General features: G+C 44.6%; 5 protein-coding genes and 1 pseudogene across 6 annotated transcripts in view; all 6 read right to left on the bottom strand.

Moving 5' to 3' along the window:
- LOC106591258 (guanylate cyclase soluble subunit alpha-2) overlaps window positions 1-6,134 on the bottom strand; it is a 140,918-nt gene extending 134,784 nt beyond the window's left edge. The window contains exon 1 of the mRNA XM_045703993.2: window positions 5,289-6,134. Within this exon, the coding sequence (XP_045559949.1) occupies window positions 5,289-5,525 (237 nt within the window). The 5' untranslated portion in view covers window positions 5,526-6,134. The remainder of the gene's footprint in view (window positions 1-5,288) is intronic.
- Window positions 6,135-9,451: 3,317 nt separating this feature from the next.
- cwf19l2 (CWF19 like cell cycle control factor 2) lies at window positions 9,452-52,428 on the bottom strand. 2 transcript variants are annotated; one of them, XM_045703991.2, is made up of 19 exons: window positions 52,294-52,428; window positions 50,054-50,164; window positions 49,658-49,765; window positions 45,464-45,589; window positions 43,933-44,052; window positions 43,697-43,790; window positions 42,383-42,498; window positions 41,046-41,583; window positions 40,744-40,969; window positions 39,179-39,287; window positions 37,023-37,112; window positions 30,660-30,788; window positions 30,283-30,420; window positions 10,977-11,189; window positions 10,770-10,886; window positions 10,489-10,644; window positions 10,315-10,395; window positions 10,004-10,105; window positions 9,452-9,870 (listed from the first exon to the last, which is right to left on the bottom strand). In XM_045703991.2, the coding sequence occupies exons 1-19, from the start codon at window positions 52,384-52,386 to the stop codon at window positions 9,730-9,732; spliced, it is 2,808 nt and encodes a 935-aa protein (XP_045559947.1). In that variant the 5' UTR covers window positions 52,387-52,428; the 3' UTR covers window positions 9,452-9,729. The 2 variants fall into 2 exon arrangements, with proteins under 2 accessions (XP_045559947.1, XP_045559948.1); XM_045703992.2 differs by having other exon boundaries at window positions 39,179-39,284; window positions 52,294-52,427.
- Window positions 52,429-55,606: 3,178 nt separating this feature from the next.
- LOC123729191 (tRNA (carboxymethyluridine(34)-5-O)-methyltransferase alkbh8-like) lies at window positions 55,607-71,847 on the bottom strand (annotated as a pseudogene).
- A 20,934-nt stretch (window positions 71,848-92,781) lies between these two features.
- Window positions 92,782-93,726, bottom strand: LOC106592055 (olfactory receptor 2AT4). Its single transcript, XM_014183356.3, has one exon. It carries the CDS (start codon window positions 93,724-93,726, stop codon window positions 92,782-92,784), a length of 945 nt encoding a protein of 314 aa, XP_014038831.1.
- Window positions 93,727-109,949: 16,223 nt separating this feature from the next.
- LOC106593726 (olfactory receptor 10D3) lies at window positions 109,950-111,271 on the bottom strand. Its single transcript, XM_082966116.1, has 2 exons — window positions 110,663-111,271; window positions 109,950-109,958 (listed from the first exon to the last, which is right to left on the bottom strand). Exons 1-2 carry the CDS (start codon window positions 111,269-111,271, stop codon window positions 109,950-109,952), a joined length of 618 nt encoding a protein of 205 aa, XP_082822242.1.
- Window positions 111,272-118,471: 7,200 nt separating this feature from the next.
- On the bottom strand, window positions 118,472-119,425 carry LOC106581391 (olfactory receptor 52K1). The gene is made up of 2 exons (XM_082966115.1): window positions 119,247-119,425; window positions 118,472-118,892 (listed from the first exon to the last, which is right to left on the bottom strand). Exons 1-2 carry the CDS (start codon window positions 119,423-119,425, stop codon window positions 118,472-118,474), a joined length of 600 nt encoding a protein of 199 aa, XP_082822241.1.
- Window positions 119,426-130,345: the final 10,920 nt, after the last annotated feature.

Raw genomic sequence — 130,345 nt, 5'->3', positions numbered from 1 at the left:
AAATATAAGCACACTGCTGTCCTGGTCGGGTCAAGTGGTCGCTAAAAACTCAGGGCCCTAAATATAAAAACAGATCATTTCAGCAGACTGCATTTAATACTTTATTGACATTCCAGTAACGTATTTCTGGCACACAAAAACACTATCCTTTCCTGTCGACAATGACAAAAACACTATCCTCTCCTATCAACAACGACAAAAACACTATCCTTTCCTGTCGACAATGACAAAAACACTATCCTCTCCTATCAACAACGACAAAAACACTATCCTTTCCTATAAACAACGACAAAAACACCTTCCTTTCCTATCAACAACGACAAAAACACTATCCTTTCCTATCAACAACGACAAAAACACCATCCTCTCCTATCAACGACAAAAACACCTTCCTTTACTATCAACAACGACAAAAACACTATCCTCTCCTATCAACAACGACAAAAACACTATCCTTTCCTATCAACATCGACAAAAACACTATCCTTTCCTATCAACAATGACAAAAATACTATCCTCTCCTATCAACAACAAAAACACTAGCCTTTCCTATCAACAATGACAAAAACACCTTCCTTTCCTATCAACATCGACAAAAACACTATCCTTTCCTATCAACATCGACAAAAACACTATCCTTTCCTATCAACAATGACAAAAACACTATCCTTTCCTATCAACAATGACAAAAACACCATCCTCGCCTATCAACGACAAAAACACCTTCCTTTACTATCAACAACGACAAAAACACTATCCTCTCCTATCAACAACGACAAAAACACTATCCTCTCCTATCAACAATGACAAAAATACTATCCTCTCCTATCAACAATGACAAAAACACTATCCTTTCCTATAAACAATGACAAAAACACCATCCTTTCCTATCAACAATGACAAAAACAACTCCCTTTCCTATCAACATCGACAAAAACACTATCCTTTCCTATCAACATCGACAAAAACACTATCCTTTCCTATCAACATCGACAAAAACACTATCCTTTCCTGTCGACAATGACAAAAACACTATCCTCTCCTATCAACAACGACAAAAACACTATCCTTTCCTATCAACAACGACAAAAACACTATCCTCTCCTATCAACAATGACAAAAACACTATCCTTTCCTATCAACAACGACAAAAACACCATCCTCTCCTATCAACGACAAAAACACCTTCCTTTACTATCAACAACGACAAAAACACTATCCTCTCCTATCAACATCGACAAAAACACTATCCTTTCCTATCAACATCGACAAAAACACTATCCTTTCCTGTCGACAATGACAAAAACACTATCCTCTCCTATCAACAACGACAAAAACACTATCCTTTCCTATCAACAACGACAAAAACACTATCCTCTCCTATCAACGACAAAAACACCTTCCTTTACTATCAACAATGACAAAAACACTATCCTCTCCTATCAACAACGACAAAAACACTATCCTCTCCTATCATCAATGACCAAAACACTATCCTCTCCTATCAACAACGACAAAAACACTATCCTCTCCTATCAACGACAACAAAAACACCTTCCTTTCCTATCAACATCGACAAAAACACCTTCCTTTCCTATCAACATCGACAAAAACACTATCCTTTCCTATCAACATCGACAAAAACACCTTCCTTTCCTATCAACATCGACAAAAACACCTTCCTTTCCTATCAACATCGACAAAAACACTATCCTTTCCTATCAACATCGACAAAAACACCTTCCTTTCCTATCAACATCGACAAAAACACCTTCCTTTCCTATCAACAACGACAAAAACTCTATCCTCTCCTATCATCAATGGCAAAAACACTATCCTCTGACTGAGAAGCTCTGACTGAGACGGAGTGTGCGTGTGTGCATGCATGTGAGAGAGAGCGAGAGAGAGAGAGGGACCGAGAGAGAGGAGAGAGAGACAGAGAGAAAGCGACAGAGAGAGAGAGATCGTGAGAGAGAGACAGAGAGACAGAGAGAGAGAGAGCGAGAGACAGAGAGAGAGAGAGAGAGAGAAAGAGACAGAGAGAGAGAGAAAGAGACAGAGAGAGACAGAGAGAAAGAGACAGAGAGAGAGAGCGAGAGACAGAGAGAGAGAGAGAGAGAGAGAGAGAAAGAGACTGAGCCAGAGGGAGAGGGTTTAATATGATGAACATTAATACAATCCTGTAGCAATGGTAAAAGAACACTGTGTCAGCCTGGGGTCACCCAACGGCCTCTGCTGAAACCTGGTGTACAGGAGACCAGAGTAACAGTGTAGGTTCCGTCCCTCTCTTCGCCCCAACCTGGGCTCGAACCAGGGACCCTTGCACACATCAACAACAGTCACCCACGAAGCATCGCTACCCATCGCGCCACAAAAGCCGCGGCCTTCGCCCCGCAAGGGGAACAACCACTTCAGGTCTCAGAGCGAGTGACGTCACTGATTGAAACGCTATTAGCGCGCACCACCGCTAACTAGCTAGCCATTTCACATCGGTTACACCAGCATCTGGCTCATCCAATGGTCTCTGTTGACACCTGGTGTACAGGAGACCAGCATCTGGCTCATCCAACGTTATACATACAGGCAAGGTGTGTGTGTGTCCTGTGAGAATGTCCTTGTTTTAGCCATTCATTCACAGAACATACGTCATCGACACACACTCACTCTCTCATTACCATCAGAAAACCAGTACACACAATGACAAGCACACATCTTTTATCACATTTCACAGGCAAACATTCACATCCCAAAGTCTTGTACATTAATCCATACACACACACATACACTATGAAAAGGTAGGTTGGCTTGTTAACACACAGTGGATCAGCTGGCTGATCTACACACACACACACACACACCGACACACACACACAATGAAAAATGTGTTAAGTTGTGTCTTTAGTTTTACTCTCTCCTTTCCTCTCCCCTCCCTCCATCATCTGTATCCTTCCTCTGCCCTCCCTCCATCATCTGTATCCTTCCTCTGCCCTCCTTCCATCATCTGTATCCTTCCTCTGCCCTCCCTCCATCATCTGTATCCTCTCCCCTCCCTCCATCATCTGTATCCTCTCCCCTCCCTCCATCATCTGTATCCTTCCTCTGCCCTCCTTTCCTCTCCCCTCCCTCCATCATCTGTATCCTTCCTCTCCCCTCCCTCCATCATCTGAATCCTTCCTCTGTCCTCCTTTCCTCTCCCCTCCCTCCCTCCATCATCTGTATCCTTCCTCTCCCCTCCCTCCATCATCTGAATCCTTCCTCTCCCCTCCTTTCCTCTCTCCCCTCCCTCCATCATCTGTATCCTTCCTCTGCCCTCCCTCCATCATCTGTATTCTTCCTCTGCCCTCCCTCCATCATCTGTATCCTTCCTCTCCCCTCCTTTCCTCTCTCCCCTCCCTCCATCATCTGTATCCTTCCTCTGCCCTCCTTTCCTCTCTCCCCTCCCTCCATCATCTGTATCCTTCCTCTGCCCTCCTTTCCTCTCTCCCCTCCCTCCATCATCTGTATCCTTCCTCTGCCCTCCTTTCCTCTCTCCCCTCCCTCCATCATCTGTATCCTTCCTCTCCCCTCCTTTCCTCTCTCCCCTCCCTCCATCATCTGTATCCTTCCTCTGCCCTCCTTTCCTCTCCCCTCCCTCCCTCCATCATCTGTATCCTTCCTCTGCCCTCCTTTCCTCTCTCCCCTCCCTCCATCATCTGTATCCTTCCTCTCCCCTCCCTCCATCATCTGTATCCTTCCTCTGCCCTCCTTTCCTCTCCCCTCCCTCCCTCCATCATCTGTATCCTTCCTCTCCTCTCCCCTCCCTCCATCATCTGAATCCTTCCTCTGCCCTCCTTTCCTCTCCCCTCCCTCCCTCCATCATCTGTATCCTTCCTCTGCCCTCCTTTCCTCTCCCCTCCCTCCATCATCTGTATCCTTCCTCTGCCCTCCTTTCCTCTCCCCTCCCTCCATCATCTGTATCCTTCATATGCCTTTCTCCCTCTTCAAGCAGTACTTCTCTCTTCTCCTCAAGCAGTTCTCCTCTCTCCTCTTTCTCTCTCCTCAAGCAGTTCTCCTCTCTCCTCTTTCTCTCTCCTCAAGCAGTTCTCCTCTCTCCTCTTTCTCTCTCCTCAAGCAGTTCTCCTCTCTCCTCTTTCTCTCTCCTCAAGCAGTTCTCCTCTCTCCTCTTTCTCTCTCCTCAAGCAGTTCTCATCTCTCCTCTTTCTCTCTCCTCAAGCAGTTCTCCTCTCTCCTCTTTCTCTCTCCTCAAGCAGTTCTCCTCTCTCCTCTTTCTCTCTCCTCAAGCAGTTCTCCTCTCTCCTCTTTCTCTCTCCTCTTTCTTTCTCCTCAAGCAGTTCTCATCTCCCCTCTTTCTCTATCATCAAGCAGTTCTCATCTCCCCTCTTTCTCTCTCCTCTTCTTATCAAGCAGTATAATGTGTAGAGACAGGGAGAGGGTACGCCCATCTGTGTGTGAAGATGCTGTGTGTGTGTGTCCTCTGTTCTGGGTCACCGTGACTGGCCTGGTTGACAGTATCAGGACCGTGAAGTGAACACCAAGTACATGCTCTGTTCTTCCGGTCATGGCTGACTGGTCACTAAGAGTGGTCCACTCCTTGTCTTGCTCTTGTACGATTGGGTCACCATGATTGCAGTGTGTGTGTGGGGGGGTTAGAGAGAGGGTCGCTGTGACTGTAGGCCTCTTATTACAAGAACTGAGGCACAGACCCAGTACTAATTCTGACAGAAGCAGGTATAATAAATATTTTCATTTCAAAGCAGGCTGTGGTCTCTTCGCTTTTGGCCAGGGAGTAGCAAGTTAAGCACTTCCCTTGGACCAAGGAAATTAAAAAGATTCTTGTATTAGACCAGGATATCTTTATCACAATAATCATCATCAAATGCATCTTTAATATCTAGCTTATTTCCTAGTTTCTATTCCTTAACCTATACTGTTCTGAAAACACAGGTTAATGATGCTGTACGCTGGAGCCCTCCCAACCAGGTACTTTATTTCACCTGTCCACTTCTTTCATGTCAGTGCAGATGGGGGAGAGGAGGCTAGAGGGAACCAGCTAAACTACACAGTGTAAACAGTCTGCCTTCAGTACACTCACCAGAACTCACCCAGAACAACCTCATCACCCAGTAGGGTGTGATATTGAATAGGCCGTATCTACTACCCATTCTTCTCTCTCTCATTATTCTAACAAATCTCTAGGGTGCTGGCCCTTGTATAATCACGCAGCTGATGCATGCAGAGGGGAGAGAGAAATAGCAGAGAAAATATGCAGTTTTGTTAGTGTATCCTACCGTGGGCGACGTTAACCTCCTCAAGCTCTCCCCGAGCGAGTCCAGGTTCACGCGTTTCCGTCTTGTCGTCCGTTTGGGTCCTGGTGCGTCCTCGAACGGGCACGCGAGCTTCTCCACGGGGCTCTTGCCGTTCCAGATGCGTGAAAAGGGGCAGGAGTCGCCATCATCTCCAGGGCTCTCCAGGCACTCCGAGCCCATCGAGCTGAACGACTCTGACGAGATCTTGCGCGAGGACATGCTGCTGCTGCTAAGCGCGTGAAGTCCGGGCGCGTACGCGTGCGGCGACCAAACAACACACGGCTACGGGGACTCATCAGATTCACTTGCGTGGGAAAGATTGGGAGGCGCGCGCGCCGGTCAAGAGCGACACTAACGGCACGCGAGCATTTAGAGATAAAACAAATATGCTATCGCGACGTCCAGATAGGGACTCGATTCACCAGCTGAATCTCATGTCTAACGGTTTTAACGGTTGTCCTTTTTGTTTTCCCTTTGAAATCCCAGTTGGAAGTATTTTGCCTGCTGCGCACCTCTCTACTATTAAATCATGTGCGGCTTCACGGCTTTCTGACTCTGTGTAAACTACTCATCCTTTCATTCCTTCATCCTCTCATCCCTGCAGTTGGCTGGCTGTATTCCTCTCCCCTCCGGTGGGCGGGAAACGGTGTGTCCAGGTGCGGGCCTGAGGAGGATCGGAAGATACCGAGAGATGCTCGCGAAGTCAGCATGCAGTCAAACATCAGCTCGAGCCGCTGCCTGGTGGAGTTATATCTGTCCACTCTGCTCAAGCTCTACAGCATCACTATCCTACACTACCTCCATCCGCCACAGCCAATCAGATATAATATCAGATTTAACCCTGCCCCTCTTCCCATCCATATGAGAGGGAGACTTTAGTCTAGGGCTATGCTAATGTATGGCGCAGATACTGACGGAGGAGACACTAGACTACAACAAGCAACTGCAGGAGAAACCAAGACATAACCTACAAAACAAATAGGCCTAATGTTTGCATGTGATGATATCCTTTATTTTTTTAACGTACCACACACTAAGCCACCTGGCCCCAGTCTGCAACGCCAGCAGAACATATTCCGTGTATTTGTATCCTAGACCAATTTGCCATAATCAACTGAATACTGAGCTGTAAATAATGTACTTATTACTTTACTCGAGGTAATTAAGATAAATTGTTTTAAGGTAGACTTGGTTCTGGTCGGCTAGACTATGATATAGTACACCACTAGAGTCATACAGCCTCCCCTCCTATAAGAGCCAGCTCTCTGTCCCTATAGTAAACACATGATACATGTAACTGATGTTATTAGGGTAATTCAAATCGCCGAGCTGCAGCGGGCGACAGGGAGAATTCATGTCGAACACTTATCGCTTCAGTGACCTTGACCTCTTCTCTGCCCATGTGCCTGACTAGACCCCCAGCCGGAGGCCTGAGACACAAAAACAGAAGAAAACACACTACCAGGATTGTGCATATGTAACCGATGTGAAATGGCTAGTTAGTTAGCGGTGGTGCGCGTTAATAGCGTTTAAATCAGTGACGTCACTCGCTCTGAGACTTGAAGTAGGGTTTCCCCTTGCGTTGCAAGGGCCGCGGCTTTTGTGGCGCGATGGGTAACGATGCTTCGTGGGGTGTCAGTTGTTGATGTGTGCAAGGGTCCCTGGTTCGAGCCCAGGTTGGGGCGAAGAGAGGGACGGAACCTACACTGTTACACACACACATGCATGCACATGTCAGACAGACAGACAGGCACAGAGAGAGAGAGGCATAGACAACCATAGGATGCAAAACACAGCAGTCATTTTCCTGGATGTGCAATTCTTAATTGTTTTTTCTTTGCCAAAGCAGTGTGCCCCGACAAATATTTTACACGCCTTCAAATTAGTGGATTTGGCTATTTCAGTCACACCCGTTGCTGACAGGTGTATAAAATTGAGCACACAGCCATGTGATCTCCATAGACAAACATTGTCAATGTCATTCTAGACGATTCTGTGCTTCCAACTTTGTGGCAACAGTTTGGAGAAGGCCCTTTCCTGTTTCAGCATTACAATGCCCCTGTGCACAAAGCGAGGTCCATACAGAAACGGTTTGTCGAGATCAGTGGGGAAGAACTTGACTGGCCTGCAGAGAGCCCTGACCTCAACCCCATGCAAAACCTTTGGGATGAATTGGAACGCCGACTGCGAGCCAGGCCTAATCACCAAACATCAGTGCCCGACCTCACTACTGTTCTTGTTGCTGAATGGAAGCAAGTCCCCGCAGCAATGTTCAAACATCTAGTGGAAAACCTTCCCAGAAGACTAGAGGCTGTTAGAGCAGCAAAGGGGGGACCAACTCCATATTAATGCCCATGATTTTGTAATGAGATTTTTGACGAGCACATACACTACATGAAGAAAAGTATGTTCAGTCTCTCCCAACCCCCCCTCACTTATCTAGCTACACGACCTCAATCACCATAAAACGATAAACCAATAACACTGCCAGAAGGATATTTAATAAATCTGCAGCAACAATTTAACCATAACTCTCTGGAGATTAAAAGCAAAGGAAATCCTTGACTGTGTGTGCCCTACGATGAGGTCGATTGTGTAATACATTTAACAAATCATTAGATGATTAGGTTTATTGAAGATTATAATTAAATGTTACATGAAGACAACAATGCTGCTTACGCAATGCTTGTTATTATTGAAAGGGAACATAGCCTACAGTATGAAGACTCGTCCCTTCAGTTGACATTACCGAAAACCCAGCTTCAATTTGAAAGCCATTATTTAGATTGTGTTGTGTTATCCATAAAAGGCCTTTTCGCCAAACTGAATTCTCCATGTCTCCCCATCTCCCTCCAGATCAACAGGCTGTATTTACGGTTGTAAGTGCCTTAAGATATGCTTTTTCTTAGTGATGTTGAGCAAGAGACAGCTCAGCCATCACAATGCACCTAAATACCACAGACAGAATAAAGCACAAAAGATGTTAATGTCAGTCAGAGACACTCACACCCAAAGGTAACATTGTCAGTCACATGAAATTAGCAGCACTACCAGAGATTGTGCATGACGTGGCTCCGAGGTGCCTACCGTTGAGTCACACAGGTGCCTCAAGTCATTCAGAGATACACTCACCTCCCCCTTGTCTGATCTACTGCACACTGACTGTAGGCTTGTATTTCAGAACAAAACGTAGTCTGTGTTTAGACAGGCAGCCCATTAGATTTTTTCCCCCCCACTAATTGGTCTAATTGATCTTTTTCATGTCTGATTGGTTAAAAAAAAAAAAAAAAAGGCCAATTCATGAATAAAATCTCTGAATTGGGCTGCCTGTCTAAACGCAGCCATACAGGCCCTGTAGGACTAACACAGTCTGCTGTACCCTGCTGTACCCTGTGTTTGTGTGTAAAACCAAGTAGAGCACTTGTCTGAACCATACTGTGATAAACGGCACCAGTAATCAGAAGTGGTCGGGTTAGTCACGGGAAATGGGCTGACGGTGTGTGGATGGCTGGGTGTGAGGGAGAGAGACAGAATGCGTCAGCAGGAAGAGGACAGTAGAGTGGCGCTTGGCTGTGAATCTGTCCCAGGTCCATCTAAGTGGACATAATAACAGCTCACTCGTCACCACTATAATACCATTACTGATGACCGTTTACTGTCTAGAACACACACAGACATACAGCCACTGACACACACGGGAGTGGAGATGAGTGATAAGAGAAAGATGGAGAGAGGAGCGAGATGGACTTAAATAACAGGATAGGGAGGAGAGAGGTCTTCCAGGGGACAGTAATTAGAGCCATTGTAGTCGTTAACTCATGTCAGGAACAATCTAGTGTCTGAATGATGAAGGCAGCTCCTGGGTCAGGTTTGCTGTTCAGCCACGAGTAAAAGTGTGTGTGTGGCTGTTCTTGGTGTTTACAAGTTACCTAATGACAAAGCAGTAAATTAAAATACACCTACACTTCTCTTTTTTAACTAACACTGACTTGGCTGATAACTACTGTATTTTGAGGGGAAATTGTACTTGCTACGATTGTGATATATGGTTGTCTCACCTAGATATTTGAAAATGAATGCACTAATAGTAAGTGGCTCTGGATAAGAGGGTCTGCTAAACGACAAAAGTAAAAGAACAGAAAGCATCATAATTATTTCTTTTTAAGATAGTAAAACAACGAATCCCAACATACACAACAATTGTACATCAGCTTTTAAAATAGTTATTTCATGGCCTTCTGCCTGTATTTAATCAGAATAATCTAGGAGTAAAACAATGTGTTGACAGGATCAGAGGATTATAAAGCAGACAGAGTCTTCGTCTCAGAGGACAAGGCGGGGGCTAACGCCATATGGCTTGCAGTTACATCTACTGTATATTTACAGGGGCTAGGGGTTTATTGAGATGTGTTGGTTGGTTGGTTCAGCTGTCCGTCTTGGTGCAGTCGAAGGGTTTCCACCACTGGGAGAACTCAAGGACTTTCTTCCGCAGGTCGTCAAAGCTCTCTCTGATGGACTTCCTCCATATCCTGGGCTCCACGTCCAACATCCCCCCAACTATCTCCTGAAGAGAGAGGAGAGGAGGAGTGGGAGAGAAGGAGAGGAGGGAAGAGGAGAAGGATGGGGAAAGGAGGGAGAAGGTTTAGAGTGATACAGCGGACAGTAAAAGCACCCCATAGAGGTTGTAATTCACTGACCTTGCCAAAGTAGTGGGGGAACTTGTGTTCGTTTTCAATGACGTGAGCAAAGCCCCCCTGAAGACCAAAGTCTACTGAGAAATATGGCAGACCCCGCGGCACCTGGCACAGAGAGAACACACCGTCATACACACACTCACAGAATACACACCCCTAAAAAGCCTCTCTCAGGGGCAGAGACAGGCACCTGGTCCTGGAGCTTAGTAGAGGGAGGGAGGCATGCAGGGAGGGAGGGACAGACAGGGGGAAAGAGGGATGAAAACATTTCAGGAGTGGGGAAGGAGGAAAGAGAAGATGGAGGTATAACTTACAGCGTGGCGGATGTCTTTGGAGGAGAGATCCACAACCTTCTTATTCATCGCCCACTCCTCATCACATTCCATGATGGCTTTCTGTAGGACACACACAGTATTAACCCAGACAGCTCATCTATTCTATAGATGGTTTCTATAGGAAGACACACACACACACACACACACACACACCTTAAAGTAGATAGGAGCCATGTCTCCCAGTTCTCTGGGTAGAGGGATACACTCCAGGACCATGTGCTGGCGTCTCTTTGGGTTCATGTGGGTCTCCATAAACACACAGTCCTGATCCTGAGACTCAAACATCTGCACCAGCGCCCTGCGGAACACCTGCACACAGGACAAACACACAACGTCACACACAAACGCCAAACCCTGCCTTCTAGACAAATCAATGAAAATCGGAAAGGTGGGAGGGCATGTCTAGGCTGTAGAAGAGTTTTTGATTGGCTGACCTGGATCTCGGTCCACACGTCCTCATCCAATCCAGTGGCAGAGCAGTGGTGTTGCAGTGGAGTGATCAGACAGTGACCCTCTGTCAGAGACACACCTCCAGGCAGGCTCAGATACACCTGCGGAGACACACACACCAGTCAAAAAACACACTGACACACCCCAACCTGACACTACAAACCCCAATGGGCCAAACCCTCCTTCCTCACCTTGGTTCCTATGGCGATGAGCAGGTGTTTCTGGAGCTCGGGGTTGCTGAAGCAGTGATGGCATTTCTCCATGGTAACGGCCAGTCGCCTGTGCTCCGCTATGGCTCTGCTCCTCATCCTCTCCTCGTCTCGCCCCTCGCCCTCTCTCTGAGCCACGCTGGAAACAAACATGTCATCCAGGGTGTAGTTGTCATCGTCTGTCTTCCCCATCATCTGAGGGAGAGAGAGAGAAATGTTTGTTTGCTCACTGTTTGCCTAATGTGTGATTATTTACTTATCATAGCGATTTCCCCATGAGTCGGTGCACGGCCTTGAGTTACCTTTTTCAACACACACACACACACACACACACACACACACACACACACACACACACACACACACACACACACAGAGAGACCCAAAGGGCTAATCAATCAGTGTATCAATACAACTCCATACTGCTGTAGCCGGGTCAGTTAACAGACGTCATTGCTGTAGCTGAATAAACATCACACTAGGGAGCATCGAACAGCGGGCAAATATTCCCACTATTCACATCGCACATAGAAACAAGATAGGAGGGTGCTTTGAAAAGTTGTGTTGGTTCAGTTCTAGGATTTTATTTTTATGGCAGTGACAGAGAGGCGTCTCCATGGACACGGTGAGCTGTGGGGATGTCGTGTCGCCACACCCTGTCCTGACTGATTGACAGGTCTGGGTCTGTGTGAAAGCAGGCCTAGGTGTGTCTACATCATGTCCATCTAGTCTATTGTATGTGTGCGAGCATGGTGTGTGCACTCCATCACCTTATCACCCATGAAAACCCAACACCTCATTGGGTAGTCAGAACTGCATCACCCATACCACACCTCTACCAGTGCCTCCCTTCAGGAGGGAAGACTCTAGAACAGGAACAAAAGGCTGATCTAATATTAGCTCCTTTTGCTCTACTCTAATTCCAGAACTAATTTCCTCTTTCTCTCTCAGACAGAGCAAAGGGGAGACACTCGCTCTAGCTAAAGCTGTTTACAGATACTAAGGCAGAGATGTGATAAGTGCATGTTTGACTATGTGTGCTGGGCCAGTGTGGGGCTTTTATTGCCGTGGATAATGAATCAATTACACACACAGACCTGTGGTTAATGGCCACACCTCAATGCTGGAATTTTAGACAACTTCTACCTGGGCCACACATGTACCCTACACCCTGAATGGGACTTTGCCTTGTTTAGATTGGGCAACAAATGGTGGAACAGGGAACCAAGAAAGTGCAAACAGCAAATGCTTCTGGAATCCGACCGGTTACGACATAGAAGGTATGGGGAAGAAAATACAGTAGCGTATTAAAGTCTAGCTATCCTACCCTGGCCCCATTAAAGACTAGCTATCCTACCCTGGCCCCATTAAAGACTAGCCAATCTACCCTGGCCCCATTAAAGACTAGCCATCCTACCCTGGCCCCATTAAAGACTAGCCATCCTACCCTGGCCCCATTAAAGACTAGCTAACCTACCCTGGCCCCATTAAAGACTAGCCGTCCTACCCTGGACCCATTAAAGACTAGCCATGCTACCCTGGCCCCATTAAAAAGACTAGCTATCCTACCCTGGGACCATTAAAGACTAGCTATTCTACCCTGGCCCCATTAAAGACTAGCTATCCTACCCTGGCCCCATTAAAGACTAGCCATTCTACCCTGGCCCCATTAAAGACTAGCCATCCTACCCTGGGACCATTAAAAAGACTAGCCATTCTACCCTGGCCCCATTAAAGACTAGCCATCCTACCCTGGACCCATTAAAGACTAGCCATGCTACCCTGGCCCCATTAAAAAGACTAGCCATCCTAACCTGGCCCCAGTAAAGACTAGCTATCCTATCCTGGCCCCATTAAAGACTAGCCATCATACCCTGGCCCCATTAAAGACTAGCTATCCTACCCTGGAACCATTGAAACATCAACAGAAATACCAGGTCTAGGATTTAGGCATAGTGTAGATGCATCCAGCTGCTGAAAATATATATTTGCATGCGGTAAGGTAAAACTAAACCCAGACAAACATTGATACAGGAGACAGATGTACAACATTTTAAGACCATAGAGCTATTAACTGGTTATCAGACCATCTTGACTGAAGAAATCAAAATTGAGATTTTGGGGGTGGTTGAGGAGTAAAACAGGGCCAGTGTTAAAGCCATAAGGACCAGGGTTGGGAATGAGGAGGAAACAGGGCCAGTGTTAAAGCCATAAGGACCAGGGTTGGGGATGAGGAGGAAACAGGGCCAGTGTTAAAGCCATAAGGACCAGGGTTGGGGATGAGGAGTAAAACAGGGCCAGTGTTAAAGCCATAAGGAAGGACCAGGGTGGTGGATGAGGAGTAAAACAGGGCCAGTGTTAAAGCCATAAGGACGAGGGTGGTGGATGAGGAGGAAACAGGGCCAGTGTTAAAGCCATAAGGACCAGGGTGGGGATGAGGAGGAAACAGGGCCAGTGTTAAAGCCATAAGGACCAGGGTGGTGGATGAGGAGTAAAACAGGGCCAGTGTTAAAGCCATAAGGACCAGGGTTGGGGATGAGGAGGAAACAGGGCCAGTGTTAAAGCCATAAGGACCAGGGTTGGGGATGAGGAGTAAAACAGGGCCAGTGTTAAAGCCATAAGTACCAGGGTTGTGGATGAGGAGGAAACAGGGCCAGTGTTAAAGCCATAAGTACCAGGGTTGGGGATGAGGAGTAAAACAGGGCCAGTGTTAAAGCCATAAGGACCAGGGTTGGGGATGAGGAGGAAACAGGGCCAGTGTTAAAGCCATAAGGACCAGGGTGGTGGATGAGGAGGAAACAGGGCCAGTGTTAAAGCCATAAGGACCAGGGTGGTGGATGAGGAGGAAACAGGGCCAGTGTTAAAGCCATAAGGACCAGGGTTGGGGATGAGGAGTAAAACAGGGCCAGTGTTAAAGCCATAAGGACCAGGGTGGTGGATGAGGAGGAAACAGGGCCAGTGTTAAAGCCATAAGGACCAGGGTGGGGATGAGGAGGAAACAGGGCCAGTGTTAAAGCCATAAGGACCAGGGTGGTGGATGAGGAGGAAACAGGGCCAGTGTTAAAGCCATAAGGACCAGGGTGGGGATGAGGAGTAAAACAGGGCCAGTGTTAAAGCCATAAGGACCAGGGTGGTGGATGAGGAGGAAACAAGGCCAGTGTTAAAGCCATAAGGACCAGGGTTGGGGATGAGGAGTAAAACAGGGCCAGTGTTAAAGCCATAAGTACCAGGGTTGTGGATGAGGAGGAAACAGGGCCAGTGTTAAAGCCATAAGTACCAGGGTTGGGGATGAGGAGTAAAACAGGGCCAGTGTTAAAGCCATAAGGACCAGGGTTGGGGATGAGGGGGAAACAGGGCCAGTGTTAAAGCCATAAGGACCAGGGTGGTGGATGGGGAGGAAACAGGGCCAGTGTTAAAGCCATAAGGACCAGGGTGGTGGATGAGGAGGAAACAGGGCCAGTGTTAAAGCCATAAGGACCAGGGTGGGGATGAGGAGTAAAACAGGGCCAGTGTTAAAGCAATAAGGAACAGGGTTGGGGATGAGGAGGAAACAGGGCCAGTGTTAAAGCCATAAGGACCAGGGTTGGGCATGAGGAGGAAACAGGGCCAGTGTTAAAGCCATAAGGACCAGGGTTGGGGATGAGGAGTAAAACAGGGCCAGTGTTAAAGCCATAAGGACCAGGGTGGTGGATGAGGAGGAAACAGGGCCAGTGTTAAAGCCATAAGGACCAGGGTTGGGGATGAGGAGGAAACAGGTCCAGTGTTAAAGCCATAAGGACCAGGTTGGTGGATGAGGAGGAAACAGGGCCAAGGTTAAAGCCATAAGGACCAGGGTGGTGGATGAGGAGGAAACAGGGCCAGTGTTAAAGCCATAAGGACCAGGGTGGGGATGAGGAGGAAACAGGGCCAGTGTTAAAGCCATAAGGACCAGGGTTGGGGATGAGGAGTAAAACAGGGCCAGTGTTAAAGCCATAAGGACCAGGGTTGGGGATGAGGAGGAAACAGGGCCAGTGTTAAAGCCATAAGGACCAGGGTTGGGGATGAGGAGTAAAACAGGGCCAGTGTTAAAGCCATAAGTACCAGGGTTGTGGATGAGGAGGAAACAGGGCCAGTGTTAAAGCCATAAGTACCAGGGTTGGGGATGAGGAGTAAAACAGGGCCAGTGTTAAAGCCATAAGGACCAGGGTGGTGGATGAGGAGTAAAACAGGGCCAGTGTTAAAGCCATAAGGACCAGGGTGGTGGATGAGGAGGAAACAGGGCCAGTGTTAAAGCCATAAGGACCAGGGTGGTGGATGAGGAGGAAACAGGGCCAGTGTTAAAGCCATAAGTACCAGGGTTGTGGATGAGGAGGAAACAGGGCCAGTGTTAAAGCCATAAGTACCAGGGTTGGGGATGAGGAGTAAAACAGGGCCAGTGTTAAAGCCATAAGGACCAGGGTTGGGGATGAGGGGGAAACAGGGCCAGTGTTAAAGCCATAAGGACCAGGGTGGTGGATGAGGAGGAAACAGGGCCAGTGTTAAAGCCATAAGGACCAGGTTGGTGGATGAGGAGGAAACAGGGCCAAGGTTAAAGCCATAAGGACCAGGGTGGTGGATGAGGAGGAAACAGGGCCAGTGTTAAAGCCATAAGGACCAGGGTGGGGATGAGGAGGAAACAGGGCCAGTGTTAAAGCCATAAGGACCAGGGTTGGGGATGAGGAGGAAACAGGGCCAGTGTTAAAGCCATAAGGACCAGGGGGGTGGATGAGGAGGAAACAGGGCCAGTGTTAAAGCCATAAGGACCAGGGTTGGGGATGAGGAGTAAAACAGGGCCAGTGTTAAAGCCATAAGTACCAGGGTTGTGTATGAGGAGGAAACAGGGCCAGTGTTAAAGCCATAAGTACCAGGGTTGGGGATGAGGAGTAAAACAGGGCCAGTGTTAAAGCCATAAGGACCAGGGTTGGGGATGAGGAGGAAACAGGGCCAGTGTTAAAGCCATAAGGACCAGGGTGGTGGATGAGGAGGAAACAGGGCCAGTGTTAAAGCCATAAGGACCAGGGTGGTGGATGAGGAGGAAACAGGGCCAGTGTTAAAGCCATAAGGACCAGGGTGGGGATGAGGAGTAAAACAGGGCCAGTGTTAAAGCCATAAGGACCAGGGTGGTGGATGAGGAGGAAACAGGGCCAGTGTTAAAGCCATAAGGACCAGGGTGGGGATGAGGAGGAAACAGGGCCAGTGTTAAAGCCATAAGGACCAGGGTTGGGGATGAGGAGTAAAACAGGGCCAGTGTTAAAGCCATAAGTACCAGGGTTGTGGATGAGGAGGAAACAGGGCCAGTGTTAAAGCCATAAGTACCAGGGTTGGGGATGAGGAGTAAAACAGGGCCAGTGTTAAAGCCATAAGGACCAGGGTTGGGGATGAGGGGGAAACAGGGCCAGTGTTAAAGCCATAAGGACCAGGGTGGTGGATGAGGAGGAAACAGGGCCAGTGTTAAAGCCATAAGGACCAGGGTGGTGGATGAGGAGGAAACAGGGCCAGTGTTAAAGCCATAAGGACCAGGGTGGGGATGAGGAGTAAAACAGGGCCAGTGTTAAAGCAATAAGGAACAGGGTTGGGGATGAGGAGGAAACAGGGCCAGTGTTAAAGCCATAAGGACCAGGGTTGGGCATGAGGAGGAAACAGGGCCAGTGTTAAAGCCATAAGGACCAGGGTTGGGGATGAGGAGTAAAACAGGGCCAGTGTTAAAGCCATAAGGACCAGGGTTGGGGATGAGGAGTAAAACAGGGCCAGTGTTAAAGCCATAAGGACCAGGGTGGTGGATGAGGAGGAAACAGGGCCAGTGTTAAAGCCATAAGGACCAGGGTGGGGATGAGGAGGAAACAGGGCCAGTGTTAAAGCCATAAGGACCAGGGTGGTGGATGAGAAGGATACAGGGCCAGTGTTAAAGCCATAAGGACCAGGGTGGTGGATGAGGAGGAAAGAGGGCCAGTGTTAAAGCCATAAGGACCAGGGTGGGGATGAGGAGGAAACAGGGCCAGTGTTAAAGCCATAAGGACCAGGTTGGTGGATGAGGAGGAAACAGGGCCAAGGTTAAAGCCATAAGGACCAGGGTGGTGGATGAGGAGGAAACAGGGCCAGTGTTAAAGCCAATATGACCAGGGTGGGGATGAGGAGGAAACAGGGCCAGTGTTAAAGCCATAAGGACCAGGGTTGGGGATGAGGAGTAAAACAGGGCCAGTGTTAAAGCCATAAGGACCAGGGTTGGGGATGAGGAGGAAACAGGGCCAGTGTTAAAGCCATAAGGACCAGGGGGGTGGATGAGGAGGAAACAGGGCCAGTGTTAAAGCCATAAGGACCAGGGTTGGGGATGAGGAGTAAAACAGGGCCAGTGTTAAAGCCATAAGTACCAGGGTTGTGGATGAGGAGGAAACAGGGCCAGTGTTAAAGCCATAAGGACCAGGGTGGTGGATGAGGAGGAAACAGGGCCAGTGTTAAAGCCATAAGGACCAGGGTGGTGGATGAGGAGGAAACAGGGCCAGTGTTAAAGCCATAAGGACCAGGGTGGGGATGAGGAGTAAAACAGGGCCAGTGTTAAAGCCATAAGGACCAGGGTTGGGGATGAGGAGGAAACAGGGCCAGTGTTAAAGCCATAAGGACCAGGGTTGGGGATGAGGAGGAAACAGGGCCAGTGTTAAAGCCATAAGGACCAGGGTGGTGGATGAGGAGGAAACAGGGCCAGTGTTAAAGCCATAAGGACCAGGGTGGGGATGAGGAGGAAACAGGGCCAGTGTTAAAGCCATAAGGACCAGGGTTGGGGATGAGGAGGAAACAGGTCCAGTGTTAAAGCCATAAGGACCAGGGGGGTGGATGAGGAGGAAACAGGGCCAGTGTTAAAGCCATAAGGACCAGGGTTGGGGATGAGGAGGAAACAGGTCCAGTGTTAAAGCCATAAGGACCAGGTTGGTGGATGAGGAGGAAACAGGGCCAAGGTTAAAGCCATAAGGACCAGGGTGGTGGATGAGGAGGAAACAGGGCCAGTGTTAAAGCCATAAGGACCAGGGTGGGGATGAGGAGGAAACAGGGCCAGTGTTAAAGCCATAAGGACCAGGGTTGGGGATGAGGAGTAAAACAGGGCCAGTGTTAAAGCCATAAGGACCAGGGTTGGGGATGAGGAGGAAACAGGGCCAGTGTTAAAGCCATAAGGACCAGGGTTGGGGATGAGGAGGAAACAGGGCCAGTGTTAAAGCCATAAGGACCAGGGGGGTGGATGAGGAGGAAACAGGGCCAGTGTTAAAGCCATAAGGACCAGGGTTGGGGATGAGGAGTAAAACAGGGCCAGTGTTAAAGCCATAAGTACCAGGGTTGTGGATGAGGAGGAAACAGGGCCAGTGTTAAAGCCATAAGTACCAGGGTTGGGGATGAGGAGTAAAACAGGGCCAGTGTTAAAGCCATAAGGACCAGGGTTGGGGATGAGGAGGAAACAGGGCCAGTGTTAAAGCCATAAGGACCAGGGTGGTGGATGAGGAGGAAACAGGGCCAGTGTTAAAGCCATAAGGACCAGGGTGGTGGATGAGGAGGAAACAGGGCCAGTGTTAAAGCCATAAGGACCAGGGTGGGGATGAGGAGTAAAACAGGGCCAGTGTTAAAGCCATAAGGACCAGGGTTGGGGATGAGGAGGAAACAGGGCCAGTGTTAAAGCCATAAGGACCAGGGTTGGGGATGAGGAGGAAACAGGTCCAGTGTTAAAGCCATAAGGACCAGGGTGGTGGATGAGGAGGAAACAGGGCCAGTGTTAAAGCCATAAGGACCAGGGTGGTGGATGAGGAGGAAACAGGGCCAGTGTTAAAGCCATAAGGACCAGGGTTGGGGATGAGGAGGAAACAGGGCCAGTGTTAAAGCCATAAGGACCAGGGTGGTGGATGAGGAGGAAACAGGGCCAGTGTTAAAGCCATAAGGACCAGGGTGGGGATGAGGAGGAAACAGGGCCAGTGTTAAAGCCATAAGGACCAGGGTTGGGGATGAGGAGGAAACAGGTCCAGTGTTAAAGCCATAAGGACCAGGTTGGTGGATGAGGAGGAAACAGGGCCAAGGTTAAAGCCATAAGGACCAGGGTGGTGGATGAGGAGGAAACAGGGCCAGTGTTAAAGCCATAAGGACCAGGGTTGGGGATGAGGAGGAAACAGGGCCAGTGTTAAAGCCATAAGGACCAGGGTTGGGGATGAGGAGGAAACAGGGCCAGTGTTAAAGCCATAAGGACCAGGGTTGGGGATGAGGAGGAAACAGGTCCAGTGTTAAAGCCATAAGGACCAGGGTGGTGGATGAGGAGGAAACAGGGACAGTGTTAAAGCCATAAGGACCAAGGTTGGGCATGAGGAGGAAACAGGGCCAGTGTTAAAGCCATAAGGACCAGGGTGGTGGATGAGGAGGAAACAGGGCCAGTGTTAAAGCCATAAGGACCAGGGTGGGGATGAGGAGGAAACAGGGCCAGTGTTAAAGCCATAAGGACCAGGGTGGGGATGAGGAGGAAACAGGGCCAGTGTTAAAGCCATAAGGACCAGGGTTGGGGATGAGGAGGAAACAGGGCCAGTGTTAAAGCCATAAGGACCAGGGTTGGGGATGAGGAGGAAACAGGTCCAGTGTTAAAGACATAAGGACCAGGGTGGTGGATGAGGAGGAAACAGGGCCAGTGTTAAAGCCATAAGGAAGGACCAGGGTGGTGGATGAGGAGTAAAACAGGGCCAGTGTTAAAGCCATAAGGACCAGGGTGGTGGATGAGGAGTAAAACAGGGCCAGTGTTAAAGCCATAAGGACCAGGGTGGTGGATGAGGAGGAAACAGGGCCAGTGTTAAAGCCATAAGGACCAGGGTGGGGATGAGGAGGAAACAGGGCCAGTGTTAAAGCCATAAGGACCAGGGTTGGGGATGAGGAGTAAAACAGGGCCAGTGTTAAAGCCATAAGGACCAGGGTGGTGGATGAGGAGTAAAACAGGGCCAGTGTTAAAGCCATAAGGACCAGGGTTGGGGATGAGGAGGAAACAGGTCCAGTGTTAAAGCCATAAGGACCAGGGGGGTGGATGAGGAGGAAACAGGGCCAGTGTTAAAGCCATAAGGACCAGGGTGGTGGATGAGGAGGAAACAGGGCCAGTGTTAAAGCCATAAGGACCAGGGTGGGGATGAGGAGGAAACAGGGCCAGTGTTAAAGCCATAAGGACCAGGGTTGGGGATGAGGAGTAAAACAGGTCCAGTGTTAAAGCCATAAGGACCAGGGTTGGGGATGAGGAGTAAAACAGGTCCAGTGTTAAAGCCATAAGGACCAGGGTTGGGGATGAGGAGGAAACAGGGCCAGTGTTAAAGCCATAAGGACCAGGGTGGTGGATGAGGAGGAAACAGGGCCAGTGTTAAAGCCATAAGGACCAGGGTGGTGGATGAGGAGGAAACAGGGCCAGTGTTAAAGCCATAAGGACCAGGGTTGGGGATGTGAAGGATACAGGGCCAGTGTTAAAGCCATAAGGACCAGGGTGGTGGATGAGGAGGAAACAGGGCCAGTGTTAAAGCCATAAGGACCAGGGTGGTGGATGAGGAGGAAACAGGGCCAGTGTTAAAGCCATAAGGACCAGGGTGGCGGATGAGGAGGAAACAGGGCCAGTGTTAAAGCCATAAGGACCAGGGGGGTGGATGAGAAGGATACAGGGCCAGTGTTAAAGCCATAAGGACCAGGGTTGGGGATGAGGAGGAAACAGGGCCAGTGTTAAAGCCATAAGGACCAGGGTTGGGGATGAGGAGGAAACAGGGCCAGTGTTAAAGCCATAAGGACCAGGGGGGTGGATGAGGAGGAAACAGGGCCAGTGTTAAAGCCATAAGGACCAGGGTTGGGGATGAGGAGGAAACAGGGCCAGTGTTAAAGCCATAAGGACCAGGGTGGTGGATGAGGAGGAAACAGGGACAGTGTTAAAGCCATAAGGACCAGGGTAGTGGTGTTGAGACAATTACTTTCTCTCCATGCACATTATAAATATAAAAATGATTAGATGTAGTATTTATAGTCACCATGTCATGGTAACTGTAGTAGTATTTATAGAGTCTAGTCCCTGCTTAAGGAGAGTGTGTGTGGCGCTAATGATATAGCCCACACAGGAGAGAGAGCTAAAAGGGTGCAACTTTGTCGCTTTCATTTTGAATCACCATGGCAAGTCCGATGTCTCCAAGAGTTTATTAATAATGCTCTCTCCCTCCATCCCCCTCTCTCCACCCCCTCTCTCCCTCCATCCCCATCTCTCTCTCTCTCCATCCCATCTCCCTCATCTCCCTCTCTCCATTTCTATCCCATCTCCCTCTCCCATCTCCCTCTCCCTCTCCATCTCTCCTCATCCCCATGTCCCCCCATCCCCATCTCTCCTCATCCCCATCTTTCCCCATCCCCATGTCTCCCTCTCCCCATGTCTCCCCATGTCTCCCTCTCCCCATCTCTCCCCCATCCCCATGTCTCCCTCTCCATCTCTCCCCATGTCTCCCTCTCCATCTCGCCCCATCTCTCTCTCTCTCCATCTCTATCCCATCTCCCTCTCTCCATCCCCCCCCCCCCCATCTCCCTCTCTCCATCTATATCCCATCTCCCTCTCCCCCCCTCCCATCTCTCCCCCCATATCCCCAACTCTCCCCCATATCTCCAACTCTCCCTCTCCCCAGCCCCAACTCTCCCTCTCCCCAGCCCCAACTCTCCCTCTCCCCAGCCCCAACTCTCCCTCTCTCCAGCCCCAACTCTCCCTCTCTCCAGCCCCAACTCTCCCTCTCTCCAGCCCCAACTCTCCCTCTCTCCAGCCCCAACTCTCCCTCTCCATCTCTCCTCATCCCCATCTCTCCCCATCCCCATGTCTCCCCATCCCTATCTCCCCCTTTCTCCCTCCCTCTCCATCTCCCCCTTTCTCCCGCCCTCTCCCCCCCGCCCTCTCCAGCCCCCATCTCCCCCGCTCTCCAGCCCCCATCCCCCCCCCTCTCCAGCCCCCATCCCCCTCTCTCTCTCTCTCCATCTATATCCCATCTCCCTCTCTCATCCCCCCCCCCCATCTCCCTCTCTCTCTCCATCTATATCCCATCTCCCTCTCCCCCCCTCCCATCTCTCCCCCCATATCCCCAACTCTCCCCCATATCTCCAACTCTCCCTCTCCCCAGCCCCAACTCTCCCTCTCTCCAGCCCCAACTCTCCCTCTCCATCTCTCCTCATCCCCATCTCTCCCCATCCCCATGTCTCCCCATCCCCATCTCCCCCTTTCTCCCTCCCTCTCCATCTCCCCCTTTCTCCCGCCCTCTCCCCCTTTCTCCCGCCCTCTCCCCCCCGCCCTCTCCAGCCCCCATCTCCCCCGCTCTCCAGCCCCCATCCCCCTCTCTCTCTCTCTCCATCTATATCCCATCTCCCTCTCTCATCCCCCCCCATCTCCCTCTCTCTCTCTCCATCTATATCCCATCTCCCTCTCCCCCCCTCCCATCTCTCCCCCCATATCCCCAACTCTCCCCCATATCTCCAACTCTCCCTCTCCCCAGCCCCAACAGTCCCTCTCCCCAGCCCCAACTCTCCCTCTCCCCAGCCCCAACTCTCCCTCTCTCCAGCCCCAACTCTCCGTCTCATCTCTCCCCATCCCCATGTCTCCCCATCTCCCCCTTTCTCCCTCCCTCTCCATCTCCCGCCCTCTCCCGCCCTCTCCAGCCCCCATCTCTCCCGCCCTCATCTCCCCCGCCCTCTCCAGCCCCCATCTCTCCCGCCCTCATCTCCCCCGCCCTCTCCAGCCCCCATCTCTCCCGCCCTCATCTCTCCCGCCCTCCAGCCCCCCATCTCCCCCGCTCTCCAGCCCCCATCTCCCCCGCTCTCCAGCCCCCATCTCCCCCGCTCTCCAGCCCCCATCTCCCCCGCTCTCCAGCCACATCTCCCCCTCTCCATCCACATCTCCCCCTCTCCATCCACATCTCCCCCTCTCCATCCACATCTCCCCCTCTCCATCCACATCTCCCCCTCTCCATCCCCTTCCCTTCCTCTCCATCAACATCTGTCCCCCTAACGATCTCTCCCCATCCCCCTCCATCGACATCTGTCCCCCTAACGATCTCTCCCCATTCCCATCTCCCCATCCCTCCCTCCGTCTCCCTCTCTCTCACATCCTCTTCTCTCCCTCTCCCCCCATTCCCCTCTCCTTCCCCCTTCACCTCTCCCTCCCTCCCTCTCCATCCCCAATCATCCATCCCTCCATCCATCCATCCCTCTCCATCCATCCCTCTCCCAGTCTCCATCTCTCCATCCATCCCTCCACCCATCCCTCCCTCTCCATCCATCCATCCATCCCTCCCTCCCCATCCATCCCTCCCTCTCCATCCATCCATCCCTCCCTCCCCATCCATCCCTCCCTCTCCATCCATCCATCCATCCATCCATCCCTCCCTCCCCATCCATCCCTCCCTCCCTCCCTCCCTCTCCATCCATCCATCCATCCCTCCCTCTCCATCCCCCTCCCTCCCTCTCCATCCATCCCTCCCTCCCTCCCTCCGTTAATTGGAATATGAAATCTGGTATGAGTAAGATACAACTACTGGGACACGGTTTTACAATGGCCTTGACTGTCCTGATGGTCCAAAACTAACACAGACATGGTCACTTTATTAAGATAAAGGAGGGGACTTTAGTAAATCCAAATGGTACCCTGCTCCCTGAATGGGACTCCCTTGTTTAGATTCAGCAACAGTGATGGAACAGGGAACCACAGAAAGTGCAAAGAACCTATGTTCCTGGACCTGTTGTGCCATTGAGAGCAAATGTCTGAGCGTATAAAAGACTAGCTATCGCTGTACTCTGGCTTCAAAGAATTTCTCTTTATTGAGTCGGACAAGAGGGATTTACTCCAGACACCCGAACAGGCCCTCATCCCCGTCATTCGCAGGAGAAAGAGATCAGGGTGCCTTGTGAGGATCCGCCGACGAGTGGCTAATCTGCCCTTGCCATCCGTACTACTGGCCAGCAGACAATGGCAGAAAATAAATTTGACGAGCTAAATGCAAATATATCTTACCAACTGGACATTAAAAACTGTAATATCTTTTGTTTCACCGAGTCGTGGCTGAACAACGAAATGATTAACATACAGCTGGCGGGTTTTACACTGCATCGGCAGGATAGAACAGCAGTCTCCGGTAAGAAAATGCATATTTGTAAACAAATATGTGCACGATATCTTTCAAGGAGCTTATTAAAAATCCCGCTATGCCCTCCGACAAACAATCAAACAGGCAAAGCATCAATAGAGGACTAAGATCGAATCGTACTACACCGGCTCCGACGCTCGTCCGATGTGGCAGGAGTGTCATCTGATGAAGATCATCAAAGGTGTGGTGCTGCATTTAGCTGTGGTTTTAGTTTTTGTGACATATATGCTTGCTTTGAAAATGGCTGTGTGATTATTTTTGTCAGGGTACTCTCCTGACATATTCTAATGCTTTGCTTTCGCTGTAAAGCCTTTTTGAAATCGGACAATGTGGTTAGATTAAACGAGAGTCTTGTCTTTAAAATGGTGTAAAATAGTCATATGATTTAGGAATTGAAGTTATAGCATTTTTGAGGTATTTGTATTTTGTGCCACGCGATTCCACTGGCTGTTGACTAGGTGGGACGCAAACGTCCCACCTCGCCCAGACAGGTTAAAAGAGGTCAACATTCACAACGCCGCTGGGCCAGACGGATTACCAGGACGTGTACTGCGAGCATGCGCTGATCAACTGGCAAGTGTCTTCACTGACAGTTTCAACCTGTCCGAGTCTAATATCAACATGTTTCAAGCAGGCCACCACAGTCCCTGTGCCCAAGAACACCAAGGTAACCTGCCTAAATGACTACCGACACGTAGCACTCACGTCTGTAGCCATGAAATGCTTTGAAAGGCTGGTCATAGCTCACAACACCATTATCCCAGAAACCCTAGACTCACTCCAATTTGCATACCTCCTTAACCTTTCAAGGTATAGGGGGCAGTATTTTCGATTTCAGATGAAAAGTGTGCCCAGAGTAAACAGCCTAATACTCGGGCCCAGAGTCAAATATTTGCATATTATTAGTAGATTTGAACAGAAAACACTCTGAAGTTTCTAAAACTGTTTAAATGGTGTCTGTGAGTATAACAGAACTCATATGGCAGGCAAAAACCTGAGAAAAATACAACCAGGAAAGAAAACTACAAGCACCAGGTTTTTTCAAGACATTGCCAATCGAACACACAGTGAGTTAGGGTTCATTTTGCACTTCCTAAAGCTTCTACTAGATGTCAACAGTCTTTAGAAAGTTGTTTGAGGCGTCTATGATGAACAGAGACCGAACAAGAAGGCTGGGAATTTGGTGACCCAGGGAAGGACATCAGTTCATTGGCACGCTTTCATGTGAGGAGGTAGCTCTGTTCCAAAACGTTTTTCAAGACAATGGAATCATCCGGTTGGAATATTACTGAATTTTCACGTTCTAAAGGCCCTAAAGATTGATGCTTTACAACGGTTGAACAAACGTAAACAGAACTTTTTTGGACTTTTCGTCGTGATATTCTCCTCGCGCGTCCTACATTTTGAGTAGCTTACTGAACGCGCAAACAACATGGAGTTATTTGGACATAAATTATTCACTTTATCTAAGAAAACAACATTTATTGTGGACCTGGAAGTGCCTTCTGATGAAGATTATTAAAGGTAAGTGAATATTTCTAATGCAATTTATAGTTTTAGATGACTCCAAAATGGCGGGTATCTGTAATTGCCTGATGTATTTTTCTAAGCGCAGTACTCAGATTATTGCAAAGTGTGCTTTCCCAGTAAAGTTATTTTGAAATCTGTCAATGTGGTTGCATTCAGGAGATGTTAATCTATAATTCTTTGAATAACAGTTTAATATTTTATCAACGTTTATAATGAGTATTTTTGTAAATTGTTGTGCTGATTCACCGGCAGTTTTTTGGGAAATACATTTTCTGAACGTCACGCGCCAATGTAAAATGGGGTTTTTGGATATAAATATTAACTTGATAGAACAAAAAATGCATGTATTGTCTAACAATGTCCTAGGAGTGTCATCTGATTAAGATTGTCAAAGGTTAGTGCATAATTTTAGCTGGTTGTCTGCTTTTGGTGACGCTTGTCCTTGCATTGAAAATGGCTGTGTGTAATTTTTTGTCTATGTACTATCCTAACATAATCTAACTTCATGCTTTCGCCGTAAAGCCTTTTTGAAATCGGACAATGTGGTTAGATTAACCTCTTACATCTAGACGTTCCGCTAGCGGAACACCTGCTCCAATATCCAATGATAGGCGTGGCACGAATTACAAATTCCTCAAAAATCCCAAAACTTCAATTTTTCAAACATATGACTATTTCACAGCATTTTAAAGATAAGACTCTCCTTTATCTAACCACACTGTCCGATTTCAAAAAGGCTTTACAGCGAAAGCAAAACATTAGATTAATGTCAGCAGAGTACCCAGCCAGAAATAATCAGACACCCATTTTTCAAGCTAGCATATAATGTCACAAAAACCCAGAGGACAGCTAAATGCAGCACTAACCTTTGATGATCATCAGATAACACACCTAGGACATTATGTTATACAATACATGCATGTTTTGTTCAATCAAGTTCATATTTATATCAAAAAACAGCTTTTTACATTAGCATGTGACGTTCAGAACTAGCATACCCCCCGCAAACTTCCGGGGAATTTATTAACAATTTACTAAATTACTCACGATAAACGTTCACAAAAAGCATAACAATTATTTTAAGAATTATAGATACAGAACTCCTCTATGCACTCGATATGTCCGATTTTAAAATAGCTTTTTGGTGAAAGCACATTTTGCAATATTCTAAGTACATAGCCCAGCCATCACGGGCTAGCTATTTAGACACCCGGCAAGTTTAGCCTTCACCAAAATCAGATTTACTATTACAAAAGTTTGATTACCTTTTGTTGTCTTCGTCAGAATGCACTCCCAGGACTGCTACTTCAATAACAAATGTTGGTTTGGTCCAAAATAATCCATCGTTATATCCGAATAGCGGCGTTTTGTTCGTGCGTTCCAGAAACTATCCGAAATGGTAAATCAGGGTCATGCGCATGGCGCATTACGTGACAAAAAAATTCTAAATATTCCATTACCGTACTTCGAAGCATGTCAACCGCTGTTTAAAATCAATTTTTATGCAATTTATCTTGTAAAAAAGCGATAATATTCCGACCGAGAATCTCCTTTTCGGCAAACAGAGGAAAAAACACAAAGACGGGGGCGGCCAGTGCACGCGCCTAAGCCCACAGTCCCTTGATCGGCCACTTGAGAAAGGCGATAATGTGTTTCAGCCTGGGGCTGGAACGACGACATTCAGTTTTTTCCTTGGCTCCGAGAGCCTATTGGAGCCGTGGGAAGTGTCACGTCACCGCAGAGATCCTTTGTAATTGAATGAGATGTCAAAGAAAGACAATAAATGGTCAGACAGGCCACTTCCTGTAAAGGAATCTCTCAGGTTTTGACCTGCCATTTGAGTTCTGTTATACTCACAGACACCATTCAAACAGTTTTAGAAACTTTGGAGTGTTTTCTATCCAAAGCCAATAATTATATGCATATTCTAGTTACTGGGCAGGAGTAGTAACCAGATTAAATCGGGTATGTTTTTTATCCAGCCGTGAAAATACTGCCCCCTAGCCATAACAGGTTAAGGAGATGTTTATCTATAAAATGGTGTAAAATAGTTGTATGTTTGAGAAATTCGAATTATGACATTTTGTTGTTTTCGAATTTGGTGCTCTGATTTTTCACTGGCTGCACGGTGGGTGGGACGCTAGCCTCAAAAAGTTAACAGATCCACAGATGATGCAATCGCTATTGCACTCCACATTGCCCTTTCCCACCTGGACAAAAGGAACACCTATATGAGAATGCTATTCATTGACTACAGCTCAGCGTTCAACACCATAGTGCCCTCAAAGCTCATCACTAAGCTAAGGTCCATGGGACTAAACACCACCCTCTGCAACTGGATCCTGGACTTCCTGGCGAGCAGCCCCCAGGTGGTAAGGGTAGGTAACAATACATCCGCCATGCTGATCCTTAACACGGGGGCCCCTCAGGGGTGCGTGCTCAGTCCCCTCCTGTACTCCATGTTCACTCATGACTGCACGGCCAGGCATGACTCCAACACCATGATTTAGTTTGCCGATGACACAACAGTGGTAGGCCTGATCACCAACAATGACGAGACAGCCTATAGGGAGGTCAGAAACCTGGCAGTGTGGTGCCATGACAACAACCTCTCCCTCAACATGACCAAAGAGGTGATTGTGGACTACAGGAAATGGAGGACCGAGCACACCCCCATTCTCAACGACGGGGCTGCAGTGGAGCAGGTTAAGAGCTTCAAGTGCCTTGGTGACCATATAGCCAACAAACTAACATGGTCCAAGCACACCAAGAAGCTGTGAAGTGGGCACAACAAAACCTTTTCCCCCTCAGGAGACTAGGTCCTCAAAAGGTTCTATGAGAGCATCATGACTGGTTGCATCACTGCCTGGTATGGCAACTGCTCGGCCTCTGACCTCAAGGCACTACAGAGGGTAGTGTGTACGGCCCAGTACATCACTGAGGCCAAGCTTCCTGCAATCCAAGACCTCTATACCAGGCGGTGTCAGAGGAAGGCCCTAAACATTGTCAAAGACTCCAGCCACCCTAGTCAGACTGTTTTCTCTGCTACCGCACGGTAAGTGGTACCAGAGCACCAAGTCTAAGTCCAAGAGGTTTCTGAACAGCTTCTACCCCCAAGGCATAAGACTACTGAATATCTAATCAAATGGCACCCAGACTACTTGCACTGCCCCCCCCCCCCTCTCTTTTTTACACTGCTGCTACTCTTTTATTATCTATGCATAAGTCACTTTAGTAACTCCACCCACATGTATAAATTACCTCAATTACCTCGACTAGCCGGTGCCCCCGCACATTGACTCTGTACCGCAACCCCTTGTATATACCCTCGCTATTGTTTTTTATTATTTGTTACTTTATTTATTATTTTTTTAGGTATATTTTCTTAAAACTGCATTGTTGGTTAAGGGCTTGTAAGTAAGCATTTCACTGTAAGGCCTACACCTGTTGTATTCAGCGCATGTGACAAATAACATTTGATCAACAGGCAGAGTGAGACTACAGGAGGGACATATTGAGGAGTTATAGTGATGCTGGCAGTGTGTGTGTGTCACTGTTGTCCTGGGCCTTCTCTCAGTGGGGGGCTCCCAGGCAGTCCCTCTAACCTGTGAGGATCTCCTGAGACCACTGAAGCTGCACAACCTCAATGAGTATCTGGGGAAGTGGGTGTGTATTGCTTACAGTTCAAATAGCTCTACGTGGGTAGTCAGGAGGCCAACAACACAGTGCCTGAATCACAGGAGGCTGCTGACTGGAGGACGGCTCATAATAATGCCTGGAACGGAGATTATGGAATTAAACACCTGGAAACCATGCGTTTGATACCATTGCACTTTTTCAGCTCGAGCCATTACAACGAATACGTCCTCCCCAATTAAGCCGTCACCAATCTCCTGTGGCCTGGATAGAGGTCTCGGTGCCGGTCAGTACTCAGAAAAACACTTGACATCATCCAGTTCTATCACATAGGAGGACACTGCTTGTGAACGATGTTTAACTTGACAACAGCTGGACCTCAGTGATCCCTACACCCAGTCCTGACATCCCCCTGACAACGTGCCCAGACTGTCTCCTCACCCTGCAGACACACACTGAGGCTGCCCTACAACGCCCTCCACCTCTTGAGTAGAAAGGGAGCTCACTGCTGCTGAACTGGAAATCTACATTTTATTGTTTTAATTCCAGAGAGAGGGGGGAGGGCGGAGGTTGAAAAACAATATATACAAGAATTGTATAAAACCGTTTTAATTTTTTTTTTTTTTACAGATGCTAGGATAACGAGTAGTTCCCTCCTCGTCACTGATTGGGTAGCTACCTACTACGGTGTTCTGCTGTAACCGAGGGTTACTTAACCCAGAAACCCTGGAAATGGTCACTGACAGAGCAATGCCAGTCTTGATAGGGGAACAAACTCTACCCTGCTAGTGGTTCTGCAGTATGGACTCTAAATGACCTCAAATAAACACAGATTAAGACAAAACATTTTTTAAATGGTCCAAAACTCTATGGTGTTCTAGGTTGCCAGATTGGTGTATTGGATGAGCACATTTACATTTTACAGACAGGACAGGTTGTTTGTAGCGAATGCAGCGTACCTTGCCAGCCATGCGTGCGTAGAGGGAGTTCTGGTCCTCTGCAGAGCTCATCTTCTCCCTGCGGACCATCTCATGAAGACCCACACTGTCATCATCCTGGAAGTATCTCATACGCTCCCCATCCCTGTGGGTCTCAATCTGACCAGGGGAGAGACACCATTATAATTCTGAAAATATCACTCTTTCCCCATCCCCATGTGTAACCAATAGAGAATATACTTCAGAACTGTTTACATAAGCACAGTTCATCTGAGAGGGAGACTGTGTTTGTATTGTTGACGGGGCAAAATCAATTTGTGATACAGCTCTTTACTCCCAGGCAAGTCCAGACACCGTGACCTCATCTCACACAACCTATCATAACACACACTGCTCACCGCCTTCTTTTTCCTACGTCCTCCTCTGGGCTCCTGGGGTTCCGAAGAGGCATTAACCGGCCAGGCGCGACCCGATTGGTCTGTTCTGAAGAGAAGTACTTCCTGGTCCTCCTCTGTTTGACCTGGAGGCTGAACAAACAGAGAGGGAGAGGGTTATGGAGACTAACATAGAACAGAAAAACATATGCAAACACGATTCATCACATAGCAGACATTATGGAAGAAGTGCATTCATATTCTACAGTAAAATAAAGAATCCAGTGTTATTGTAAGGGGAACACGACAGTGGATAAGGCAGTTATTTCATAGCTGGGTGGGCTTAGAGGAACACTGACCTTACACACAGAATAACGGCACACTGATAATGCCCTAACTTACACAAACAAGAAAACAGTAAACATGTTCTCCCCCAAGAATGACGCAGCCCACCCGGGCCAACTATTGACAACAATTGGAGCTCAAACAGGACAGGGATATGCTTGTTCAAAGTTTGTAATTTCAGTTGATTACATTTACATTTTAGTCATTTAGCAGACGCTCCTAACCAGAGCGACTTACAGTAGTGAATGCATACATTTCATACATTTTTACTACCTTGGGCCTATCAGTGTCATTTTGTAAATGCCAGATCTCTATGGCAAGATGCATCATTCACCAAGTTTCGCATGGGTTAGCTAGACTCATATCCCTGAGCATGTGTGCCAAATTTCAGCACTGAGTCAAACAGATCAAGAGATAAACATGTGCCCGTTATAGGGCCACCACGTGGTTGATATGAATGTTCTTTCATATTTTGCATCTTGACAGTGTTTGCAACATCTGTACCAAATTGTGTTCCAATATGAATATCCTTGATGAATGTATATGAATTGGTGCCAGACCACACCCACGTGAATGTTTATTGGTCAATAGTGGCCATGTTGTTTTAGGTACTAGTCTGAAAATATTGCATTAAGACCTTTGTCCATCGATGCCACATATCAAGGTCATTAGGTGCCAGAAGATGTGTTTTCTACAAAAAACTGTTCTTAAAATGGGGGAAAATCCATTATGGCAGACTATGGGTCTCCTGAGGCATATTTTGTTCCTTGTGAGGAGATGGACTTATGTACTGAATTTCATGACTTTAGGTCAAACGGGGTGAGGGGAATAAGTATATAAGGGAAGTGTACAAATATACAAGGGAATAAGCTATAATGACATTGAAAATGCAAACTTTGAAAGGTTACACACCTTTCAAAGTCTGCATTTTCAATGTCATTATAGCGCCACCATCTAGCCAATCAGTGTAATTTTGTAAATGCCAGATCTCTATGGCAAGACGCATCATTCACCCAAGTTGTATCAAAATCGGGCCAGTGCTCTCTGAGACATCGCGTGTGACTAACGTACGGACGGAGACCGATCCACATTCCCCTCCCTGATTTCATCGTGGGGGACAATGAAGAGCGTGGAATAACACCAACTGCCCCACCCTCACTGAGGAGTCTTAAGAGATTATAGCAGATCTCACCAAGAGAGGAACAGTAATACATAAGCCTACATATCCATATACTTATTCTCCTCACTTGCGATAAGAGAAGCAACACAGAAAAACCTAAACTGAGGAGAGGTCAAGGGAAGGGTTCAAAATCAGACAGCTCACTAGAGCAGGGTTGCCTAACTGGCGGGTTCCCTAACTGGCGGACCTCTGACCATACATTCAAATGGAAAAAAGTGGGCCTGGCTGAATCCAGTTGGTGATCCCTGCACTAGAGGGTTTCATTCAAAGCTGATATGACAGAGAGGGGAGCGAGGAAAGAGAGAGGGGGGGAATAGGAGAGGACATTGAAGGCGAGCGAGAAAAGCTAAAGAGAGATAGACAGCTTTGATTGACACCGCTAACAACAGACATGGGCCATAACCTTTCCAAAAAAACCACATAGGCAAGTCAAGCGTTTCAATGAAGAAGAAAGTCGAATCATTGAAAACCACCCATATCCCCTCTGTCATTACAAACCAATAACAGCTCCTACAATAAATTCACAGAGTTGTAAACAAACCACAAATTAGGTGTTGTACTTGAATACTTCACCCAGCAGCTGAATAAACAAGTGGTTGTGTTTATAAATGGTTGTGGGACATTATGACCATGTAGTGAGCACTAGCCAGCCATGAAGGCGTGTGCAGTGCAGCGTTAGGCAGCCAAGACGGCGTGTGCAGTGCAGCGTTAGGCAGCCAAGACGGCGTGTGCAGTGCAGCGTTAGGCAGCCAAGACGGCGTGTGCAGTGCAGCGTTAGGCAGCCAAGACGGCGTGTGCAGTGCAGCGTTAGGCAGCCAAGACGGCGTGTGCAGTGCAGCGTTAGGCAGCCAAGACGGCGTGTGCAGTGCAGCGTTAGGCAGCCAAGACGGCGTGTGCAGTGCAGCGTTAGGCAGCCAAGACGGCGTGTGCAGTGCAGCGTTAGGCAGCCAAGACGGCGTGTGCAGTGCAGCGTTAGGCAGCCAAGACGGCGTGTGCAGTGCAGCGTTAGGCAGCCAAGACGGCGTGTGCAGTGCAGCGTTAGGCAGCCAAGATGGTTGTTTTGAAGGTTCCTCAGCTTTGAGTGTCTGAGATTCCTCACGCCTGGTGGAAGATGGATTACATTTTTGTCGCTGTATTATTAGTGGAGATATGAGCTCTCTGTTAGGATAAACCCATACCAGGCCAGAAGAGACCACTAGAGTACAGTGGGGCAAAAAAAGTATTTAGTCAGCCACCAATTGTGCAAGTTCTCCCACTTAAAAAGATGAGAGAGGCCTGTAATTGTCATCATATGTACACTTCAACTATGACAGACAAAATGAGAAAAGAAATTCCAGAAAATCACATTGTAGGATTTTTAATGAATTTATTTGCAAATTATGGTGGAAAATAAGTATTTGGTCTCAATACTTTGTTATATACCCTTTGTTGGCAATGACACAGGTCAAACGTTTTCTGTAAGTCTTCACAAGGTTTTCACACACTGTTGCTGGTATTTTGGCCCATTCCTCCATGCAGATCTCCTCTAGAGCAGTGATGTTTTGGGGCTGTCGCTGGGCAACACGGACTTTCAACTCCCTCCAAAGATTTTCTATGGGGTTGAGATCTGGAGACCGGCTAGGCCACTCCAGGACCTTGAAATGCTTCCTACGATGCCACTCCTTCGTTGCCCGGGCGGTGTGTTTGGGATCATTGTCATGCTGAAAGACTCAGCCACGTTTCATCTTCAATGCCCTTGCTGATGGAAGGAGGTTTTCACTCAAAATCTCACGATACATGGCCCCATTCATTCTTTCCTTTACACGGATCAGTCGTCCTGGTCCCTTTGCAGAAAAACAGCCCCAAAGCATGATGTTTCCACCCCCATGCTTCACAGTAGGTATGGTGTTCTTTGGATGCAACTCAGCATTCTTTGTCCTCCAAACACGACGAGTTTAGTTTTTACCAAATAGTTCTATTTTGGTTTCATCTGACCATATGACATTCTCCCAATCCTCTTCTGGATCATCCAAATGCTCTCTAGCAAATTTCAGACGGGCCTGGACATGTACTGGCTTAAGCAGGGGGACACGTCTGGCACTGCAGGATTTGAGTCCCTGGCGGCGTAGTGTGTTACTGATGGTAGGCTTTGTTACTTTGGTCCCAGCTCTCTGCAGGTCATTCACTAGGTCCCCCTGTGTGCTTCTGGGATTTTTGCTCACCGTTCTTGTGATCATTTTGACCCCACGGGGTGAGATCTTGCGTGGAGCCCCAGATCGAGGGAGATTATCAGTGGTCTTGTATGTCTTCCATTTCCTAATAATTGCTCCCACAGTTGATTTCTTCAAACCAAGCTGCTTACCTATTGCAGATTCAGTCTTCCCAGCCTGGTGCAGGTCTACAATTTTGTTTCTGGTGTCCTTTGACAGCTCTTTGGTCTTGGCCATAGTGGAGTTTGGAGTGTGACTGTTTGAGGTTGTGGACAGGTGTTTTTTATACTGATAACAAGTTCAAACAGGTGCCATTAATACAGGTAACGAGTGGAGGACAGAGGAGCCTCTTAAAGAAGAAGTTACAGGTCTGTTAGAGCCAGAAATCTTGCTTGTTTGTAGGTGACCAAATACTTATTTTCCACCATAATTTGCAAATAAATTCATAAAAAATCCTACAATGTCATTTTCTGGATTTTTTTTCTCATTTTGTCTGTCATAGTTGACGTGTACCTATGATGAAAATTACAGGCCTCTCATCTTTTTAAGTGGGAGAACTTGCACAATTGGTGGCTGACTAAATACTTTTTTGCCCCACTGTATATACATCTGATGGGGGTAGATGTGTTGGGAGTGGAGATACTCTAGAATACTAGAGTATATACAGTTGAAGTCAGAAGTTCACATACACTTAAGTTGGAGTCATTAAAACTTATTTTTCAACCACTCCACAAATTTCTTGTTAAACTATAGTTTTGGCAAGTTGGTTAGGACATCTACTTTGTGCATGACACAAGTAACTTTTCCAACAATTGTTTACAGATAGATTATTTCACTTATAATTCACTGTATCACAATTCCAGTGGGTCAGAAGTTGACTGTGCCTTTAAACAGCTTGGAAAAATCTAGAAAATGTCATGGATTTAAAAGCTTCTGATAGGTATGTGCAGGCTAATTGACATCATTTGAGTCAATTGGAGGTGTACCTGTGGATATATTTGAAGGCCTACCTCAAACTCAGTGCCTCTTTGCTTGACATCATGGGAAAAATCAAAAAGAAATCAGCCAAGACCTCAGAAAAATAATTGTAGATGTCCACAAGTCTGGTTCATCCTTGGGAGCAATTTCCAAACGCCTGAGGGTACCACGTTCATCTGTACAAACAATAGTACGCAAGTATAAACATCATGGGACCGCGCAACCGTCATACCGCTCAGGAAGGAGACGCGTTCTGTCTCCTAGAGATTAACGTACTTTGGAGTGAAAAGTGCAAATCAATCCCAGAACAACAGCAAAGTACTATGTGAAGATGCTTGAGGAAACAGGTACAAAAGTATCTATATCCACAGTAAAACGAGTCCTATATCGACATAACCTGAAAGGCCGCTCAGCAAGGAAGAAGCCACTGCTCCAAAACCGCCATAAAATAAACTGACTACGGATTGCAACTGCACATGGGGACAAAGATCGTACTTTTCGGAGAAATGTCCCCTGGTCTGATGAATCAAAATAGAACTGTTTGGCCATAATGACCATCGTTATGTTTGGAGGAAAAAGTGGGAGGCTTGCAAGTCGAAGAACACCATCCCAACCGTGAATCACGGGGGTGGCAGCATCATGTTGTGGGGAAGCTTTGCTGCAGGAGGGACTGGTGCACTTCACAAAATAGATGGCATCATGAGAGGAAGGTCAATTATTTGGATATATTGAAGCAACATCTCAAGACATCAGTCAGGAAGTTAAAGCTTGGTCGCAAATGCGTCTTCCACAACGGACAATGACTCCAAGCATACTTCCAAAGTTGCAGCAAAAAGGCTTAAGGACAACAAAGTCAAGGTATTGGAGTGGCCATCACAAAGCCCTGACCTCAAACCTATAGAAAATGTGTGGGCAGGACTGAAAATGCGTGTGCGAGCAAGGAGCCCTACAAACCTAACTCAGTTCCACCAGCTCTGTCAGGAGAAATGGGCCAAAATTCACCAAACTTATTGTGGGAAGCATGTGGAAGGCTACCCGAAACGTTTGACCCAAGTTAAACAATTTAAAGGCAATGCTACCAAATACAAATTGAGTGTATGTAAACTTCTGACCCACTGGGAAGGTGATGAAATAAATAAAAGCTGAAATAAATCACTCTCTCTACTATTATTCTGACATTTCACATTCTTAAAATAAAGTGGTGATCCTAACTGACCTAAGACAGGGAATTTTTACTAGGACTAAATGTCAGGAATTGTGAAAAACTGAGTTTAAATGTATTTGGCTAAGGTGTATGTAAACTTCAACTGTAAATCTGATGGGGGTAGATGTGTTGGGAGTGGAGATACTGTAGAATACTAGAGAACATAAATCTGAAGGAGTGAGAATATGGGTTATTGTCAAAGACAACACTTACTGCGAACCGGAGAGAAAATAAACTTCTATACAGGCATTCAGACAGTAGGTATTCAGAGAGAAAGGAAGGCAGGCAGACAGGGCTAAAGCAGTCAATCAGCCTGCAGGCTTGTACCTACTGAGCACTCAGTCAGTCAGCTGACAGTGATTTAGTCTGTTCTAATGTGCTAGTGGTCATCTCCACAAGAGTAGCACATATATACAGTAGGCTACTTACTACCTTATCCTCTTGGCTCCCCGAGGGGTAACGCCTGTCCCTCCCTTTACACCTCCACTCACCCTGTCTGATTTCCCAGGTTGCTGTGCGGCACGATTCTCCTTGGCTTTACGGGCTGATTCCAGCTGGGTCTTCAGTTTCTCCATCAGAGCCTAAAGGTGACACACATTTAAAAACTTCACATGTTTCTTGACTGCACCCCACCCACACTAATGATGTCAGATGTTGCATGTGTGGATTTCTCGTACACAGAGTGCTGTTTCTCCATCCATAACACACATAATGACATTTAACAACCTCTCCTGATTGTATTCCACCATTACAAGAGGCTGAACACAACATAGAAGTCTGGTGTCCTTCACCGCGGCTGCCCTTCCCATGAGTCTAAACATTACAGCCTACTGAATAAGAGATGTTCTCACCACCACCACATTCTAACCCTCTGTCTCATGACAGGGATGTGGACAACGTGGAAAAGTAGCAGAGGAAGCCACTGAGTGTGTGTGTACTAGTTTGTGCCTGGCCCATCTCTACCAGGCCCTTGACAGCTAAGAGAAGCTGGCTGTGACTGGACACTATCAGAGCAGACATTGTGATGGGGATACAGATAAGTAGTGGCCACATCCACACTCAGTCCTCTGAAGCCTGTCTCTAGCGACAGATGACCATGGTGTTATTCTGTAGCGTACACAAGGCAATTAACAAACACACATCATCCCAGTGTCTATCAAACCAGGGGAACCTAGTGGTCTGCTATAGAGTAATCAAGAGCCAGTCAAACGGTCGCACAGAGTACTGATGCCAGCCAAACGGTCGCACAGAGTACTGATGCCAGCCAAACGGTCGCACAGAGTACTGAGGCCAGCCAAACTGTCGTACAGAGTACTGATGCCAGCCAAACGGTCGCACAGAGTACTGAGGCCAGCCAAACTGTCGTACAGAGTACTGATGCCAGCCAAACGGTCGCACAGAGTACTGAGGCCAGCCAAACGGTCGCACAGAGTACTGAGGCCAGCCAAACGGTCGCACAGAGTACTGAGGCCAGCCAAACGGTCGCACAGAGTACTGAGGCCAGCCAAACTGTCGCACAGAGTACTGAGGCCAGCCAAACGGTCGCACAGAGTACTGAGGCCAGCCAAACGGTCGCACAGAGTACTGAGGCCAGCCAAACTGTCGCACAGAGTACTGAGGCCAGCCAAACTGTCGCACAGAGTACTGAGGCCAGCCAAACTGTCGCACAGAGTACTGAGGCCAGCCAAACTGTCGCACAGAGTACTGAGGCCAGCCAAACTGTCGCACAGAGTACTGAGGCCAGCCAAACTGTCGCACAGAGTACTGAGGCCAGCCAAACTGTCGCACAGAGTACTGAGGCCAGTCAAACTGTCGCACATAGTACTGAGGCCAGTCAAACTGTCGCACATAGTACTGAGGCCAGTCAAACTGTCGCACATAGTACTGAGGCCAGTCAAACTGTCGCACATAGTACTGAGGCCAGTCAAACTGTCGCACATAGTACTGAGGCCAGTCAAACTGTCGCACAGAGTACTGAGGCCAGTCAAACTGTCGCACAGAGTACTGAGGCCAGCCAAACTGTCGCACAGAGTACTGAGGCCAGCCAAACTGTCGTACAGAGTACTGAGGCCAGCCAAACTGTCGTACAGAGTACTGAGGCCAGCCAAACTGTCGTACAGAGTACTGAGGCCAGTCAAACTGTCGTACAGAGTACTGAGGCCAGTCAAACTGTCGTACAGAGTACTGAGGCCAGTCAAACTGTCGTATATAGTACTGAGGCCAGTCAAACTGTCGTATATAGTACTGATGCCAGTCAAACTGTCGTATATAGTACTGAGGCCAGTCAAACTGTCGTATATAGTACTGAGGCCAGTCAAACTGTCGTATATAGTACTGAGGCCAGTCAAACTGTCGTATATAGTACTGAGGCCAGTCAAACTGTCGTATATAGTACTGAGGCCAGTAAAACCTTATCGATTGACATAGAGATGGATGGGGGTTGAGTGGACAGAGTGACTGCTATAGAATTAATCGTTTGCTTTGATCAAGGAGAGCGAGAGAGCCGAGGGACCTGATATGCTAGGGGAAGGGCCTATGGGCAGGGGTGTCTGGAACGCGTTTAGAATGGGTAATTATCTGTGTATTTTTTGTGTGTGACAAGGTAGGATGAGGAGATGCAACACAGCGATCATGTGGATGACCTCACCGTGTTACCCATAATCTCTGCCTTCACCAGCCTGGCCCCCAGTTTGTTCATCTCTTCATCTGTGAGGATCGGTACCTCTTCCTCCTCTTCACTCAAACTGTCACTACTGCTGTCAGATGTGAAGACACAGGGGAGAAGTTAAATGAAGCAAAGACAACAAGGGGTACACATAGTAAACATCAGAGACCTGTGTGTGTTAGAGAGATGTCCAAGAGGTTCTACTAAATGTAGTCTTGGCAGCATGGGAAAAGACACACCGATCCATCAGGACATTATAGCTGTCCCAGCACTCAACCGCGTACAAATCAACAGCTTGTTCTGCTCTCTTCTCCCCTGATGGCTCGCTCACTCTCTCCCTCTCCACCCGTTGCTCTCTTTCCAGTCTATTTCCCTGCTCTCTTTCACCCTCCATCCATCCCTTTCTAACCACCTCTCCCTCCCCCCCTCGCTCTCTTTCTGCCATGTTCTTTCTGATGGCCATCTTGTCTCAGAAACAGTCTTCTTCTGTCTCGTTTCCTCCAGACTGTTTCTCTCTCACAGATTACCTTCCCTTCTAAAATGGCACCTTAATGTCACGCTGCAAAGGTTTAAAGGGCTTCTGGGTGCTGGTTTAACTTAATGACTTAGCTAATGATAGAGAGAGAAGGGGGAGCATTAGAGCAAAAAGCACGGAGAGAAAGAGTAAGGTGATGGAAAGAAAGAGTAAGAGGAATGGGGAGAGAGGGGGTGAGGGCGAGAAAAAGAACAAGAGAGTAAATATGAAGGAGAGAACATTGGTTAATTCAGTGAATTCTATGGTGAGTGAAGTGATAACTGCTGAATGGGTAAACAGTCACTGTGCAGACTGTCTGATGAATGGAGGGAATGATTGCGTGTAAACAAAACAAAAAAAAAGAAGGTCAAGTGGAGGAGAGAATCGTGCGAGGTCATTTTAAAGTTAGGATGAAGCGATGGGAAGGTTTTCTCCATCAGTAGACAGGAACACGGTCAAGGACAGTGTGTGTGTAGAAACATACTATCTTAGTCTTACAGAGAATAAATGACTTCAGGTTCAGACAATCTTTTGGGGATTGAAAGAATGCTTCTACATGTTCAGTCTAGCCGATAACTAAAGATCTCTAGTACTGCTCCAACATATTAACCTGCCCTTGTCACCCAGCATGCATATTAACCTGCCCTTGTCACCCAACATGCATATTAACCTGCCCTTGTCACCCAACATGCATATTAACCTGCCCTTGTCACCCAGCATGCATATTAACCTGCCCTTGTCACCCAGCATGCATATTAACCTGCCCTTGTCACCCAACATGCATATTAACCTGCCCTTGTCACCCAACATGCATATTAACCTGCCCTTGTCACCCAGCATGCATATTAACCTGCCCTTGTCACCCAACATGCATATTAACCTGCCCTTGTCACCAACATGCATGTCTGTGAATCCTGTTGGAACTCTTGCTTACATATCCAAGCATGTTAGATGAGTGATTAGTATAGGGGAGAGAGGAAGACAACATTAATTGCTGAACAGTGCTATGGCGACTGTGTATTTGACCTCTGACCTGGATGATGTCACTGCAGGCCTGTTGCTGCTATGACCCTGGTCAGGAGTGGACATGGTTTTCCCAGACTCCCTCTCTTTATCCTGCTCTGATTTTCCTGAAGCAGATCTCTGTCTGGAGCTGCTGTTGCTCCAGGCCGGACCGCTGCTCTTCCGATCTGACTCCTCATCAGACCTAGGTTTCAGGAAACCCATGGAAGCTCGGGCCGGAGCAGAGGATGACACTCCTAGAAAAGAAACGTATCAGTAGAGTGTGTGTGTATATATATATGAGTGTGGAACGAGGTACTACACTCAACTCACCATCATCATCAGCAGGCTTGAGGAAGCGACTTTTCAGAGCTAAGAGGGAGAGGGGAGGCCGAATCTGGCCAAGCCCAGAGCCAAGGCTCTCATCCCCACCCCTCTCTCTGGGTCTGTCCCGCTCTCTGCCTCCAGCCCTCTCTCTATCCCTGTCACTAGGTCTACCTCCATCCCTCTCTCTGCCTCCAGCCCTCTCTCTATCCCGGTCACTAGGTCTACCGCCATCCCTCTCTCTGTTTGCGTCTCCATCTCTGTTCCTATCCCGATCTCTGTCTCGGTGACGATCTCTTTCCCTCTCTCTTTCTCCACCCCTCTCTTTCTCTCCAGGTAAGTCCCTACCCTTCTCTGGTCTCCTCCACTTCTCTCTATCCATCCCCACTTCTCCTTTCCTCCACATATTATCTTCCTGTCCTCTCCTCCATCTTTCTCGGTCTCTCCCCTCTTCCTCTCCTCTCCCTCTTCCTTCCCCCTCTCCTCTCTTGTAGCCATACACAGCAATCTCAGCCTCATCCATCCTCTTCTGAAACTTCTCCATGGACTGCATGTGAGAAACACAAACATAAAACATACACACAGGTGAGCGGTGTGATATGATGTTCCCATGGTGCATTTCAATGTACCTAAGTTGCAGTTTATTATGAGTTTTCTAACTTTTGACAGACGGAGTGCCGACACTGAATAGAAGGAATTAATCAGGGAGCGAGTCTGACAGTAGGAAGGGCGTCGGTAGTAGGAAGGGCGTCGGTAGTAGGAAGGGCGTCGGTAGTAGGAAGGGCGTCGGTAGTAGGAAGGGCGTCGGTAGTAGGAAGGGCGTCGGTAGTAGGAAGGGCGTCGGTAGTAGGAAGGGCGTCGGGAGTAGGAAGGGCGTCGGTAGTAGGAAGGGCGTCGGTAGTAGGAAGGGCGTCGGTAGTAGGAAGGCCGTCGGTAGTAGGAAGGGCGTCGGTAGTAGGAAGGGCGTCGGTAGTAGGAAGGGCGTCGGTAGTAGGAAGGCCGTCGGTAGTAGGAAGGGCGTCGGTAGTAGGAAGGGCGTCGGTAGTAGGAAGGGCGTCGGTAGTAGGAAGGGCGTCGGTAGTAGGAAGGGCGTCGGTAGTAGGAAGGGCGTCGGTAGTAGGAAGGGCGTCGGTAGTAGGAAGGGCGTCGGTAGTAGGAAGGGCGTCGGTAGTAGGAAGGGCGTCGGTAGTAGGAAGGGCGTCGGTAGTAGGAAGGGCGTCGGTAGTAGGGTATGGAAGGATGCACGTTGTAGAATTGGTGTACATGTAAGAATGTTTACATAGTGATCTGTTTATACGGGTGTTTTTGTATGGATTACGTCTGCCTGCCTGCATGTGCACTCTCACCCCATATCGCTCTGCCACTATGACCTCCAGACTGCGTTGCTCTCGCTCCGCCTGCTCTCTCATCCTCTGGTAAGACTTCCTGAGCCAACCTAGTCCTCCATCATCTACAGTTGCAGCTACAGACAGAGGGGGACGAGGGAGAGATGGTGAGGAGAGACAGGGTAAGGCAGTAAGAAGGGAGGGAAGGAGGAGATGGCAAAGGAGAGAGTGAGCGAGAGGTGGACAAAGACCAGAGATAGGAGGGGAATAACTAGAGTTAACATTTTACCTGTGGGAAATCAGTGTTTTTTCAGTGAGAACAGAACATTATATTCAACTTCCCAAGAGAACAGCTAGGCTTCACCCTCTTCTCCAGAACACAGCACAGAGAATGGGAACATTTCACATCTGCCTTCCCCAGAGAAGTCATCCCCTTCTCTCCCTCAATATTTCTCAATCTCTTTTCTCTCACACCGTGTGTGTGCACGTGTGTCAAAAGCCCAAGTTAAAAGTGAGGTTTAACCCCCCCACACACACACACACACACACACCTCTTCATTACCCTCTTAGTCAAACCAGGGATGAGGAAAACAACATTCCTTTCTGACACACAGCTTAGAGAGAGAAAAGAGTGTGTGTACTGTCAATGTCTGTATTTAGGAGTTTGGTTTGCATACATAAGTAACAGTGTGCATCACTGTATGAGTGTTTTAAATCTGCTTATTCTGCCACTCTGTTAAAGTGTAGCTTACTCAGGAGATGGCAGAGTGCACCCTCCTGAGTGGAGATGACAGAGTGCACCCTCCTGAGTGGAGATGACACAGTCAGCTTAACAGAACCAAGCACCTCTCTCTGTACCTCTTCGTTTTTAAAATGTTCTTCTCTCATGTCTCTCAATACTCCCTGCCTCCAGCAAACCCTTTCTGCTTGCCTCCACCCTCAGCCTGCCTCCACCCTCAGTCTGCCTCCACTCCGCCCAGACAGGGGGGGGGGGGGGGGGGGGATTCCTAGCCCAGACAGGGGGGGGGGGGGGGATTCCTACCCCAGACAGGGGGAGGGGAGGGGGATTCCTACCCCAGACAGGGGGAGGGGGATTCCTACCCCAGACAGGGGAAGGGGAGGGGGATTCCTACCCCAGACAGGGGGAGGGGAGGGGGATTCCTACCCCAGACAGGGGGGGGGAGGGGGACCCCCCGCGGGGGGGGGGGGGGTTGACCAAAGACTGGGCTGATATAGAGAGTTGTGTACATGGGTTTGATGATTATACTTCAGGTACAAGTATGAGAGTAGAAAAGGTTGATAAGAGTATGAAGTTGTATAAGGGGTTTCATTTACCTTTTATAAGCACATTACTGGCCTTCTCTTCTGGGGGCAGGCCACTCCCCCCATCCTTCCAGAACGGGTTCAACTCCAGCTTGTGCAGACCAGCCTATGGCACCCCACACACACACAGTAATTGTCAAGCCCCTTGTTCCTGCTCAGTTTGGCACTTTTGGTTGCCCAGGTAACCAACAGATGAGGTGAGGCAATGGACTTCAATCAACCTTCATTTAAATATAGTGAGTACACACCTGCTCGATGACCCGAGCCTTTTGTTTCTCTTCCTCTTTCAGCCTTTCTTTCTCAGCCCTCTTCTCTGCTGTTGACGTTGTTCTCATTGTCAAGAAGTCGAAGGTCATCCACTCATCTCTCTAGCAGATGATGGCGACAGGGATAGAGAGAGAGGAACGGACAACACACATGAATCATGTTATGAAACCGGACAATAATTGCCTGACAATAACAGCAAACCAATCAATAAAGAAATCAATATAGAACATCAAATCATTATGTACATGTAGGTTAATGTAAACGGTACATGGGTTCATAACCCTCAACACAAAAACAACCATCAACGCTAAAACAACGGTCAAGCCATATTATAGGATCCTAAAAGTATCTCCCCCAAAAAAGCAACCTGGGAAATCTCTCACTGAGCAGGCCGTTATACACACACACACACAGGCAGACAAAAACACACACAGTGGGGGTAAATCTAATGAGGTTAGGTGTGCGACTGTGTGTGACAGCATTAGTAAAACGCTCCGGACCACCCCGCCTTACTCATCAACACCACCTTGTTAGAAAAGCCTGGTTATTAATTGTTGCTGACACAGACTGTGCATCGATCAGACCTCATTCAGAGTGGGGCTCTATTGATCCCTTCTCCAAGAAACACACACAATAAGCATTTCACTGCACCTTTTATACAAATACACAGATATATACACACAAACTTTCTAGACCATAGAGCTCAATAAAGCCACACCACTATAAAAACCAAGAGCAGCCTCCAGCTCAAACCCCCTCTTGACTACTTGCCAAGCTACTTGTTCTCTTCGGGCATCAATGAAAGATTAGGAGGCTTGATCGTGCCGTGGGGGAGGCGTGATCGTGCCGTGGGGGAGGCGTGATCGTGCCGTGGGGGAGGCGTGATCGTGCCGTGGGGGAGGCGTGATCGTGCCGTGGGGGAGGCGTGATCGTGCCGTGGGGGAGGTTTGATCGTGCCGTGGGGGAGGTTTGATCGTGCCGTGGGGGAGGCATCATGAAATCAGAAGATTATCAGGTGTTTTGTAGTCCAATATTCAACCCAGTGTCCAAAAACTGTGTCTCTGTTGAAGTTCATGGGTCTTCCAGCAGGACAACAACCCCAAAACACACATCAAAAAGCACCCAGGAATGGTTAAAGGGATAATGCGGGATTCTGACAATGATGCCCTTTATTTAGTTCCCCAGTCAGATGAACTCCTGGATACCATTTATATGTCTCTGTGTCCACTATGAAGGAAGTTAGGAGGTAGTTTTGCGAGCAAATGCTAGTGTTAGCACAATGACAAGTCTATGAGTAACTGTTTACAAATGTAAGCAAGGCTTGAAATTATTATGTTTTAATTAAATATTATATCAGTCAATTAGCAGTCCACTAATTATTTTTTATTTATGTTCTGACCCATTGATCATCTGCTCAATCATTTTTTTTTACCCACGGCTGAATCTATTCAGTTGATGATCTCTGTCTTAGGGTTTACCGGTGCTGTGGAGGGGGATGGACGGGGGTGTTACCTGGTTGTTCTCGGGTGGGGTAGGGCTGTTGTCTGTGGGCTTGGCCTCAGACTTGGCAGGAATCTTCCAGGCTTTACCCGAGGCCTCTGTCTGGGGCTGGGCCTCAACCCACTCATCTCCTGTCCCCTGGAGAGCCAGAAAAGAGGGCAAAAATAAATACAGTGCTTACAGCAAGTATTCATACACCGACTTATTCCACATTTCACTGTTAGAGCACGAATTCAAAATGGATTAAATCGTTCTCTCTCTCTTCCCCCACCCATCTACACACAATATAATGTATTTTTTTTATTGAACCTTTATTTAACTGGGAAAGTCAGTTAAGAATTTGTTCTTAATTACAATGACGGCCTACCAAAAGGCATAAGGCCTCCTGCGGGGACGGGGATTAAAAATAAATGCAATATGAATATAGGACAAAAACACTCATCACAACGAGACAACACTACATAAAGCGAGACCTAAGACAACATAGCAAGGCAGCAACATGACAACACAGCATGGTGACAACACAACATGGTAGCAACAACATGGTAGCAGCACAAAACATGGTACAAACATTATTGGGCACAGATAACAGCACAAGGGGCAAGAATCGACATCGAGAGCATCCTGATTGGTTGTATCACTGCCTGGTACGACAATTGCTCGGCCTCTAACCCCAAGGCACTACAGAGGGTAGTGCGTACGGCCCAGTACATCACTGGTGAAAAGCTGCCTGCCATCCAGGACCTCTACACCAGGCGGTGTCAGAAGGCCATAAAAATTGTCAAAGACCCCAGCCACCCTAGTCATAGACTGTTCTCTCTGCTACCGCACAGCAAGCGGTACCAAGTCTAGGACAAAACGGCTTCTCAACAGTTTTTATCCCCAAGCCATACGACTCCTGAACAGGTAATCAAATGGCTACCCGGAGTATTTGCATTGTGTGCCCCCCCCAACCCCTCTTTTACGCTGCTGCTACTCTGTTGATCATATATGCATAGTCACTTTAACTATACATTCATGTACATACTCCCTCAAATTGGGCTGACCAACCAGTGCCCCCGCACATTGGCTAACCGGGCTATCTGCATTGTGTCCCGCCACCCGCCAACCCCTCTTTTACGCTACTGCTACTCTCTGTTCACCATATATGCATAGTCACTTTAACCTTATCTACATGTACATACTACCTCAATCAGCCTGACTAACCGGTGTCTGTATGTAGCCTCGCTACTTTTATAGCCTCGATACTGTATATAACCCGTCTATCCATTTCACCTAATACCTTTTTTGCACTATTGGTTAGAGCCTGTAAGTAAGCATTTCACTGATAGGTTGTACTCAGCACACGTGACAAATAAACTTGGATTCGATTTTTTGAAGGTAGAGACAACAATACATCACACAAAGCAGCCACAACTGTCAATGAGTGTCCATGATTGAGTCTTTGAATGAAAAGATGGAGATAAAACTGTCCAGTTTGAGTGTTTGTTGCAGCTCGTTCCAGTCGCTAGCTGCAGTGAAATGAAAAGGGGAGCGACCCAGAGATGTGTGCGCTTTGGGGACCTTTAACAGAATGTGACTGGCAGAACAGGTGTTGTATATGTGGAGAATGTGGGCTGCAGTAGATATCTCAGATAGGGTTGGAGTGAGGCCTGAGGCCTAAGAGGGTTTTATAAACAAGCATCAACAGTGGGTCTTGCAACGGGTATACAGAGATGACCAGTTTACAGAGGAGTGCAGTGAGGTGTCCTTTTAAGGAGCAATTGTGGCAAAGCTGATGGCCGAATGGTAAAAAACATCTAGCCGCTCTAGAGCACCATTACCTGCCGATCTATAAATGATGTCTCTGTAATTTAGCATGGGTAGGATGGTCATCTGAATCAGGGTAGGTTTGGCAGCTGGGGTGAAAGAGGAGCGATTACGATAGAGGAAACCAAGTCTATATTTAACTTTAGCCTGCAGCTTTGATATGTGCTGAGAGAAAGACAGTGTACCGTCTAGCCATACTCCCAAGTACTTGTATGAGGTGACTACCTCAAGCTCTAAACCCTCAGAGGTAGTAATCACACCTCTGGGGAGAAGGGCATTCTTCTTACCAAACCACATGACCTTTGTTTTGGAGGTGTTCAGAACAAGGTTAGAGAAAGCTTGTTGGACACTAAGAAAGCTTTCTTGTAGAGCATTTAACACAAAATCTGGGGAGGGGCCAGCTGAGTATAAGACTGTATCATCTGTATATAAATGGATGAGAGAGCTTCCTACTGTCTGAGCTATGTTGTTGATGTAAATTGAGAAGAGCGTGGGGCCTAGATTCAAGCCTTACAAAAACATGTTTACCAATGTATTGAAAATTAAATAAAGAAAAAATATAATTTACATAAGTATTCACACCCTAGAATCAATACTTTGTAGAAGCACCTTAGGCAGCCTCCCGAGTGATTTGAGTCCAGGCTCCGTCTCAGCCGGGCTGCAAACTAGGAGACGCATGGGGTGGCGCACAATTGTCCGGGTTAGGAGAGGGTTTGGGCGGCAGGGATGTTCTTGTCCTGTCACACTCTAGCAACTCCTGTGGAGGCCGGGCGCAAAGCACGCTGACATAATCGCCAGGTGTACAGTGTTTCCTCCGATACATTGGTGCGGCTGGCTTCCGGGTTAAGTGGGCATTGTGTCAAGAAGCAGTGCGGCTTGGTTGGGTTGTGTTTCAGAGGAGGCACGACTCTAGACCTTCGCCTCTCCCGAGTCCGTAAGGGAGTTGCAGTGATGGGACAATTGGATACCACGAAATTAAATAATAATAATAATAATAATAATAAAAAGAAGCACCTTTGGCAGTGATTACAGCTGTGAGTCTTTCTGGGTAAGTGTAAGAGTTTAACACACCAGGATTGTACAATATTTGCCCATTATTCTTCTCAAAATTCTTCAAGCTCTGTCAAATTGTTTGTTAATCATTTTCAGATCTTGTCATTGAATTTCAAGTAGATTTGAGTCAAAACCAACTTGGCCAATCAGGAACATTAACTGTCTTCTTGGTAAGCCATCCAGTATAGGTTTGGCATTGTGTTTTAGGTTATTGTCCTGCTGAAAAGGGAATTCATCTCCCAGTATGTGGTGGTAAGCAGACAACCAGGTTTTCCTCTATAATTTTGCCTGTGCTTAGTGCCATTCAGTTTAAATTTATCCTGAAAACTTCCAGTCCTTAACAAGTACAAGCATACCCATAACATGATGCAGCCACCACTACGCTTTAAATTATGGAGAGTGGTACTCAGTAAAGTGCGGTATTGGATTTGCTTCAAATATAACTTTGCATTCAGGACAAAAAGTGAATTGTTTTGGAATAGTTGTATTCTGCACAGGCTTCCTTTGCACTCTGTCAATTAGGTTAGTATTGAGGAGTAACTACAATATTGTTGATCCATCCTCAGTTTTATCTTATTACAGCCATTAAACTCTAACTATTTTAAAGTTTCCTTCCTCTACGGCAACTGAGTTAGGAAAGACGCCTGTATCTTTGTAGTGACTGAGTGTATCGATACACCATCCAAAGTATAATTAATAACTTCACCATGTTCAAAGGGATTTTCAATGTCTGCTTTTGTTTTGTTTTACCCATTTACCACCAATAGGTGCCCTTCTTTGCAAGGCATTGGAAACCTCCCTGGTCTTTGTGTTTGAAATTCACTGCTTGAATGAGGGACCTTATAGATCATTTTATATGTGAGGTATAGAAACGAGGTAGTCATTAAACAAAAATCACATTAAACACTATTATTGCACACAAAGTGAATCCATGCAAATTATTAAGCAAATGTTTACTCCTGAACTTATTTCGACTTGCCATATGAAAAGGGCTGAATATTTATTGACTTGAGACATTCCAGCTTTCAAATTTTGTATTAATTTGTAAACATTTCTAAAACATTATTCCACTTTGACATTACGGGGTATTGTGTACAGGCCAGTGATACAAAGTATTATTTTTTTAATCGCTATTCAATGAATTTTAAATTCAGGCTGTAACAAAATGTGGAAAGTCAAAGGGTGTGAATACTTGCTAAAGGCACTGTGTATGTTCAGGACAGAGGACAGGAAGCCCAAGAGAGGGAATCAGAATGTAAGGGAATGTGAGATGTGAGAGGAAAAGAGAGGTGAAAGGAAAGGAGGGAAAGCAATACAAAGCTATACCAGTCCAATGATGCTTACCTCCGAGCTGGACCCATCTCCTCCTTCAGCTCTCTTCTTCTTCTTCCCCTTCTTACTCTTCTTACTCTTCTTGGCCTTTTTCTCTTTCTTCTTCTTGCCTGAAACCTCCTTAAGGTGACAGAAATGAGTGGGCCTGATTAAAATATGCAAAACGAAGTGATCATTATGAAGACGTGATAGATAGGATAAAGGGTTTGGAAACATCAATATGCTGAAGCTAGAGCTACAAAAAAGATGGTATAAAAAACAGCTCAGCTCTGGGTCTACTGTTACTGGATGACAACCAAATATTGACTTTGGGGACAACCATACTACTAGGCCATGCAGAGGATAGGAAGGTCACACAAGCTACCTCCTTAAACGGTCATGGGGTTACCAACGCAACGACCTGCTGACCTGTTCTAGCTGCTGCAGTCGGAGGTCAACTTCAGGGAGCATCCAGGTGTCCTCTCCTCTCTGTCTCTTCAGCTCCTTCCTCTTCTCCTCCTTCTCATACTGCTGCTTCGCCTGGGGGAGGGAGGGAGGGGGAGATTAAGTGAGAGAGAGGGAGGAAGAAGGGAGAGGAAGTGAGAAAGAGAGAAATAAATGGAGTGAGTTCAGGTGTGTCACCATTTCAAACACCTCACACTGTGTTTATATAGTCAACACAGCTGCTCAGGAGATAACATGGACCCCACTACTCTGTGTTGACGTTTTTGTGTGCATGACATGCATATGTATGGTGTTAAGTGATTGTATGTGTGTTCTGGAGGAGGAATTTAACCATGTTAAACTGAATCCGGAGTGGTTGCGTCACAGCCCTTATCTCCCAGCAGCAGTGTTTGCCCTGCCATTCCCTGCAGACGCCATTACCTGACTGATGACACCTCATATTTACACACACACACAATATAGTGCGCCTCGATCAATCACACCACTGTAAACACTAACAATCTGCTTCCATTGATGCAAGCGTCCATCCGCCTTGTCATTTCCTTCCTGTCCTCAGAGAGCACAGCGTCATTTGCTCTGTATTTCTCCCTAATAATCTTAACACCTTACACCATAAAAAAAACGAAGGAGCTGATCGTGGACTTCAGGAAAAAGCAGAGGGAGCACGCCCCTATCCACATTGCTGGGACCGCAGCAGAGAAGGTGGAAAGCTTGATGTTCCTCGGCGTACACATCACTGACGATCTGAAATGGTCCACCCACACAGACAAACCAAATTGTACTTGTCACATGCGCTGAACAGTGAAATGCTTGCTTTCAAGCCCTTATCCAACAATGCAGTTTTTAGAAAAATAAGAAATAAAAGTAACAAAGACAGTGTGGTGAAGAAGGTGCAACAGCACCTCTTCAACCTCAGGAGGCTGAAGAAATTTGGCTTGGCTCTAAGACCCTCACAAACCTTCACGCACAATTGAGAGCATCCTGTCGGGCTGTATCACAGCCTGGTACGGCAACTGCACCGCCCGCAACCACAGGGCTCTCCAGTGGCTGGTGCGGTCTGCCCAACGCATCACCGGGGGCACACTGCCTGCCCTCCAGGACACCTATAGCACCCGATGTCACAGGAAGGCCAAAAAGCTCATCAAGGACATCAACCACCCGAGCTACCATGCAGAAGATGAGGTCAGTACAGGTGCATCAAAGCAGGGACCGAGAGACCGAAAAACAGCTTCTATCTCAAGGCCATCAGACTGTTAAATAGCCATCCCTAGCCGACTACCACCCAGTTACCCAACCCTGCTGCCTTATATACATAGACTTGGAATCACTGGCCACTTTAATAATGTAACACTAGACACTTTAATAAAGTTTACATACTGCTTTACTCATCTCATATGTATATACTGTATTCTATTCTACTATATTTTAGTCAATGTCACTCCGACATTGCTCGTCCTAATATTTATATATTTCTTAATTCCATTATTTTACTTTTAGATGTCTGTAGTGTTGTGAATTGTTAGATTACTGCACTGTTGGAGCTAAGAACAAGCATTTCACTACACCAGCAATAACATTGGCTAAAAATGTGTATGTGTGACCAATAACATTTGATTTGATCATCTGAGGCAAGGTGGGTAGACAGAGGCAGAAAGAGGCAGGCACCAGCTTTGTTATGTACAACCTCGCCACCTAGTGTTTGCCATATTCACATAACACCTGACTGACTACCAGAGAGAGAATAACAGCATAGTACTGTAGCAAAGCCACCATGGGTGGATAAAGGGACATGTAAACAAGTTCATGTACTTGGGAAGGAATTGACAAGTAATGCAAGTAATGTTAGCTAGTTTCTACAAATACTAGCAAGGACCATGTGACTTCCTCTCACTGTTTTGATGTTTGCTAGCGAACTGGCTAGCTACACATATATGCTGTACTAGCTAGTATGTAATAGCAGTATTCAAACGACTTATTATCACTGTATGATATTAAACATACGTATATGTACCAATTGCAAATCTTGTAGAAAATGCATCATAAAACTAGCTAGCTAATTCGTATGGCAGACGTTCAGGCTAGCTATTTGTTAGCATTCAGCTAGTTGTTGCAGCCATACACTTGGCTTTTGTACTGACGTTATATCAACGTATCTTACATTGCGCATGTAGACTAGTATCTACTTATAAAGCACACATATTTACCTTCTGAATAACCTCCTCCCTGGCTTTACGTTTGTATTCTTTTCGGTCTTCGATGCTGTTAACACTTTCAAAACTGCCTCCGTACGTCGCCATGACACTGCCGTTGAATGTGCTTCCACATCAACTGTCGCAAAAATATTTACGACCCCTGAAAATACATTGTTTCTGGTTAATGTAGTCCACTGGAGTGGATCGTACATACAAATAAAACATTTTTTTTTAATACAGTTGTATTTTGTGAATGTGTGAACAAACAGATATAAAAACCCACCTGGATTACGTGGAACATTATTGTACAGGTAGTAGGGCAGTGCACTCATCCCATAACCGCAAGGTTCAATCCCCACTCTTTTAGGCCTTCATTTAATGTTTTCTCTGTTCTCAATCTCACTGTGTCTGCAGAACACTACTTGAGAGAAGGGATATAGTGTAGCTCTCATATAATTAAAATCAAATTCTCGTTCTGGGGTAGCTCCAGTGTGTTATGCTGGGTAGGCTAAAGGAAAAGGGATTGTACAGTATAGGCCAGCCTATGACAAGGCCAAGATGTTTACCATAATAAGGAATGCAAAATGGCCTATAATGAATAGGGATGTATTGCAATGATGTTGCCTTGATGTTACTATCCATTTGATCAATACACTGTGGGCAGGCAGACATCTAACCCCCTTTAATTTTCTGAAAATGTCAAGTGCCTATCTGCAGCCAGACAACAGCAGCAGCACAACAATCCATAGCCAGATAAAACACCAGGTACGGTAGACTCCAGCCCCCTCCTCCTTTTAACTACATAACTGTTTTTTCAGTCCCAGTGGACTCAGACAGTCGCAGAGGTAATTTACCGGGAGCCATTTCTCAATTATCACGGGGCTGCTTTGAGATACTGTCACTGCCACAAACAAGAGCCCATTACCCCGACATCCATTCAGCTATTTAACCCGTCTGTTGGACCTTATCTCATTATGATTGGTGTGTGTGAGTGTGTTCGGTGCGTGTGTCCATTTCAGGTGCGGTCTACAGAGAGCCAGACTCCCTGACAGCACAAATGTGGTCCTGAATACTGATACTCAGGCTGCTCAGGGACCATGCAGTAGCAGATATGGAGGGGAGTGATAGGGGAATGAGAGGGAGAGGGAAGTAAGGAGCAAGATAGAGGAGGATGGGAGAGGGAAGAAAACTGATAGAGAGGCAGTGTAGTGACCACGACAATCCCAGTTTACAGCAGAAAGGGGAGGGACGGAGAGGAGAGATGGAGACAGCGAGCAAGAGAGAGACGGAGACAGAGAGGAGAGAGAGGAGCATACAGTTTTCGATGATCTGGACATTTGGGGCCCCTCTCTCTGTGATTGTCTGGTACCGCCCTCATTGAGATGAATTAGTCTGGCATGGGAAGCAATGGCGGCAGCAGCAGACCAACACACTGCACTAAAAATACCAGACCTTACAGTGACTCAGCTTGGCAATGAAGGGTACTTAAGGAATAGTTTACCCCAAAACGAACATTTCCATAACACCAAAGTCTTCAGTCTAACGGAGGTATGAAAACTTTGTAAAGTGAACTATTCAGATGTTACAAAGACACAAATACACTATACCCCTTCAAATGATTGGATTCGGCTATTTCAGCAACAACCGTTGCTGTCAGGTGTGTAAAATCGAGCACACAGCCATGCAATCTCCAAAGACAAACATTGGTAATAAAATGGCCTTACTGAAGAGCTCAGTGACTTTCAACGTGGCACCGTCATAGGATACCACCTTTCCAACAAGTCAGTTCGTCAAATTTCTGCCCTGTTGGAGCTGTCAACTGTAACAGCTGATATTGTGAAGTGGGAACTCCTAGGAGCAGCAACAGCTCAGTCGCGAACTGCTAGGCCTCGCAAGCTCACAGAACAGGACCGCCGAGTGCTGAAGCATGTAGTGCGTAAAAATCGCCTGTCCTCTGTTGCAACACTCACTACCGAGTTCCAAACTGCCTCTGGAATCAACCTCAGGACAAGAACTGTTCGTCAAGGGCTTCATAAAATGGGTTTCCATGGCTGAGCAGCAGCACACAAGCCTAAGATCACAATGCAAGCGTCGGCTGGAGTGGTGTAAAGCTTGCTGACATTGGACTCTGGAGCAGTGGAAACACGTTCTCTGGAGTGATGAATCACGCTTCACCATCTGGCAGTCCGACGGACGAATCTGGATTTTGCAGATGCCAAGAAAACGCTACCTGCCCGAATGTATAGTGTCAACTGTAAAGTTTGGTGGAGGAGGAATAATGTTCTGGGGCTGTTTTTCATGGTTCTGGCTAAGGCCCTTAGTACCAGTGAATGGAAATCTTAATGCAACAGCATACAATGACATTCAAGACAATTCTGTACTTCCAACTTTGTGGCAACAGTTTGGGGAAGGACCTTTCCTGTTTCAGCATGACAATGCCCCCATGCACAAAGCGAGGTCCATACAGAAATGGTTTGTCGAGATTGGTGTGGAAGAACTTGACTGGCCTGCACAGAACCGTGACCTCAACCCCATCCAAAATCTTTGGGATGAATTGGAGAGCCAGGCCTAATCAAGCCAGGCCTAATCGCCCAACATCAGTGCCCGAAATAATGCTCTTGTGGCTGAATGGAAGCAAGTCTGTTCCAGCATCTAGTGGAAAGCGTTCCCGAGCAGCAAAGGGGGGACCAACTCCATATTAATGACAATGATTTTGGAATGAGATGTTTTCAACGAGCAGGTGTCCACATACTTTTGGCCATGTAGTGTATTTCAAGGTTACCATTCCCATTCAACACCCTGGGGCTTTTTCTAACACTTAAAATGAAATACATACATTTGGAGTGAAGGAAATCAAACAGACACTTTCCTCATTGATTTGAAGGGCATTATGTTTTTCATTCTTTATTTTTTACAATAATCAGAGACAATAAAATGTATCATTGTCTCGTATAATTGTCTTGTCTTTATCTGATGAGGTGAAAAGCGAATTTATTTCCGAATTCAATGTTTTTCAGTTTAGGGAACTAATTTATTAAAATCTTGATGCTGTTTGTTTATCTGTCTCCAGTCTTCCCCAATATGACACAGCTGGTCGTGGTAGCTGCTCTGTACAGTCACCCTTCTAACCCTGACACACAGCTCCTCTAATCAAATCACATTTTGATATGTCACATGTGCCGAATACAACAGCTCTAGCTCCCCCTTCTGGAACACATGGTAGTAGCGGTGAAACACAGGGCTGGGAGAGGGGCTGGGGGTAGGGCTGGAACTGGGAGCAGGGTTGGGGGTAGGGCTGGGGCTGGGAGCAGGGTTGGGGGTTGGGTTAAGGGTAAGGCTGGGAGCAGGGCTGGGGCTGGGAATAAGACTGGGGGAGGGCTGGGCTGGGAGCAGGGCTGGGGGTAGGACTGGGAGTAGGGCTGGGGGTTGGGTTAGGGGTAAGGCTGGGAGCGGGGCTGGGTTGGGGCTGGGGGTAGGGCTGGGGGTAGGGCTGGGAATAAGACTGGGGCTGGGGGTAGGGCTGGGAGTAATTACTCCTTTTCCACAGTTTTCAGATTAAATAGTGAAAGGAATGGACACAACTACTGATTATAAAGCTCCCCATTACTGGCCTGCCTGTACACAAGCCTCATCGAGAGAATCATGAAGACATTTACATCCTTATCAAAGACATCCAATTTACTCCACATAATGAAAACAAGCAGTGGACAAATTACAGTCAGATTAGCGAGCCACAATAACTCACAGCATAGTAGGAGAGGAGAGAGTGAGGGAAATTGAAATCTTTTCAATAAAACTCTTGTTCGGGGGAGAAATGTAATTAAGCTTTATGAGTCATTCGCTCTAGCCTATAAGGAGGGATCTGGGGCAGGGCTGGAGGAGAATTTCATATAGTCTCTTTCATCATGTGCAAGTGCAAACACACACACACACACACACACACACACACACACACACACACACACACACACACACACACACACACACACACACACACACACACACACACACACACACACACACACACACACACACACCAAAAAATGTACATTCACTCTTGCTCATACACAGAGACAGACACACAAAGGTCAACATTCGCATTCAATTCAAAATAGTGAAGTTATCACTATAAGAATGGCTGAGGGGGAGAAGAGTCTCTGCAGGTATCCTAAACCATTTTCACAAAAATAGTGTAGCGTTTATAACTGTAAATTGTCTTCATCAGGGTTCGCAAAGCTGAGAACATTGTGCAAAAAAGAGAGAGTCTGTGAAAAGCTTGTATGGTAGGCTAATTGAATTGAGAGAAGAGAGAGAGCCGCAGGGTCAATAAACATAACTCTCTCTCCTCCATTGATAGTGTTAAAAGATGCTAGTATTTATAAACTACCCTCACAGACCCCCTTACCGCAATCACTTCCGGGTTGATGCCCAGGTAGTTTCTGTTCCCAGAGCCCACATCAGCGAGAATGGTTTCTGGTTCAAGGGAAGACAGGAAGTGACACACGAGTGGCTAGGGGGAGTGTCGAGTGATGCTGAAGTGACCAGAGATCCCCTCGTACATGTTGTGACCCATTTCCGCCTCCACACGGCAGGCGTCAGTCAGTACACACAGAGACACACAAAAACATCAATCCCATCTCCTTTACAAATCAAGGAGCTCACCGCAGTCACATGGTGTGCGGCACAACTTACGGAAGGTGAGAGAGGTCATGGTGCCCCTCCCCTTAGGGTGAGATTACTATGGTTAATGAGGTCAGAGGTCACTGCAGCAGGAGATTCTGGGTCACAGGCTGGCACCACATCAAACTTCCTGGGGGTTATTAGTTGGTAGAGAATGGCACTTGCAACGCCAGGGTTGTGGGTTCAATTCCCACGGGGGAACAGTACTAACAAATGTGAAAATGTATGCACTTACTACTGGAAGTCGCTCTGCATAAGAGTGTCTGCTAAATGACTAAAATGTAAATGTTTCCTGTAAAAACCACAGAAAACACACATTTTAAGGGATAGTTCACCCAAATTACAAAATTACATTGGTTTCATTACCCTGTAAGCAGTCTATGGACAAGGAATTTCTATCAGCGTATTGATTGCACTATGCACAGGGGTAATACACTCGATCACTGCTACTCTAACTTTCGTAATGCATACAAAGCCCTCCCCCACCCTCCCTTCGGCAAATCCGACCACGACGCCATCTTGCTCCTACTGTCTTATAGGCAGAAACTCAAACAAGATGTACCAGTGACTAGAACCATTCAATGCTGGTCTGACCAATCGGAATCCACACTTCAAGAATGTTCTGATCACACGGACTGGAATATGTGCCGGTCAGCCTCAGAGAACAACATTGACCTATACGCTGACTCGGTGAGTGAGTTTATAAAGAAGCGTATTGGAGATGTTGTACCCACTGTGACAAGTAATACCTACCCTAACCAGAAACCGTGGATGGATGGCAGAATTCGCACGAAACTGAAAGCACGAAACACTGCATTTAACCATGGAAAGAGGTCTGGGAATATGGCTGAATATAAACAGTGTAGTTATTCCCTCCGCAAGGCAATCAAACAAGCGAAATGCCGGTACAGGGACAAAGTGGAGTCGCAATTCAACGGCTCAGACACAAGACGTATGTTGCAGGGTCTACAGGAAATCACTGAATCAACGTCATCACTCAATCAACGTCATGCTTCCAGACAAACTAAAAACCTTCTTTAACTGTTTTGAGGATAATACAGTGCCACCGTCGCGGCCCGCTAACAAGGACTATGTAAGAATGCTGTTAATTGGCTATAGCGCAGCATTCAACACCATAGTTCCCTCCAAGCTCATCATCAAGCTGGAGGCCCTGGGTCTCAACCCCGCCCTGTCAATTGGGTCCTGGACTTTCTGACGGGCCGCCCCCAGGTGGTGAAGGTAGGAAACAACATCTCCACTTCGCTGACCCTCAACACTGGGGCCCCACAGGGGTGCGTGCTCAGCCCCCTCCTGTATTCCTTGTTCACCCACAACTGCGTAGCCATGAACGCCTCCAACTCAATCATCAAGTTTGCAGACGACACAACAGTAGTGGGCTTGATTACCAACAACGACGAGACAGCCTACATGGAGGAGGTGAGGACACTCGGAGTGTGGTGTCAGGAAAACAACCTCAAACTCAAAGCCAACAAAACAAAGAAGATGATTGTGGATTTCAGGCAACAGCAAAGGGAGCACCCTATCCACATCGAAGGGACAACAGTGCAGAATGTGGAACGTTTTAAGGTCATCGGCATACACATCACAGACAAACTGAAATGGTCCACCCACACAGACAGTGTGGTGATGAAGGCGCAACAGTGCCTCTTCAACCTCAGGAGGCTGAAGAAATATGGCTTGTCACCCAAAACCCGACAAACTTTTACAGATGCACAATCGAGAGCATCCTGTCGGGCTGTATCACAGCCTCGTATGGCAACTGCAACGCCCTCAACCACAAGGCTCTCCAGAGGGTGGTGTGGTCTGCACAACGCATCACCGGGGGCAAACTACCTGCCCTCCATGACACCTACAGCACCCGATGTCACAGGAAGGCTAAAAAGATCATCAAGGACAACAACCACCTGAGCCACTGCCTGTTCACCCCGCTACCATCCAGAAGGCGAAGTCAGTACAGGTGCATCAAAGCTGGGACCGAGAGATTGAAAAACAGCTTCTATCTCAAGGCCATCAGACTGTTTTAAATAGCCATCACTAACTCAGAAGGTTGCTGCCTACATTGAGACCCAATCACTGGACACTTTAATAAATTGATCACCAGTCACTTTAAACAATGCCACTTTAAAAAATGTCACTTTAAAAATGTTTATATATGTATCATTACTCATATCATATGTATATAATGTATTTTATACCATCTATTGCACCTTGCCTATGCCGCTCGGCCATCGCTCATCCATATACTTATATGTACATATTCTCATTCACCCCTTTAGATTTGTTTGTGTTAGGTAGTTGTTGGGGAATTGTTAGGTAACTTGTTAGATATTACTGCACTGTTGGAACTAGAAGCACAAGCATTTCGCTACACCTGCATTAACATCTGCTAACCATGTGTATGTGATCAATAAAATTTGATCTGATTTGAAGGTATGACATCAATCCATGACTTGGTGTCCATGGCAATGTTTACACATACTAACATTTGTGGCAGAAATCCTGAAACCTTTACCCCCACTCTCTCTACATCTCTGTCTCTCCTTCTCTCCATCTCTATCTCCATCTCTCTCTTAACAGTGAGTCCAAAAGTATCAGCTCTCTCTCTATTTCTCCCTCCCCATCTCTCTCTGTTACTCCATTCTCATCTCCCCCCTCCATCTCTCTCGTACATGTGGGTCCATAGGTCTCTCCATCCCTCCCCATCTCGCTCTATCTCTCTCCCTCTTCATCCCTCATCTTGGTCTTTCTCTCCCTCCCCATCTCTCTCTCCCGCTCCATCTCTCCCTCCCCCAGCTCTCTTTCCCCATCACCCAAATTACAAAATGACATTGGTTTCCTTACCTTGTAAGCCGTCTATGGACAAGGTCTCTCCATCCCATCGCTCTCTCCATCCCCCATCTCTCCCTCTCTCCATCCCTCATCATTCTCCCTCCCTCCCCATCTCTCTTACCCCATCACTCTCCATTCCTCATCTCTCTCTCTATCCCTCCCCCACCTCTCTTTCTCTCCCCCTCCCCCATTGCTCTCTCTCCCTCTCCCCCCACCTCTCTCCCCCTCCCACATCTCTCTCGCTCCCTTCCCCATTGCCCTTTCCCTCGCCATCTCACTATCTCTCTCTCTCTCTCTCTCTCTCCCATCTCCCCATCTCTCTCCCTCCCTTCCCATCTCTCTTTCACCCATCCCTCTCTCCATCCCATCCCATCCCATTACTCTCTCTCCCCCAACTCTCCCTCTCTCCATCCCTCATCACTCTCACTACCTCCCCATCTCTCTCTCTCCCTCCCATCTCTCTCTCCCTCCCTTCCCATCTCTCTCTTTCACCCATCTCTCTCTCTCCATCCTATCCCTCTCTTTCCCTCCCCCAACTCTCGCTCTCGCTCTCTCCGTCTCCCATCTCTCCATCCCCCATCACTCTCACTCCTTCCCCCATCTCTCCCTCCCCATCTCTCTCTCTCCCTCCCCATCTCTCTCTCCCTCCCTTCCCATCTCTCTCTTTCCCTCCCCCAACTCTCGCTCTCTCCGTCTCCCATCTCTCCATCCCCCATCACTCTCACTCCTTCCCCCATCTCTCCCTCCCCCTCTCTCCTCCCTTCCTCCCCAACTCTCTATGTCTCTCCCTCCTCTCCCCATTTCTCCATCTCACTCTCCATCCCACCCCATCTCTCTCTCCCTCCCCCGTCTTTCTCGCTCACTCCCTTCACATCTCTCTCTTTCCCTCCCCATCTCCCTCTCCCTCCCATCTCTCTCTCATTCCCTCCCAATCTCTCTCCCTCCCTCCCCTCTCTCTCTCTCTCTCTCTCTCTCTCTCACTCCCTCTCTCTCTCCCCATCTCTCTCTCTCTCTCTCTCTCTCACCATCTCTCACCATCGCTCATCTCTCTCTCTCCCTTCTTCCACATCTCTCTTCCCTCATTTCTCTCTCCCCCTCACTCCACCTCACTCTCCCCCCACCTCTCAATTTATCCCTCCCCCCACCACTCTCTCTCCCCTCCCCATCTCTCTCTCCCTCTCCCCCACCTCTCTCCCTCTCCCACCTCTCTCTCTCCCTCCCTTCCCCATTGCTATTTCCCACCCCACCCCATCTCCCTCTCCCTCCCTCCCCCATCTTTCTCGCTCACTCCCTCCACATATCTCTCTTTCCCTCTCCATCTCCCTCTCCCTCCCTCCCCATCTCTCTCTCATTCCCTCCCAATCTCTCTCTCTCTCTCTCTCTCTCCCACTCTCCCCATCTCCCTCTCCCTTCCCATTCTCTATCCTTGTCCCTTCCCATCTTTCTATATCTTTTCTTCCCCATCTCTCTATCTCTCTCCCTCCCCATCTCACTCTCCCCCTCCCTCCCATCTCACTCCCTCTCTCTCTCCCAATCTCTCTCTCTCTCTCTCTCGCCATCCCTCATCTCTCTCTCTCCCTTCTTCCACATCTCTCTTTCCCCATCTCTCTCTCCCTCCCTCCACCTCACTCTCCCCCCACCTCTCAATTTACCCCTCACCCCACCTCTCTCTCTCCCCCTCCCCCATCTCTCTCTCTCCCTCTCCCCCCACCTATTTCCCCCTCCCACCGCTCTCTCTCCCTCCCTTCCCCGTTGCTCTTTCCCTCCCCATCTCTCTCCCTCCCTTCCCATCTCTCTCTCTTTCACCCATCTTTCTCTCTCCATCCCATCACTCTCTCTCCCTCCCCCAACTCTCCCCCTCTCCATTCATCATCACTCTCTCTCCATCCCATCCCAAGGGAGAGAGAGATGGGATGGGAGAGAGAGAGAAATGGGATGGGAGGGAGAGCGAGATGGAGAGATGGGGAGGGGAGGGAGAGAGATAGAGAGATCGGGAGGAAGGTAGCGAGAGATGGGGTGGGAGAGATGGGGAGGGAGGGAGATGGGGAGGGAGAGGAAGGGAAGGGAGAGAGCGAGATGGGGGAGGGAGTGAGAATGATGGGGATGGAGAGAGGGAGAGATGGGAGACAGAGAGAGAGTTGGGGGAGGGAAAGAGAGGGCTCTCCCTCCCATCCCATCTCTCTCTCCCTCCCTCCCCATCTCTCTGTCTCTCTTCCTCCCCATCTCCCTATCTCTCTTCCTCCCCATCTTCCTCTCTCCCTCACTCCCTCATGTCTCTCTGTTTCTCCCTTTGTACATCTTTCCCTCCTTTCCCATCTGATCTCTCTCTCTTCCCATCTCTCTCCCTCCCTCCCCATCTCGCTCTCTCCTCCCTCCCTCTCTATCTCCATCTCTCTCTCCCTCCCTCCCCGCCCATCTCTCTTCCCCTACCTCCCCATCTCTCTCTCCAGCTCTCTCGCTCTCTTTCTCACTCTCCCCCATCTCTCTCTCTTTCTCCATCTCTCTCTCTTCCCCATCTCTCCCACTCTCTCTCATTCTCACTCTCTCCCCCATCCCCCTCCCTCCCCATCTCTCTCTCTCCCCCTCCCCATCTCTCTTCCTCCCCCTCCCCCATCTCTCTCCCTCCCCTCCCCATCTCTCTCCTTCCCCCATCTCCCTCCCTCCCTCCCTCCCCCTCCCCCAACCGAGCGCCCTTCAGGATGATGGAAATCCATCACTGTCTGCAATGAGAGAGAGCGAGAGATGGAGTGAGAGGGAGAGATGGTGAGAGAGAGAAAGAGCGAGAGAAAGAAGAGAGAGAGAGTGACAGGATATAATGGAACTTCAGACACTCCTGAACCTGTGTGCTTCATAGCAGGAACAGATCACAACGTTCTACATCACTTTCTCTTCCATCAAATCACAGGTCCTATTGATATAGACATGCGAATGCACACACACACGCACACGATCTGGGCTCTCTTCCTCCTCTCAGATCCTCTGAGGAGTATTAACCTATCAATGGAGCCGCTCGGCTGTGACCAAATCAATCCAGAACCAGACAGCTTTGTTACGCTTCAATGCTCAACGATTAATCACACGCACACGTGCGCGCACACACACACACACACACACACACACACACACACACACACACACACACACACACACACACACACACACACACACACACACACACACACACACACACACACACACACACACACACACACACACACTCACCAATTGAATAGAAAGACAGCTCAATGTTTACTGATTCATTACGATTTCCTGACGACTTCCTGTTAAATTATTACTGCAGAGGAAACCTAATGCACTATGTCAGAAATAATAACACAGTATAATCCTACAACTATCAGTTACAACACTATTTTTTTCTACTGAAGAAACAAAGACCCTCAAGACCACCTACTACTTCATTACAAAACATAGACGTCCCTCAAGACACTTCATCACAAAGACATATTACAAACCATATCAGTGTTACAAATGATATCAGTATCACAAACGATCACTCAACACTGCCTACTTCACCACAGCTTCAGAGACAAGGTTAATCTACAGTTTCTATTATATATAAAACAAACCGTGACACAATGGGTAGACATTGTTAAAGAAATACACTATATGGAATGTGTGAGACACATGAGGAGTACAGGAATACAGGGAAAAATGGGTTTCGTTCTTGAAAATGGTCTAATTCAAAGATAATGTTACTGTAACTAATCTGATGTTCGTATGATGTGTGCTGTACCTGCCAGACCATTTTTTTCATTTTTTGTTTGTGTGTTCCTAAATAAAAAGAAAGTCTAAAAAAAGACAATCTAGGTATAAAACTTATTTCCCATATCGAGAAGTTCCTTGTCATTCTGTTAGGCATGCAGATGCAGCACGGTGCACTCTGTCTGTCTGTAATTGATCTTGTGTCGTAAGAGAGGCTGTTGCTAATGCCCCCCCCCCCCCCCCCCCCCGCAGGCACAGAGGAACAAACGAGGTGTCACATATAAAGCCACCCCCCTCTACCCCAGTCGCATCTGAAGCAGCAGCCCTATCAGCATGTCACAGTAAAATCTGCCCCTGTCTGTCAACCAGTCATGTACTGACAATGTCTCCCTAGTAGCTGTGACAGGGAACAATGTCACACAAACACATGAGACATTGGGACCTCTCTCGTTTTCCATTCCCCTCTTTCCTCATCTGTCTTTGTATTTCTTTCATTAATTCACCATGAATGAAAAGAAACAGTCTTCAAAGAGACGCACCATCAACTCGGTCTATGAGAAGGAACCCTCCACGGTAGAGTTTGTATCTGTGTGGATCTCTTGTGGGATACTAAACATAATTCTGAGGGCTTCTCCAGCAGAGAAAGGACTTAAATATAACTAACCCTCCCATTAGACGGAAAAACCTTAATACAAAGACGTGAGCACACAAAATCACACCTCCTTATCCTCAAACCTTTCAAATAGACTGCTACAGCAGCACTCTCACAGAAACTTTGAAAACCTTTTTCACTGCAGTGGTAGAGAGAGAGAGAGGAGAGAGAGAAAGAAAGAGGGGAGAGAGACCTAGCACGAGAGACCGAGACAGGGAGACCGAGCGCGAGAGACCGAGACAGGGAGACCGAGACAGGGAGACTGAGACAGGGAGACTGAGACAGGGAGACCGAGCGCGAGAGACCGAGACAGGGAGACCGAGACAGAGAGACCGAGACAGGGAGACCGAGCGCGAGAGACCGAGACAGGGAGACCGAGACAGGGAGACTGAGACAGGGAGACTGAGACAGGGAGACCGAGACAGAGAGACCGAGACAGGGAGACCGAGACAGAGAGACCGAGACAGGGAGACCGAGCGCGAGAGACCGAGACAGAGAGACCGAGACAGGGAGAGCGAGACAGGGAGACCGAGACAGAGAGACCGAGACAGGGAGACCGAGCGCGAGAGACCGAGACAGGGAGACCGAGACAGGGAGACTGAGACCGAGACAGGGAGACCGAGACCGAGACAGGGAGACCGAGACAGGGAGACCGAGACAGGGAGACTGAGACAGGGAGACCGAGACAGAGAGACCGAGACAGGGAGACCGAGACAGAGAGACCGAGACAGGGAGACCGAGACAGAGAGACCGAGACAGGGAGACCGAGACAGGGAGACCGAGACAGAGAGACCGAGACAGGGAGACCGAGCGCGAGAGACCGAGACAGGGAGACCGAGACAGGGAGACTGAGACAGGGAGACCGAGACAGAGAGACCGAGACAGGGAGACCGAGACAGAGAGACCGAGACAGGGAGACCAAGACAGGGAGACCGAGACAGGGAGACCGAGACAGGGAGACTGAGACAGAGTAACCGAGACAGGGAGACCGAGACAGGGAGACCGAGACAGGGAGACTGAGACAGAGAGACCGAGACAGGGAGATTGGGACAGTGAGACCGAGACAGGGAGACAGGGAGACGAGACAGAGAGACCAAGACAGGGAGACCGAAACAGGGAGACCGAGACAGAAACAGGGTGGGCAGAAGAGAGAGGATGGGGGACAGGGAACAGACAATGTTCTGTGAGAAAAGAAAGCAAATCGAAGCCATTTATGTCCACATCATCTACCCTACCCTCACTGTCCCCGTCCCCATCATCTACCCTACCCTCACAGTCCCCGTCCCCTCATCCCCATCATCTACCCTACGCTCACAGTCCCCGTCCCCCTTCCCCATCATCTACCCTACCCTCACTGTCCCCGTCCCCAACATCTACCCTACCCACACTGTCCCAGTCCCCATCATCTACCCTACCCTCACAGTCCCCGTCCCCATCATCTACCCTACCCTCACAGTCCCCGTCCCCATCATCAACCCTACCCTCACTGTCCCCATCCCCATCATCTACCCTACCCTCACTGTCCCCGTCCCCATCATCTACCCTACCCTCACTGTCCCCGTCCCCCATTCCCATCATCTACCCTACCCTCACAGTCCCCGTCCCCATCATCTACCCTACCCTCACAGTCCCCGTCCCCATTATCTACCCTACCCTCACTGTCCCCGTCCCTCCGTACCCCTCATCTACCCTACCCTCACAGTCCCCGTCCCCATCATCTACCCTACCCTCACAGTCCCCGTCCCCATCATCTACCCTACCCTCACAGTCCCCGTCCCCATCATCTACCCTACCCTCACAGTCTCCGTCCCCATCATCATCTACCCTACCCTCACAGTCCCCGTCCCCATCATCTACCCTACCCTCACAGTCCCCGTCCCCATTATCTACCCTACCCTCACTGTCCCCATCCCCACATCCCCATCATCTACCCTACCCTCACTTTCCCCATCCCCATTATTTACCCTACCTTCACTGTCCCCATCCCCACATCCCCATCATCTACCCTACCCTCACAGTCCCCGTCCCCCCGTCCGCATCATCTACCGTAACCTCATCATCTACCCTACCCACACTCTCCCAGTCCCCCATCCCCGTCATCCACCCTACCCTCATCTACCCTACCCTCACTGTCCGCGTCCCCCCGTCCCCATCATCTACCCTACCCTCATTATCTACCCTACCCTCACTGTCCCCATCCCCCATCCCCATCATCTACCCTACCCTCACTGTCCCCGTCCCCCCGTCCACATCATCTACCCTACCCTCACTGTCCCCATCCCCCCATCCCCATCATCTACCCTACCCTCACTGTCCCCATCCCCCGTCCCCATCATCTACCCTACCCTCACTGTCCCCGTCCCCCCGTCCCCATCATCTACCCTACCCTCATCATCTACCCTACCCTCACTGTCCCCATCCCCCCATCCCCATCATCTACTCTACCCTCACTGTCCCCGTCCCCCCGTCCACATCATATACCCTACCCTCATTATCCACCCTACCCTCACAGCCCCCGTCCCCCGTCCACATCATCTATCCTACCCTCACAGTCCCCGTCCCCCATCCCCATCATCTACCCTACCCTCACAGTCCTCGTCCCCCCGTCCCCATCATCTATCCTACCCTCACGGTCCCCGTCCCCCCGTCCCCATCATCAACCCTACCCTCACTCTCCCAGTCCCCCCGTCCCCATCATCTATCCTACCCTCACAGTCCTCGTCCCCCCGTCCCCATCATTTATCCTACTCTCACAGTCCTCGTCCCCCCGTCCCCATCATCTATCCTACCCTCACAGTCCTCGTCCCCCCATCCCCATAATCTACCCTACCCTCACAGTCCCCATCCCCCCTTCCCCATCATCTACCCTACCCTCACTGTCCCCATCCCCATCATCTACCCTACCCTCACTGTCCCCGTCCCCATCATCTACCCTACCCTCACTGTCCCCGTCCCCATCATCTACCCTACCCTCACAGTCCCCGTCCCCCATCCCCATCATCTACCCTACCCTCACAGTCCCCGTCCCCATCATCCACCCTACCCTCACAGTCCCCGTCCCCCCGTCCCCATCATCTACACTACCCTCACTGTCCCCATCCCCATCATCATACACCCTACCCTCACTGTCCCCGTCCCCATCATCTACCCTACCCTCACTGTCCCCGTCCCCCCGTCCCCATCATCTACACTACCCTCATCATCTATCCTACCCTCAATGTCCCCATCCCCATCATTTAACCGACCCTACCGTCAATGTCCCCGTCCACTATCCCCATTATCCACCCTACCCTCACAGTCCCTGTTCCCCTGTCCCAATCATCTACCCTACCCTCACAGTCCCCGTCCCCCCATCCCCATCATCTACCCTACCCTCATCATCCACCCTACCCTCACTGTCCCCGTCCCCCCTTCCCCATCATTTACCCTACCCTCACAGTCCCCGTCCCCCATCCCCATCATCTACACTACCCTCACTGTCCCCATCCCCATCATCTACCCTACCCTCACTCTCCCAGTCCCCCCGTCCCCATCATCTATCCTACCCTCACAGTCCTCGTCCCCCCGTCCCCATCATCTATCCTACCCTCACAGTCCTCGTCCCCCCGTCCCCATCATCTATCCTACCCTCACAGTCCTCGTCCCCCCCATCCCCATCATCTACCCTACCCTCACTGTCCCCTTCCCCATCATCTACCCTACCCTCACTGTCCCCATCCCCATAATCCACCCTACCCTCACTGTCCCCGTCCCCATCATCTACCCTACCCTCACTGTCCCCGTCCCCCCGTCCCCATCATCTACACTACCCTCATCATCTATCCTACCCTCAATGTCCCCATCCCCATCATTTACCCGACCCTACCCTCACATTCCCCGTCCCCCCGTCCCCATCATCTACACTACCCTCACTGTCCCCATCCCCATCATCTACCCTACCCTCACTGTCCCCATCCCCATCATCTACCCTACCCTCACTGTCCCCGTCCCCCCGTCCCCATCATCTACACTACCCTCATCATCTATCCTACCCTCAATGTCCCCATCCCCATCATTTACCCGACCCTACCGTCACTGTCCCCGTCCACTATCCCCATTATCCACCCTACCCTCACAGTCCCCGTCCCCCCATCCCCATCATCTACCCTACCCTCACAGTCCCTGTCCCCCGTCCCAATCATCTACCCTAACCTCATCATCTACCCTACCCTCATCATCTACCCTACCCTCACAGTCCCCGTCCCCCCGTCCCCATCATCTACCCAAGCCTCATCATCTACCCTACCCTCACTGTCCCCGCCCCCCGTCCCCTCAACACACACACACACACACACACACACACACACACACACACACACACACACACACACACACACACACACACACACACACACACACACACACACACACACACATGTAGATGTACCATAGCCCCCAGGCTGAGGGAGAGGTTGAGGTCTTCAAAGGCAGTGTGAATGTCCACATGATGAGGAATACCTGACAACAAGAACACAAATAAACCATTGCCTCAACGGCACTACTAACATTAGTTATCCAAACACCAACAAGTATAACGGTTTATAAATGACCTCTGAATAACTGACATGAGGGTTGTGTTAATTTCCAGTTCAACACACTAGTTCGATTCCACAACAGCATTGATACTGCCTTTATTGTCCTCTACTTTCTGACTGCAGAGCTCTGCTGCCCCTATGTGGTTAAGGAGAGTACTACAGCTGCTGGATGAGATGAGATTACATTCACCTTGTCAAGAATGGTACTGGTTCACAGTCAGCTGGTCTGGCATGACGTCTGTGTGTCTGTGCCTCACACACTTCTCCAGCACAGGGACACACACCTGGAGAAGACCTGGGAACAGGACCACAAACATCAATGTATAGCATGGGAATCACTGAGAGTATATTCCAACACTGCAATCATGGTCATAGGGACTGAGAGACACAAACACCTCCTGGTAACGCTTTGTTTTTGTCCACAATGTTGTTTTGTTGTAGCGAAACTAGTAACCATAATGCTTCACTCTCCTGTGCCTCAGGGCTTTCTGAAATGAAAGACAAACAAGTTAAACAACAGCCATCAGCCAGTGACTCAAACCTGCACAGCCACTGACAGTTGGTTGATTGGTTGCCTGGGGACCAGATGGTGAATTTCTAATACACCATCTGGAACACTTTTTGTCATTTAGCAGATGTTCTTATCGAAAGCGACTTACATTAACATTTAGTGTTAAATGCCATGCTCAAGGGCACGTCAGATTTTTTCACCTAGTCGGCTCGGGGACTCCAACCAGCGACCTGTCGGTTCCTGGTCTTAACTGCTAGGCTACCAGTACCTGCCATGTGACAGTGTTTGATTCTGGAAATGGTCCTCTACAAGCTGAAATGTTGAATAAAACTTGTCCGTGGTATTGGTGCCTCGGCTGCTCGAATGACTTTTAATAACACTTCCAGCTTTGTGTGGGTTAACTTTTTTTTAATCACAGATAGGACACATGGAAAATGAATTTCCTTAGGCATTAATCATGCAAAGATATGTTTTATTTTATTGTGACACGGCATCAGTGAGAGTAGAATTAGAATTGGTCCACTGTGCTACTAGGATGGAGCTAATATGCCGTATTTTTCATGCAAGTTCCTTAAATATGCTGAGAATATTCCAAAGCCAAGCAACTATCCTGCACCATTCCGGGAAGGTTGTGGGAAAGTCATATGCAAAATAACCATAGGAGAAGCACGCTCTCACCAAGCTTTAAGAAACATATGGTTCTCAGAACGGTATGTGCTAGCCAGGATGCTTCTGTTCTGTCCCATCACTATCTACAGAGTAATATGGGGTACAGGATATGGACAGTTCTCCCACTGTCCACACTCATCCATGCTGTGCATTCGGGAGCAGTGGTGTGTGTATATCTCTCTCTCTCTTTCTCTTTCTCTTTCTCTCTTTCTCTCTCTCTCTTTCCCTCTTTCTCTCTTTCTCTCGTGAATTTATTCAGATTCACTATTTGCATTCTCCTCCAGTTAGTGTGTGTGTGTCTGAGGTCCACTTGGCTCCGCGCTTCTGACAGATTTTCTAAGAGGAGTCCAAAATAGAGAAAACAGGATTACCCCCAAATTCATGAGACATGGGATGTCAACAGGCCTCGACCACCATTCCATGATGAGACATGGGATGTCAACAGGCCTCGACCACTATTCCATGATGAGACATGGGATGTCAACAGACACCAACCACCATTCCATGATGAGACATGAGATGTCAACAGACACCAACCACCATTCCATGATGAGACATGAGATGTCAACAGCCCCTGACCACCATTCCATGATGAGACATGGGATGTCAACAGACACCAACCACCATTCCATGATGAGACATGGGATGTCAACAGACACCAACCACCATTCCATGATGAGACATGGGATGTCAACAGACACCAACCACCATTCCATGATGAGACATGGGATGTCAACAGACACCAACCACCATTCCATGATGAGACATGAGATGTCAACAGCCCCTGACCACCATTCCATGCATTATAAAGGGGTCATTGGTGTGTAGTGTGAATAAGTGTAGCAATATGAGGTCAAATTTCCAGTTTAGTGTGTGTGGTTTGATATTGCTACTGTTACCCCTACAAGCTTGTTGAGGGATTAGGTCTGGGATGCTGTTGTTCCCCCTACAGGCTCGTTGGGGGATTAAGCCTGGGATGCTGTTGTTCCCCCTACAGGCTCGTTGGGGGATTAACCCTGGGATGCTGTTGTTCCCCCTACAGGCTCGTTGGGGGATTAAGCCTGGGATGCTGTTGTTCCCCCTACAGGCTCGTTGGGGGATTAACCCTGGGATGCTGTTGTTCCCCCTACAGGCTCGTTGGGGGATTAAGCCTGGGATGCTGTTGTTCCCCCTACAGGCTCGTTGGGGGATTAAGCCTGGGATGCTGTTGTTCCCCCTACAGGCTCGTTGGGGGATTAAGCCTGGGATGCTATTGTTCCCCCTACAGGCTCGTTGGGGGATTAAGCCTGGGATGCTGTTGTTCCCCCTACAGGCTCGTTGGGGGATTAAGCCTGGGATGCTATTGTTCCCCCTACAGGCTCGTTGGGGGATTAAGCCTGGGATGCTGTTGTTCCCCCTACAGGCTCTTTGGGGGATTAAGCCTGGGATGCTGTTGTTCCCCCTACAGGCTCGTTGGGGGATTAAGCCTGGGATGCTGTTGTTCCCCCTACAGGCTCGTTGGGGGATTAAGCCTGGGATGCTGTTGTTCCCCCTACAGGCTCGTTGGGGGACTAAGCCTGGGATGCTGTTGTTCCCCCTACAGGCTCGTTGGGGGATTAAGCCTGGGATGCTGTTGTTCCCCCTACAGGCTCATTGGGGGATTAAGCCTGGGATGCTATTGTTCCCCTTACAGGCTCGTTGGGGGATTAAGCCTGGGATGCTGTTGTTCCCCCTACAGGCTCTTTGGGGGATTAAGCCTGGGATGCTGTTGTTCCCCCTACACGCTCGTTGGGGGATTAAGCCTGGGATGCTGTTGTTCCCCCTACAGGCTCGTTGGGGGATTAAGCCTGGGATGCTGTTGTTCCCCCTACAGGCTCGTTGGAGGATTAAGCCTGGGATGCTGTTCCCCCTACAGGCTCTCCCGACATCCTCAGACATGGATGGATGTCGAATACTGACTTGGTGTGAAATGTAACTGTTAAATGATATACGAGGTCTAAATCTGGCTTCTCTACGGTCTCTGAATGAGGAATCAACACTCAGGGTTGGGACAGAGCCAACCTATCATCTCATGGTAACTTTTTGTCTTGTGACAGGTAGGCCTACATTTTCTGCAGCATAGCCTATGCTACAGTAATAAAAAGACCCAATGCATGTCAAATTTACCCATCTCCATCTGGCTTTTGGGGGTCACCTTGTTTTTTAAAACAGACTATCACTTGAATATTGTTCCTTTACATATACAGTTGAAGTCGGAAGTTTACATACACTTAGTCATTAAAACTCGTTTTTCAACCACTCCACAAATATCTTGCTAAAACCTCTTGCCGCTCGGATCCCGTTACCGGGATCAACAGCCAGCAAAAAAATCAGAGCGCCATATTCAAAACCAAATCTAATAATTATTTTACACCATTTTATAGATACACTTCTCCTGAATCGAACCACATTGTCCGATTTAAAAAAGGCTTTACAGCGAAAGCAAAACATTAGATTATGTTAGAAGAGTACATCGACAAAAACAACCACACAGCCATTTTCCTAGCAACTAGCATGCATCACAATTACCCAAAACACAGCTAAATGCAGCACTAACCTTTGACGATCTTCATCAGATGACACTCCTAGGACATCATGTTACACAATACACGCATTCTTTGTTCGATAAAGTTCATATTTATATATAAAAACAGCATTTTACATCGGCGCGTGACGTTCAGAAAATATTTTCCCTCAAATACTGCCGGTGAATCATCGCCACAATTTACAAAAATACTTGTCATAAACATTGATACAAAATTAAACTGTCATTCAAAGAATTATAGATGAACATCTCCTTTATGCAAATGCTATGAAAGATTTCAAAAAAGCTTCACGAGGAAAGCACTCTGCAATAATCTGAGTACTGAGCTCAGAAAAATACACTAGGCTATACAAATAGCCGCCATCTTGGAGTCATCTAAAATCATACATTGCATTAGAAATATTCCCTTACCTTTGATCATCTTCATCAGAAGGCACTTCCAGGAATCCCAGGTCCACAACAAATGTTGTTTTGTTCGATAAAGTCCATAATTTATGTCCAAATAACTCCTTGTTGTTCGTGCGTCCAGTAAACTACTCCAAGTGTAGAAAGCGCGCAGACAATGTCGCGACAAAAAGTAAAAAAAAGTTGTATTTACGTTCGTTCAAACATGTCAGACATTGTAAAACATCAATCTTTAGGGCCTTCAGAACGTGAAGATTCAATAATATTTCAACCGGACGGTTCCTGTGTCTTGAAAAAGGTTTTGGAACGGGAGGATCCAACCTCGTGAACGTGCTCCAAGAAGTGATGTCACCCCCTGCCTCAACAACTTCCCCTCCTTGTCCATCGGGCTCTGTTCATCGTAGAAGCTTCAAACAACTTTGTAAAGACTGTCGACATCTAGTGGAAGCCGTAGGAAGTGCACAATTATTACTACGTCACTGTGTATTCAACAGGAAACGACTTGAAGAGAGCCCATGCATCTAGATTTCCACTTCCTGGTAGGATTTCTCTCAGGTTTTTGCTTGCCATATGAGTTCTGTTATACTCACAGACACCATTCAAACGGTTTTAGAAACTTCAGAGTGTTTTCTATCCAAATCTACTAATAATATGCATATCCCAGCTTCTGAGTTTGAGTAGGAGGCAGTTTAATATGGGCACATATTTTTTCCGAAATTGTCAATACTGCCCTCCTCCTTAAGGAGCTGTAAGGGGTTTTAACAAACTATAGTTTTGGCAAGTTGGTTGGTCATTTTTCCAACAATTGTTTACAGACAGATTATTTCACATATAATTCACAGTATCACAATTCCAGTGGGTCAGAAGTTTACATACACTAAGTTGACTGTGCCTTTAAACGGCTTGGAAAATTCCCGATAATTATGTCATGGCTTTAGAAGCTTCTGATAGGCTAATTGACATCATTTGAGTCAATTGGAGGTGTACCTGTGGATGTATTTCAAGGCCTATCTTCAAATTCGGTGCCTCTTTGCTTGATATCATGGAAAAATAAAAATAAATCAGCCAAGACCTCAGAAAAGAAAATTGTAGACCTCCACAAGTCTGGTTCATCCTTGGGAGCAATTTCCAAATGCCTGAAGGTACCACAATCATCTGTACAAACAATAGTACGCAAGTATTAACACCATGGGACCACGCAGCCGTCCTAACGCTCAGGAAGGAGACGCGTTCTGTCTCCTAGAGATTAACGTACTTTGGTGCCAAAAGTGCAAATCAATCCCAGAACAACAGCAAAGGTCCTTGTGAAGATGCCAGAGGAAACAGGTACAAAGTATCTATATCCACAGTTAAACGAGTCCTATATCGACATTACCTGAAAGGCCGCTCAGCAAGGAAGAAGCCACTGCTCCAAAACCACCATAAAAAAGCCAGACTACGGTTTGCAACTGCACATGGGGACAAAGATCGTACTTTTTGGAGAAATGTCCTCTGATCTGATGAAACAAAAATAGAATTGTTAAGCCATAATAAGCATTGTTATGTTTGGAGGAAAAAGGGGGAGGCTTGCAAGCCAAAGAACACCATCCCAACCGTGAAGCACAGGGGTGGCAGCATCAGGTTGTGGGGGTACTTTGCTGCAGGCGGAACTGGTGCTCTCCTCAAAATAGATGGAATCATGAGGCAGGAAATTTATGTGGATAAATTGAAGCAACATCACAAGACATCAGTCAGGAAGTTAAAGCTTGGTTGAAAATGGGTCTTGCAAATGGACAATGACCCCAAGCATACTTCCAAAGTTGTGGCAAAATAGCTTAAGGACAACAAAGTCAAGGTATTAGAGAGGCCCTGACCTCACTCCCATAGAAAATGTGTGGGCAGAACTGAAAAAGTGTGTATGAGCAAGGAGGCCTACAATCCTGACTCAGTTCCACCTGCTCTGTCAGGAGGAATGGACCAAAATTCACCAAACTTATTGTGGGAAGTTTGTGGAAGGCTACCCGAAATGATTGACTGAAGTTAAACAATTTAAAGGCAATGCTACCAAATACTAATTGAGTGTGTGTAAACTTCTGACCCACTGGGAATGTGATGAAAGCAATAAAAGCTGAAATAAATCCTTCTCTCTACTATTATTCTGACACTTCACATTCTTACAATAAAGTGGTGATCCTAACTGACCTAAGACAGGGAATTTTTACTAGGATTATATGTCAGGAATTGTGAAAAACTTAGTTCAAATGTATTTGGCTAAGGTGTATGTAAACTTCCGACTTCAACTGTAAGTGCAAGCGCGAGCACTCTCTCGAAGTCTTTCTCTCTCTCCATCAACTCCATACAAATTGCATCCAAAATTGATAACTCTGTTCTAGATGTCCTAGCCTACCTCTTTCAGGTAATATATTCAATGCAGCATTAGCCTCATATTTAGCTAATTAATGATGGGTTATGCATAATAAGCTTCTAACTTATAGCCTTTGTCTCATTTGCAAAACTCAATCACCTGTGCTCCGCTGGCCTCTCCTTAAAAAAACACTCCTTAGCTCTTGGAGTCCCATGCAGGAAATACTAGGCTAGAATAGCTTACTGGACATTATTTTTTCTTAGCATTTCTTAGCAAATCCCATCTCCAGCAGTCACATAGTAATGAATGTGTTGGGAGTCGGTATGAGACAAACAGGCAGACAGACATCTTTTCTCAGCCAGTCGAAATCATGAATCAGCATAATTTTTATGGATATACTGTATACAAAGAAATGTAAATAGAAAACAGGTACAATTAAACCAAATACAGCTAGTTTGCAGTCTTTCCAATTTCAGTTTTAAGTGATTGTGTTAGCTGTGTTACTGGCTAGCTCCTCTGAACAACAGTGTCCTAATGAGAGACCCTGGGTCTCGACCCCGCCCTGTGCAACTGGGTCCTGGACTTCCTGACGGACATCCCCCAGGTGGTGAGTGTTGCGTCAAAAGACAGGTATTCATATTCAAGGCGTTCAGATTTTCAACTGATTTCAAAGATAAAACACCAGCAGGGGGCGAAAGAGTGTATGCATTGTGGAACCCATCATTAGCTTGTGTTTCCCTGGGGAACATATATACTGGTGCACCTTTGTGATAGCAGGTGGTGAAATGTTTGGTGGAAAAGCATTTCACTGGAAGTCCTTCACGGAAGAGGAGACTCTCATCCATACACATTAGGCTCATTTAGGATTCTGGAGACTCAACCGGTAGGCACATGGACATTGTTGTGTAAAATTGTTGCCAGTTAGGTGTTTATTTGTGTTGAGAATTGAGACCAATTGTCTAATTTAGTATATAGTATAATTTAGATAATATGACTACATTAAGATTATATATTTAATTTGAAATGACCTTACTTGAAGTAATGTATATTTCTTTTTGTGTTTTGCCTTTAAAGGTTATCAACCTAACTAACTAACTAGAGAACTAATTAACTAACTAACTGACTAAAGAAATAAAAGAAGTCAGAAGAAAATTGAGTTGTCCCTTGCGTCCTTCAGTCCTTAAAACCTCTTGAGGATACCCTAGGATAGGGGGCGCCACAGCGCATTTTGAAAAAAAATCGTTCCCATTTTCAACGGCCTACTAATCAAACTCAGAAGATAGGGCATGCATATACTTATTATATATGGATAGAAAACACTCTAAAGTTTCTAAAACTGTTTGAATGGTGTCTGTGAGTATAACAGAACTCAAATGGCAGTCAAAACCCCGAGACCGATTGAAACAAGAAGTGGAATTCTGAATTGTGGACTTGACTTCTCATCTTTCCTTATTAATCACACCGTTAACCATGGTTCAGTGAGCACTTCCTATTGCTTCCACTAGATGTCGCCAGTCCTTTCACAGTGGTTTGAGCCTTATAGAGTCCAAACTCAGTGAATGACACGAGTTTGAAATTGGTCACAGGGGATGGGCCATCACCATTATGACGCCGGCGGCCATGTCTGCCCCCACCTTTGGAAACGGTTTTAAAGGCCATGACATCATCCCCCTCGAATCTTATTGGCTCTCTTGGTGTTAGAGGCCCTGAAGATTTATTTTATACAATGTTTGACATGTTTGAACGAACCTACATGCGCGAGGATTGCTTTTATTATGAACTTCAGAGCTACGCTTGGAGAGAGCCATAGGACGCGCTACCAACATCAGGCTAATGGAACGTGAAGTATGGACTTTTTGACCGAAAATACATCTGTTGTGGACCTGGGATGCTTTCTGATGAAGACAACTAAAGGTAGGCGATTATTGACAATATTATAGAAGATGAGATGGTTCATGCTGTTGCGTCCAAGATGGCGCCGAGCTCTGTATATTAGCTCATTTTCTGAGTATCGCATCTCCTTTTATCGCAAAGTGTGATTACCCAGTAAAGTTAATTTAAAATCTGGTATGACGGGTGTTCTCAAGAGATATTCATCTATAAATGTTAGATTGACAATATACATTTAAAAAATCGTTATAGTATAGCAATTTATTGAAATGTAGCATTGTTTACCGTGACGCTTTTGAGGGGAAATTAGGTAGTCAACGTCAGACAGAGATGTAAAATGCTGTTTTTATATATAAATATGACCTTTATTGAACAAAAGAATGCATGCATTGTATAACATGATGTCCTAGGGGTGCCATCTGATGAAGTTTGTAAAAGGTTAGTGCTGCATTTAGCTGTTTATTGATTATATGTGATGCAAGTGGTTGGTCGGAAAATGGCTATGAAGCTGCTTTTTACGATGGACTCATCTAATATAATCTAATGATTTGCTTTTCCTGTAAAACCTTTTTGAAATCGGACGACGTGGGTCGATTCAGGAGAGGTGTATCTATAAAAAAAAAAAATATATATATTTTTTTTTTTGTAAAAATTATGATATTTTTTTAATGCTAATTGGCGATATGATTTTTCGCTGGATTTTGATCCCGCTAACGGGATCAGATGCTGAAGAGGTTTTAAAGGCCTTTTTCAAGTTTGGGCAAAGAGCTGCAGTGTGAACCATACACAACTTGACAGGGAAGGTCAACAACATCTCCACCCCGCTGATCCTCAACACTGAGGCCCCACAAGGGTGCGTTCTCAGCCCTCTCCTGTTCTCTCTGTTCACCCATGACTGCGTGCCATGCACGCCTCCAACTCAATCATCAAGTTTGCAGATGACAATACAGTGTTAGGCTTGATTACCAACAATGACTAGACGGCCTACAGGGAGGAGGTGAGGGCCCTCGGGGTGTGGTGTCAGGAAAATAACCTCACACTCAATGTCAACAAAACAAAGGAGATGATCGTGGACTTCAGGAAACAGCAGAGGGAGCAGCCCCCTATCCACATCGACGGGACAGTAGTGGAGAAGGTGGAAAGTTTGAAGGTCCTCGGCGTACACATCACGGACAAACTGAAATGGTCCACCCACACAGACAGTGTGGTGAAGAAGGCGCAGCAGCACCTCTTCAACCTCAGGAGGCTGAGGAAATTCGGATTGTCACCAAAAACACTCACAAACTTTTACAGATGCACAATCGAGAGCATCCTGTCGGGCTGTTCACCGCCTGGTACGACAACTGCTCCGCCCACAACCGTAAGGCTCTCCAGAGGGTAGTGAGGTTTGCACAACGCATCACCGGGGGCAAACTACCTGCCATCCAGGACACCTACACCTCCCGATGTCATAGAAAGGCCAAAAAGATCATCAAGGACAACAACCACCCGAGCCACTGCCTGTTCACCCCGCTATCATCCAGAAGATGAGGTCAGTACAGGTGCATCAAAGCGAGGACCAAGAGACTGAAAAACAGCTTCTATCTCAAGGCCATCAGACTGTTAAACAGCCATCACTAACATTGAGTGGCTGCTGCCAACATACTGACTCATCTCTAGCCACTTTAATAATGAAAAAATTGATGTAATAAATGTATTACTAGCCACTTTAAACAAAACCACTTTATATCATGTTTACATACCCTACATTACTCATCTCATATATATATATATTCTGTACTCTATACCATCTACTGCATCTTGCCTATGCTGTTCGGCCATGGATCATTCATATATTTTTAAATACATATTCTTATTCATTCCTTTAGGTTAGATTACTTGTTAGATACTACTGCATGGTTTGAACTAGAAGCACACGCATTTTGCTACACTTGCATTAACATCTTCTAACCATGTGTATGTGACAAATAAAATTTGATTTGATAAAGGTCACTAGAAAACAGCTTAAACAAACACAAATGCAGCTACTTTAGCCATAGTTGGCTAGCTAGCAAGCAAAGGATAAGAATGTTGCCAGACAGTATTGCAATGGAACATTTAATACTAACGACTGGGTCGCTTCCATAGATACAGAAAAAAAAGACTGAATGACTGGGTCGCATCTCTGGCAACCGAAACGATATAACAAACGGCTTTGGGTTACAACCTTAGATTTGTGTCGAGACTATTTCTCGTGGAAGGATGAAATAGATTGAATAAATTCATCAAAATAACATTTGTTATGAAAATATGTCAATCATTAGTTGAATATGTTAGTAACCCAAGGCCGCCTCAAAACCCTTTCTATATGTAATGGCCAGCTGATCATCATTGCCCTCTATATTCTACCCAGGTGTTTTATCCTGTCTGGGCTATGGGGCAGTATTCTCACGGCCGGATGAAAAACGTACCCAATTTAAACAGGTTACTACTCTGGCCCAGAAAATAGAATATGCATATTATAGATTTGGATAGAAAACACTCTGAAGTTTCTAAAACTGTTTGAATGGTGTCTGTGACTATAACAGAACTCATATGGCAGGCAAAAACCTGAGAAAAATCCAAGCAGGAAGTGAAAAGTCTGAGAATTGTAGTTCTTCTTTTGATTCTCTATCGACGCTCCAGTGTCTGTGGGGTGACATTGCACTTCCTAAGGCTTCCATTGACTGTCAACAGCCTTCAGAAAGTGGTTTGAGCATTTTCCTGTCACTGGGCAGAGTATAGGAGCTCAGTTACTGAGTGGTCTGCCTGGCAACAAAGGGATTGGATATGCTCGGTCCCGCGAGCGCGCCCCTCCTTCTTTTTCTTCTTTTTCTTCTTGAATGAATATGCTATTGTCCGGTTGGAATATTATTGCAATTTTATGTAAAAAATAGCATAAAGATTGATTTTAAACAGCGTTTGACATGCTTCTAAGTACGGTAATAGAACATTTTGACTTTTTGTCTCTCGTTCCGCACTCGCGCATTATGCCTTTGGATAAGTGATCTGTACGCATGAACAAAACGGAGGTATTTGTACATAAATATGGATTATTTTGAACAAAAACAACATTTCTTGTGGAAGTAGCAGTCCTGGGAGTGCATTCTGACGAAGATCAGCAAAGGTAAGAGCATATTTCTAATACAAATTCTGAGTTTAGCTTTCCCCGAACTTGGCGGGTGTCTGAATAGCTCACCGTGAACCGACCCAGTCGTAATGTACTCAGAATATTGAAAAATGTGCTTTCTCCGTAAAGCTATTTTAAAATCTGACACAGCGGTTGCATCCAGGGGTAGTCTTATCTATAATTCTTAAAATAGTTGTTATATATTTTGTCAACGTTTATGATGAGTATTTTTTTTAATTGATGTGCACATTCACCGGACGTTTTGGTGGGAATACATTTTCTGATCATCATGCGCCAATGTAAAATGCTGTTTTTGGATATAAATATGAACTTTATCGAACAAAACATACATGTATTGTGTAACTTAATGTCCTAAGAGTGTCATCTGATGAAGATCGTCAAAGGTTAGTGCTTCATTTAGCTGTGTTTTGGGTTTTATTGACACATGTCCTTGCTTGGAAAATGGCTGTGATTATTTTTGTCTATGTACTCTCCTAACATAATCTAATGTTTTGCTTTCGCTGTAAAGCCTTTTTGAAATCGGACAATGTGGTTAGATTAACGAGAAGTTTATCTTTAAAATGGTGTAAAATAGTTGTATGTTTGAGAAAGTTGAATTATGACATTTTGTTGCGTCCCACCTAGCCCATAGAAGTTATTTATCTGTCCAGTAATATCGGCATTAGATTCAGCACTGATTTACATATTGTTGTTTTCATGTTGTATAGCCTGCTTCTTCCCATGATCAATCTGTTTCAAGGCAAAATATATAAATATATAAAACAGTACATCCTCTTTTTCCTTTCACGACTCTGACGAGCCCGAAGCGAAGGATATGCTGCCTCCTCGGGAACAGGCTCCGATCCCCGTGATCTGCGTGAAGAGGAGGCGGAGAAAGAGGGGCCGAAGGTCCAGCTGCCTTCTGAGAATTTGCAGGCGATCGAATAAACCCGTACTTTCTTCCATTCTGCTAGCAAACATGCAATCTTTGGACAATAAAATCGCTGAGTTACGCGGAAGATTAAACTACCAATGGGACATTAAAAACTGTAAAATCTTATGCTTCACGGAGTCATGGCTGAACGACGACAACATCAACATACAGCTGGCTGGTTATACGATGTACCGGCAGGATAGAACAGCGGCGTCTTGTAAGACAAGGGACGGCGGTCTATGTATTTCTGTAAACAACAGTTGGTGCACGATATCTAAGGAAGTCTCGAGCTATTGCTCGCCTGAGGTAGAGTTTCTCATGATAAGCTGTAGACCACACTACCTACCGAGAGAGTTTTCATCTGTATTCTTTGTAGTTGTTTACATACCACCACAGTCAGAGGCTGGCACTAAGACAGCATTGAACTGTATTCCGCCATAAGCAAACAAGAAAAAGTTCACCCAGCGGTGGTGCTCCTAGTAGCCAGGGACTTTAACTTCTATGGGCTAGGTGGGAAGCGTCCCACCCCTGGTACACCCTATCAACAGCAGGTGAAATATCAAGGGCGCCAAATTTGAAAACAATTAAATGTCATAATTCAAATTTCTCAAACATAGAACTATCTTACACCCTTTGAAAGATAAACATCTCCTTAATCTAATCACATTGTCCGATTTCAAAAAGGCTTTACGGCGAAAGCATAAAGTTAGATTGTTAGGACAATACATTGAAAATAGCTGGGTGTAATGTTTTGTCAATGCAAAGACAGGCGTCACCAAAAGCAGAAAACCAGCTAAAATTATGCATTAACCTTTGACAATCTTCATCAGATGACACTCCTAGGACATTATGTTAGACAATACATGCATTTTTTGTTCTATCAAGTTCATATTTATATCCAAAAACAGCCTTTTACTATGGCGTTGATGTTGAGGAAATATTTTCCCTCCAATACCGCCAGTCAATCAGCACAACAAATTAAATAATTACTTTCGAAAACATTGGTAAAATATTATATTGTCATTCAAAGAATTATAGATTAACATCTCGTGAATGCAACCGCATTGCCAGATTTAAAAATAACTTTACTGGGAAATCACACTTTGCAATAATCTGAGTACTGCGCTCAGAAAAATAGGCTTGGCGATACAGACTAGGCGCCATGTTGGAGAGATCTAAAATCAAAAATACTATGTAAATATTCCCTTACCTTTGATTATCGCCATCAGAAGGCACTTCCAGGCATCCCAGGTCCATAACAAATATAGTTTTGTTCGAAAAAGCTCATAATTTATGTCCAAAAAGCTCCGTCGTGTTAGCGCGTCCTGTAGGCTACTCAAAAGCATGAACGACGCCCGCCGGACTTGTCTTCACCAAAGAGGAAAAAAAAATATTTACGTTCGTTCAAACATGTCAAACGTTGTATAGCATAAATCATTAGGGCCTTTTTCAATCAGAACTTCAATAATATTCAAGGCGGACGATTGCATTCTCTTTTAAAATGTATTGGAACGAGAGTACCCAAACATGCACTCGCGCGCCAGAGTAGTATCGGCCATCCGCTTATGACCAAAGTTCCAAGTCTCTTGTTCGGTCAGTTTTCACAGTAGAAGACTCAAACCACTTTGTAAAGACTGGTGACATCAAGTGGATGGCGTAGGAAGTGCTCAATGATTAATAAGTCCCTGTGTGTTTCAATGGCATAGGCTTAAATGTAATTCAACACATCAGATACCCACTTCCTGTTAGAAATTGTCTCAGGGTTTTGACTGCCATATGAGTTCTGTTATACTTACAGACACCATTCAAACAGTTTTAGAAAATTCAGAGTGTTTTCTATCCAAATCTGTTAATAATATGCATATCCTAGCTTCTGAGTTGTTGTAGGAGGCAGTTAAAAATGGGCACATATTTTTTTCAAAATTCTCAATACTGCCCCCTAGCCCCAACAGGTTTTAAAGCAGGGAAACTTAAATCCGTTTCACCAAATTTCTATCAGCATGTTAAATGTGCAACCAGAGGAAAAAGAACTCTGGACCACCTATACTCCACACACAGAGACGCATACAAAGCTCTCCCTCGCCCTCCATTTGGAAAATCTGACCACAATTATATCCTCTTGATTCCTGCTTACATGCAAAAAATAAAGCAGGAAGCACCAGTGACTAGATCAATAAAAAAGTTGTCAGATGAAGCAGATGCTAAGCTACAGGACTGTTTTGCTAACGCAGACTGGAATATGTTCCGGGATTCCTCCGATGGCATTGAGGAATACACCACATCAGTCATTGGCTTCATCAATAAGTGCATCGATGACATCGTCCCCACAGTGACCATACGTACATACCCCAACCAGAAGCCATGTACTACAGGCAGCATCCACACTGAGCTAAATGCTAGAGCTGCCGCTTTCAAGGAGTGGGACTCTAAACCGGAAGCTTATAAGAAATCCCGCTATGCCCTCCAATGAACCATTAACAGGCAAAGCGTCAATACAGGACTAAGATTGAATCGCACTACACAGGCTATGATGCTCGTTGGGTGTGGCAGGGCTTGCAAACCATTACAGACGACAAAGGGAAGCACAGCCGAGAGCTGCCCAGTGACACAAGCCTACCAGAAAAGCTAAACTACTTCTATGCTCGCTTCGAGGCTGAAACATGCATGAGAGCACCAGCTGTTCCAGAAGACTGTGTCATAACGCACTCACATCGGCTGCGGAGAAAGACCTTTAAACAGGTCAACATTCACAAGGCCGCAGGGCCAGATGGATTACCAGGACGTACTGTGAGCATGCGCTGACCAACTGGCAAGTGTCTTCACTGATATTTTCAACCTCTCCCTGTCCGAGTCTGTAATACCAACATGTTTCCAGCAGACCACCACAGTCCCTGTGCCCAAGAACACTAAGGTAACCTGCCTAAATGACTACCGACCCGTAGCACTGACGTCTGTAGCCATGAAGTGTCTTGAAAGGCTGGTCATGGCTCACATCAACACCATCATCCCAGAAACCCTAGACCCACTCCAATGTGCATACCGCCCCAACAGATCCACAGATGATGCAATCTCCATTGCACTCCACACTGCCCTTTCCCAAATACACAAAAGCAACACCTATCTGAGAATGCTATTCATTGACTACAGCTCAGCGTTCAACACCATAGTGCCCTCAAAGTTCATCAATAAGCTAAGGACCCTGGGACTAAACACCTCCCTCTGCAACTGGATCCTGGACTTCCTGATGGGCCACCTCCAGTTGGTAAGGGTAGGTAACAACACATCCACCACACTGATCCTCAACACGGGGGCCCCTCAGGGGTGCGTGCTCAGTCCCCTCCTGTACTCCCTGTTCACCCATGACGGCACAGCCAGGCATGACTCCAACACCATCATTAAATTTGCAGATGACACAACAGTGGTAGGCCTGATCACCGACAACGACGAGACAGCCTATAGGGAGGAGGTCAGAGACCTGGCCGTGTGGTGCCAGGACAACAATCTCTCCCTCAACGTGATCAAGACAAAGGAGATGATTGTGGACTACAGGAAAAAGAGGACCGAGCATATCCCATTCTCATCGACGGGGGTGCAGTGGAGCAGGTTGAGAGCTTCAAGTTCCTTGGTGTACACATTACCAACAAACTAACATGGTCCAAGCACACCAAGACAGCTGTAAAAAGGGCACAACAAAACCTTTTCCCCCTCAAGAGACTGAAAATATTTGGCATGGGTCCTCAGATCCTCAAAAGGTTCTACAGCTGCACCATCGAGAGCATCCTGACTGGTTGCATCACTGCCTGGTATGGCAACTGCTCGGCCTCTGACCGCAACGTACTACAGAGGGTAGTGAGAATGGCCCAGTACATCACTGCGGCCAAGTTTCCTGCCAAGCTTCTCTATAGCTCTATAACTACAAGATTCCCACATGAGCAGGTTACACAGAATCAGGGCCTTGTCCAGTGCCTTCAGAAAGTATTCATACCTCTTGACTTATTCCACATTTATTTGTGTTACATCCTGAATTCAAAATTGATTAAATATTGGGGGGGGTTCTCAGCCATCTACACACAACACCCCATAATGACAAAGCTTTTTAATATATATTTGCAAATTTATTGAAAATGGAATAAAGTGTCACGACTTCCACTGAAGTCGGCTCCTCTCCTTGTTCGGGTGGCGATCGACATCACCGGCTTTCTAGCCATCGCCGCTCCATTTCTCATATTCCATTGGTTTTGTCTTGTTCCATTACACACCTGGTTTTCATTCCATAATTACTGCATGTATATAGTCCTCTGTTCCCCTCCATGTCTTTGTGTATAATTGTTTGTTTGTGATGTGGATTATTGTCGGGCGCTCTGGTGTGGGCAAATGCCGTGTGGGGAGAAGAAGACGCGGCGTTGGACCACTTCGGGGAGTTCACCCGTCACTTCCGGGCCGTCTTTGACTATCCACCCGAAGGTAGAGTGGCGGGGGAACGGCTCTTTCATTTGAGGCAGGGGACGAGGAGCGCCATGGAATTCGCACTGGAATTCCGAACCTTGGCCGCCGGAGCAGGCTGGAACAACAGAGCCCTCATCGACCACTATCGGTGCAGCCTACGCGAGGACGTCCGACGTGAGCTGGACTGCAGGGATGCCACCATCTCCTTCGACCAACTGGTGGATTTGTCCATCCGGTTGGATAACCTGCTGGTCACCGGTGGAAGTCCAGAGGGGGCTCTGTCGGTGCTATCTTCCAGCACCCCCACTCCGGTAACCATGGAGTTGGGCACCGGACTCAATTACCACCTCATCGACTGGGGGTTGTGCGATAAATCTCCTGTTAGACGCTGCGCTTCCCAGGAGTCACGTGTGTCCCCTGTCGCAAGCGGAGACGGTGGCTATGGAGACATATGTCTCTGAATCCCTGCGTCAGGAGTACATTCGGTCATCCAGTTCACCCGCCTCCTCGAGTTTCTTTTTTGTGAAGAAGGATGGAGGTCTACACTCGTGCATTGATTATAGAGGTCTAAATCAAATCACAGTGAGGTACAGTTACCTGCTACCTCTTATCGCCTCGGCGATTGAATCAATGCATGGGGTGCGCTTCTTCACGAAACTGGATCTCAGGAGTGCGTATAACCTGGTGCGTATCCGGGAGGGAGACGAGTGGAAGACAGCGTTCAGTACCACCACAGGGCATTATGAGTACTTAGTCATGCCGTACGGGTTGATGAATGCTCCATCAGTTTTCCAATCCTTTGTAGACAAGATTTTCAGGGACCTGCACAGGCAGGGTGTAGTGGTGTATATCGATGACATTCTGATATACTACACGCGCTGAGCATGTGTCCTTGGTATGCAAGGTACTTAGACGACTGTTGGAGCATGACCTGTACGTCAAGGCAAAGAAATGCCTGTTCTTTCAGCAGGTTGTCTCCTTCCTAGGGTATCGCATTTCCACATCAGGGGTGGAGATGGAGAGTGACCGCATTGCAGCCATGTGTAATTGGCCGACTCCCACCACGGTAAAGGAGGTGCAGCGATTTTTAGGGTTTGCCAATTACTACCGGAGATTTAACCTGAGTTTTGGCCAGGTGGCTGCTCCCATAGTCCTCTGTTCCCCTCCATGTCTTTGTGTGTAATTGTTTGTTTGTGATGTGGATTATTGTCGGGCGCTTTACTATTGCCATGTTCCGTGTTTTTGGCACGTTATTATTTTTATGTGCTGTATTTTATGGAACGGAATTAAAGTGCGCCTGTTCACTACACTCTGCTCTCCTGCACCTGACTTCACCTTCCATACACACCCTTGACATAAAGAAATATATCTAATTTACATTAGCATTCATACCTCTGAGTCAATACTTTGTAGAAGCACCTTTGGCAGCGATTACAGCTGTGAGTCTTGTGGGTAAACCTCTAAGAGCTTTCCACACCTGGATTGTGCAACATTTTCCCATTGTTCTTTTCAAAATTCTTCATGCTCTGTCAAATTGATTGTTGATCAGAAACCATGTTTCCATCCAACCTTCTCATGCAAGTAAAGTACATGTCGGATAAATAAAATATAATGACACATGACAGGCCTGGAATCATTTTCGGTAAACTTTCCAAAATGCAACAAAACGAAGTACTCTAGACGAGTGGGATTTTTTTGTGGGATTTTTTTGAGTCAGTAAAATTAATTATGCGAGAAATGTCTGTGGAAACGCTTTTATGCGCAAATATTGTTATAATAACCATCATATCGAAGTAAACTTGGAGTCACGTGATGACTTGTTGTGTGGACCTCACACTGCGACTAGTCGGGAAAGTGTAACAGATGTAAATCGTACTCTCCTTGTGTTGTGTTTTGTCCAATAAATCACATCAGCCAGTGGTCCCAGTTGAGCATCATTTATTTCTGATGCTGATGTTAAATAGGAAACAGCACGTTAGTTGTGCAGGGCTTAACGGTATTGATGACTGTCGATGGCAAAATCTGTAGCATGAAGACAACTGTGTTAGCAGTGGGTTTATGTGACCATTACGTCGGTGTATGCTAGCTAACTGTCACGGTTGTCGAAAGGAGAAGCGGACCAAAGTGCAGCGTGTGTGTCGTTCCACATTTTATTTACACTGTGAAACTATGCAATACATATAAATAAACTGAATAACAAAAACAACAAACCGTGACGCAGAGGTGAAACATACACTGACTCAAAGATAATCTCCCACAAACCCAGGTGGGAAAAACCCCTACTTAAGTATGATCTCCAATTAGAGACAACGAGGACCAGCTGCTCTAATTGGAGCTCATCCCAAACAAGACCCAACATAGAAATACAAAAACTAGAACATAACATAGAAATAGAAAACATAGAATAGAACAAAGAACTACAAATCTCGAATGCCCACCCAAGTCACACCCTGACCTAACCAAAATAGAGAAACAAAACGTCTCTCTCAGGTCAGGGCGTGACACTAACACACTTATTTACAGCAATCATATGCCAAAGCACATCCCAGAAAGCCCCTCAATCCCTAACAGGTACCATATACCCACATATGTATAAATCAGTAATGTACAGCAAACATGTACACATTGGAAAATAGAAAATAGAAAACAGTATTCAGAATGTGACCTACCCCTTGCATCACATTTTCATACTGGGAAGACCTGACCTTGGCGATCTCCCCCTATCTGCAAGCGGGGCCAATCACAACACGCCTTATTGTCAGAGTTGAACCAACCAATAAAAATGCTTGAACATTAAATACACCTTTCTTTAGAGGCAAGTGGAAACATAACCAACCCTGTTACAAAAGCATGCAGTTTATTAGGCTACAGATTAAATAAATGATGAACTTCACAGGGAGGTGAAAGTGCAAGACGAGGAGCTTGATTCTCCATTCCAAAAAATATTTAACAGCAAAAGGTATTGTATGTGCACAATGCCATCATGCACAGGCTTTTATCGCCAACAAGTCAATTTGATGGAAACATCTCTGGTGGGAAAATGTGCATATCGTTTCCATCCAATTGGATGGAAACCTAGCTAGTGCGAGAGAACCATTTTCAGGTCTTGCCATAGATTTTCAATAAGTTTTAAGACAAAACTGTAACTCGGCCATTCAGGAACATTCTCAGTTTTCTTGGTAAGCAACTCCAGTGTAAATTTGCCGTGGTATTTTAGGTTATTGTCCTGCTGAATGGTGAATTAATCTCCCAGTGTCTGGTGGAAAGCATACTGAACCAAGTTTTCCTCTAGGATTTTCCCTGTGCTTAGTTCCATTACGTTTCTTTTATCCTGAAAAGCTCTACAGTCCTTAACTATAACAAGCATACCCATAACATGATGCAGCCACCATTATGCTTGAAAATATGGAGGGTAGTACTAAGTGGATTTGCCCCAAACATAACACTTTGTATTCAGGACAAAAGGTTAATTGCTTTGCCACATTTTTTGCAGTATTACTTTAGTGCCTTGTTTCAAACAGCATGCATGATTTGGAATATTTATATTATGTACATGCTTCCTTCTTTTCACAATCTTCACCTTCATCTGAAGATATCTCGAAATCACTGTCAGACCAATACGCAGAGGGTTGCGTGCTCCACATCATTTTATTTAAATATGATGTACACAAAAAAAAAAAAAAAACACGACGGATGACAGTTTCACAGGCTGAACAGACAGCAATGCAAAAGATAACTACCCACAAATGACAAACCAAACACACACCTACTTATAGGACTCCCAATCAGAGGCAACTAGAAACACCTGCCTCCAATTGAGAGTCCAGCACCCAAACCTACACACAGAAAAACTAACCTAGAACATACTAATTCAGAAACATACACCCCAAACCCAGGAACACATAAATAACACACCCCTCTAAACCACACACAACAAAAACCACCATACAAAACAAACATACCTCTGCCAAGCCCTGACCAAATATAATACAAATAATACCTAAATACTGGTCAGGACGTGACACTCTGTCAATTAGGTTAGTATTGTGGAGAAACTACAATGTTGTTGATCGATCCTCAGTTTTCTCCTATCACAGACACTAAACCCTGTAACTGTTTTAGTCACCATTGGACTCATGGTGAAATCCCTGAGCAATTTCCTTCCTCTCCGGGCAACTGAGTTATGAAGGTTGCCTGTATCTTTGTAGTGACTGGGTGTATTGATACACCATCCAAAGAGTAATGAATAACTTCACCATGCTCAAATGGATATTTAATGTCAGATTTTTTTTACCGATCTACCAATAGCTGCCCTTCTTTGTGACACATTGGAAAACCTCCCTGGACTTTCTGGTTGAATCTGTGTTTGACAGAGGGACCTTACAGATAATTGTATGTGTGGGGTACAGAGATGAGGTAGTCATTCAAAAATCATGCTCAACACTATTATTGCACACAGAGTGAGTCCATGTGACTTATTAAGTGACTCGTTAAGCACATGTTTACTCCTGAACTTATTTTAGCCTTGACATAACAAAGGGTTTGAATACTTATTGACTCAAGACATTTGAGCTTTAATTGTACAGTGAGGGAAAAAAGTATTTGATCCCCTGCTGATTTTGTACGTTTGCCCACTGACAAAGAAATGATCAGTCTATAATTTTAATAGTAGGTTTATTTGAAGAGTGAGAGACAGAATAAAAACTAAAAAATCCGGAAAAACGCATGTCAAAAATGTTATAAATTGATTTGCATTTTAATGAGGGAAATAAGTATTTGACCCGTCTGCAAAACATTACTTAGTACTTGGTGGCAAAACCCTTGTTGGCAACCACAGAGGTCAGACGTTTCTTGTAGTTGGCCACCAGGTTTGCACACATCTCAGGAGGGATTTTGTCCCACTCCTCTTTGCAGATCTTCTCCAAGTCATTAATGTTTCGAGGCTGACGTTTGGCAACTCGAACCTTCAGCTCCCTCCACAGATTTTCTATGGGATTAAGGTCTGGAGACTGGCTAGGCCACTCCAGGACCTTAATGTGCTTCTTCTTGAGCCACTCCTTTGTTGCCTTGGCAGTGTGTTTTGGGTCATTGTCATACTGGAATACCCATCCACGACCCATTTTCAATGCCCTGGCTGAGGGAAGGAGGTCCTCACCCAAGATTTTACGGTACATGGCCCCGTCCATCGCCCCTTTGAAGCGGTGAAATTGTCCTGTCCCCTTAGCAGAAAAACACCCCCAAAGCATAATGTTTCCACCTCCATGTTTGACGGTGGGGATGGTGTTCTTGGGGTCATAGGCAGCATTCCTCCTACTCTAAACACGGCGAGTTGTGTTGATGCCAAAGAGCTCAATTTTGGTCTCATCTGACCACAACACTTTCACCCAGTTGTCCTCTGAATCATTCAGATGTTCATTGGCAAACTTCAGACGTGCATGTATATGTGCTTTCTTGAGCAGGGGGACCTTGCGGGCACTGCAGGATTTCAGTCCTTCACGGCGTAGTGTGTTACCAATTGTTTTCTTGGTGACTATGGTCCCAGCTGCCTTGAGATCATTGACAAGATCCTCCCGTGTAGTTCTTGGCTGATTCCTCACCGTTCTCATGATCATTGCAACTCCACGAGGTGAGATCTTGCACAGAGCCCCAGGCCGAGGGAGATTGACAGTTCTTTTGTGTTTCTTCCATTTGCGAATAATCACACCAACTGTTGTCACCTTCTCACCAAGCTGCTTGGCGATGGTCTTGTAGCCCATTCCAGCCTTGTGTAGGGCTACCATCTTGTCCCTGACATCCTTGGAGAGCTCTTTGGTCTTGGCCATGGTGGAGAGTTTGGAATCTGATTGATTGATTGCTTCTGTGAACAGGTGTCTTTTATACAGGTAACAAACTGAGATTAGGAGCACTCCCTTTAAGAGTGTGCTCCTAATCACAGTTTGTTACCTATATAAAAGACACCTGGGAGCCAGAAATCTTTCTGATTGAGAGGGGGTCAAATACTTATTTCCCTCATTAAAATGCAAATCAATTTATAACATTTTTGACATGCGTTTTTCTGGATTTTTTTGTTGTTATTCTGTCTCTCTGTAACATGGGTCATCTAAAGGGGACCAAGGCGCAGCGTGTAGAGTGCTCATATTTACTTTTATTTATGAAACACTTAACAAAAACAACAAAACGACCACCAACAGTTCCGTCAGGTGACATACACTAAACAGAAAACAACTACCCACAAAAACCCAGGAAGAAAAACCCCTACTTAAATATGATCTCCAATCAGAGGCAACGGGGATCAGCTGCCTCCAATTGGAGATCAACCCAAACAACCCCAACATAGAAATAGAAAAACTAGAACTTAAACATAGAAATAGAAAACATAGAAAAACCCCAAACACCTGTCACGCCCTGACCTACTCTACTATAGAAAATGACATCCACTTTGACATTATGGGGTATGGTGTAGGCCGGGACCCCCCCAAAAATAAAAATATTTAATCATTTTTTAAATTCATGGTTGTAACACGACAAAGTGTGGAAAAAGTAAAGGGGTGTGTATACTGGTACTGAATGTAAGTTTTCGATTTCAAGGTAGGATTTGGTAATCAGTTGATATTTTTGTAGGAACTTCTGAACTTAAGAAAATAAACTGATTCAAAGCAAATGTAATCATTGACTATAACTGGCAATAATCTTGAGTAATGTGGTTCTACTAAAGAGAATATCAGAAACAACTAGATTTGAAATAACTAAATACATACTACTCTTTGTCCAACAATAAACACTAAATGCTCTATCTGTGCCAATCTAACAAGGCATTATCTACTGCTACGCAGAGGCAGGGCCTTATATAGGCAGCCCTCCGCACCTCTCTGATTCAGAGGGGTTGGGTTAAATGCGGAAGACACATTTCAGTTGAAGGCATTCAGTTGTACAACTGACTAGGTATCCCCCTTTCCCTTTCCCTTTATATGTCAATTTTGGATGTCAGTTTAGGATATGGTACTCAATTGGTATTCTTGTAGTGACAAGTATTTCTAAACATAATAACAGAACTCAAACTCTGATTAAAAAATAATTTTATGCATTGGTTTACAGCAAAGACATTCTCCTTTTATGGAGCAGTTGATTTCTTGAATCTTTTCATCAAGGTCTGTTTTATATCTTTTGTCTTAAAACAGTATATCAGCGGATTGATCATAGGAGGGAGAAGGCTATACAACATGATAATAACAATACGTAAATCAGTGCTGAATATAATGCCGATATTACTGGACAGATAAATAAAACACCTGGGGAGATAATACAGGGTAATGATGATCAGCTGACCACTGCAGGTAGAAAGGGTTTTGAGGCGGCCTTGGGGGCTCGCAATCTCAAGAACTGCCACAATAATAGAGCAATATGAGAATATAATAAAGACTAGAGGTCCCAGTAATATCACCATTGCTGTAACAAAAGCAGGAAAACTATAAGGGGCCCTATCAGTGCATGCAAGCTTTGTTATAGAAATATGATCACAGAAGCACTGCAAGATTGTGTTTGAGTCACAGTAAGGAAGAGGATAGGCCCTAATTACCATCATCAATGGGCAGGCTTTTGCAACAATCCATGCAGTGGCATTGAGTATATGAATAGTTGAGTTTTTGATAATCATTGGGTATCTGAGTGGGAAACAGATTGCTACATATCTGTCTAAAGCCATTATCAATAGGAGAAAGCTAGTTACGGATCCAAAATAGTGAACTAAGTACATTTGCAAAAAACAACCGAAGAAAGAAATTGCCCCAGCCTGAAACCAATATCTGGCAATAATCTTTGGTAAAGTGGTGGTGCTGAATAGCACGTCAGACACAACCAGATTCAAAATGATAATATACATTGGTTTATGGAGAATGTTATGAGTTGCAAACAAGATTAGAACAGCAACATTTCCTATTAAAGTGCAACAATAAACAATCAATAATACAGCTGAGGCAAGACCGTAGAACTCTGGCTGAAGTCCAGGGAAACCAACGATGACAAACTCTGTCACAAGGCTGTGATTCCCCTCAGACATGATGATGGTCTAGTAGAGACAGCAACCTGTGAAAGAAATGGATTCAAATAATGATTGGATACTTTGTTTAAATCCTAATTAATATGTTATCTGTTTCACCGTGAAACATATAAGTTAAGCTGATTACTTAAAATGTTATGTTGTATGAAGTTGTAACACATTTTATTCTACCCAGTTTTGTCATCTCAATTTGATTTTACTTAACTTAAGTTACTCTGCTGCCTTGCATTTTTAAAACACAGTATATCAACTCAGGAAATCAAGTTGGGTTAACTGTACTAGATAAAAACTAAGTAAAACAATTGGTTGTATTATAAGAAGTTCATACATTTTCATACATTTCTCTTGTTGAGACTAAACGTTTTACATGGGAAAGTAGTAGGACATCAATGCAATATGTATCATATAGGTTAATGTACATATCTCTTCTAATGTACCGGTATGTTTTAACATCACATTATCTTATTGATATTACACATGATACCAAATTATTGATCACATTATATGTCCCACTACATATTAATGTCAAGATATAAAGACATTTAATGAATAATAAAAAAAAATATGAATGACTGTTATTCAGCAATCGCACTGAGAACAATCTTTTTTCGCCCCATAGTGTGGCATGTCAATACAAAAGCTGCACCTCACAATAAGCCTTTCAATGGAGTCTTGTATCATGCACTAAAGTTATCCAATGTTGTCATCTAAAGATTAGAGAACGTATTCCGTCACATTCAGATTCAAAATATATTCAGAAAACACATCAAGAAGATGCATAACATGAGCTATTAAGACATGCCATGTAACTCCAGATCTGCATAGAAGTAAATCAGGGCTTACCAAATCTGATGTCTGACACGGACACTAGCCGTGTCCAATTTATAATAACTGTTGATACCCATGTGACATAATTATACACCTGACCTTACTCCCTAAGTAAATTATCCTCACAGGGTTTATGAGTGTTTTCTCTTGTTCTTTGTCGTTTATTTATTTAAATCATGATGTAATGATGCAAAATATCTACACAAAACACAAAGTATTCAAAGACACATGTTTTTATTTCATTAAACTTATAAACAAAAAAAGATAGGTAGTTGGCCCTCTTAATATGTTAATCTGGCTTGTAAATCTAGCTAGCTGCTATGGGAGACCATCAAGATGGCGATGACCTCTTTGCCTTTAATTTAACTTTGTCTGCTGAATGTCTCATAGCTTGTTGTCTAACATAGTGGTTTTACCATAACTTTAGACTACATTTGACATATTACACTTTCCTTTGAGGTTGTTGTCTTTTTACACTACAGAAAATAGACATGAGGTAGAATCTGAGCCCAGTTCTGTTTCTCACCCTGCTTCATGACGTGTGCTTTCATTTACTCTCCCAAGGAATTAAAAGCAGGGGGCTAATAACTACAGGGAGTGTTAAATAAAATCAAATACAAGTTTATTGGTTGCGTACACATCGGTATAAACACTGTAACTAAAATGCTATGTACAGCAGTAGAAATATTAAAATGAGCTATCTTGAGAATAATTGATTTAAATTCACAGTACAAAACCCCATGACAAAATGGATAGAATTGCAGGAAATTAGCTTCCAGACGAGAGTCCGGAATATGAATATATATTTATGTGAACGGTGTGTATAGACAGTATGTGAATAGAAAATGTGTTTACAGCAGTAGTTATATAGGATTAGCCATGACTAGAATACAGTATATTTTTATTTAACCTGGCAAGTCAGTTAAGAACAAATTCTTATTTACAATGACGGCCTAGGAACAGTGCATTGTTCAGGAACAGAATGACAGATATTTACCTTGTCAGCTCGGGGATTCGATATAGCAACCTTTTGGTTATTGGCCCAACGCTCTAACAACTAGGCTACCTGCCACCCCAAAGTACAGTGCCTTCGGAAATTATTCAGACCCCTTGACTTTTTCCACATTTTGTTACAAAGGCACTGTTCATATAAAAAGGGTAGAATGTAATGTAAACATTATCAAGAGACCAGTGTTCCATGACTATGTACATAGGGCAGCAGTCTCTAAGGTGCAGGGTAGAGTACCTGGCAGTAGCCGGCTAGTGACAGTGTCTAAGGTTCAAGGAAGGGTACTGGGCGGAGGCCGGCTAAAATGACTGTTTAACATTTTGATGGCATTGAGATAGAATCTGTTTATCAGTCTCTCGGTCCCAGATTTGATGCACCTGTACTGTCTCCGCCTTCTACACTGAACAAAAATATGCAACATATCCAACAATATAAGGAAATCAGTCAATTGAAATAAATGCATTAGGCCCTAAACTATGGATTTCACATGACTAGGAAGAAAGATATGCATCTGTTAGTCACAGATACCTTAAAAAAAAGGTAGGGCATGGATTGGAAAACAAGTCAGTAACTGGTGGGACCACCATTTGCCTCACGCAGCGCGACACATTGCATGGAGTTGATCAGGCTGTTGATTGAAGCCAGTGGAATGTTGTCCTACTCCTCTTCAATGGCTGTGTGAAGTTGCTAGGGACACGTTGTCATGCACGTTGGTTCAGATCATCACAAACATGCTGAACGAGTGAGAACATGTGAGTATGGAGGCCATGGAAGAACTGGGACATTTTCAGCTTCCAGGAATTGTGCACAGATCCTTGCTACATGGGGCCGTGCATTATCAAACTGAAACATGAAGTGATGGCGGCGGATGAATGGCACGACAATGTGCCTCATGATCTCTTCACGGTATCTCTGTGCATTCAAATTGCTGTTGATAAAATGCAATTGTGTTTGTTGTCTGTAGCTTATGCCTGCCCATACCATAACCGCACAGCCACCATGGGGCACTCTGTTCACAATGTTGTCATTAGCAAACCACTCACTCACATGATGCAGTTGAAACTGAGATTCATCCATGAAAAGCACACTTCTCCAGCGTGCCAGTGACCATTGAAAGTGAGCATTTGCCCACTGAAGTCGGTTACGATGCCGAACTGCAGTCAGGTCAAGACGCGGGTGAGGACTACAAGCTTGCAGATGAGCTTTCCTGAGACGGTTTCTGACAGTTTGTGCAGAAATTCTTTGATTGTGCAAATCCACAGTTTCTTCAGATGGTGGCTGGTCTCAGATGATCTGCAGGTGAAGAAGCCGGATGTGGAGGTCCTGGCCTGGCGAGGTTACACGTGGTCTGTGATTGTGAGGCCGGTTGGATGTACTCTAAAACAAATTCTCTAAAACGACACTGGATGTTGCTTACAATAAAGAAATGTACATGTAATTATCTGGCAACAGCTCTGGTGGACATTCCTGCAGTCAGCATGCCAATTGCACACTCCCTCAAAACTTGAGACATCTGTGGCATTGAATTGCGTGATAAAACTGCCAATTTTAGAGTGGCCTTTTATCATCCCCAGGACAAGGTGCCCCTGTGTAATGATCATGCTGTTTAATCAGCTTCTTGATATGCCACACTTGTCAGGTGGATGGATTATCTTGGCAAAAGAGAAATGCTCCCTAACAGGGATGTAAACCAATTCGTGCACAAAATTGGAGAGAAACATGTTTTTTGGCGTATATGAAACATTTCTGGGATGTTTAATTTCAGCTCATTAAACATGGGAACAACATTTTACATGTTGCGTTTATATTTTTGTTCGGAGTAGAAGGTAAAGGCGTTAACCTGTTAGGGCTAGGGGGCAGTATTGACACGGCTGGATAAAAAACATACCCGATTTAATCTGGTTACCACTCCTACCCAGTAACTAGAATATGCATATACTTATTACATATGGATAGAAAACACCCTAAAGTTTCTAAAACTGTTTGAATGGTGTCTGTGAGTATAACAGAACTCAAATGGCAGGTCAAAACCTGAGAGATTCCTTTACAGGAAGTGGCCTGTCTGACCATTTCTTGAACTTCTTTTCCATCTCTATCTTTTACTAAGGATCTCTGCTCTAACGTGACACTTCCCACGTCGTCCATAGGCGCTCAGAGCCCGGGAAAAAACAGAATGTCGTCATTCCAGCCCCAGGCTGAAACACATTATCGCCTTTCTCAAGTGGCCGATCAAGGGACTCTGGGCTTATGCGCATGACCCGACCGCCCCCGCCTTTGTGATTTTTTCCTCTGTTTGCCGAAAAGGAGATTCCCTGTCGGAATATTATCGCTTTTCTACGAGAAAAATGGCGTAAAAATTGATTTTAAACAGCGGTTGACATGCTTCGAAGTACGGTAATGGAATATTTAGAATTTTATTGTCACGAATTGCGCCATGCGCGCGACACTTCTTTACCATTTCGGATAGTGTCTGGAACGCACGAACAAAACGCCGCTATTCGGATATAACGATGGATTATTTTGGACCAAACCAACATTTGTTATTGAAGTAGCAGTCCTGGGTGTGCATTCTGACGAAGACAACAAAAGGTAATCAAACTTTTATAATAGTAAATATGATTATGGTGAGTGCTAAACTTGCCGGGTGTCTAAATAGCGAGCCCGTGATGCCTGGGCTATGTACTTAGAATATTGCAAAATGTGCTTTCACCAAAAAGCTATTTTAAAATCGGACATATCGAGTGCATAGAGGAGGTCTGTATCTATAATTCTTAAAATAATTGTTATGCTTTTTGTGAACGTTTATCGTGAGTAATTTAGTAAAATGTTAGCGAATTCCCCGGAAGTTTGCGGGGGGTATGCTAGTTCTGAACGTCACATGCTAATGTAAAAAGCTGGTTTTTGATATAAATATGAACTTGATTGAACAAAACATGCCTGTATTGTATAACATAATGTCCTAGGGTTGTCATCTGATGAAGATCATCAAAGGTGAGTGCTGCATTTAGCTGTCTTCTGGGTTTTGGTGACATTATATGCTGGCTTGAAAAATGGGTGTCTGATTATTTCTGGCTTGGTACTCTGCTGACATAATCTAATGTTTTGCTTTCGTTGTAAAGCCTTTTTGAAATCGGACAGTGTGGTTAGATTAACGAGAGTCTTGTCTTTAAATGGCTGTAAAATAGTCATATGTTTGAGAAATAGAAGTAATAGGATTTTTAAGGTTTTGAAAATCGCGCCACAGGCTGGCAGTGGCTGTTACGTAGGTGGGACGCAAGCGTCCCACCTAGCCCATAGAGGTTAATTATTAGCCTGCAGCTAAGTAAATTATATCATTGAACGCGAAGACCAACGAAACATCCATTCTATAACAACATTAATGAATGTCGCTTTGAAAGATCCATTCTAACCGAGAGAGAGAGAGAGAGAACTCTCCATCAGAACGACGCTCGAACAAGGATCACGACGACACATGAGCGTAAATATATATTGATTGCAATTGTTCCCGAATGAGCGAGCCTTCAATTGTCAATTGTTAATATTAATGAACTCTGTGTACCTTCTCAGCTGACCGTTTATGACCCATTGTCTAACAGACCAGCCATGCCTGTTAGCCATTAGGGCACATTACTATACCAATCCTTTGTGACGATAATTACTGTTTGTATGTTTTCTGTTAATTACTTAGTGTAGTAAATAAATGATTTTAAGACAATTGATGTATGGATGATTTTAGTAAAGACTGGGTTCGTGCAGATACAACAATTTACGACATTTGGAATGAGACTGGACTCGAGGTAAAATACACCATTTAAACCAGAAGATAATCGGCCTATACTATAATAGAATATAATATTATAATACAGGAAAGTTATATTAGGAAAATTATAGCTTTGTAATCTGAATATTCTCCTTGGTGCCCCGATCTCCTAGTTAATTACAATTAAACGATTAATCAGTTTAATCGCGTGATAATAATTACAGGGAGTTAATTGATAAACATGTCTTCAGTTTAATGGTACCCCAAAGACACGACACTGTTCTACCTGATCAAACCAAATCAAATCAAATGTTATTAGTCACATTAGCCGACTAAAACAGGTGTAGACCTTACAGTGAAATGCTTAATTACGAGCCCCTAACCAACAATACAGTTTAAAAAAAACTACAGATAAGAATAAATGATAAAAGTAACAAGTAATTAAAGAGCAGCAGTAAAATAACAATAACGAGACTGAATACAGGGGGGTACCGATACAGAGTCAATGTACAGGGGCATCGGTTAGTTGAAGTAGTATGTACATGTAGGTAGAGTGATTAAAGTGACTATGCATAGATGACAACAGAGAGTTGCAGTGGTGTAACGAGGGGGTGAGAGGGAGGGGGGGACACAGCAAATAGTCTGGGAAGCCATTTGACTAGATGTTCAGGAGTCTTATGGCTTGGGGGTAGAAGCTGTTTAGAAGCCTCTTGCACCTAGACTTGGCACTCCGGTACAGCCTGCCATGCGGTATTAGAGTGAACAGTCTTTGACTAGGGTGGCTGAAGTCTTTGACAATTTTTAGGGCCTTCCTCTGACACCGCCTGGTATAGAGGTCCTGGATGGCAGGAAGCTTGGCCCCAGTGATGTACTGGGCCTCCATACTACCCTCTGTCATGCCTTGCTGTCAGAGGCCGAGCAGTAGCCATACCAGGCAGTGATGCAACAAGTCAGGATGCTCTCGATGGTGCAACTGATCATAAATATCCCAGGTTTAAATCAGTCCTTTTTTAGAGGGGAAGAATAAAAGGTCCAGATTTGAATTTTAAGGGTATATATAATTAATTTATGAGTCTGAAAATGCACTTTCAAATTAAACATTTACTAAGCAATTCAATGCTAAATAACAATACATTCGATAAAAATGGATGCTAAATACATTTTTGTTTTGATACATTTTTTATAAACAATACTCAGTCATTAAGCATCTGTGCAACATAATGTATTGGATGAAACTATTTGTAGTTACAGAGCTAAATCATTAAGATACAGCAGAGACTCTGTTTCTGTCGACCAGTTCATCTTTTGAATCTTTTTATCAAGGTCTGTTTTATATCTTTTGACTTAAAACAGAATATCAGTAGAGTGATCATAGAAGGGAGCAGGCTATACAACATGATAATAACGATATGTAAATCAGTGCTGAATCTAATGCCAATTTTACTGGACAAATTCTAGGTAGAATATAGAGGGCAATGATGATCAGCTGGCCACTGCAGATAGAAAGGGTTTTGAGGCTGCCTTTGGTGCTCGCAATCTTAAGAACTGCAACAATAATGTAGTCAAGGGTCTAGATCAGATCATATTTTTTAGATAATACTGCAATTATCTAATTGTGGTACATTACTACATATGCTTTACGCTAACACTTGACATTTCAATAAAATTGCATTTAACAGTAGATAACATTTAATACAGTTCGCATGGGCTAAAATGTCAAATCAAATCAATTTTGACTGACATTTAATTAAGTTGTCAAAAGACATCAAACTAATCTAAATCAGGCGTGTTAAACTCATTCTTTGGAGGGCTCAGCGTCTACTGATTTTTGTTATTTCCTTACAATTTGTGTGCAATTAAGACCTACAGAATCAGGTGATGGGAGTTCCTTACTAACCAGTGACCAATTAAGACCTAGAGAATCAGGTGAGGGGAGTTCCTAACTAACCAGTGACCAATTATGACCTAGAGTATCAGGTGATGGGAGTTCCTTACTAACCAGTGACCAATTAAGACCTAGAGAATCAGGTGATGGGAGTTCCTAACTAACCTGTGACCAATTAAGACCTAGAGAATCAGGTGATGGGAGTTCCTAACTAACCTGTGACCTTCAGTGATCAGTAAAAGGCAGGACTGAAAACCTGCAGACACATTGCCTTCCATGGAATGAGTTTGACACCTGTGATCTAAATCAACCAAATCTTGACACTCTATTGTTGATTCACAGTTGAAACCTGACAGTTTAAAATGAGATAAATACAACTGATGGCTTTTTCGCAAATTCAATCAAAGCTCAACATTGATTTAACATGATTACATTGATGGTGATATAACATGGAAACAATATTGACTCAACCACTTTTGCTTGGAACAAGCAAGAAAAAAGAAATGGCTTTGGTAACCCTAACCGTTACATATTTGGATTAATTTCAGATCTCTTGAAAATATTTTTCAGGCGCCCTCGAATCTCCTTGGTTTTGAGACAATACACAAGTGGGTTCACAAGAGAGGGGCCCAGAGTAGAGCCAATGATTAGGCCATTTCTGTGAGAGAGCGTGAGAACCAAACCAACCCTGGTGACCAATATTAACAACACCTTGGGGATAAAAAAGCAAGCCACCACTATCATGTGGGAGACACAGGTGTTAAATGTTTTCCTCCTGTCTTTGGATGAAGACATTTGCATCACTTCATAAACTATCTTCATGTATGAGAAGATTATCAAGGCTAAATTAACCCATAATATGGTAGTCCCCACAGTAGAAGCTACATTGAAATAAAATGTAGGATTCACACATGCTGCTCTTACTAAGGCTGCATATTCACAAAAGCTGTATGGGAGTTTATTTGAGCCACAAAAGGGCAGATTGTTCACCAAGCCAATCCACAAAATAGAAAATATGCAGCCTACTGCCCAAGTGGATGTTATAAGTAAACATACATTTGTATTAGTTAAGATAGTCTGATATCGAAGAGGATATGAAATTGCAATAAGGCGATCATAAGCCATCAGGGCAATAGTGAAGGGTTCCATAGCGCTTCCTAAATGAAATAGGAAGCACTGTATCATGCAGGGTGCATAGGGGACTCTTCTCTCCTCACCAAGGAGAACGTTAAGCATTGTAACACTAATGCTGCTGGTGTAGACTACGTCTATCATTGCCAGTGTGCAAATAAAAAAGTACATGGGGGTATGTAGAGGCTTGTTGAATGCTATGACACAAATGTTGGTGATGCTTCCGATCAGAATGAGAAAGAGGACGAACAAAATGGCTGCTCCCACCAGCTTTGGGTGTTGTACTTCATCCAATCCTGTGATGAAGAATTCTGTTACCGTATATGTTGTTCTGTTGTTTGGTTCCATGTTTCTGTAAATTAATTTACGAAGAAAAAGAGGCAAAAGATTTTAAATTGATCTACAGTGATTTGCAGGATCTCTAATTGAGAATGTGCCAGATATTTTTCAATGTAGGCCAACATCACCAACTCCCAGCACTTGCTTGAATATAGCAGCCATGTACCACTATCAGGACAGAATAACTCTGTGGTCACTGATACGGTTCAGTTTGTATTTACTGCTACATGATGGAATATCTGTGAAAATAACTGCATTAAAACAGTCTGCATTGTCAATCTGGTGCATTGATTGTAACAGAAAATATATAATGAGAATCATCTAGAAAACATACTTTTGGTTACAAGGTCAAGTTTAGTTAATGGATTGTTAAGTTCATTACTTACCAGGTCAGACTTGTGCGCCAGGTTTCACACACAGCTGGTAGATGACACTCTGACCAGACTGGCATTGGATGTCTCTGAATTTATCCCCTTTCTGAACCACCTTCTCTCAGTGACTTGAGGAATCCCACGTCATGATTCTCATTAGACAGCTACATACTGATTGGTTTCCAAAAGCAGATGTAGAAACTGCACACTAGAACATGCATGCATACTGATTGTCTCAAAGGTTTTTATGTTCTTTCCATATCTGTAATTGGTTGAATTGGGCCCTGCATCCTTTCATGAGTGAACTGTAATCATAGAGCTCCAAATCCCTAATGAGACAACCCAATCTCTCTCATAAATCTTGCATTGATGACAATGGTGAATTCCATGCACAGATCTCAAGATAGGACCTTGTCCCCTGAGGACATCCCTCCCCCCTGTGCTTTATTCAGTCACAACCCAAATTAGCGGCACCCTTGATATAGATGAGCAAAAAATACTATAATATAAATCATAGAAATACTGAGCTATTCTGTATGCACATTTTTTTATTACATTTTTTATACTAAAACAATTGCTCAGAGAAAAATATTTTCTTTCATAAGTAATACAAATAATCTAAAAGATAGGTGTCAGAATTCTTATGAACATAATCTAACAAAAATGTTAGCAAAATGTTATTTGCATTAACCTTCTACTGTTCTCCTGTTAATCTCATTTAAGTAACTGTATTTTGGCATTTCATGGATTCCTGTTTCACTGGGGTATAAAAATGAGGTAACACGCATGTAAAATAAATTTGTCATCCATCACCATAGAGAAAGGCCATGAACTCACAAACAAAAAGAAACAAATGGTCGTTGACTTTCATACATCAGGCAGAATCTGTCAGTCTCTCGGTCCCAGATTTGATTCACCTGCACTGTCTCCGCCTTCTACACTGAACAAACATATGTAAAAATGTCAAGGTTTTTACTGAGTTACAGTTCATATAAGGAAATTAATCAATTGAAATAAAAGCATTAGGCCCTAAACTATGGATTTCACATGACTAGGAAGAAAGATATGCATCTGTTTGTCACAGATACCTTAAAAAAAAGGAATGGGCGTTGATTGGAAACCCAGTCAGTAACTGGTGGGACCACCATTTGCCTCATGCTGCGCAACACATTGCATGGAGTTGATCAGGCTGTTGATTGAAGCCAGTGGAATGTTGTCCTACTCCTCTTCAATGGCTGTGTGAAGTTGCTAGGGACATGCTGTCGTGCACATAGGTCCGGATCATCCCAAACATGCTGAACGAGTGAGAACATGTGAGTATGGAGGCCATGGAAGAACTGGGACATTTTCAGCTTCCAGGAATTGTGCACAGATCCTTGCTACATGGGGCCGTGCATTATCAAACTGAAACATGAAGTGATGGCGGCGGATGAATGGCACGACAATGTGCCTCAGGATCTCTTCACGGTATCTCTGTGCATTCAAATTGCTGTTGATAAAATGCAATTGTGTTTGTTGTCTGTAGCTTATGCCTGCCCATACCATCACCGCACAACCATCATGGGACACTCTGTTCACAATGTTGTCATTAGCAAACCACTCACTCACATGACGCCACACATGCTGTCTGCCATCTGCATCTGCTGAAACTGAGATTCATCCATGAAAAGCACACTTCTCCAGCGTGCCAGTGACCATTGAAAGTGAGCATTTGCCCACTGAAGTCAGTTACGATGCCGAACTGCAGTCAGGTCAAGACGCTGGTGAGGACAACGAGCTTGCAGATGAGCTTTCCTGAGACGGTTTCTGACAGTTTGTGCAGAAATTCTTTGATTGTGCAAATCCACAGTTTCTTCAGATGGTGGCTGGTCTCAGATGATCCTGCAGGTGAAGAAGCCGGATGTGGAGGTCCTGGCCTGGCGAGGTTACACGTGGTCTGTGATTGTGAGGCTGCTTGGTTGTCCTGACAAATTCTCTAAAATGAAAATAAAGGTTGCTATTATAGAGAAATTGACATTAAATTCTCTGGCAACAGCTCTGGTGGACATTCCTGCAGTCAGCATGCCAATTGTACACTTCCTCAAAACTTGAGACATCTGTGGCATTGAATTGCGTGACAAAACTGCACATTTTAGAGTGGCCTTTTATCGTCCCCAGCACAAGGTGCACCTGTGTAATGATCATGCTGTTTAATCAGCTTCTTGATTTTCCACACTTGTCAGGTGGATGGATTATCTTGGCAAAGGAGAAATGCTCACTAACAGGGATGTAAACCAATTTGTGCACAAAATTGGAAAGAAATACGCTTTTATTTGCGTGTATGAAACATTCTGGGATCTTTTATTTCAGCTCATTAAACATGGGACCAACAATTTACATGTTGCGTTTATATTTTTGTTCAGTGTAGATGGTAGAGGAGTGAACAAACCGTGGCTTGGGTGGCTGAGATCCATGATGATCTTCTTGGCCTTCCTGTGAGACTGGGTGCTGTAGATGTCCAGGAGGGCAGTTAGTGTGCCCCAGGTGATGCTTTGGGCTGACCTCACCTGCGATTCCGAGTGGTGCAGTTGCAGAACTAGGCCTTGATACAGCCCAACAGAATGCTCTCGATGGTGCATCTGTAGAAGTTTGTGATGTTCTTAGCGGTCAAGCCAAATTTCTTCAGCCTCCTGAGGTTGATGAGGCACTGTTGTGCCTTTTTCTCCATTCTGTCTGTTTGAAGGGAACATTTCAGGTCCTCAGTGACATGCATGCCGAAGAACTTTAAGCTGCGGCACATCAATGTGTATGGGGCATTCTCTCTCTGCTGTCTCCCGTATTCCACGATCACCTCTTTAGTTTTGTTGACGTTGAGCGAGAGGTAATGTTCCTGTCACCACTCTGCCAGGGCCCTCACCTCCTCCCTGTAGGCTGTCTCGGCATTGTTGGTAATCAGGCCTACCACTGTTGTGTCTTCATCAAACTTGATGATTGAGTTGGATACATGCGTGGACACGCATTCATGGATGAATAGGGAAATACAGGCGGGGGCTCAACATGCACCCCTGTGGGGCCCCAGGGTTGAGGGTCAGCATGGCGGAGGTGTTGCTGCCTACATTCATCACCTGGGGCACTGTGGTTTTGAAGGCTGAGCTGTAGTCTATGAACAGCATTCTTACATAGGTATTCCTCCTGTCCAGGTGGGATAGGGCAGTGTGCAGTGCAATGGCCATTGTGACATCTGTGGATCTGTTGGGGCAGTATGCAAATTGTTGTGAGTCTAGGGTGTCGGGTAAGGTTGAGGTGGTATGATCCTTACCTAGCCTCTCAAAGCACTTCATGATGTCAGAAGTGAATGCTACCAGACGATAGTAGTTTTGATCACTTACCTTTGCTATTTTTGATACAGGAACAATGGGGGACATCTTGAAGCAAGTGGGGACAACAGACTGGGATAGGGGGAGATTGAGTATGTCCATAATCCCTCCAGCCAGACTTGTCCAGAAGTCAGAGGTCAAGCTAATTTGTTTGTTCCCATCCATGTTCCCAGTCACCTTACAGTGGTTAAATACAGTGGTTTGCACATTTTATTTGGTGTGAATCCTGCCATCTATCCATGGGTAGGAGCAGGATGGTGGTGTGATCTGATTTGCCGAAGGGAGGGTGGGGGAGGGCCTTGTTGCCGTCCCGAAAGGTAGAGTAACAACGGTCAAGTGTGTTCTCTCCACGTGTAGCACAGGAGATGTATTTGGTAGAGTTTTGAGAGCATTATCCTCAGATTTCCTTTGTAATGTCCCCATTAACAATAAATGCCATATTAGGATATGCCATTTCCAGTTTGCAGAAAGTCCAGTGTAATTACTTGTGAGCCGTCGCTGTTTCGGCATGGGGGAAAATAAACAAAGAAAGTTTTCTCGGCAGCTAATGTGTTCTCCATTTGATGGTGAAATATTCCAGATTGGGAAAACAAAAGGAATTACAGCACATTATGGCACTGTTGCAAAAATAAAGAGTATTCTGGTATCCTCATAACAAGACACCTTATAAATAGAATCCTTAGTAGAAACAAAATCAAAGTGGACACCCTGCCTCAGTTATGTTTTTTAGGCCAGGAGAAATGCAACCACTCTCAAATTCATAGACAGAACTATGTAGCAAGGACTGACCATCCATGATATAATTTTTTTTATTGTCACCATGTTTTACGGATATTCAGTTTTTGCTTACATTTAAATTGTTTACAAATATTGGAGTAAAACAAACTTATATTTTGGGTTGTGCTGGGGTATGACAGTTGAACTGAACTCATGACGTATGTATAAGTTATATTCTTGAAGAAACAATGGCTATATATCAGGGCTATTCAAATCTGACCCTACAAGGTCTGGGGCCTGCTGCTTTTCTGTTCTACATGATCAAATCAAATTGTATTAGTCACATGTGCCGAATACAACAGGTGTAGACCTTACAGTGAAATGCTTACTTACGAGCCCCTAAACAACAATGCAGATAGAAAAAGATAAGAGTAAGAGATAAAAGTACCAAGCAATTAAAGAGCAGCAGTAAAATAACATTAGCGAGACTGTATACAGGGGGCTACCGATACAGAGTCAATGTGTGAGGGCAATGGTTAGTTGAGGTAGTATGTACATGTAGGTCGAGTTATTAAAGTGACTATGCATAGATGACAACAGCGAGTAGCAGTGGTGTAACGAGGTGGTGAGAGGGAGGGGGGACACTGCAATTAGTCTAGGTAGCCATTTGACTAGATGTTCAGAAGTCTTATTGCTTGGGGGTAGAAGCTGTTTAGAAGCCTCTTGGACCTAGACTTGGCACTCCGGTACTGCCTGCCATGCGGTATTAGAGTGAACAGTCTATGACTAGGGTGGCTGGAGTCTTTGACAATTTTTAGGGCCTTCCTCTGACACCGCCTGGTATAGAGGTCCTGGATGGCAGGAAGCTTGGCCAAAGTGATGTACTGGGCCGTCCGTACAACCCTCTGTCAGGCGTTGCGGTCGAGGGCCGAACAGTTGCCATACAAGGCAGTGACGCAACCAGTCAGGATGCTCTCGATGGTGCAGCTGATCATTATTTTCCCAGGTTTAAATCAGTCCTTGTTAACTTCTTGTGGATCAGTTTAGCTGGCGCACTTCAGTCAATAATCCACTCGGTTTCACTCCTTCACAATGCAATCAAAATGAATCCCAAACGTTACCAATAAACTTATCCAAACAAGTCAATCAATGTTCATAATAAAACAATAGGTACCCTAATACGCAAATAAACAATACAATTTAAGACGGAGAATTGTTATTGTCTTTACCGGAGAAAAATACCAAAGAACGTGCTCTCATTGACGCGCATGGAAACACTACAGCCAAAATGGCAGCCATCTAGAAAAATTACAATTTCAGACTCATTTTTCCAAAAACCAGCCTGAAACTCTTTCTAAGGACTGTTGACATCTAGTGGAAGCCCTAGGAACTGCAATCGGCATGATTTCGCCCTAATATAAAAGTGCCAGCCATTGAAATCAGTGGTAGCATTTTTTGGGGTGGATGTTATGTCCTCTGGGTTTCGCCTGCAATTTCAGTTCTGTTATACTCCCAGACATTGTTTTAATGGTTTTAGAAACATTAGAGTGTTTCCTACCCAAATCTACCAATTATATGCATATCCTAGCTTCTGGGCCTGAGAAGCAGGGAGTTTACTTTGGGCACGCTTTTCATCCGGAAGTCAAAATACCGCCCCCTATCCCAAAGAAGTTAAGTTGGGAAGAATAAAAAAAAAATGCAACTAACTTCAAGGTCCAGATTTGAATTTGAGGGGAATATATAATTAATTTATGAGTCCAAAAATGCACTTTAAAATTAAACATTTATTAAGCAATCCAATGGTAAATAACAATACATTAGATAAAAATGGATGCTAAATACATTTTTTCTTTTGATACATTTTTTATAAACAATACTCAATCATTAAGCATCTGTGCAACATAATGTATTGGATGAAACTATTTGTAGTTACAGAGCTAAATCATTAAGATACAGCAGAGACTCTGTTTCTGTCGACCAGTTCATCTTTTGAATCTTTTAATCAAGGTCTGTTTTATATCTTTTGACTTAAAACAGAATATCAGTAGAGTGATCATAGAAGGGAGCAGGCTATACAACATGATAATAACGATATGTAAATCAGTGCTGAATCTAATGCCAATATTACTGGACAAATTCTAGGTAGAATATAGAGGGCAATGATGATCAGCTGGCCACTGCAGATAGAAAGGGTTTTGAGGCTGCCTTTGGTGCTCGCAACCTTAAGAACTGCAACAATAATGTAGTCAAGGATCTAGATCAGATCATATTTTTAAGATAATACTGCCTTTATCTAATTGTGGTACATTACGACATATACTTTACGCTAACACTTGACATTTCAATAAAATTGCATTTAACAGTAGATAACATTTAATACGGTTCGCATGGGCTAAAATGTCAAATCAAATCAATTTTGACTGATATTTAATTAAGTTGTCAAAAGACATCAACCTAATCTAAATCAGGCGTGTCAAACTCATTCCTTGGAGGGCTCAGCGTCTACTGATTTTTGTTATTTCCTTACAATTTGTGTGCAATTAAGACCTACAGTATCAGGTGATGGGAGTTCCTTACTAACCAGTGACCAATTAAGACCTAGAGAGTCAGGTGAGGGGAGTTCCTAACTAACCAGTGACCAATTATGACCTAGAGTATCAGGTGATGGGAGTTCCTTACTAACCAGTGACCAATTAAGACCTAGAGAATCAGGTGAGGGGAGTTCCTAACTAACCAGTGACCAATTATGACCTAGAGTATCAGGTGATGGGAGTTCCTTACTAACCAGTGACCAATTAAGACCTAGAGAATCAGGTGATGGGAGTTCCTAACTAACCTGTGACCAATTAAGACCTAGAGAATCAGGTGATGGGAGTTCCTAACTAACCTGTGACCTTCAGTGACCAGTAAAAGGCAGGAGTGAAAACCTGCAGACACATTGCCTTCCATGGAATGAGTTTGACACCTGTGATCTAAATCAACCAAACCTTGACACTCCATTGTTGATTCACAGTTGAAACCTGACTGGTTAAATTGAGATAAAAACCACTGATGACTTTTCGCAAATTCAATCAAAACTAAACATTGATTTAACATGATTACATTGATGGTGATATAACATGGAAACAATATTGACTCAAGCACTTTTGCTTGGAACAAGCAAGAAAAAAGAAATGGCTTTGGTAACCCTAACCGTTACATATTTGGATTAATTTCAGATCTCTTGAAAATATTTTTCAGGCGCCCTCGAATCTCCTTGGTTTTGAGACAATACACAAGTGGGTTCACAAGAGAGGGGCCCAGAGTAGAGCCAATGATTAGGCCATTTCTGTGAGAGAGCGTGAGAACCAAACCAACCCTGGTGACCAATATTAACAACACCTTGGGGATAAAGAAGCAAGCCACCACTATCATGTGGGAGACACAGGTGTTAAATGTTTTCTTCCTGTCTTTGGATGAAGACATTTGCATCACTTCATAAACTATCTTCATGTATGAGAAGATTATCAAGGCTAAATTAACCCATAATATGGTAGTTGCCACAGTAGAAGCTACACTGAAATAAAATGTAGGATTCACACATGCTGCTCTTACTAAGGCTGCATATTCACAAAAGCTGTATGGGAGTTTATTTGAGCCACAAAAGGGCAGATTGTTCACTATGCCAGTCCACAAACTAGCAAATATGCAGCCTACTGCCCAAGTCACCATTATAAGTAAACATACATTTGTATTAGTTAAGATAGTCTGATATCGAAGAGGATATGAAATTGCAATAAGGCGATCATAAGCCATCAGAGCAATAGCGAAGGGTTCCATAGTGCTTCCTAAATGAAATAGGAAGCACTGTATCATGCAGGGTGCATAGGGGACTCTTCTCTCCTCACCAAGGAGAACGTTAAGCATTGTAACACTAATGCTGCTGGTGTAGACAATGTCTACCACTGCCAGCGAGCAAATAAAAAAGTACATGGGGGTATGTAGAGGCTTGTTGAATGCTATGACACAAATGTTGGTGATGCTTCCGATCAGAATGAGAAAGAGGACGAACAAAATGGCTGCTCCCACCAGCTTTGGGTGTTGCACATCATCCAATCCTGTGATGAGGAATTCTGTTACCGTATATGTTGTTCTGTTGTTTGGCTCCATGTTCCTGTAAAATAATTTACAAAAAATTAGAGGCAAAAGATTGAAAATTGATCTACAGTGATTTGCAGGATCTCTAATTGGCAGTGTGCCAGACATTTTTTCAATGTAGGCCAACATCACCAGCTCCCAGCACTTGCTTGAATATAGCAGCCATGTACCACTATCAGGACAGAATAACTCTGTGGTCACTGATACGGTTCAGTTTGTATTTACTGCTACATGATGGAATATCTGTGAAAATAACTGCATTAAAACAGTCTGCATTGTCAAACTGGTGCATTGATTGTAACAGAAAATATATAATGAGAATCATCTAGAAAACATACTTTTGGTTACAAGGTCAAGTTTAGTTAATGGATTGTTAAGTTCAATACTTACCAGGTCAGACTTGTGCGCCAGGTTTCACACACAGCTGGTAGATGACACTCTGACCAGACTGGCATTGGATGTCTCTGAATTTATCCCCTTTCTGAACCACCTTCTCTCAACCACTGGAGGAATCCCACGTCATGATTCTCATTAGACACACACACACACACACACACACACACACACACACACACACACACACACACACACACACACACACACACACACACACACACACATACCTTTTTTCTCTCGCAATATTGGTTAGAGCCTATAAGTAAGCATTTCACTGTAAGATCTACACCTGTTGTATTCTGCACACGTGACAAATAACATTTGATTTGATTAGACAGCTACATACTGATTTGTATCCAAAAACAGGTGTAGAATCTGCACCCTAGAAGATGCGTACATGCTGATTGGCTAAAAGCTCCATAAGACACATAAAGACGGACATATTTTGAATTGTCCTTTATCTGTAATTGGTTGAATTGGGCTCTACGTCCTTTCATGAGTGAACTGTATTCGTAGAGCGCCAAATCCCTAATGAGACAACCCAATCTCTCTCATAAATCTTGCATTGATGACAATGGTGAATTCCATGCACAGATCTCAAGATAGGACCTTGTCCCCTGAGGACATACCTCCCCCCTGCGCTTTATTCAGTCACAACCCAAATTATCGGCACCCTTGATATAGATGAGCAAAAAAGACTATAAAATAAATTATAGAAATACTGAGCTATTCTGTATGCAAATTTTTTTATTACATATTTTATACTAATACAATTGCTCAGAGAACAGTATTTTCTTTAATAAGTAATACAAATAGTCTAAAAGATAGGTGTCAGAATTCTTATAAACATAATCTAACACAAATGTTATCAAAATGTTATTTGCATTAACCTTCTACTGTTCTCCTGTTAATCTCATTTAAGTAACTGTATTTTGGCATTTCATGGATTCCTGTTTCACTGGGGTATAAAAATGAGGTAACACGCATGTAAAATCCATTTGTCATCCATCACCATAGAGAAAGGCAATGAAATCACAAACGAAAATAACAAATGGTTGTTTATTTTCATAAATCAGGCAGAATCTGTCAGTCTCTCGGTCCCAGATTTGATTCACCTGCACTGTCTCCGCCTTCTACACTGAACAAACATATGTAAAAATTTCAACGTTTTTACTGAGTTACAGTTCATATAAGGAAATTTGTCAATTGAAATAAAAGCATTAGGCCCTAAACTATGGATTTCACATGACTAGGAAGAAAGATATGCATCTGTTTGTCACAGATACCTTAAAAAAAGGAATGGGTGTTGATTGGAAAACCAGTCAGTAACTGGTGGGACCACCATTTGCCTCATGCTGCGCAACACATTGCATGGAGTTGATCAGGCTGTTGATTGAAGCCAGTGGAATGTTGTCCTACTCCTCTTCAATGGCTGTGTGAAGTTGCTAGGGACATGCTGTCGTGCACATAGGTCCAGATCATCCCAAACATGCTGAACGAGTGAGAACATGTGAGTATGGAGGCCATGGAAGAACTGGGACATTTTCAGCTTCCAGGAATTGTGCACAGATCCTTGCTACATGGGGCCGTGCATTATCAAACTGAAACATGAAATGATGGCGGCGGATGAATGGCACGACAATGTGCCTCAGGATCTCTTCACGGTATCTCTGTGCATTCAAATTGCTGTTGATAAAATGCAATTGTGTTTGTTGTCTGTAGCTTATGCCTGCCCATACCATCACCGCACAACCATCATGGGACACTCTGTTCACAATGTTGTCATTAGCAAACCACTCACTCACATGACGCCACACATGCTGTCTGCCATCTGCATCTGCTGAAACTGAGATTCATCCATGAAAAGCACACTTCTCCAGCGTGCCAGTGACCATTGAAAGTGAGCATTTGCCCACTGAAGTCAGTTACGATGCCGAACTGCAGTCAGGTCAAGACGCTGGTGAGGACAACGAGCTTGCAGATGAGCTTTCCTGAGACGGTTTCTGACAGTTTGTGCAGAAATTCTTTGATTGTGCAAATCCACAGTTTCTTCAGATGGTGGCTGGTCTCAGATGATCTGCAGGTGAAGAAGCCGGATGTGGAGGTCCTGGCCTGGCGAGGTTACACGTGGTCTGTGATTGTGAGGCTGCTTGGTTGTCCTGACAAATTCTCTAAAATGAAAATAAAGGTTGCTATTATAGAGAAATTGACATTAAATTCTCTGGCAACAGCTCTGGTGGACATTCCTGCAGTCAGCATGCCAATTGTACACTTCCTCAAAACTTGAGACATCTGTGGCATTGAATTGCGTGACAAAACTGCACATTTTAGAGTGGCCTTTTATCGTCCCCAGCACAAGGTGCACCTGTGTAATGATCATGCTGTTTAATCAGCTTCTTGATTTTCCACACTTGTCAGGTGGATGGATTATCTTGGCAAAGGAGAAATGCTCACTAACAGGGATGTAAACCAATTTGTGCACAAAATTGGAAAGAAATACGCTTTTATTTGCGTGTATGAAACATTCTGGGATCTTTTATTTCAGCTCATTAAACATGGGACCAACAATTTACATGTTGCGTTTATATTTTTGTTCAGTGTAGATGGTAGAGGAGTGAACAAACCGTGGCTTGGGTGGCTGAGATCCATGATGATCTTCTTGGCCTTCCTGTGAGACTGGGTGCTGTAGATGTCCAGGAGGGCAGTTAGTGTGCCCCAGGTGATGCTTTGGGCTGACCACACCTGCGATTGCGAGTGGTGCAGTTGCAGAACTAGGCCTTGATACAGCCCAACAGAATGCTCTCGATGGTGCATCTGTAGAAGTTTGTGATGTTCTTAGCGGTCAAGCCAAATTTCTTCAGCCTCCTGAGGTTGATGAGGCACTGTTGTGCCTTTTTCTCCATTCTGTCTGTTTGAAGGGAACATTTCAGGTCCTCAGTGACATGCATGCCGAACAACTTTAAGCTGCGGCACATTAATGTGGATGGGGCATTCTCTCTCTGCTGTCTCCTGTATTCCACGATCACCTCTTTAGTTTTGTTGACGTTGAGCGAGAGGTAATGTTCCTGTCACCACTCTGCCAGGGCCCTCACCTCCTCCCTGTAGGCTGTCTCGGCATTGTTGGTAATCAGGCCTACCACTGTTGTGTCTTCATCAAACTTGATGATTGAGTTGGATACATGCGTGGACACGCATTCATGGATGAATAGGGAAATACAGGCGGGGGCTCAACATGCACCCCTGTGGGGCCCCAGGGTTGAGGGTCAGCATGGCGGAGGTGTTGCAGCCTACCTTCACCACTTGGGGCACTATGGTTTTGAAGGCTGAGCTGTAGTCTATGAACTGCATTCTTACATAGGTATTCCTCCTGTCCAGGTGGGATAGGGCAGTGTGCAGTGCAGTGGCCATTGCGATGTCTGTGGATCTGTTGGGGCGGTATGCAAATTGTTGTGAGTCTAGGGTGTCGGGTAAGGTGGAGGTGATATGATCCTTAACTAGCCTCTCAAAGCACTTCATGATGTCAGAAGTGAATGCTACCAGGCGATAGTAGTTTTGTTCACTTACCTTCACTATTTTTGGTACAGGAACAATGGTGGACATCGTGAAGCAAGTGGGGACAACAGACTGGGATAGGGGGAGATTGAGTATGTCCATAAACTCTCCAGCCAGACTTGGACAGAGGTCAGAGGTCAAGGCTAGTCTGTTTGTACCCGTCCATGTTCCCAGTCATCTTACTGTGGTTAAATACAGTGGTTTGCACATTTTATTTGGTGTGAATCCTGCCATCTATCCATGGGTAGGAGCAGGATGGTGGTGTGATCTGATTTGCCGAAGGGAGGGTGGGGGAGGGCCTTGTAGCCGTCCCGGAAGGGAGAGTAACAACGGTCAAGCATGTTCTCTCCACGTGTAGCACAAGAGATGTATTTGGTAGAAATTTGAGAGCATTATCCTCAGATTTCCTTCATGAAAGTCCCCAGCAACAATAAATGCCATATTAGGATATGCCATTTCCAGTTTGCACAATGTCCAGCCTATTTCCTTGTGAGCCGTTGCTGTTTCCAATTGGGGGGAAAATAACCAAAGAAAGTTTTCTTGGCAGCTAATGTGGTCGACATTTGATGGTGATGTATTCCAGATTGGGAAAACAAAAGGAATTATGGCATATTATGGCACTGCTGCAACAATAAAGAGTATTCTGGAATCCTTGTAACAAGACACCTTATAAATAGAATCCTTAGTAGAAAAATTATCAAAGTGGACTCCCTGCCTCGTGTTTTTTAGGCCAGGAGAAATGCAACCACTCTCAAATTCATAGACAGAACTATGGATGCAAGGACTGACCATCCATGATATACATTTTTTTATTGTCACCATGTTTTAAGTTTATACAGTGTTTGCTTACATTTAAATTGTTTAGAAATATTGGAGTAAAACAAGCTTATATTTTGGGTTGTGCTGGGGTATGACAGTTGAACTGAACTCATGACGCATCTATAAGTTATATTCTTGAAGAAACAATGGCTATATATCAGGGCTATTCAAATCTGACCCTACGAGGTCCGGCGCCTGCTGCTTTTCTGTTCTACCTGATCAAACCAAATCAAATCAAATTTTATTAGTCACATTAGCCGACTACAACAGGTGTAGACCTAACAGTGAAATGCTTACTTATGAGCCCCTAAACAACAATGCAGATAGAAAAAGATAAGAGTAAGAGATAAAAGTACCAAGCAATTAAAGAGCAGCAGTAAAATAACATTAGCGACACTCTATACAGGGGGTACCGAAACAGAGTCAATGTGCGGGGACAACGGTTTAGTTGAGGTAGTATGTACATGTAGGTCGAGTTATTAAAGTGACTATGCAGAGATGAGAACAGAGAGTAGCAGTGGTGTAAAGAGGGGGTGAGAGGGAGGGAGGGACACTGCAAATAGTCTGTGGTAGCCATTTGATTAGATGTTCAGAAGTCATATGGCTTGGGGGTAGAAGCTGTTTAGAAACCTCTAGGACCTAGACTTGGCACTCCGGTACTGCCTGCCATGCGGTATTAGAGTGAACAGTCTATGACTAGGGTGGCTGGAGTCTTTGACAATTTTTAGGGCCTTCCTCTGACACCGCCTGGTATAGAGGTCCTGGATGGCAGGAAGCTTGGCCAAAGTGATGCACTGAGCCGTCCGTACAACCCTCTGTCATGCCTTGCGGTCGGAGGCCGACGTTGCCATACCAGGCAGTGATTGAACCAGTCAGGATGCTCTCGATGGTGCAGCCGATCATTAATTTCCCAAGTTTAAATCAGTCCTTGTTTAGATGGTAAGAATAAAAACAAACAATGGAATTTACTTCAAGGTCCAGATTTGAATTTGAGGGGTATGATTCCAAAAATGCACTTTCAAATTAAACATTTACTAAGCAATTCAAAGCTAAATACAAATGGATGCTAAATACATTTTTGTTTTGATACATTTTTTATAAACAATACTCAATCATTAAGCATCTGTGCAACATAATGTATTGGATGAAACTATTTGTAGTTACATAGGTAAATCATTAAGATACAGCAGAGACTCTCTTTCTGTGGACCAGTTCATCTTTTGAATCTTTTGAATCTTTTTATCAAGGTCTGTTTTATATCTTTTGACTTAAAACAGAATATCAGTAAAGTTATCTTAGAAGGGAGCAGGCTATACAACATGATAATAACAATACGTAAATCAGTGCTGAATCTAATGCCGATATTACTGGACAGATAAAAACAAATTCTAGGTAGAATATAGAGGGCAATGATGATCAGCTGGCCACTGCAGATAGAAAGGGTTTTGAGGCTGCCTTTGGTGCTCGCAACCTTAAGAACTGCAACAATAATGTAGTCAAGGATCTAGATCAGATCATATTTTTAAGATAATACTGCCTTTATCTAATTGTGGTACATTACGACATATACTTTACGCTAACACTTGACATTTCAATAAAATTGCATTTAACAGTAGATAACATTTAATACGGTTCGCATGGGCTAAAATGTCAAATCAAATCAATTTTGACTGATATTTAATTAAGTTGTCAAAAGACATCAACCTAATCTAAATCAGGCGTGTCAAACTCATTCCTTGGAGGGCTCAGCGTCTACTGATTTTTGTTATTTCCTTACAATTTGTGTGCAATTAAGACCTACAGTATCAGGTGATGGGAGTTCCTTACTAACCAGTGACCAATTAAGACCTAGAGAGTCAGGTGAGGGGAGTTCCTAACTAACCAGTGACCAATTATGACCTAGAGTATCAGGTGATGGGAGTTCCTTACTAACCAGTGACCAATTAAGACCTAGAGAATCAGGTGAGGGGAGTTCCTAACTAACCAGTGACCAATTATGACCTAGAGTATCAGGTGATGGGAGTTCCTTACTAACCAGTGACCAATTAAGACCTAGAGAATCAGGTGATGGGAGTTCCTAACTAACCTGTGACCAATTAAGACCTAGAGAATCAGGTGATGGGAGTTCCTAACTAACCAGTGACCTTCAGTGATCAGTAAAAGGCAGGACTGAAAACCTGCAGACACATTGCCTTCCATGGAATGAGTTTGACACCTGTGATCTAAATCAACCAAACCTTGACACTCCATTGTTGATTCACAGTTGAAACCTGACTGGTTAAATTGAGATAAAAACCACTGATGACTTTTCGCAAATTCAATCAAAACTAAACATTGATTTAACATGATTACATTGATGGTGATATAACATGGAAACAATATTGACTCAACCACTTTTGCTTGGAACAAGCAAGAAAAAAGAAATGGCTTTGGTAACCCTAACCGTTACATATTTGGATTAATTTCAAATCTCTTGAAAATATTTTTCAGGCGCCCTCGAATCTCCTTGGTTTTGAGACAATACACAAGTGGGTTCACAAGAGAGGGGCCCAGAGTAGAGCCAATGATTAGGCCATTTCTGTGAGAGAGCGTGAGAACCAAACCAACCCTGGTGACCAATATTAACAACACCTTGGGGATAAAGAAGCAAGCCACCACTATCATGTGGGAGACACAGGTGTTAAATGTTTTCTTCCTGTCTTTGGATGAAGACATTTGTATCACTACATAAACTATCTTCATGTATGAGAAGATTATCAAGGCTAAATTAACCCATAATACAGCAGTCCCCACAGCAGAAATTGCATTGAAATAATATGTAGGATTCACACATGCTGCTCTTACTAAGGCTGCATATTCACAAAAGCTGTATTGGAGTTTATTTGAGCCACAAAAGGGCAGATTGTTCACTAAGCCAGTCAACAAACTAGCAAATATGCAGCCTACCGCCCAAGTGGCTATTATAAGTAAACATACATTTGTATTAGTTAAGATAGTCTGATATCGAAGAGGATATGAAATTGCAATAAGGCGATCATAAGCCATCAGAGCAATAGCGAAGGGTTCCATAGCGCTTCCTAAATTAAATAAGAAGCACTGTATCATGCAGGGTGCATAGGGGACTCTTCTCTCCTCACCAAGGAGAACGTTAAGCATTGTAACACTAATGCCACTGGTGTAGACAATGTCTACCGTTGCCAGCGAGCAAATAAAAAAATACATGGGGGTATGTAGAGGCTTGTTGAATGCTATGACACAAATGTTGGTGATGCTTCCGATCAGAATGAGAAAGAGGACGAACAAAATGGCTGCTCCCACCAGCTTTGGGTGTTGCACATCATCCAATCCTGTGATGAGGAATTCTGTTACCGTATATGTTGTTCTGTTGTTTGGCTCCATGTTCCTGTAAAATAATTTAGAAAATAAAAGAGGCAAAATATTGTAAATTGATCAACAGTGATTTGCAGTGTGTCAGACATTTTTTCAATGTAGGCCAACATCACCAACTTCCATTATGTGCTTGAATATAGTAGCCATGTACCACAATCAGGACAGTATCTGTGGTCACTAATACGGTTCAGTTTGTATTTACTGCTACATGATGGAATATCTGTGAAAATAACTGCATTAAAACAGTCTGCATTGTCAAACTGGTGCATTGATTGTAACAGAAAATATATAATGAGAATCATCTAGAAAACATACTTTTGGTTACAAGGTCAAGTTTAGTTAATGGATTGTTAAGTTCAATACTTACCACGTCAGACTTGTGCGCCAGGTTTCACACACAGCTGGTAGATGACACTCTGACCAGACTGGCATTGGATGTCTCTGAATTTATTCCCTTTCTGAACCACCTTCTCTCAGCCACTTGAGCAATCCCACGTCATGATTCTCATTAGACAGCTACATTCTTATTGGTATCCAACAACAGGTGTAAAAACTGCACACTAGAACATGCATACATGGTGATTGTCTATAAGGCACATAAAGATGGACATATTTTGAGTTTTTCTTTATCTGTAATTTGTTGAATTGGGCCCTGCATCCTTTCATGAGTGAACTGTAATCATAGAGCTCCAAATCCCTAATGAGACAACCCAATCTCTCTCATAAATCTTGCATTGATGACAATGATGAATTCCATGCACAGATCTCAAGATCTGGACATCCCTCCCCCCTGCGCTTTATTCAGGCACAACCCAAATTATCGGCACCCTTGATATAGATGAGCAAAAAAGACTATGAAATAAATCATAGAAAGACTGAGCTATACTGTATGCACATTTTTTATTACATTTTTTATACTAATACAATTGCTCAGGGAAATATATTTTCTTTCATAAGTAATATTTTCTTTCATAAATAAAAAATCTAAAAAAGATAGTCTAAATTCTTATAAAGATAATCTAACAGAAATGTTATCAAAATGTTATTTGCATTAACCTTCTACTGTTCTACTGTTAATCTCATCTTAAGTAACTGTATTTTGGCCTTTCATAGCTTCTTGTTTCACTGGGGTGTAAAAATGAGGTAACACGAATGTAAAAACCATTTGTCATCCATCACCGTAGAGAAAGGCAATGAACTCACAAACGATCAGAAACAAATAGCTGTTGACTTTCAGAAATCAGGCAATGGGTACAAAAAAACGATTGAAAAACCAATTTTACCACTTACCACTATTAGGGCAACAATCAAGAAATGTAAGATTACTGGAACAGTGGTAAACCTGCCTGGGAAAGGACAAAAGTGTATCTTGTCCACACGCACAGTGAGAAAGCTTGTTCGGGAGGCAAAGAGGCTTGCCATAAAAAAGCCTTTATTGATAGCTCTTAACCTGTTATGGATAGGGGGCAGTATTTTCACGGCCGGATAAAAAAACGTACCCGATTTAATCTGATTATTACTCCTGCCCAGAAACTAGAATATGCATATAATTATTAGCTTTGGATAGAAAACACTCCAAAGTTTCTAAAACTGTTTGAATGGTGTCTGTGAGTATAACAGAACTCATTTGGCAGGCCAAAACCTGAGAAGATTCCTTACAGGAAGTGCCCTCTCTGACCATTTCTTGGCCTTCTACACTCTCTTTATTGAAAACTGAGGATCTCTGCTGTAACGTGACACTTCCTACGGCTCCCATAGGCTCTTAGAAGGCGGCAAACCGCTGAATGATTGCATAAAGGAGTTCTGTATCTGTATCTATAATTCTTAAAATAATTGTTATGTTTTTTGTGAACGTTTATCGTGAGTAATTTAGTAAATTCACCGGAAGTGTTCGGTGGGAATGCTAGTTCTGAACGTCACATGCTAATGTAAAAAGCTGGTTTTTGATATAAATATGAACTTGATTGAACAAAACATGCATGTATTGTATAACATAATGTCCTAGGCGTGTCATCTGATGAAGATCATCAAAGGTTAGTGCTGCATTTAGCTGTGGTTTTGTTTTTTGTGACATTATATGCTAGCTTGAAAAAATGGGTGTCTGATTATTTCTGGCTGGGTACTCTGCTGACATAATCTAATGTTTTGCTTTCGCTGTAAAGCCTTTTTGAAATTGGACAGTGTGATTAGATAAAGGAGAGTCTTGTCTTTAAAATGGTGTAAAACAGTCATATGTTTGAAAAATGGAAGTTTTGGGATTTTTGAGGAATTTGTAATTCGCGCCACGCCTATCATTGGATATTGGAGCAGGTGTTCCGCTAGCGGAACGTCTAGATGTAAGAGCCAGGCACACCAGTGGTGGGTTTGGCCTCAAAAGAAACTTGACCGCAAGTGAATCTTCCAGCAAGACAATAACCCCAAGCAGATATAAAAATCCTCAACTAAATGTTTAATTGACCACAAAAATCTACATTTTGCAATATCCATCTGTCTCAGGACTTGAACCCCATTGAAAACCTATGTTTTGAATTGACGAGGGCAGTCCATAAGCGCAGATCGAAGGATATCATGAATCTGGAAAGATTCTGTTAAGAGGAATGGTCTAAGATCCCTCCCAATGTGTTCTTCAATCTAACACAACATTATAGAAAAAGGCAAAGTGTTGTTATCCGTGCATGGGGAAGGTGCACAAAGTATTGAAAGCACGGGTGCCAATCATTTTGACACCTATATCATTTTTTAATTTTTTTTACTAACCTATTTTTCTCTGAGCAATTGAATTAGTATAAAATAATATTGTTTTTCTTTTTTTTTGTTGCATACAGTATACAGTAGCTCAGTATTTTTTGCTCATCTTTATCAAGGGTGCCAATCATTTTGGTCGTGACTGTTTTTTTAAATTATGACGTAGGCTGCTACCTTTTTAATACTGTATTCCATTGAGCTCCCCTCTCTCTCAACCTTTCAATATCTGTGAGTGTCATAAAGTTCGTCATCTAAGGAGAAGAAATCATCGGACCAACATGCAGCGCTTAAGGTGCTCATCTTCTTTTTATTTAGAAGGAAAAAAAAATACTCATACAAAAACAAACGACGAAAAACAGTCCCGTAAGGTGCTCAGACTATACAAGGAAACAACCACCCACAAACACAAGTGAAAACAAACACACCTAAATATGGCCTCCAATCAGAGAAAACAACAAACAGCTGCCTCTGATTGGAGGTCATTGACAAAACTAACATAGACAAAACCCACATAGAAATAGAAATCATAGAACATCAACCAAAAACCCCGAAACACACTAAACAAACACCCCCTGCCATGCCCTGACCAAACTACAATAACAAACAACCCCTTTACTGGTCAGGACGTGACAGTGAGTAGGTTTTGTCATGTGATTCATTAGTGTAGTCACCCTTTCACAGACAGTGCGGTTCCAGGGGATCATTAAGGCTCAATGCAAAAATACATTCTTATCCCAAGGCCCAGCTTGTCTAATGATATTAGTAAAGCATTTATACATTCCCTAGGAACAGAACTACCCCAGAGGGTTCCAGCATTAATCATTTATTCAAATAGGTAACAGCCCCATAGACTGTTCTGAGGTGTAATGTTCTGAGGTGTAATGTTCTGAGGTGTAAACAGACCAAAAGAACAAAGTGTGTGTATAAGCTTTCATGATTAGCTTTCATAGCCCATTCATAACCATAATAGAAGCAACCATAGTTGGCTACTGTAAAAAAAGGCCAACACCATGATTTGGTTACCTTATCTTTCAACATGAAAAGTCAAATGACTTTTAAAAAGAGAATGCAATATATTATTTTCACTTCATAGTATACAGTATAATCTTCTGTAATTAGCACAATTCTTTATGACCCAAAATATAAACAATATTATTTGAGAATTCTTGGGCGTGTCAAAAGTGGTTGAAGGTCTGTGGTGTGATTGCAATGAAGACACACACCATTAGAATAAATACATTTTAGATAAACAAAAAAGGACAACATGGAGAAGAAAAAATAGCTTAGTTGTTATTGCATGCATAATGAAATCATAACAGCAAAACAGAAACACAGACACACGCACACACACACACACGCTCCTCACTAATCACACACAAGGGAACTTAGTGTATGAGAGAGACACTAATTAGACAGTAATCCTTCAAGACTTAATTTGTTGTATGTTGTTGAAAGACAGGGGTTGCCTCTGAGAATCATGTACACTTCTAACAAACTTCTGTGTCTTGCAAGAACATGAAACATGTCAGTGTGTGTAAAAGAGGCGAAGTCAGATGCAGGAGAGTAGCGTGATGTAAACAGGCGCACTTTATTAAAGTTCCAAAACGAGAGCACAACATAAAACATGCGCTCAAAAACACGGAACATAAAAGTAAAGCACGTAAAAAGACACCACAGCAACATGAAACAATTACACACAAAACATGATGGGAAAGAGAGGGTTAAATACAAGTAGCTTCATTGGGGAAATGAAAACCAGGAGTGTATGGAAACAAGACAAGACAAATGGATATATGAAAAATGGAGCGGCGATGGCTAGAAAGCCGGTGATGATGATCGCCGAACGCCGCCCGAACAAGGAGAGGAGCGGACTTCGGCGGAAGTCGTGACAAAACAACACGTCAATCCACCCTTATACACAGTAGCAACGTAGGTTTTATATACAGTATTTTTTCTCAAATGTATTTTGTTTGGATAAATCATCAGAGGAAGTTTTAAGCGAACTAGAAAATTAAGTGACTACTTTTCAACTAGTCATGGAGGCCTATAGGTGCATGACAATCACAAAAGCACTAAACTCTTATGAAAAGTAGAATCATACTGTACCTCTCAAAGCTGTAGGTAGAGGTTATCCACAATGGGCTCCTTTTGTAGCTCAGTTGGTGCTTGTAACGCCAGGGTAGTGGGTTCAATTCCCGGGACCACCCATACATAAAATGTATGCATTCATGACTGTAAGTCGCTTTGGATAAAAGTGTCTGGTAAATTACATATATTTCATTTATTTATGTTCACATGATGAACCTAGTATCCATGCAAAATGTATGAAATGTGACATGAGAGTATGGACTGGATTGACCGCCTGCCGACAGAGTGACTGCATTTGGTCACCCCATTTAGTCAGATGCAGAGCCATGTATTAAGACTTGGGCCAACTTTTCAAATTCTGAATATTGTTCTAATTCTAGACAAAGTGGAACTGACAGCATTTTAGCAACATGACATTTGATTACAATCTGTTCATATACACCCCCAGAAAGAATATTACATTTTTTTTTTACATTTTCTGACAAGCGAGTGCTTAGATATGGTCATTTCTACCTTTTCATAAATGCATAGAATGTTTAGGAATGACGTATAGTAAGATATTTGTGAAAATTCTATTGCCATATAGAGTGGGAAAGCAGCTGTGTGTTTGGACAATTAATAGACACTGCAGTAAATAAAACCGAATAAAAACATCTGTTCTGTCCAGGGCCGGAGTCTACACAGACCGGTATGCATTAGCCAATCAGAGCTACAGTAGGCGTATGTGCAAATAAACCATTTGCCACACGGGCCTGTCATTGTTCACTTTGAACTGGACTGTGTGTTTACAGGCAGTTGCAACAGCGCGACTAAAGATCTTTAGAACACATTCGGCAAAAGCCACAAAATACACCTGAATGGATTTCTGCCAGTAGAGGCTGCTGAGGGGAGGACGGGTCATAATAATGGCTGGAATGGAGTCAATGGAATGGTATCAAACACATATGTTGTTCATGGGTTTGATACCATTCCATTCACTCCATTCCAGCCATTATCATGAGCCGTCCTCCCCTCACCAGCCTCCACTGATTTCTGCAAATATGTAAATACCATGGGAGTCCTCTTTCATTTGGAAACTTCATAATTCTACTGATCAAACAACCATGAAAAGGTAGGCTCTCTCCCCTTAAGTTACCTATGCACATCAACAACATCAAGATCAACAACTAATGCTAGACAGAGTGAGATGAGCTAACATCTAACCAGGGAACATTAAATAAACCCTCTCAAATGTGTTTCAGCTAATTGGCTGTCAAAATTGCACTGATGAATGATCTGGAATAGTAGCCTGCTCGTCCTTCTGCAGCTTGCCTGCCAATGAATGCTTGTCCCACCCACGTTTAGACAACTGAATCGGAACATGCCTGCCTGCCCACCCATTTGATTGATGCCAAATACATTTGATTGACAAATAAGAGATATGCTAACTGTTGATAACAGTTATTCAACTTTAGCATAACTAGCTAGCTAGCAAAGCGATTCACATTTCTTCCTAGCTAACCAAATGACACCTGCCGCATCTCTGGCTGTAGCCAATTAAAAAACGATATGAGGGGAAAAAGTTGGTTATTTTATTTTTATGAACACAACAAATACAAAAACAGAAATATACATAAACCTAACAGATATATTTTCAATTTGTCAAAAAGTTTTATGTTGTGTATTGCTTTTTTATTTTTACATTATGTCATAGGCGTCGTAAGGATTGGACCAAGGCGCAGCAGGTAAAGTGCTCATCTTCTTAATTTATATAAAGAAAACACTTAAACAAAATAAAGAAATTACGAAAACAGTTCCATAAGGCTCCCAGGCTATACAGAAAATAACCACCCACAAAACACAAGTGAAACAAACACAACTAAATATGACCTCCAATTAGAGGCAACGACAACCTGCTGCCTCTAATTGGAGTTCATTGCCAAAAACCCAACATAGAAATAGAAAACTAGATATAAACATAGAAATAGAAAACATATAACCTAAACCAAAAACACCGAAACACACAAAACAAACACCCCCTGCCGCACCCTGACCAAACTACAATGACAAATAACCCCTTTTACTGTTCAGGACGTGACACATTTACTGATCATTTCAAAATAATATTTAAATTCTATCTTAAATAATGTGAAGAGGATTTGTTCTCTGCCCACTTCATTTTATGGATAAAGAATCTTCCATGAAAAATAAACAAATGAACAATTTAAGTTAAATCAGGGTCCATATCATTTGGATCAAAATAAAACATAATATCAGAGTCTCTCAGATTAGCATTAATAGTCGTTTCTTTTAAAATTAAATCTTCTAACTCCAGAATCTTCGGACATCAGAACAGTCCCAAAATAAATGGTCAAGAGTTTCTGAGTCACAACCACAAAAAAAACAAAATTGATAACACATTTGTTATCAATAGCTATTTTAAATCTGTGTATAATAAAGGTCTTTACAGGGTAGATTATATGAATGAGTTTGTATGATACTTCTTTCACCTTATTAGATACGATATTTGCCAGACAACAACAAGACTTTGTTCCAGTTCACTTGTTATAGCTATTGACTTGCCTAGTTAAATAAAGGTTAAACAATTATAGGGCTGTATTCCAGTACATTTTAGCAGAGGGAATAGTAACATCTTCACATAGTTTTCTTATATACATGTTATTACATTTATAGTTTAAAATGTCAATTCCTTCTAGTTGAATAGAGGCTGCAAAATCCTCAACAGTTGCACTTGGAGTATTGTTTATATTCTCCTAAAAGAAGAATAGCACCTTTAGGGACAGCTCTAACAACAATTTGATACTCCTCAGAAGTGAATGTAACATTGTGTGTTCTTATGAATTCTCAATAATCATTATTCAATAATTGTTTATCCCAGATAATGTTGTTGTCAAACCAGTTCTGGAAAAATAAAGACTTGTTTTTGTATTTTATGTCTTTATTATTCCAGATTGTATACCTATGTGGGGGAAAATTGTGTTTGTACATGAGATTCCAAGAAGTACTTGTTATTGAAAGTTAGCAAGCGTAATAGGGATTTTACCCACATCAAAGTTGCATTTGAGTAAGAATTCTAGACACCCAATCTGTTGGAATATTAAATTAGGGATGATATTCCAGATGCAATCCTTATTTCTTAAATAGTTTTGTATCCATTTGATCTTAAAGATTAAAATCCAGAGCATTCAACCCTCCCTCACTTTGGGTGCTACATATTACCGCTTTTCTTAAATAATGAGGTTAATTCCTCCATATGAAGTTAAATAATTTAGGATCAACCATTTTAGTTACTGACAGAGGAACATCCAAGGCAAGGGAGGTATAAACTAATCTGGACTGACCTTCAGATTTTGACAAAAGTACACGTCCAGATAAAGAAAGATCTCCTAATAACCAGAAGTTAAATATCTTTCCAATTTTCTCTACAATAGGAGATAAATTTAAGTTGGCCCTTTCTTTCTGATCTTTGCTGACTTTAATACCAAGATATGTGATCACAACTTTTACAGGGATATTACATACTGAGTTTATGTCACAATCTTTTCAACACAAATAATTCACATTTCTAATATTCAGAGATAAACCAGATACATTGTCACGGTTATCGTCGGTGAAGGAGGACCAAAATGCAGCAGGACTGTGTTTGTTCATTTATTAAATCAAAATGAACACAAAAACAACTCACGATATACCGACAGTCTTCTCATTGTCATACATGCTAGACAAGAAACAATCTCCCACAATTACACAGACAAACACACCCAACTAATATAGGACTTCCAATCAAAGGCAACACCACACAGCTGCCTTCAATTGGAAGTCCACCCCAATTAACTCAACATAGAAACAGATTACCTAGACTAAACATAGAATTACATAAACAAGGAACAGTGCCCAAAAACCCCGGAATACATAAATCAAATGCCCTTTTTAGAAAAACCACCACCCCGAACCACATAAACCAAATACCCTCTGCCACGTCCTGACCAAACTACAATAACAATTAATCCTTATACTGGCCAGGACGTGACATACATGTGAGAAGGCATTAATACCCAGAATAGCTTTTCTGATTTCATTAAGCTCTTTCAAAAAATTGTGGTGTCGTCAGACAATTGTGAACATTTTATCTCTTTATCTTGTATCTGAATACCCCTAAAGCTATCCTTATTGATATGAAGTGCCATAACTTGTGTGACCAATAACAAAAACAAAGGAGAAATTAGGAATCCTTGTTTAATTTCACATCTGATGTCAAATCTCTGTCAAGTACGATGGGATAATTTAACAGAGCTGTTACTATTATTGTAAAGTGTCTTAATTACACTTTGAAAATATTGACCAAAACCAAAAAATGTATGAGTCTCAAAAATAAAATAATGTTCAACTGTATCAAAAGTCGTGTAAAAGTCTACCAATAAAATAAAGCTATCTTCCATAATGTTCTCATTGTAGTCTATCAAGTCCAATACTAGTCGAATATTATTACATATACTGTATGTCTGCCCTTCATAAAACCAGACTGGGTATCATCAATGATTTTGTCAAGACCTTTTTTAAGTCTTTCTGAAAAGATGGATGCAAGTAGCTTTCCATCATTATCAATTAATGTGATTGGTCTCCAATTTTCTAACATCACAGGATCTTTGTTTGGTTTGGGGATTACAGAAATGAGGCCTTGTGACATAGAAACAGGCAGGACACCTAAATCAATTGCCTCCTTAAAAACATTGAATATAAAATCAACAATATCCTCCTGAAAAGATTTATAGAATTCACTAATAAGGCCATCATTGCGTGGAGATTTGTTCTCTTTTAACTTGCTGATACATTTTTTTATTTCATTAATAGAAATACATTCATCACATGACTTTTGGAAGTCTTCATCTATGGATTTTGCATAGTCTGACAGAGTCTAGAATGGCAGATATGTCACTAGTAGGACAGGCATCACTGGTATTAAGGTTACTATAGAATTCTGAAACATATTTTAAAATATCTTTGGGGTTCTCATTTTATTTGCCATCTATATTAAGCGTATGAATAGATGTAAATTCAGAATTTCTCTCTAAATTGATAAATTATTTTGTGTTTTTTTCACCTTCCTCCAACCATATCCTTCTTGATCTTACAAATGCCCCTTTTGCTCTCTCTTCATACATTCGGTACATTTCTAGTTATAAAGAAGATAACTGACCATTTCCTTCTTCATCAAGAAGGAATGTATTTCCTTAACAAGTTTATCTTCAGCAGTTTCTTTACCTCTCAACATGGCTGTTTGTCCTTTTTCATACATTGCCAATATTTCCCAAAAGACTTTATAAGGACCGACGCTGGAGATGAGAAGCAGGTACGGGGTGTTGAACATTTAATGCGGAACAGACAGGTAACAAGACAGGAACAGCATCAGCACATGGGTAACAACGACATACGGACATTAATGCAGCAGCGGGGAACAGAGATGGGGAACTAACAAATATAGGGGAGGTAATAAACAGGTGATTGAGTCCAAGTGAGTCCAATAATACCCTGATGCAATGATGGCAGGAGTGCGTAATGTTGGGGAGCCTGGTGCCTTCGCGCGCAGGGAGGGAGAGCGGGAGCAGGTGTGGCAGACTTAAATAGTTGGGATTTCCTCCAATTGTCTTGTATAATATCCTTGGCATCCATCTTGCAATTATCATTTTCCAACAGTCGCCTATTGAGTTTCGGTTTATTAACTTCTGATCGATTAATATGTATAGATATGTACATAACTTTATGATCAGTAAGAATTCATTGTTCAATGGATACCTTGACAACAGTATTATCTAATAAATTAGAAATCAACCAATTAGAAATCACCCATCAATTCTTGACTGTCTGGACATGTCCTTGTTACTCCAAGTGAAGTCCTTTTTATCAGGATATTTAGATCTCCAAATATCGACTAATCCAAGACGAAGTCATAGATTATTAAACTCAGGATTAGCAATGCTGGATCTGTTAGGAGGGGGATATCTGTCAATCATCACATTAGATACAGAATTAACATCTCCACGTAAGATAATTTTGATACTCTATTAATCTCTTCTTCAAATTTTTGAAATAATATCC

This window comes from Salmo salar, chromosome 20 (assembly GCF_965601325.2).
Source record: "Salmo salar chromosome 20, fSalSal1, whole genome shotgun sequence".
Lineage (NCBI taxonomy): Eukaryota > Metazoa > Chordata > Actinopteri > Salmoniformes > Salmonidae > Salmo > Salmo salar.
The sequence above is the reverse complement of the archived record's forward strand: the minus strand, read 5'-3'. Positions and strand labels throughout refer to the sequence as shown.

Bases quoted from the DNA above. Each gene is read 5' to 3' on its own strand.
- LOC106593726 (XM_082966116.1), bottom strand. From the start codon at position 111,271: ATGGAGCCAAACAACAGAACAACATATACGGTAACAGAATTCCTCATC.
- LOC106592055 (XM_014183356.3), bottom strand. From the start codon at position 93,726: ATGTCTGAGGGGAATCACAGCCTTGTGACAGAGTTTGTCATCGTTGGT.
- LOC106581391 (XM_082966115.1), bottom strand. From the start codon at position 119,425: ATGGAGCCAAACAACAGAACAACATATACGGTAACAGAATTCCTCATC. The intron at 118,893-119,246 runs GTATTTTTTTAT...ACTCCAATACAG, and splicing joins AAGCCTCTACATACCCCCAT to CTTTTGTGAATATGCAGCCT.
- cwf19l2 (XM_045703991.2), bottom strand. From the start codon at position 52,386: ATGGCGACGTACGGAGGCAGTTTTGAAAGTGTTAACAGCATCGAAGAC. The intron at 11,190-30,282 runs GTACGCTGCATT...TCTCTCCCTCAG, and splicing joins ACGCACGCATGGCTGGCAAG to ATGATGGGGAAGACAGACGA. The intron at 10,106-10,314 runs GTAAGTTATACC...TCTCTGTGCCAG, and splicing joins CCAAAGACATCCGCCACGCT to GTGCCGCGGGGTCTGCCATA.